The following is a 123,586-nucleotide window of genomic DNA, read 5'->3' on the forward strand; positions in this document are numbered from 1 at the left end:
TTAAACCCAAGTTTACAAGTTCTTCTCCGAATCCACTTTAATACTCAATGCAAGTTCACCTTAATACCTAAGGTCATCTCTTCTTCCAATCATGGACTTACTCTTCTTCAACATTCAAACTGAATTTATGGACCCTTGCCAACCCTTGGCATCTAACACCAACTAGACCCTCTGCCAAACTCATGGTGCACCTGATCCAACACTAGCTAAACTTCTTAGCACTTTGTCACTTCAGTCTACTATCAAGAAGAGAATTTCCATCGGTCCAATTTCAAGAAAAATTCACTTGCCCGTAATTAATCCAGTCTCGCAATCTTAAACTCTGATACCACTTGTTAGGGAAGAAATATCTCGAGAAAGCTCACTAAAGAGTCCAACTCTGACTTAAACTATTAGGCCTCAGGTCCTTATTTATATATTAACAGTTCTTTCTTTATTTCTCGGACCAATATGAGATATAATCCTTTAGTCATGAATCTAACAAAGGATATAGATGTTTTCAACTTCTTGGCTTTCTTTTTTACATTAAGTCCATTTTCCTTTCACTTTTTTAATGTCACGTTAATTTTTTATCATTTTCAAGGTTGACATAATTAGTTTTAGATTTTTTTCTCAACTTTCAAATTATTAATAACATCTACAAAGTCCTCCAATGCTTCTCCAATTACTTTACCTATTTTCATAAATATTTTTCAAATCATCGAAATAGGGAAACCTCATCTTCCAAAATCCCTTTGCTTCCTTCTATCTTTATAACAATTGCAGTTAAAAAAATTAGTAACTCAACAAAATCTGATTTGAAGATCAAAGAAAATTAAGTATTAGTACCTTGATCTAACTGCCATACCATTGCCTCTCACATCTAATTGTTTTTTTACGTCTTAGCATTTCTAATTGAATCAATGTGAGGATCAACTTATTTTTTGAAGTTAAAAATCTTTTGTTGAATAATCTTTGTGCAACTCAATCATGTACTCATTCTTAAAGTCACCATAAGTCTTATACAAAGGATTTGAAGCCATCTTTTTATAGCGCTTGAATAAGGGCACGACCTCGTCGTTAGTTCAAAAATACTTATTTTTTATTTTCACCACTTGTGTTGCACTTAATTCATCATTCTATCCATCTTCAGACAAAATTAATAATTGCTTGCATAATTAGATTCTAGAATTGATCAAGCATAATCATATGAAATTAAGCACTTTTGATACACTAAAATTTGATGTAGTCTCCAATTATTGCAAAATGTTAGATGTAATGAAAATAATATAAAATGAAAAAGGGTGTTCCTAAAATTATATCATTACTTATATTTTTTACAATTAAAAAATTATGTCTAATACAATAATTATTATTACATATCGATCCTTCTGTAAATTTATATTTTACTTGTAAATTTTCTCCATTTGCTGCCATTAAAGTTTCATTTGTTCTTTCACAATATTTAGTGGGAATAATTCCCTCTTTTATATAGCTTGAATCTGTTCCACTATCTAACAGAGTTACATATGTTTGTTTGAAATCTTCTATTGTTATTATAACTAGAGTATACCATTTTTGGAATATTATTTTCTCTATTGTATTTAAATATTGTTTTTCATCCATTGGTCTTTCTGGAATGACTATCTCTTCTGAAGTTAATGTAGTAGAAGATTGATTTTCTATTAATGTCATTTTTGCTTCTATTTCTAAATCTTTAGTTTTTAATTCTATAATTTCTTTTTGTAATTGTTTTACTTTATTCTTTAAATTATTAATTTCTATTTGAAGATCTTTAGTACTTTCTTTTTTCATATTATTTATATTAGGATATTTATCTAGTAATTTTGAAATACTAAATGGTTCGATTATTTTTGGCATCTTATCTTCTTGAATGATTAAACTTTTTAATCTTTCTAAATATTTCTTTTTAGCCAAAGGATCATCAATTTTTCTATTATGTCTAATAAAAATTCTTTGTCTTCCTTTTTTGTAATTACATTTATGTACTTTGGACTGTTGAGACAATTAAAATTTTCTTCACTTTCTGAACTACTTATATCATTATAATAATCATCTTCTGTGCTTTGTTCTTTTTCATTTATTAATAAATTTATTAATTTATTCTTTATATCTTCTTCTTCTGCACAGATTTCATTTATTTTTTCTTTTAATTTACATTTATTTGCTTTATGTCCTATTTTTCCACATTTATAACAAACAATATTTTTTTGTAAAATTTTTTACTTTTCTTTTTCTCATAATTTTCATCTTTACTAAATTTTTTATATCTTTGGTATTTTTTGTCCTTTTTACTTTTCCTTTTATATGCTGATGGTGATTTTATTCTTTTTATACCAAATGCTTCACAAAATGATCCTACTTCTTTTGTTTTTGAACCATACTTAATTTGAAGTTTTAATTCTGAACATAATATTAATCCTTTTTTTTTCATAAAAGCAAATAATTGTCCAAAAGTAATATTTTCGAACGAAATAACATCTGTTCCCATTTATTTTTGTAAATTATCCATTATTTTTTGAAAAAACAGACTTGGTAATCCTGTAATAAATCTTTCTTTCCAAAATGAAGCATTACAATCTGGTCTTCTTAGTACATTTGTTAAAAACATGTTTTTGTACCACCTAAAGTCTGACAAAGTTGGACATCTTAGATTTGTTAAAAATGCTTTATTTGCATTTAGTTCTTCTTTTGAATTTCCTACAAGTGATTTTATTCTTTTTATACCAAATGCTTCACAAAATGATCCTACTTCTTTTGTTTTTGAACCATACTTAATTTGAAGTTTTAATTTTGAACATAATATTAATCCTTTTTTTTTCACAAAAGCAAATAATTGTCCAAAAGTAATATTTTCGAACGAAATAACATCTGTTCCCATTTATTTTTGTAAATTATCCATTATTTTTTGAAAAAACAGACTTGGTAATCCTGTAATAAATCTTTCTTTCCAAAATGAAGCATTACAATCTGGTCTTCTTAGTACATTTGTTAAAAACATGTTTTTGTACCACCTAAAGTCTGACAAAGTTGGACATCTTAGATTTGTTAAAAATGCTTTATTTGCATTTAGTTCTTCTTTTGAATTTCCTACAAAATACATTACTATCGTGACAATTAAAAATTCTGCTGCATCTGATTGTACTTGAATATTTCCTTGGTCATCCTCAACTTCTTGTGTATGATCTAATATAGATAATTTATCTTGAAGAATTAAAGCATTATTCCACCAATTTTTTAATTGTCCTGTAAATCTTGATACTAATAATGTTGCTACATTTCTTTCTTAAATATTTTTAAGCTTATAGACTAGTCTAGCCATTCCCATTTTTTGTAGGGTATTTAATACTTCATATTCTGCTCTTCCATCTATATTCCATTCATAAATTGAATCTCCATCGTATTTAGTAATATGAAATTTTGATATCTCTTCATATTGAATATCTGGGGAACTAGGTCTTGGATAATAATTGCTGGTACTTACCATTTGCCAATCTTTTTATTACTTCTAAGTGGTTTTCTTCTTCTTATTTTATTTATTTGATTATCTTTTTCTTCTTTAAATTGATCTTCCATAGGTGAAATTATATCTTCATCACTTTCTGAATAACTTGATTCTCCTGATGATATATCATTATCTTTTACATTATCTAATGTATTTATTCTAGAAGTTTGAGTTTGAGATTCGGTTGTTAGACTTTGCAATGTTTGAGATATTCTATTCAATATTTTATTTATATTATTTATTTTTTGAGTATTAACACTTTGAACTAACTTTTGTTCTCTTTCTCTAGTTAAGTTTCTTGGTTGAAAATGAGGTGTTGAAATATCATTAGAAAATCTTGTAATTGGTTTTTGAATACTATCTATCTTAGTACTTATTACTTCTATATGTTGTGATATAGTATGAAGAATTTGATTTGTATGATTATTTTGCTGATACAATTTTTTGATATCATCCAAATTTACATTGTTACTACTACTACTTGTTTCAGCTTCTCTACCCCTTTTGAAAGGGATACAATTATATCTCCTTGTCCTATATTAACTTTTACTTCTTGCAATGGAGGATGAATTGAAGTTATTACTTGGTCGTTTTTTAATTTTTAATTTTTATATAAATTAGTTTGAACATTTATTTGTGGATTATTATATACATCATCTATTCCTATTTTAGAAATATAGAATGATAACCAGGTAAAGAAAGGAAAATCAAACTTTCTAATCTCTAGTTCATTTTTCCATTCTAATATTAATTTTTCTTTACATTTAGAAGATAATTGAGAAAATCAAATTTTTTTCTGTATTTTCTTCATCATCAAAATTTTCTTGTAAATATTTATGATTTATTTTATATTTTTTAATTATTACATTTATTTCTCCTTTAATTTGAGAATGCGTTGGAGAATATTCTGATTGAATTTGATTAACAACTTCAGTGACAGAAGTTTTAAACTTAAATGTTGAAGAACTTTCTGGAATAAAATTTGTATCGATGGATTCATAATTAGATCTTCTAGCTGGTATCCATGAATGACTTGAAGTTAAGGGTCTTTCTCTAAATGAAGAAAATTTTAGTAAAACTTTTCCATCAGATTTTTCTATAATATCTTCGGGATTGATTTGTTCCATATTTTTTTTGGAGTATAAGTTGTAGGTCTGTCTGCATCAACTTGTAATAGTGTTGTTTCCTCTTTTAAAGTTGCAGTAAAACCTTTATTCCATTTAGGAGTTGATATACACTAGATATAGTAATTTCGTTCTATTCTGATACATCTGTTTCAACAATTATGAAAGCTTTAGGATGAAAAAGGCATAAATATAGTAACGATTCAATTTTTTCTGTAAGATATCTAATTTTTTGAGTATGTTCTTCTGTCCATTGTTTTGGATTTTTCTTTAATCTATTAAATAATATAGAACATTCTTGTCCTAGTTTCGGAAAGAAGTCTGCAATATAATTTAAACATTCTAAAAATCCTTGCAATTGATTTTTCTCTTTTATTTCATCTGGAAATTTATTTGCAAATTCTAAAGCTCCATTTATTGGCTTTATTGTTCCTTTTTCTATATCATGTTCTAAAAATCTTATTTTAGTTTGGAATAATTTCATTTTAGATGCTAACACTACCAATCCATTTTTCTTAACTATTTTTAAAAATATATTTAAATGTTTAAAATGTTGTTCTAATGATTCTAAAAATATTAACACATCATCAATATAGACTATGCTGAATGAACTATAAGGGTTGAATATATCATTCATTATATTTTAAAATTTTGAAGGTGCATTTTTTAATCCAAATAGCATTACTTTCCATTCATAATGACCAAAGGGTGTTGTGAATGTTGTCTTATATCTATCTTCAGGAGTTATTATTATTTGCCAATATCCTGATTTTAAATCGAATTTTGAAAATATTTTTGCATTATATAACCTATTCAATAAGTCTTTTTTATTTGGAATTGGATATCTAATTCATTGTAAAACTTTATTTAATGGCTTATAGTTAATAACTAATCTTGGAACTCCTCTTTCTTTTTCAACTTGATTCATAACATAGAAAGCGGCGCAACTCCAAGGTGATTTTGAAGCTGTTATTAATCCTTTATCTATTAGTGTTTGTATTTCTTTTTTACAAAATTCTAATAATTCGCTATTCATTTGAATAGGTCTTGCTTTAGTTGGAATATTTTTTTTCATTAAAATCTTTTTCATAGAGTAATTTTATCATATGTTGTTTTCTATCCCAAAAGGCATTTGGAATGTCTGCACAAACTTCCTTTTTAATTAATTCTTCCAATTCTAAAATTCTTTTTTGCAATTTTGTTTCTTTTAATTTTTCTTCAATTTTTAAATAGGATTTTTCTTCCTTTATATAATCTATGTGTTGTTCCCGAAGATATTATAGAAGAATCTGATGAAAAAGTTTTACTAAAATTTTCTTCATTTAGAGAAAGACCCTCAACTTCAAGTCATTCATGGATACCAGCTAGAAGATCTAATTATAAATCCATCGATACAAATTTTATTCCAGAAAGTTCTTCAACATTTAAGTGTAAAACTCCTGTCCCTGAAGTAGTTAATCAAATTCAATCAGAATATTCTCCAACACATTCTCAAATGAAAGGAGAAATAAATGTAATGATTAAATAATATAAAATAAATCATAAATATTTACAAGAAAATTTTGATGATGAAGAAAATACAGAAAAAAATTTGATTTTCTCAATTATCTTTTGAATGTAAAGAAAAATTAATATTAGAATGGAAAAATGAACTAGAGATTAGAAAGTTTGATTTTCCTTTCTTTACCTGATTATCATTCTATATTTCTAAAATAAGAATAGATGATGTATATAATACTCCACAAATAAATGTTCAAACTAATTTATATAACAAATGAAAATTAAAAGACGACCAAGTAATAACTTCAATTCATCCTCCACTTCAAGAAGTAAAAGTTAATATAGGATAAGGAGATATAATTGCATCCCCATTCAAAAGGGGTAGAGAAGCTGAAGCAAGTAGTAGTAGTAACAATGTAAATTTGGATGATATCAAAAAATTATATCAGAAAAATAATTATATAAATCAAATTCTTCATACTATATCAAAACATAGCATAAAGTTGTGGATTTAGGAGTTGATGCAGACAGACCTACAATTTATGCTCCAAAAAGATTAAAATGGAACGAAATTACTATACGTAGTGAATTTATAATTCAAAATCCACAAGTACCAAGAATTCTCTTCCTGATTTTTTGACAAGAGAGTTTTTATAAGGAAATGGAGCAAATTAAGGAATTGATCAAAACAATTCGAAAAAGATACAATGATAGAAACAATGCGAGGAGACATTTTCGTATTATTTCAAGAGATACAACACATTATGTAATTCAAGGAGAGAATTTTAAGAGAATTGAAGTCTATGATATTCCCAAGTATGATGAAGTGAGAGTAAGACCCTCAAGAGCTATCATTAGCCTTAAAGAAAGATGTTTTACAAGAAAAAGAATGATTGATAGTGATATATTACAAAGAGATTGGGCTATAAAAGTTTTTCAAGAAGACAAAGAAAGGATAGAAAGATATAATTATGAAATCAAAGAGAAAAAGAAAAAATTAAGTTCTATTATTTGTTAATTTTACAGGATCATGGATTCAATTGCAGGAAGTTCTAGACCTAAAACTCCTCAAGATTATGAGGTGAGTCTTACTCCTGTAACTCAAAATAGATTTCAATTATTGCCAGATTTTTCAGCGTTGTCTTATAGTCAAGCTGCTCGTACTCCAACTTCTTCTCAAATAAGACGCATTCAACAAATTCCAAGAACCCTAGAAAAATCTAATGAAAATTCTTATTTTACGAAACCATTTATTCAACATATTACTTTAACCAGATTTCAAAAAGTACCTCTTTACAATGCACTTAACTCATAAAATAAGCATATAAAACTTACAAATAATCAGAGTACTCTTTTGATGCGAAAGCATTGAATCTTTATTGAACATGTTGAATGGAAGTGCGTACAAAGAAATTTTAAAACTGAGAAAGAAGAGATTTACAGAAAGAGAGTTCTAAGATAGTTAGAAAACTCGATGCCCCTTCTTCTGTTCTTGAATTCTATTTATAGAGACTTGAATTTCATTTGAGATTTCATTTGCTTTTCTTGCCGACACCTAATCTCCTCCTGATTAGTCATTTTTGAGATTCTTATCTTATTTTGAAATTGGCATCTTGAAGTTGGCCGATAATTTTATCAAAAGTCTGTCGGGTCTTGAGCACATGGACCACCGAAAGGATCAAAAGTAGATTTTGATGACGATCCCGCTGACTTATATTTTTTGTCTTCTTCTTTTTGTCTTGATTTTGCAAATAATTCAGATATTCTTTGAGCATTTCTAGATTTTGCAACATCTTTTTCATCAAAAAGTCATTTGCAATTGTTTCTGTTGTTGAGCAACTTTTTCTTTTTTCTTTCTTCTGTGACGTTGTTGGAATATTAACTCCTTTAATGTTTTGCTGATTCGAATTTGTCTATTTGAGCTTCTCTCCAATCTCTAAAAATCTTAAAACATTCTTCTGGTCAAAGAATTCTTGATTGAATCCTATCCACCATTTGATCTTGAATTCTCGGACTAGTGACATTGGAAGTGATTTTTCAAGTTTTTGATAAACTTTGAAACTCCAGCAAAAAATTCATGGTACTTTGAATTCCATGTGGAATAGTATTGGCCTTATACACTCTTCCCCCCTTGCTTTTTTGAGATATGTTTGGAATCTCATAAGTACATTTGGAGGTAGAATTTCCTTTTGAGTACCAAACCATTGCCACCAATGATTGAACCAAATTGGAAATTCTCATGAACAACTTTCTTTGAATGTAAAAAATCTTGAATGATTGAATGGTCTGCACAAAAAAGCATGATATCATGCCATTTTATAATTTTGATAAGTAAACCCAGTTGGAATGAATCTGACTGAGAAGGATTTCTTTGAATAAAGAGAAATCCATTCATTGGGAGAACAAACTTTCTTTATAATGCATTTTGAATGGCTAATTATCTCTAGATTCTTTTTATCTTGAATAGGAAAAATCTCAACAGATTTAGTATCTGTGAGAATTAATTCATAATAATCCAGATTTTTTGATGAATCATCTAATTGCCAGAAACATTTTGAAGGGAAAAGTCTTTGAATAAAAAGTTTCCTCAAAAATGTTATTGGCAACCAGATGATCCCTCAAAAAATTTGGATTATTATGAATTAATTCTTACAGATACCCAATCTGTAGAAATATTCCCTATTCCAGACAAAAAGAATCCCAATATTATTTGCCACTCAAAGTGTATAATAAAGAAAGTTTGTTCTCCCAACGAATGGACTTCTCTTTATTCAAAGAAATCTTTCTCAGTCAGATTTATTCCAGATGGATTTACTTATCAAGATTACAAAATGGCATGGTATCGTGCTTTTTTGTATCGAGCATTCAATCATTCATGATTTTTTACATTCAAAGAAAGTTGCAGCAAAGAATTTCCAATTTGGTTCAACCACTGGTGGAAATGGTTTGGTTCTCAACCAGAAATCCTACCTCCAAATGTTCTGATGGGATTTCAAACCTATCTCAAAAAAGCAAGGGGGGAGGAATATACAAGGCCAATATTATTCCATATGGAGTTCAAAATACCATGGATATTTTGCTGGAGTTTCAAAATTCATCAAGATCTAGAAAAACCACTTCCAATGTCACTAGTCAGAGAATTCAAGATTAAATGGTGGACAGGATTCAAGCAAAAATATGGAGACCAGGCAAATGTGATAAGATTCCTAACAACTGGGGACAAGTTTAAATGGACAAAACAGCCAACTACTACTCCAACAATTTTTCGAAGTAAAACTTGGCAGATTTTCTGTAATTAAGGTCAGAACTAACTTTCTTTTTGTATATACTGTCAACCACTTATTACAGCTTAACTTTCTATCATTATCTGCTTCTGCCTGTTTCTTCTTTTTGTCTTTCAAAAGCTCAAGTCTTTTTAGTTTATTTTCTCAATACTGTCATTAAAAAGAGTCGATTTGGCTATGCTGTATGAAGATTGCTGGCTTTTTGGAGATGATTTAGAATAGTATCATATGCATCATCATTTTGAAAATCATGTTAACTGGTGAAAATGAAATTTTTATGCTTGTTGGATTTGGAACCAAGTGGTTCATAAACATTTGCGATAAAAATATTTTTTTCAAAACAAAAGATACAGTTGATTGTCTATTAAGTGATAATGATAGGAAAGGAATGTGTTATGCATTGAGAAGTATAGTTTGTATTTCCATTATCCTTTTGTTAGTCAAATAACTTTTATCTATGTTGACACACACTAGTCTCAATTGTTCATCAAGTCTTGTGAACAGCTAATACAATATCAGTTACCTTGATCTTCTAGTCATCTAATCATCCTCTAGTAAATTTTTCCCCGATCAAAATTATTGTAAAGATAAAGAAAGCTCTTTTATATCTTTTATTTGAGAAATTCACCAAATCAAAAATGTAAAGGAATGACAAATGTCAGTATGATACAGGAATAGAACTATATTTTCCTCACTTTAACATGATAAACCACATGCAATAAGTTTAAGCTGATAAAAAATATACCAAAACAATTAATGCCACTTGTTATAGGAATTCAAACATATGCATTATGATAATAGCAGAATATGCAATCCATACAAAAGAACCTTTATAGCACTGATTTAATGTCAGAGACTTGTTTCTCAAATTATGGTCATTGGCTAATTGATTTGTTGGTTCTAGGTAGTGGTTGCCAACTTTTATAAGCTAGATTATACATTGCAGAATATCAAGTATTGCAACATTGCTTGTAGATGTGGCCAGTTGCATATAATCTTGTGGAACTACTGGGGAATTGGCTCTCTTCTCTCTTGTTTTAAATGTTCTCCCTAATGGCTGAAATTTGGTAGTTGAGTTGTTTAAAATGTTGAAATAAAGTACTGAATGATGTACATACATCAGAAAGAGTGGGAGAATTGACATGAATAAGCAAAAAGTGGTAATAATATAGCTGCAAAACAGCAAATGCTTCTGATGTTTAGTTGGATCTTTCAAACACTTTTATCAGATGTTTTCACCATAACTTCTTTCCTTTACTTTCTGATAGGAGATGGTGACAAAAGATTATCAAAATTTCAAGTTCCAACAACCTTATCAGCAGGCTATGTATTACTGCTCATTGATTTTACATGACCAAGCATTGCCATGGACTGAGCAACTTGAAGTTCTTCCACATCTTCAAGTTGACAACCTTCTTAAATTTTATCCACAGATGCTATCAAGGACCTTCTTGGAATGCTATATTGCAGGTTACTATAGATTGGCTTTTTCTAGATTATTAACTGGCTTTAGCTTATGAATCGAACTTTTGTAACTGTCACCTTTTTTCAGGAAATATTGAACCAAAGGAACCAGAATCGATCATACAACACATTGAAGATGTCTTTTACAAGGGTCCCCAGCCTTTATCCTTGGCTTTTTTTTGCATCTCAGCATTTGTCTACTAGAGTTGTCAAGCTTGTAAGGGGCTTAAATTACTCCTATAATGCAGAAGGTCTTAATCCAAGTGATGAAAATTCTGCTCTTTTGCATTATATTCAGGTACATGTCTTGAAATCCTTAGGAAATAGTAATGAATACCATAATGCCCTCTGAATCTAATAGAATTCTAGATTTGTATAAACTAACTTATGCATGTTTGACCAAAAATTGTTTGACTATATTTTGATCCTTTCCATCTGTGTAGGACTGAGAAAAAATATTGCTAAAAGTTTTTGAGTTAGTACAACCTTTCTTCTGGATGTATGAAAGAACCAAAACGATCACGCCCATATGTAAGAAGTCTAATGCCTCTACTTCTACCACCGAATTTCAAGCGTCAGACAGAATATGTAGATAGTAGGGTTTCAGATAGTAATTATAGGTATTGAGTACATTTGTCTGAATGTGTACCACTAATTTTACATTTAGTTAATCCTTTTTTTCAAAGGAAAATGGTTTGATTTAAGGTAACAACAACGTGAAATTTATTGAATTTTCTACTTTAAACAAAATGCGTCTCTGAGCATCCTATTTTCTTCTTGTAAATTCTGGATCGACAACTCATATTAAGTTGCCTGCTCACTTGGAGTATAAGTGATCTTTCAGAGTTATTTTTTGCTGCTCATGATTATTCCTCTACTTTTAGAGAGATTGTTTCTATTGTATGCCTGTTTAAATAGTAAATTTTTTAATCAGTGTTCATTAGAACCCTGCTTTTGTTCTAGACACAGACGATACATTTACTTATGGGTCAAAAAAGTTTTATTATTTTGGAAAGATTGTGTATGTTCTTTTCTTATTCCTTCTTGTATGCAAGTCTATCTTTAGGTCAAAGACATGGTTGTGTGAAAATCCATTAATTTGTGGAGCAAAGGAAAGACACCAATTTCCAGTGAAAAGCATACAGGAGATGCCTTTGCAGATTCACAGACAGTGAGTTAAGAATTAACCAGGCAATATAATAAGCATATAAAACTTACAGATAATCAGAGAACTCTTTTGATGCGGAAGTTTCTTGAAACCAAATCGAATTTTGAATCTTTATTAAACTTTGTGGAATGAAAGTGCGCACAAAGAAAATTTAAAGACTGAGAAGAAGTTTGCAGAGAGAGTTCTAAGATGGCTAGAAAACTCGATGCCCCTTCCTCTTGTTCTTGAATTCTATTTATAGAGACTTCTATCATTGAATTTCATTTGCATTTGCATGCCGACACTTTTATTTGAATTTCATTTGCTTTTCTTGCTAACACCTTATTTTCTTCTGATTGGTTCTCTTGAGATTCTTATCTTATCTTGAAATTAGCATCTTGAAGTTGGCAGACAGCTTTATCAAAAGTTTGTCGGGTCTTGAGCACATGGACCACCAAAAGGATCAAAACTAGATTCTGATGACGATCCAGCTGACTCATCTTTTTTGTCTTGGTTTTGCAAATAATTCAGATATTCTTTGAGCATTTTTGAATTTTGCATCATTTTTTTCATCAAGAAGTCATTTGCAATTGTTTCCGTTGTTGAGCAACTTTTTTCTTTTTCTTTCTTCTGTGGCATTGTTGGAATATTAACTCCTTTGGTGTTTTGCTGATTTGGACTTGTCCATTTGAGCTTCTCTCTTGTCTCTAAGAATCTTAAAACATTCTTCTGATCACAGAATTATTGATTGAATCCTATCCACCATTTGATCTTGAATTTTCGGATTAGTGACATTGGAAGTGGTTTTTCAAGTTCTTGACGAACTTTGAAACTCCAACAAAAAATCCATGGTACTTTGAATTTCATGTGGAATAGTATTGGCCTTGTATACTCTTCCCTCCTTGCTTTTTTGAGATATGTTTGGAATCCCATAAGGATACTTGGAGGTAGAATTTCCTTTTGAAAACCAAACCATTGCCACCAATGATTGAACCAAATTGAGAATTCTCTGCTGCAACTTTCTTTGAATGTAAAAAAATCATGAGTGGTTGAATGGTCTGTACAAAAAAGCACGATATCATGCCATTTTATAATCTTGATAAGTAAATCTATTTGGAATGAATTTGACTGAGAAGGATTTCTTTGAATAAAGAAAAGTCCATTCATTGGGAGAACAAACTTTCTTCATAATGCATTTTGAATGGCTAATTATCTCTGGATTCTTTTTATCTTGAATAGGGAAAATCTCAACAGATTGAGTATCTGTGAGAATTAATTCATAATAATCCAGATTTTTTTATGAATCATCTGGTTACCAGAAACATTTTGAAGGGAAAAGTCTTTGAATAAAAGAGTTAAGTGCATTGTAAAGAGACACTTCCTGCAATCTGGTTAGAGTGATATGTTGAGTAAATGGTTTCGTAAAATAAGAATTTTCATTGGATTTTTCTGAAATTTTTGGAATTTGTTGAATGGGTTTTATTTTAGAAGAATTTAGAGTACAAGCAACTTGACTATAAGACAATGCTGGAAAATCTTGCAATAATTGAAATCTATTTTGAGTTACAGGAGTAAGACTCATCTCATAATTTTGAGGAGTCTTAGGTTTAGAACTTCCTGCTTTTGAATCCATGATCATGCAAAATTAACAAATAATAGAACTTAATTTTTTCTTCTTCTCTTTGATCTCATAATTATATTTTTCTATCCTTTTTTTGTCTTCTTGAAAGACTTTTATAGTCCAATCTCTTTGTAATATATCACTATCAATCATTCTCCTTCTTGCAAAATATCTTTCTTTAAGGCTAATGATAGCTCTTGTGGGTCTTACTCTCACTTCATCATACTTGGGAATATCATAAACTTCAATTCTCTTAAAATTCTCTCCTTGAATTATATAATGTGTTGAATCTCTTGAAATAATACGAAGGTATCTACTCGTATTGTTTCTATCATTGTATCTTTTTCGAATTGTTTTGATCAATTCCTTAATTTGCTCCATTTCCCTGTAAAAACTCTCTTGTCAAAAAATAAGGAAAATAATTATTTTCTCCTTTAATAAATTCTATTTTAAAATCAAATACTGATAAAATTGCTTGCCATCTAGCAAAAATTTGTTTTGAAACTATATTTTGAACATCTTTTTTGTAAAACTTCCTTTGCTGATTTACAGTCTATTCTTAACAAGAAGTTTTTGTTGTATAAATCATCCTTAAATTTTGATATACATAATACTATAGATAGAATTTCTTTTTTAATAGTAGAGTAATTCTTCTGTTGACCATGTTCCTGAATGAAATCTTATTAATTCTTCTTTTAAATTATCTATTCTTTGTTTTAATATTCTTTCATATCCTAATTCTTCATTATCTATTCTTTGTTTTAATATTTTTCCAGTATTGTCTTATAGTCAAGCTGCTTGTACTCCAACTTCTTCTCAAATAAGACCCATTCAACAAATTCCAAAAATTCCAAAAAAATTCAATAAAAATTCTTATTTTATAAAACCATTTACTCAACATATTACTCTAATCAGATTCCAAGAAGTGCCTCTTTACAATGCACTTAACTCTTTTACTCAAAGACTTTTCCCTTCAAAATGTTTCTGGCAACCAGATGATTCATAAAAAAATCTGAATTATTATGAATTAATTCTCACAGATACTCAATCTGTTGAGATTTTCCCTATTCAAGATAAAAAGAATCCAGAGATAATTAGCCATTCAAAATGCATTATGAAGAAAGTTTGTTCTCCCAATGAATGGACTTTTCTTTATTCAAAGAAATCCTTCTCAGTCAAATTCATTCCAAATAGATTTACTTATCAAGATTATAAAATGGCATGATATCGTGCTTTTTTGTACAGACCATTCAACCACTCATGATTTTTTTACATTCAAAGAAAGTTGCAGCAGAGAATTCTCAATTTGGTTCAATCATTGGTGGCAATGGTTTGGTTTTCAAAAGGAAATTCTACCTCCAAGTATCCTTATGGGATTCCAAACATATCTCAAAAAAGCAAGGAGGGAAGAGTATACAAGGCCAATACTATTCCACATGAAATTCAAAGTACCATGGATTTTTTGTTGGAGTTTCAAAGTTCGTCAAGAACTTGAAAAACCACTTCCAATGTCACTAATCCGAAAATTCAAGATCAAATGGTGGATAGGATTCAATCAATAATTCTGTGATCAGAAGAATGTTTTAAGATTCTTAGAGACAAGAGAGAAGCTCAAATGGACAAGTCCAAATCAGCAAAACACCAAAGGAGTTAATATTCCAACAACGCCACAAAAGAAAGAAAAAGAAAAAAGTTGCTCAACAACGGAAACAATTGCAAATGACTTCTTGATGAAAAAAATGATGCAAAATCCAAAAATGCTCAAAGAATATCTGAATTATTTGCAAAACCAAGACAAAAAAGAAGAAGACAAAAAAGATGAGTCAACGAGATCATCATCAGAATCTACTTTTGATCCTTTTGGTGATCCATGTGCTCAAGACCCGACAGACTTTTTATCAAATTGTCGGCCAACTTCAAGATGCCAATTTCAAGATAAGATAAGAATCTCAAAAGTGACCAATCAGGAGAAGATAAGGTGTTAGCAAGAAAAGCAAATGAAAGTCAAATAAAAGTGTCGGCACGCAAATGCAAATGAAATTCAAAAATAGAAGTTTCGATAAATAGAATTCAAAAACAGAAGAAGGGGCATTGAGTTTTCTAGCTATCTTAGAACTCTCTCTCTGTAAACCTCTTCTTTCTCAGTTTTAAAATTTCTTTGTACACACTTCCATTCAACAAGTTCAATAAATATTCAAAACTTTCGCATCAAAAGAGTACTCTGATTATCTGTAAGTTTTATATGTTTATTTTATGCCTGGGTTGGTTTTGAAGGGGCATCGAGTTTTCTAGCTATCTTAGAACACAAGTACCAAGAAATATAGAACAAATCAATAAAATTTGAAGAAAAACAGCACATAGATTATAAAGTATAAGCATAGTGTAATACACCTTTTAGTGCTAGTTTATTTGGTTAGATATTTTACTTCATTTGTAAGTTCTATAGGTTTTATTTTTAGAGACTACAATGACTTTGTTGTTTTTATTTCCTAGGAACCGTAGGATGTTGCTACATTATCTATATATCATGAAATTGAATCACCTGAAAATTGAATGAAAGCTGAATTTTGGTGGCTGATACTGTTGTCATTTGGTGGTTGCTATCATTTAGTGGCTAGTGCTACTTATTTGGAAGTTGAAACTTGGAGGCTAATGTGTCATTTAGGGCTAGAATTTGGAGGCTAATTTGCCTAATCTGCTACAATGTTCTTGTTTTAGAATTACATTAAGACTTGTTTCAGATTCGTACTTATATTGAAGTTTACACTTTCTATGAACTAATATAATCACTTGAATGCTTTGTTTTCTTTTAAACTTCTACATTTACTTTGGAGGCTTGGAGTTGACTGTTTAACATTTAGAATTGTTGAAATTTCTTGGTGTTTCATGTTTGTGAATTGAAATGTTGGCATTTATTTGATAGGCATTTTGGTTATTACTTGTAAACTGGCTTGTGACAATTGATCATAAGATTTTCAAGCTCGAGCTTGAGCTCTAATGAGCTTGACTTGTTAATGTTAAATGAGTCAAGCTGAAGTTTGACATCAAATTTGACGAATCGATCTTGGACCTGGGTCCTCAGCTGATAGGGTGTTAATTGTTGATTATTTTATTATTAATTTTCCCTTTGTCCTTGCCAAATATTGTTTTAATTATTAATATTTACTTATATTTGGTATCTGGACTTAATTTCAGGAAATTGAGCAGAAAACTACAAAAAAAAAGGAGATATTTTCTGGAGAAAATAGAGACTTCTAAATACTCCACAGACCTGGCCCACATTGCTAAGAAGAATCGGACGTTCATTTCCCTTTTTCTTTTGCTGACTAAGAGTCCTATCAAGAGAAAACGTAATACAAGGAATTTGGCAGGGCTTTCTTCTTGCACTTTGACTCTCATTGGTGCGGGGACCACGGATAAGAAGCATGAGTCATTTGGACTCTAGGAAAAGAAACGTACAAAGCTTGTGAAATGGAATTGGACTTTGGATTTGGTGTGGGGACCACTAGAGATAGCATTAGACTTTCTTTTGGCTTTAAAAAGGGAGAAACGTACGAGAGGTTGGCGAATCAATAGTTTTAGTTTAGGCTTTTAGCATAGTTTTAGTTTTCTTTTCTTAGCTCTTTCGCATGGTTGTTCTCCATTAATGGAGGACTAACCTCTTAATTCTAGTCAAGGGGACAACTGAAGACTTGGTTCAACAATTACTGTGAGATCGAAATTATTTTAATCGCGCTTCCTCATTTATTGGTATTTATGTGTTTCATGTTTTTAATTGTTTTAGTCCTTATGTATGATTGATTAGTGCGCAATAATTAATTATTCATATAGGCTATTTTGCTAAATAGAGGTAATTGAATCCGTAATTGTTCGTTATCTCTATTTTAGTAGCAACTGGCGTAATTGGATTTATGTCAGGGGAGCATACGATCTAGGTTAAACAAACCCTCGTAGCGTGTTTGTTAGTTAGGATTGGGTCTTTCTAATTATTAATGCAATCTAGAAATTAAATCCTACGGTCGTACCTAGGGTTGTTTTTGGGTTAGAGAAATAGTTAACGGTCGTACCTTAACTATCGAGAAATTAAGGAAAGGTTGGTTGTTTATCGCGTGCATGACAACTATAACTAATCTATTAATAAATGTGGAATTATCTGTGAATCAATGATCAGTGCCTGAACCATTTCTGAAGTGTACCCTTGGCTAGAGTTTTCCCTTAATTATTCCTCTTAATCAATTATTTTATGCAGTTAAATTATTTAGTTAGCACTTAATCCAAAACCCCCCATACTTCGGACTCTAAAAGAAATAAATTATCCCCAATCCCTGTGGATTCGACCCTGCTTATCACTATCTACAGAAATTATAGTTTATTTAAACAGGTATTTATTACTGCACAGGTTCGGCACCTGTCATCAGCTCATTAATGTTATCAAGTGAAGGCAAGCCTAACTCGAAATATGCACAAGTCAAGTTCGAACTTCAACTACTCGAACTCAACCCGACTCGAATAATAGTACTATAAAAATGACAAGTAAGAGGTTATATGTTGCTACCAAATCATATAAAAGAAACTTTGTCATTAATCATAATACTAGTGAAGGTGGTTCACTATTTTCGTAATAAGTAGAACTAGAACAACTACTAAGTATTAGGATAAAGTAAATTTATAATATATTGCCTCTTCATATATGCTGAAAGTTTGGTAAGTGCAACGGCTAAAATATCCATTGCTCTTAAGCATTTTCTATTTAAAATGTAAAGTTTCATAAAACTTTGCAAGTTACTCCGATCAAATGCTAGTTCTTTTTTAGTCTTTATCGATCATAGTTTTAGCTTTGTTAGCAAAATGAGAATAAATTACATCAATCAACATAACAAATTTATTTGTTATCATTTCAAATTATGCTTCACATGTAAGGATGTTAGGAAGAAACATTTTGAGAGAACCCACTAAAGAAACCAATGTGTAAGTCAAGAATCCAACTCTGACTTAGGTATTAGGTCTCAAGTCCTTACTTACATATTAACCGCTCTTTCTCTATTTTTCGGACCAACATGGAACATAATTCTTTACTCATGAACCTAACAAATCTCTCCCTTTGTGAGTAAGCTCTCACATTAAACCCAAGTTTACAAGTTCTTCCCCGAATTCACTTTAATACTCAATGCAAGCTCACGTTAATACCTAAGGTCATCTCTTCTTCCAATCATGGACTCACTCTTCTTCAACATTCAAACTGAATTTATGGACCCTTGCCAACCCTTGGCGTCTAACACCAACTAGACCCTCTGCCAAACTCATGGTGCATCTGATCCAACACTAGCTAAATTTCTTAGGACTTTGTCACTTCGATCTATTATCAAGAAGAGAATTTCCACCGGTCCAATTTCAAGAAAAATTCACTTGCTCGTGATTAATCCAGTATCGCAACCTAAAACTCTGATACCACTTGTTAGGAAAGAAATATCTCGAGAAAGCTCACTAAAAGTTCAACTTTGACTTAAACTATTAGGCCTCAGGCCCTTATTTATATATTAACAGCTCTTTCTTTATTTCTCGGACCAATATGAGAGATAATCCTTTAGTCATGAATCTAACAAAGGATATAGATGTTTTCAACTTCTTGGCTTTCTTTCTTACATTAAGTCCATGTTCCTTTCACTTTTTTAATGTCACATTAATTTTTTATCATTTTCAAGGTTGACATAATTAGTTTTAGATTTTTTTCTCAACTTTCAAATTATTAATAACATCTACAAAGTCCTCCAATGCTTCTCCAATTACTTTACCTATTTTCATAAATATTTTTCAAATCATCGAAATAGGGAAACCTCATGTTCCAAAACCCCTTTGCTTCCTTCTATCTTTATAACAATTGCAGTTAAAAAAAAATTAGTAACTCAACAAAATCTGATTTGAAGATCAAAGAAAATTAAGTATTAGTACCTTGATCTAACTGCCATACCATTGCCTTTCACTTCTAATTGTTTTTTTACGTCTTAGCATTTCTAATTGAATCAATGTGAGGATCAACTTATTTTGTGAAGTTAAAAATCTTTTGTTGAATAATCTTTGTGCAACTCAATCATGTACTCATTCTTAAAGCCACCATTGGTCTTATACAAAGGGTTTGAAGCCATCTTTTTATAGCGCTTGAATAAGTGCACGACCTCGTCGTTAGTTCAAAAATACTTATTTTTATTTTCACCACTTGTGTTGCACTTAATTCATCATTCTATCCATCTTCAGATGAAATTAATAATTGCTTGCATAATTAGATTCTAGAATTGATCAAGCATAATCATATGAAATTAAGCACTTTTGATACACTAAAATTAGATGTAGTCTCCAATTATTGCAAAATGTTAGATGTAACGAAAATAATATAAATGAATATATCATAGGAGAGCACTTTCAATGGAAATTAAACCACGGAAGAATCAATAAGTTTTAACAGCGCAAATAAATTGACATATAAATACATACATTGATATACATATGCAAGTGTATATATAACACGTACTGAACAGACATCAAAGAAACACCACTTAAGCTATAAAAAAGTGTATGAACCAAGTGGGCTTATCCATAAACTAGTCTCCAATAAAAATTAGTCATTGCAAGATCTTGAAAATCTAAATAGAAATTACTCTATTTGGAATCAAAGTTATCCAGAGTTGATAGCAAATACTGAACTGTTAACAAACTTTCAAATAGCCTTAAGTAAACTAGATTTCCAACAAAAATGAGAAAAATAAGTTCATTTTAGTCTAATTTTCTGAAAACAAGAAATTGTCAATTTAGAACTAGTGCAAGGGGTCCCTTAGGGCACTCATTAGACAGATTGTTTAATTTTTTGTTTCGTATACATCACATCATAAAAAAATAATTTAATGATTATTTCAAATAATATTTCAAATAATCTCCTATCCAAACACACTCATTATTAATGACACTCATTGTCCCCTAAATCCACTAAACCAAACATCTCCTTAGTTTACCTCTAAAAGTTGGATTATACCTTTAATGAGTTGATTAGACTAAATATAGGTTTTGAGTTACATTTCTTATAACATCTATAGTTTTGTGGACTACAATTGCCATCTGATTCCTAACCAATTTCTCTTTGACATGATTATTTAGTGAAAATTCAAGCAAATATGTCTATTATTTCTAACTAATTAAGAATTTAGCTTTATAGAAATAAGATTAAATCAAAAACTTGTAGTGTAATTAAAATTAAGCAAGGCAAACAGTTATTTTACTTTAGATTTCTTTCTTCCAATTGCGCCTTTCTTGTTTTTTTTATGACTACTATGGGATTTCCTTTTTCGGTCATTAAATAGCTTATAATAACTACATTTAAGAATATATAATATATTGCCTCATGCTAACCAATGGGGTCAACCAAGTGGTCGGGGGAGAACTCTTAGCGTTTTTTTTGCTGTCAAATTTAAAATTCAAATCTTGTGCCTAACAGTTGGGTGTGGAGAGGGGTGGAGGGTATATATGTGCAAGTGTATCTGTGTGTGTGTGTGTATTGCCTTATACTACATTAATAGGTGTCTCACTTTACTCAAGCCTTCACATATTTATTCTTTTGTTGAATTCAAATGACAATATCTCTCTAAACCATACCTTTTGTTAAGGGGAACTTTAGCAATGTGGTAGTTAGGGATTCCAAATTACACCCAATGTTAAAGTTACTAGTTTTTCGTTGATATTTTATAGTATAAGTAATATCACAATCTTTAACTTCACATTCTGATCCACTAGCATAAAGCACGGTGCACCTCCTACTAGTATTAATAATTTTGTTTTACTTATTTTCACTAATAAGTCCTACTTTGTTTTACAATCGCATCCTTTTTTAAATCTTTTCTAGAGTCTATGTTATACAACAAAACTTAGACTGAGTTTTTCCCAAAAATACCTTATAGAATTGTTAAAAAATCTTACTTGTAATGTGATCATTTATAAATCTAATAGGAAAATATAACCTATAGATGAATTGGATCTTCCTAAGCCATTTAAGAGTACTTACTTTTTTTTACAATGCTTTCTAAATTTTTATTGAGTGCAAGATTTTACGATCATCCAAAATAGCTTCCTCAATATTATATTAGGATATTTGATTTTGAATTCGTTATTTATGCTTACAGTGTTTTCTGTTTCTAACATGAGATATTTTTTCACTTGTGACCTTTATTAAACTTAACCACTAGTTGTGGAGGTAAGTGGTCAGAGAGTTGAATTCCCACCTAATAGACCGGAGTTCAAATCTTGACTGGTAAGTTTGGGGCAAGAAGGGAACAGGGGAGTGGGAGAGGTAAAAAAAAAAAAAGTAAAAAAAAGGACCTCTATTAAACTCTGTACCCAAAAAACAAGGTATTGTTAAAGAAATAATCGAATAACAATAGCTTGCTAACAAACTTAAAAAATAAAATAGAAATTACCATTCGCATACAAGTCAACAGAGTCCACAGCATGTGTCTTAGAAACTTATTGAGCATTTTGGATAGGCACTCAAAGCAGAATATCAAACTATCTTTTTTATTGCTCTCAACACCGTTGATTTCAATTTCCAAGTCCAATCAAATCTGCTCCTACTTTCGATCCTTCAAATTCAATAATTCCAATTTATTTCCTTCCTCTAAATCTTTCCCTTTTCTTCGTCTTCGTTGTGATCGTGGGATAGTGGAGTAGGATAGAAGAGCAAGGAAAAAGAAGGAAGAAGAGAATAAGAGAAAAGGAGTGGGAAGAGAAGAGAGAAGGATGAGGTGGCAGACAAGGAAATGTGGTAGGAAAAGCGACTAGCATTTGGCAGAAAGGAGAGGATTGTAGGGGTGAGAGGTGATGGTGGAGGGAGAAGGTGGCAAGTGGGTGATGGGCGGTGGAGAAAGAAAATTTTTAAATATTTTTTGGTTAGATTATTTTGATAATTTTGGTTTATTTATAAGGTGTAATTGGGGTGTTTTTTGGTGTGCCTTTTTTTGGGATGTGTTACTCTAAACTTGAATTTGATATATTGATGTTTTTTGAAAGCTTCTCTGAAGTTTATGATAGTATTATTGGGTTCCCTTGAAATTTAAAAATATCATTTACCTCCCATATTAACCAAGTGGAATCTAATGGTGGACATATAAGTGATTAATTGACAATTCTACCCTCATTTTTCATGGTTATCATTAAAATATTTTTAGAAAAAGTATGACCCTTATTTTTACAATTTGAAAATAAAAAAATCTAGCACCATTATTAAGAAACACACTTCATCACAAATTTAGTGCTATTTAAGCACCGAGTATTATCAAAATACTTTATAAAAGTTATATTTGACCTTATTTTTACAATCTAAAAACAAAATAGAAAACAAAAAAGATAATTCTAGCATCATTATGAACAAAACTGCCATACAAATTTGGTGCCAATTTAGACAAAAATTTCTAACCATGATATGTGAGAAACAAAGATGATATAGATAATTCTCTGATCATTATATATGTAGTTTTCTAATCAAGATATGTAAGAATTTTAAGTTTTCTCCTTTTTCACTGCAAATATATGCTTACACACCTTGTTGAGGAAGTTTTGGTTTTAATAACTAAGGTTGATCCTCTAAGAACTGGAAGTCTTAGGCTCAAATCTCCCTTTCCCCTTCTCGCTTCTTAAATCTCACACTGCCTCTGCTAAAAAAAAATGCTTAAACACCTTGAAATAAAAATAGTTTTGCAACTTGATAAAACAAGAATTGATATTCTTATTGAATAAATTAATATTTTAGCAGCAATATTTTGGGAGCATTTTAGTAGTAGGTTGTCTTTGTTTTCCAACCTTTTTATTTTTACACAAAATTGCAATAAATTGACAATTAGGACTATAGAAGGGCACTGTGGGATGATTTTTTCCCTCATTTTCTAATCTTACTTTTCCTTAGATAAATTGAAATGTTACAAAAAAATTAGGGGAGGTATGTGATATATTTAAAAGTTTAGGGGAGTTCAGTGATACAAAAAAAAAATAAGGGAGATTTATGAAATTATCTCATTGAAAAACTATTTTTAAAAAACTTGAATCCATACAAAGTTGTATATTTTAAATACACATCTACAATAATACTCCTCAAAACATGGAAAATATCTTGTAAATACACTAAAAAATAACTCCAAAACAACCCAATACTACATATCTCTTTTCCTTCCATTATTGGCCTCCACCGTTCTTATCTCCATCTCAACCACCTATTGCCTCACTCCTCAAAATCCTGACCATCTCTTCCATTGTCTTCTTTTAACTCTTTCCTAGCTATCTCCTCTCTATTCCATATCCTTCCTCCTCTTTTCCCACTTCTTTTCACCCAATAGGCCGACACCTTTTTCCTTCTCTTCCCACATTTCCCACCTATACCATTCTTTCTCCCTCTCTATGTTTTCTTCATCTTCTAGATTAGAAGCGAAGAGGGGAGGGAGCAAAATAAATGGGAAATGATGAAAAAGTGAGGGGAGTGAAAAGGAAAGATAACACAAATAAGGCGAGGTGGCAAGTAAAATATGTATCGAGGGGGTAGTTTGGAAGGAAGAAGGTGGTAGGAAGATGTTAGGCGTTGTGAAGAAAGGTAGAGATAAGGGTAAAAATTCAAAAAATATCCCAAAATAAGTCTACAATAAAATTTTTACCATTACTCCTAATAACTCCCAATTGTTATCTATCCAAGATTGCATGGGGTATAAAAACAAAACACCAAAACTATAAAGCAAGTTGTTTTAACATTCAAATTGATAGTCTATGTTGGATTAACTTTTGGAATAGTCATTTTTAAAGGTTCACCCTATAAAAATACCACTACAAGCCCTTAATAGTTAAAGAATTACTTTCTCAATTTTCACCCAATAAAGCCATAACGACTTTAATGCTAACTTCTATTGGGTTGATAACCTTATATCTAATAATATGATTTTTGGGTTTGCTTGGATTCCATGTTTTTTGCCTATTTTTAATAGACAAACTTTTTTACCACTTTATCTATAGGAACCCCTTAAAAACACTACAAAGGTTTTAAAATACACACCCATTTCTCTTTTCTACCACCACCTTCCTGCCGCCACTATCACCCCTCACTCCTCCTATTGTCGTCGGTGCTACCTTTGGTGCCAGCGCACCTTCCCTTTTCTCCCACTTTTTTTTTCCTTGTATTTCACACACCCATTTCTCTTTTCTACCACCATCTTCCTGCCGCCACTATCACCCCTCACTCCTCCTATTGTCGTCGGTGCTACCTTTGGTGCCAGCGCACCTTCCCTTTTCTCCCACTTTTTTTTTCCTTGTATTTCCTCTTTCTTCTCTCTTTCTGTTTCTCCTCCATCCCTTCCTCTTCCTTCTCTCTTCTCCCACCTCCTTTTCCCGGGCACCCTATTCCCCCTCACTTTTCATTGACTTCTCCTCCCTTTCTCTCTCTTACTGATCACCTAATCAAAACTATCTCCTGATTCAGACAAATCACATAGTTGTATGATCTCATCTATTGAAAAAAGCTTTTTATTCTGAATTTTAGAAAAGAGGTTAAAGTAATTGGAAGTATTGTGTCATTAGGTCCGAAGTATAAACTCAATAGGTTTGACTCTTAGTGAAATTTTTAATTAAGAAGTCCCACTTTAGTAGCTCCATTCTTAGGGTCTAACAAGACTAGTCATTTCGAAATTTGGGTCAAAAGAAAATGTCATTTTAAAATCTTGCTCAAGTATCTTTCTATTGTGAAAAGGGACCAGCATTGTTGTTGAGAACTTCCTTGATTCTAAGCCGCATAGCATCGTAGAAGCAGATCTTTCAAAAATCATCATAAAAAATTTTGAAATTGCCCTATTATTTGGATATTTCAAGAAAAATAGAAAAACTTACACTGAATTTAAGGATAGTTAGGCTCGAACTGATGACTTCCACATCGAGTCAAATTTAGTTGCTTAACTAGCGGGAGAGGGGAAGGGGGAGGGGTAAGGAGGGTTGGCAGGGGGAAGGGCGAATAGAAGGAAGGGAAGAAGAGAGGAGAATGTGGAGAGAAAGGAAGGGAATGACAAAAAAAGGTGAAAAGGAAGGTTTTTTTAAAACTACACAAAAGTTTTTTTTTTTCAAATTCTACAATAAATTACATAAAATTTCATAAAAAGTTCCCAAAGAACACATAGGCTTTAGGACCCGATCAAAGACATCATTGTCACCTGCTAAAGTCTATCCCAACTAAAATTGCCTAAAGGAGTTTTTTTTTTCCTCTTTTGGATAACTAAAGAGGGATCATATCATTTCTTGCATTAAATTTATTTCCAAGCAAATATTCCTATTTCCTTACCTTCCTCTTGGGGCAATTTTTCAAAGATATCATCATCACTTGCTAAAGTTTCTACCAACTAAAATTGTTTGAAGAGAGTTTTTTCTTTTCTTTTTCTTTTTTTAAGTTGTCGCTAAAATCACTACAGCCATTCGACTAAATAAAGGAAATTTCTTGCCTCAATATTTCTTATTTTGCCAAAATATCAGATATGGTATGTCTAAAACCTCTTCGAAAAACAGATGTATTCCACTCCTATTTGTTTTATCATATATTTATATGCATAATTTTATTGCAAGGTGAAGTGTTGACTGCTCGGGCGCTCCACATCAGATCCTCTAACTTTTACTTACACGGGGCGGGAAATCCCCAAAACCCTCCCTCCAAATTTCATGCTTTATCTCTTTATTTCTCTTAAAACCCTAATAATCTCCCCATTTCCCCCCAATTCCCCAAATTCCATTCATCCATAGACGAACAGACGACGAACAACGTAAAACCCGAAAGGAATTCCGATATCTTCACCGGAATTTCCTTTCTTTCTCTGATAAATTCTTCAATTTCTATGGCATTTCCGTCCACCGCCTTAATTAGGTTCGATAACAACGAGGCAGGCAAAGAGGAAGGGAAAGAATTAGAGACAGAAAACGAGCCTGTGGAATTATTGAATTTGGGCGATCACGAGCCGCTGCAGGGTAGAAAGGGCTCGGAAATTGAAATCGCCGGGGCCGAGGAAGAAGAGGATGGGGGGAATACTCCGCTGCGGTATGTTCCATTGTGCGATGTGTACTCTGCCACTTCTCCGTGCGTAAGTTCAGCTAGTGGGGGGTCGAAGAAAGTGAAACCCCCGCGGAAATCAATGAGTCATTTCAACGGACATGATCCTGCGGCTAAACCACCTCATCAGATTTTGTCGTCGATGGAAGGAGTGAGGGGTGGTGATGGTAGTGATAACAGTAGGGTTAATGTGGCTGGTGATGGAAAGGGGAAGCCGCCAATAACTAAGGTTTATACGCGACGAAATAAGGGCAAGCGAAAGGAAAGAGAAGACGGGTGGCAGAATTCGCGATCAAGGGGTGTAAATTTGGGAAATTCAAAGGAAAAGGGAGAAGAAAATGAGGGGATTGAGGTGGAGAATGGTGAATTGATTGCAAAGAAGGGGAAAAGGAGGAAAGTTGGTGGGTATGAGCTGGCAAATTTGGGGTTGGATTCGATTGCATTAAGTACTTTAGATAGGTTGCAACTTAGAGAATCTAGACATGGTAATGATGTTAATAGTGGTAATAGGAGTAGGAATCCTAGTGTTCAGGTTAGTCCTAATAAAATTAGGAAGCGGAAGCCTAAGGGTGAGATGGGGGACGAGATTAGGGATTTTGGAGCTCTTCGAACAAAGAGATGGGTTTGGTAACTTTTCCAATTTTGACTTTCCCTGTATTGGTTATGTTGAATCCCTTGCTATTTTATTACCTTTTATAATTGATATTGTGAATGCAGGTTGAGTTTTGATGGAACAGACCCATATAAATTTGTTGGTTTATTATGCAAGGTTGGAACTTCTACCGAACTATGCCTTTTCATGTGATTATTAACTGGAATTGGGATAAAAACTAGCTGCCTTGTTGTGTATGTGCGTATGTGTTTGCACACATTGCTATAATGTTGTTAAAGTAATTGGAATAAAAGGGAACCATCTCAGCGAAATGTATGTGCTTTTTGGGTTGTAATGTGGCTCAACATAACATGGGATCCCATGTGAACAGGTGTTTTGGCCCTTGGATGCTGATTGGTACAAGGGTCGTGTTGTTGCATATGACTTGGAGATGGGGCGACACAGTGTAATTTCCTTTTCCTCCTCCTACACGCGAATTCTTACACGTGTGCGGTCCACTTGTTGTTATGATCTTTTCTTTTTCTTACGGCATTAAGGTCGTAAAAGGCATATCTTTAAGCTTGTACCACGAAAAGATATAAAAAATAGAGAAAAAAGGAAACACTGCACTTTCGCACGTGACATTTATGTATTGAACATCGGTCTAAAATGGAAGATAATATAGTGACATAACGGTCAAATTTTAGGTTGAGTATGAGGATGGTGATGAAGAGAAATTGATTTTATCAAATGAAAGAATCAAATTTCACATTTCTCCTGAGGAGATGCAACGTCTAAAGTTGAGGGCCAGCGATAAGTGCCTGGAGGGTGATGCAATTGATGTCAATGAGATGGTGGTGTTGGCTGCTAGTTTGGATGACTGTGAAGAGCTGGAGCCAGCAGATATAATTTGGGCCAAGCTTACTGGTATCTGTCCTCGTGTTTTACATCACATTTTACTGTACCCTGTTACTCATTTGATCTGCACAGTAGCTTCTTTTAGCATTAATCTGTCTTTTATCATTAGTATTCTGTGATGGAGCTCATGACATAAGTGTATGAGATTGTCAACAAGAACGATGTGAATGAATGAAAGGAAACTTGTACATTGTTGCTATGTTGGAAAAAGATACACTATGTGAAAATCAAGTATGTCTGAAGCAAGCATATCAGCCATTATCACTGTCTTATTATGCGATTATATCCTTTTTTGTGCAATTATATCCTTGTTAAGTTAATCGCCTTAAAAATGTACTTGTAGTGGCTTGTTCCAGCATTAGGTCTGAAGTAAATATTAGTTGTATACTAGAACACAGAGTAGGATTTTGTAGTTGATGAGATTTGGTTGCCCTTTATCGTCTGAACTAAATTAAGGAGGAAACTGAAGATTTATGAAATTGGAATCGGTTCTATATCGTTACTGATGTTATTTGAAAGGGAAAAAAATGGATTATTGGACGTTGAGGCTTTCGTTCCTACTAGATCTTCTGTTCTATGGTATGATTTTGTTGTCTATAGCCATCCATGGGAACAAAAAATTCTATGATCATTTCAATCTGGAGGATGTTGAAATCAGTTTCCTTTTTAGCTCTTTTAAAACTTATTTGTTTCTTGCTTGCAGGTCATGCCATGTGGCCTGCGTTAGTTTTGGACGGCTCTCTTTTTGGTGAGCATAAGGGCCTGAACAGAAATTCAGGAGAAAAATCAGTACTTGTTCAGTTTTTCGGCACTCATGATTTTGCAAGGTGTGATATTAGGATGTGTGATAATTGACTTTTTTCTGGGTAGTCTAACAGTCATCATCTTCTCAAATTGTTGCATTCCCTTTTTCTCAGGGTTAAGAGAAAACAAGTTATGTCATTTCTTAGAGGGCTTCTTTCTTCTTTCCACCTAAAGTGCAAGAAACCAAATTTTGTACGGAGCTTGGAGGAAGCTAAAATGTGAGTCTCCTTATCCACATTTCCTTTTTGTGGAAAACCCCTGCAACTATACGAAAGTGGTGAAGGGTTCTCCATCCAGGCATGTTGTTGGTCTTGGTAGACTTTTTTTCATGATAGAGGAGCTGGGAAACATAGGGAAAGCACCTTTAGTTAAAGAGAAAAAAAAATGGTGTTGCATGGAACTGAAAGGTGATGATTTTTGCCTTTTCCCTATCAGGATAAGAATGGTGCTGACAGATGGACAACCTCTTCCTTGTGCTGAAAAATTTCTTATGGGACAGTCTAGTTTTTTACACAACTTGTCTTGATTCAGACAGTTTTGTCCTTAACTTCCTTGAAGTGATATCTGTGTCACTAATATAGACTCTCCAGGAACAATGGTGTTTATTTTTCCCCCCTTTGGCTTCACTGATCCAAGCATTATCACATTGAGCTGCTTTTTGCATAAGTTTGTTGTGTTGTGGCTTAATTAAGCTCTTTCTGTTTGTTCATACATAATAAAACTTGCTAGATTTATAAGATCAAAAATGAAACTGGAAACTGCTGAGTTGGTTTACTAAAAGTCAAATCGAAGTGTTTGGATAGCTACTGGCCTAATTTCTTCAGGATATGGCCCAAATATCACACTTCATATTGCCCTGGGATTGCAATTGCTTGCGTTGTGAATTCCTTTTCTCGTTAAACAGCTTTAGCATTTTGAAGTAAAGATACAATTTTCTTGTAATGCTTTCTGGGGCATTATTAAGTAGGTACCTTGAGCATATTGCTGTTTTTTAGTTTTAACACCCTAACTATTAATCTTTGTGGTAAGACTGAACAAGAATTTTGGCCAGGAGATGCTAGTGTTAATTTGTTGTTTGGAAAATGTGCTGTGGAATTGAAGTAATAATAAGGTTTGTGTCCCTGTGCTTTTTTGGTAAAAGGTTTTTGGCAACTCTTTTTATGATTTACTGCTGTTGTTTGCTTGTCTACTTCACTCCCTATGGGAGAACAACCATATTTTTGTGGGTTCGTATATGGCATCTATGAATTGTTGCTCCTGGTGATTGGGTGCCGAACAAAATTTATCTGTGAACAGTATGAATTTGATAAACTTTACAGACAGCTATTTATTAATTGTAGATTTGGAATGTGATATTTATGTTGGTAGTTACCTTTTCCATCAGGTATCTTAGCGCACAAAAGCTTCCAAAGAGAATGGTACGGCTGAGGAATGGCTTTGAGGCTAATGCTTACAATGTTGAAAGTGGGGAGGATGAAGGCAGTGATGATTCAGGTAAGGAGGGCAAGGCGGATGAAGACATACAGAGAAGAATTGAAGCAGTCAAAAGCTTTCCGTTTGAAGTTGGGGACCTGCAAATAATAACTCTTGGTAATTTTCCATGCGGGTCCAAACTGCCTTGCCAGCTAGATAAGTGGTTCACATGATGAAAATGCATTTTGATTATGGGGATTGATGATGAGATGCCACCTTTCTAAATTGAATGTTGTTAAACTAGATGTACTCAATAAATTGTTATTCTTCTAGTCAGGGCTATATTAAATCAAGGTTTGCAGTTTAATACTATACTATATATCTAATTCAGGAAAGGTTGTCAGAGACTGGGAAAATATTCAGGATGAGAGATACATCTGGCCGGAAGGATATACTGCTTTGAGGAGGTTTCCTTCTATAACAGGTTGATTATTTTAGACTCTTTCATTGAAGTTTTTGTTATATAATTCCATTGGAACTACATGGGCTTTTTCTTGATTTCAGCTGTATTCTTGTGGAGAAATTTCACCCTTAGTAGCATCTTATGTGTTTTTGCCTTTTGTATTGATGACTTCAGAGCCAAATGTTCATACAACATATAAGATGGAAGTACTCAGAGATGATGGATTAAGGAATCGACCCCTTTTCAGAGTTACATCGGAGAATGGAGAGCAGGTAAGTCATAGTGTGACATTCGTTAGTCGACAAACAGTGGCTAGCTTTGATTAATGTGAGCTTTTGTATGCTTATTCAGCTATTCCTTTTGGTTTGCCTCTTGGCTTTCACATCCTGTCTCTCCTTGTCCTTGTCTTCTCCTTCCTATTACCTTTTTGAATGGCTGCGTTATTAGATTTTACGTCTGAAATCAGGATTAAGCAGCAAATCCCAGCTTGTAATTTTTCTGTTTCTGAAGAGTCTTTTAAATTGAATGTGCTCAACCAATGAAGTTATTCTCTGCTTTAACTATTGCTGCATATAGGCACATCAATTCCATGCGATTTCTCTTTAATGCTACTCTTCCTTTACAGTTTAGTGGAACCACTCCATCTGCCTGTTGGAACAAAATTTACAGAAGAATGAGGAAAATTCAGTCAGAAGGTTTACAACCAAGTGTATCTGAGAAGTTTTGCGAATCTGGTGCAGACATGTTTGGTTTTTCCCATCCTGAAATTTCAAAACTGATACAGGTAATAACTTCAGTTTTCTCCTCTATGATTTCAGTAATACTAAGCTCGCCTTTCTATTTAACATATGATGTAGCACCAGACTGGTCTTGTTGTTGATCGACTTGTTTGATAGCTTTTTGAGGCTTTTGGTATGTAATCAAGGGCAGGAGTTAGGTAAATTTGCAGGAGACTTGAGAAAAGAGGAAAGGAATGAAGCCAAAATTATAGAATGAAAACCTTCAATTAGACAAAAAAGTGCGTGGGTAATTTGGTTAACCAATATCTGCGTCTTTGGTGAGAAAGATTAATGCTTACGTATTGAAGTGATGTTCTCTCGCTTCTGAAAATGTTCCATATCCTTAAGTTGCTTGATTGTCAAATTCAGTGAAACTTGCATTAAATTTTTTGTTGAACTTACTGGTTTCTTTCAAATTCTGTTGTATTGGAATTGGATGGTATGTGTTTGACTTTGCTCATGATTCTTCATATACTTTCACTGTGGAACTATGAATTCTTGTGGCTGTTTGGTAACATTTATGTTTCTTGTTTTCCTGTTTAAGTTGTAGTATTTAATGAACTGGAACAAAAAAAAAAATTGTTTGACTAAAATGTTTATGCTTTTAAAAAAGAATAATGTCTATAAAATTGAGCCTGTTCCAAAACACCTAAAAAGATGTTTTGTACTTGTTTAAAGAACATGAAAATTGGCAATCACACATGAATAGTGATTTTTAACAAGACCAAAATTCGATTTTCCCCGTTCCTTCTTTTCTTAATCTCCTTTCTTCTATGTGAATCTCTTTACCCCTAGATTTGCATGGCTCCCAGCTTCTATCAGTACCCACCATCTCCTCATCCTACTAGCCCCAACCTCTCTCTCCTCCTCGTTAAGGCAGCCGCCTCAGCCTGCCAGCCCACCAAGTTGTCTCGTCATTCTCTGCCAATCTAGCTGAGAATTTATCTGCCACCCCTAGCCACCAAACTTTTCCTTTCAAGGTAGCCAATTTCCCCCAGCCCTCAATCTCGCTATCAGCCCATCATCATCTCACCCCAACCTTTGATCTCCTCCATCATCTCACCCCAAATGTTGGCAAAACTGTTTGGAGAAAAAACTTTTCCTTTCTGTATCCTTTTGGCGCTTGTAGTACTAGTTAAAACTGTAGATAGGTTAAAGAAATCCAAATGGAGTTGTGCATCAAATCGAATACCTGCTTTTGAAGGCTGGTAAAGTTTTCGAATTTAACTTTCGGGTTGTGTTGCTATTTCAGATGTTAGTATTATATATAGGGATCTACAGGCTTAAGTTCCTTCCCTTTCATTTTTTCTTCAAGATAGAGGTGGACATATAATCTTTGGGACAATTGCTAGGCACTTAAAAAAGTTGCACATTTGGTCGAAATTCCCTCATCTGACAGTCTCTTAATAACTTGCTCTAAGTTGGTTGGATTTTTGTGACACTGTCAATTGACATCTTGTTCTGGGAGATTCTATAAGAAGAATTACTTCACTAATTGTAGGCAGCAATTGTTGTTGTCATTGTTTATTAGTCTTAGGGATGCTAAATTTTGTCACTTCTCTACAAATAGTGCTGTGGTATAGCCTTTTTAGTACTGTGGCAAAATTCTGATTGTTAATGCTGTAGAAGTGTGTTAGCTCTCTTCAAAAATTTTAAAGGAAATTTTGTCTTATTAATTGCGGGTCAGGCCCACATCCTCTCTCTCTGCATGCACGAGGATAAGGAAATGGAGATGAACATTAAAATAATATGGTGAGTGGAAGACTGTTAAATGGGTATGACTTCACAATTGGAGAGAAATAAGGCACATTTGGATGGCATGGTCCATGCAGCCTAATAAGTAATTGATCCACCTCAAAGATGGATTACAATATCAATTTTCGATGTCCTTTAGTGTTTTAAAAACTGAAGCTTTTGTTTAGGCGATTCATGTCTGATGGCCAAGAACCTACCCTGTGATCAAATAATTTTTAATAAATGAAAAGAGAATAATAATTCAAATGTCTTAAGCTGGTGTAGAAATATTGATTACCTAGCTAGGTGCTTTATGGATGTTAGATTAGATGGAAGGCTAAAATTAGAAGATTACATCATTATTATATATTGAATGTGTTTGAATAGTAGATTATTTGGGAGATTTTTTTTGAAAAAATGTTGTAGCACTTTTTTAATGTGATTTATGTGAGATAAAAAGGTGGTTGAAAAATATGTTGGTGATGATGCAAATAAATTTTGACAAATAATCTACTACCCAAACAAATCGATTATTTGGCACATCTGATGGTAGCTTCAACACATCATATTCCAATACTAGATAGGAGTCGCATGCAATTTAAGGGAGATTTTTCGTTCTTAAAATTTCTATGTTAAATGCCATACCTTTGAAGCTAACTGCAATGGGACCTAAAGTATTTCAGTTCAGAAGTGATTATACTTGCTTGCTTTCCCCCATCCCAATTTCCCAATGTCTGCCCCTGCTGACGTTGAGAATTAATAAAAAACCCTCTGTCCTTGAAAGCCTTGATACCATTCTGTTAGTCGTTGGTACAGATCTGGATATTCAACCGGTTGATTTACTTGAAGGGATTAAGTTCTGTTCTTGTTTCCATTCTGGTGTTACCTTTCTTAGCTTCCATTGTCATTGTTTCCCTGTTTGTTATCACTTACAACCAGCAATTTTTGTGTGATTTGTTACATTAAATCTTGTGTTAGTCCTATTGCAACATTAATCGAACTGTGTTTAATGATGGTAGGAACTGCAACTGCCAATGCCCTGCTTCTCCCTTGCTATATCCTACCTCAAGGGAGGAGATACTCCCTTTGAGGCACTGTTGCTTCATGAGGCATTTCTTTCTTAAAGGATTTGGGACTGGATGATGGGTTAGATAATGGGACGCTTTCTTACTCTGGGAAAGGAGAAAGGAGAATAGTTTTTTTTTGAACTAGGCAACTTGAGACCCCTTTAATCTTTTCAGGGGTTAGTTTTAGGGGGTATAAGATCCATTCAAGCTGACTTTATTAACTTTTCTTCTCTAATGTAGTTATTTTTCTTTAACTTTCATGGATGTCTTTGCTTTTAGTTTCTATGAACTATAATTCATCTTGTTATTGAATTTGCTTAATCGAGGTTGCTTTTATTTTATACTTCTTGATATCTTTCTTTAACTAGCTTAAGTTGTTGATTGTGCTATTGACAGGAGCTATCAACTTCGTCTTCCAGGATGCCCTCAAAAGCCTCCAAGATCGCACGTGCAAGATATCAAGACTTTCCTGTTGGTTACAGACCCGTTGATGTGAAGTGGAAGGACCTTGATAAGTGCAATGTCTGCCATATGGATGAGGTGAAAATCTGGATTCTTCTTTTAACATTCTTCCTATTAATTTTCACACCTGTTGCCAAGTTTTATAGTTTTCTTTTGCATGCACAAAATTATTCTTTTCCTGCTTCATCTGTGGGGATGCCTATGGACATTGTTGCTGAAATAGGGAAATTTCTTTGACAAATTGCCGTACTTTTTTTCTCAATTTATTTTATGTTCTTGATCATGCCAACAGCATTCTCGATTATGATTTTCTCATTGATCTTGTCATTTACTTTTTTGGTGTACTACAGATTAGAGAGGTTGCATCAAGTGGCTTGACAGTTCTTTTTTTCCCCTACCCCCTTTGATTTTCAGGAATATGAGAACAATCTGTTCTTGCAGTGTGACAAATGCCGAATTATGGTAAGTCATCATGCAGCTCCTCAGTCTCCACTATTACTGGAGATTCATTATCTGTGATTCGTCAACCTGGGATTATGTTACACTTCAGCAGAGATATTAGGAGTATACCAAGGACAGTATAGAGTTGTATTATTTCAAGTGTTATTTGCACTGATAGCAAAAGTAAAGCATTTCCTGCATTTCCTGCACTTCTTCTAAGAGTTACGTCAGCATCCTGAATTTCAATATTGTTGGACTAGTTTTGTAGTTGTAAATTACTTAATTGAGGTTAGATTTACATGTTATGGGCTTCACATATTTGCAGTTATAATTTGCTAATCATGCGTATAATATCAAGACCATGTTTATGGTCTATTTTTTTTACATTCTGTTTACCATTTGAAAGGTGGGAGTGAAAGGATGAAGTTTGAACCCTGTGCCATAGTTGTGGCAACCAGAGCCTGTAACTTGAGCTACACAGTTGTTTCTACGTTAAAGGGCTTTCTTTCTCTTTTAAACTTGTTTAGCTTGTCAACCATACCTTTCAACCTTATAGCTACCTTATCTATCAGCTGGTTTGTTACCTTAACAATGAGTGAGGTGATCATTTATGAATTTGTCTGGACAAAATAACTTAAATCATTCAAGAGGTGCAGCTTACATAACAGCTGAATTTTTTTTTTTTAATTAGAGAGAGGATAGAAGTCAATCTCACGCTGTGCTATGAAATTCAGTGTTGTCACATCAACAACCACATTGATGAAGGATCCAATTGGGGAAACTTACAATCTTATTATCTGATTGATTGCCTGTATATGTTTCTTGAGATATCAAATATTTTTGGACCCATTGGTTAAGTATTTATCGGTCTTTGTTTTTCCATTACCTATCTTTGTTACATCCAATGTTAGCTATTGCATGGGTTTTATTGAAAAGATTTTATGTATCTTTTTACTCCCCAAGTCACCTGAATGATTTTAGCTTCACAAATTTTTCTTCTTCAGGTTCATGCTAGGTGCTACGGAGAATTAGAGCCTCTGGATGGTGTTCTTTGGTTATGCAACTTGTGTCGTCCAGGGGCTCCTGAACAACCTCCTCCTTGCTGTCTATGTCCTGTTACAGGTGTTTTTTTTCTGTATTTTATTACTGGTTAGTGCTTTAGCATGTTTAGTATTAGAAGAATGTTTGGTCACTATTATGACCATTATTGACATTTTCTTTTAGGAGGTGCCATGAAGCCTACAACAGATGGCCGGTGGGCTCATCTGGCTTGTGCCATCTGGATACCAGGTGTTCTGCTGTGTATGGATGTCACTCTGTTTTTTGCATCATCAACTTAATTAAATGGTCATGTTTATGAGTTTGCTTTTTCCTCCAGAAACTTGCTTATCTGACATCACAAAAATGGAACCCATTGATGGGCTGAGTAGAATCAACAAGGTATACTAACTCTAACGTGTTTCTGTTGTTTAGTCGAAGAACTATTTTCTGCTTATTTCTGAGTTTTCTTCTATTTTCAAGAGGTAACTCCCATGACTTGAATGACATTCCTAACGAAAACTTATACACCAGGCAACATGCTCACTTATTTTTAGGCAATTCATAATCTGCAATCTATTCTACTTATGTACTGATTCATATATACTTTCATGTTGCTTGTTCATGAAGGACCGCTGGAAACTTTTATGTAGCATATGTGGTGTTTCTTATGGAGCTTGTATACAGGTTAGACTGTCCTTGATTATATTTAATTTTTTCATTTTTTCCCTATTTCTTGATGTTGTCTTTACACTTTTATTTTAATCCTGAGTGTTTTATAAATTGTTTTATGTAAATACTTGTTTCTGAAATGAATACAAAATTGGAGGAAGGTTTTATCTGAAATTCAGCTGTAATGGATGAGTAATATATACTTAACCAAAAAAAAATGAAAGAAAAGAGAGGGGGGAGGGTGGGTGGGTAGAGCGAGAGAGAGAGAGAGAGGTGTTATGTGCTTGTGCTTTGTCTCTTACAAAGGCTTGTATCGCAAAATTAACCTATACCATCAATTTTCATGTTTTGAACTTCTCTGTCTGATAAAAAAGGAAGTGTAAGTAGCAATTTCTGCTTAATCATCAATGCTTGGGGCTTTCTACTTTAGTATTTGATATCCTTCTTTATCTTAAGTAGTATCTAGATGAATAAAGTTGTTTTCCTTCTTAAGCTTTTTGATGAGGTGTTGATTCAACTATTAAATACATTAGTTTCAGTTAATATTAAGTTCAATTTGGATATTTTATCTTACAATTTTTAGCCTTTCATGGTAAACTATCACAAAGAATGGTTAGCCTCTGGGATAAGTAACAAGCAATTACTGTCTGCCATATTTGTCAATCAAAATGAGGGAAAAGGGAAGGGGGTTTATTGGAAATAGCATGGTATTGCTAAAGAAGACATGGTTTTAAGCGCCTCAACATTAGCCACCTTGCCTGCAATTTACAAGGTGCAATAGATGATTGGGGAGTCCTTTATGAATCTATCTTCCTTTGAAATGAATACCCTCACATTTCAATAAAATTTTAACTGTTTTTGGCATTATCAAATATTGGCTATAGCAGCTCAATTTAGAGACCGACTTTTGATGGTTTTTTGCTCCTCACCACAAAATGCAGTTTTCTTTCTCCATCTTGCAAGCTAAGTCTGAGGCTGTGTACTGCAGAGGGGTAGAGGCAACCTGAATGGTTTTGTGGAAGGTGTTTGAACCCCCTGAAACCTAAGTTCTGGAACTCTCTAATGCCCCTCTTAGCTTTGGAGATTTTTATACGGAAATCCCTCTTTTGCCCTGCCTGAACCTATTCAAAATTTTTAGGACAGTTATTAACATTTTCTTTGAGGAGAGCAACTGTTAGCTCTACTGTGGCTGGCTGCACTTCAGTTGTTTTAGTTGTGTGGTTCTCCAATTCTCTTTTTTGCATTCCTTTCAGAGTTGTTTTAAGCATGAAAGATGCACCTCATACTTTGATTTCTGGAGCGTGAGAATACAATTTAAATTGTACCTAGAATGTCAAATTCATTGCTAAATTGTTAGCCTTCTTTCTGCCCAAAAAGTTAAGAGTTTGGATCTGGTCTCTGGGGAAATGCAATTATAATTGGAGGTTTGACAGCTGAAAGTGATTTGAGTTGTCTGGTCCATGTAGTGCTGTTCCTTTAGGCACGCTTGTTTCTTAATGTTTTGGCCAATCGTAAAATGCCTTTTAAGGAAAAAAAATGCCTATTGGGAGTTTGATAAGTAAAAGTGTTCATCTCATCCATGTGTTGCTCCTCTAGACACACTTCTTCAGGTTTTGGCTACTACTAATGTGCTTTGGTTTTTGTGTTTCTTTTTACTTTTCAGTCTTGGACTGTTTGAAATGCTTCCTGTAGTTTCATCATAGTTAAAACTTCTCAGAAAATATTTTGTCATTTGGTTTCTCTTTTATTCATGGTTAGGTGTCGAGGATATATTGCTTGTAGCATAGTTAAAGAAAAGCTCCATTAGATACTTAAGTTACTTATTCAGTAGACAATCTTGAAAAATCATTGCTGTAGTAAATTTGGTATTTTATACTTTGGCTGTCATATGCAGTACTACATACATGTAATTTGTTATGTCATAGCTAGTTTGTGAAGCTAAATGGTTTTAAGTCTATATTTGCAGTGCTCAAATCATAATTGCCGTGTAGCGTATCATCCTCTTTGTGCACGTGCTGCAGGATTTTGCCTAGAGGTATTCTTCTCATTCTTCATCTATGAATAATTTGTACTTTAATATATCAAGAATTTAAGTTTTTGTTCATTCTTGTTTCCTGACTATGGAGAAGAGAAATATGTAATCGCTTAAGCTTAATATTTTTTCCCTGCTAGATGACAAGTACAAATGATTTTTAGTTTCATATTTTACAGCTTGAGGATGAGGACAGACTAAATTTGGCCCCTCCAGATGAAGAGGACGACGATCAATGCATACGTCTGTTATCCTTCTGCAAGAGGCATAGCCCCCTATCTAGTGAGCGCTTAGCTACAGAAGATCGAACTGCACAAAAACCCTTTAAGTTCTCGGATTACACTCCCCCATTGAATACTTCTGGTTGTGCTCGTACAGGTGCGATATGTTCCATATTTTCTGTTATGGTAATTACATCTTAACTCAAGTAGTTTGTAGTAATCTTGCATGTGTTGTAACTCTGAGCATAGTTCATCATTGTAAGAACTTCAGTATTGTTTGTCATGCATATCTAATATGCCATTTTGTCAACCCTATTCATATGAGAGCATAATATGGTCGACTTTATTGGCAGAAGCAAAATGTTCCAAATGTTTCTGGAAATTATTGCTCCCTTTGTATCTACGTGCATGAGGATCCTGATTCATGGATCTCTCTATTCGAGAAATTAAAATAAGAGGATATTTTTGTTAAGCTCAAGTTTGGGTGCTATGTTATGGGTGGTCTAACTAGGTTCATTCTTGATATTTCCCATCTTTCTATGGGATTCAAATAGTTGTTCTTGGCACTGCAAAGTTTCTGATTGGTTTGATATTTTATTCGTTTTCGCTATTCTTTTGAATTTGTACTTGAAATTTCCACTTAAATTATTTCTGTAGTTGCGTTTTGGTACTTAAAATATAGAAAAAATAGTTTCCCTCGTGTCTTTATCAAATTTGATGTTGAGTGCTTTCAATATCTACATGCTGGAAGTTCCAGAAAATATAGGTCCATGGATTTAAGAGTCATTTTCTTCAAATGCATCTCCAATCCACACTGAGAAAGAAATTGCATTAGCTTGGATGTTTGGAGTAGTAATCTTTTGTTGGAATCATTACCTCAGAGCCTTATAATTATTTTGGAAGAAGAGGACGGAAAGAACCTGAAGCTCTTGCTGCTGCATCCTTGAAACGCTTATATGTGGAGAACAGGCCACATTTAGTTGGTGGATTCAGCCAACATACATCCTTTGGGAATGATGTTTCCTCCAGTTCAGCTGCTGGTTCTCGATTTTCACTTGACCTGTTAAACTTGAAATCATCTCAGCTTGATGCATCTGGGAGCATCCTCTCAATGGCTGAAAAGTACACATACATGAGGGAAACCTTTCGAAAGCGGCTTGTGTTTGGTAAGCAAGAATTTTTAACCTTACTTTTCTTAGTACTAAACTTTGAAGCTGTTTTTCCTACTTGAAAGATGAGCAGAATGTGGACCTGCCAATATTTTGAGATGTTGAGTAGTTTTATTGAGCTTTAGTTATTTTTTTTCCTTTGGTTGTGTACAATTAAGGTAACTTCGTTTGTAGCAAATATTGCAAACAAGAAGTTTTGTTTTCCTGGAAGTCCTTTCTATTGTTTGTGCAAGAAGGGAGATTAAACTTTTACCTTATTTCCTAACGAGGTTCGCTAATTTGCAGTGGTGTCAACTTTCATGATTTCTTGTCCCTGTTGACTCTGCCTCTATGTCTTCAGCACAATTATATACCTAGGGATCTCTCTGCATAACATTCTCAGTTCATTTTGAAAAAACCATATTGGGATGCTCACACAATGCAAATTCAGACTGTTTCTTCTTGAGCTTCATTGAATATAGAACACTGACAGGTCCAATATCTCCTACCAAATGCAACTGCTTTGAGCACAGCATCTGTATCGACACTTCAAACAAATAATGAACTCATTTGGGTGCCGGATTCTCCAGTACAATTCTTTTTCTTTCTAATAATGTTTTCATTGTCTTCGCTAGTTGCTGCATCACAGAAATTTTAATGGCTTCAAGGATTGCGTGGTCAATCTCCCACTGTCAATAGATTTTTTAAGTTTTAAACATGGGATGCCGCCCAGTGAATGTGAAGGCATAGGAAGAGAACTCCTTTGGAAATGTAATCCTTTGACTCCTAATTGTTGCACTTTAGGTCTGAAAAGGCAACTTTCTATGTGACAATATGAAGATAGCAAAAAGGCTCAATTCAGATTGAACTGTTGAATTAAATAACACTTGGTATTTGACCAATCTGATGCAATTAAAAGTTTTTATGCTTTATCTTTTTGCCTTTTTCTGTTATGCAGATATTTGACTTTTAAGACTGCTATCATATGCAGGAAAATCTAGAATACATGGGTTTGGCATCTTTGCAAAACAACCCTATAGAGCTGGGGACATGGTGAGTTGATGTGATTGCTACCTGTTCTCAAGCTTTTTCTAAGGAACTTGAAACAACTGATATTTTGAATGTTCTAATCTTAGGTGATTGAATATATTGGTGAACTTGTTAGACCTTCGATAGCTGATCGAAGAGAACATCTAATCTACAATTCATTGGTGGTACGGACGTTAATCAATTCTTATCAGTTCAATAATGTAGTTGCTTGGTAATGTTTTTACTAGGGTAGATATGATGCTGATAAAATAAGGAATATTTCACTGAAATTTTCTGTGTGCTTTTTTTTTTTATGTAGCTTCATGTGGCGCCTGTTTTGGTGACTGTTCTGCTGAGAATTTCTTGTTTTAGTTATTCACTTTGTCCATCCGAGCTTGACTTATTGGGTTTGATAACGTGGTATTCAAACATCCGTAGCAGCAGAATGAATGATTTTACTATTCATTTGTCCTGCTTTTTTAGTTGTGAATGGTTGTACCCTTGGTATAACGGACCAGAATAAACTTTTTATCACTGCATTATCTTTCCAATTACATATATAGTTTGTGTGGCCCATACCCATTTTAATAATTTGTCTAATCGTCAGTCGTAATTTAGAAGCTGCTTGCAATCATCCGAATGGTAATTATGATTGTTTTATGCGCTTATATTGTCATGATAGTGGAAATATGAAGGGCTGTTTTGATTAAAATTTTCTACATTCAGGGTGCTGGAACCTACATGTTTAGAATTGATGATGAACGTGTTATTGATGCCACAAGAGCAGGGAGCATTGCACATTTGATTAATCATTCATGTGAAGTATGTACTTTACATTTTGTTTTTGCTCTATCTGTTAATTCACCTGATATATTATTTTCTTATCATGGGAGTATTGTCCTGTCATTGTACAGAATTATGTTTTAGGGTAAATTTACCTTTTACACCCTGTGGTTTAGTGCTTTTCCATTGAACCTTCTTGTGGTTTGAAAATTTTGTATATAAGCCCCCTTTTCTGTTTATCTTAAGAGTAGTTGGGTAAATTTGTAAATTAGTAGTTTTGCTCATTTATTTTTTTATTTCTTTTATATCCTCGTTTTTTTCCCATTTATTTCTTCTTCTTTTCCTGGGTTAAACTAAGATTGGCCCAAAAGGTTGTGTTCAAATCAAAGTTTTGGAAACTATCTTCTTTCCCAATGATCTTCCCGAAATGATGGGTCTTCCTTCTTGAACCACTACCACCAACCGCTCCTCCTACTTCCTCTTGCAACTACCACTACCTCCTGCTCCTCCTATAAAATCCACCAGGACTCTGTCTTCCAAGCCAAGAAAGCCCGCAACCACCATCTACTCCTGCTGCTTAATCCACAACTCTTCTTCGGAGCCAAGAACTCCCACAACCACCACTACCAGACATTCCTGCTGCTTCTTTCAAATCCACCACGGCTCTTATTCGTCGTCCTCCTCGCCACCATCAGCAAAACCCATTTTCTCCTCCTCTTCCATAACCTGTCTTTATCTATACAGAAAGCTAAGGTTTTCTTCTAGTGAAGTGAGTCATTGATACTGAGTGATTCCATTTTGAACATGTTGCTTTCTGAACTTGGACTTGTATGTTTACCCTTATGAAGGTGATCCTTGAGGTTCTTTTATGCTTTGGCTTATGTCATTTAAATCTACTGTTCTTTTGGAATATTTCATCTAGGGAAAATCGTTCAAAACGTCCCTCACATTTTGTAAAATGACTTTTTTCGTCCCTTACTTTTAAAAGTGTACTTTTACGTCCTTTACAAATTCACGTTGGTCAAATTTGGTCCCTATCTAGGTTTCTGACTAGTTTTTGGCCGGAATTCATCACATGACTTGTATGTGATCATTTTTAGGGGCAAAATTGTCAAATCAAAATTTACATAATCCATCTATAGTCCTTTATATTTCACAAAATGAATCGTTTCGTCCCTTACATTTCACAATATAAATTTTTTCGTCCCTCAGATTTCTCAAAATGAATATTTTTATCTCTCATTGACGACGTGTACGAATAGTTTTATTTTTTTAAATTCATGAATATATCTATTTGATTTTATCTAAACAGTACAAATAATATATAATATATCTCTATTTGATTTCACCTAAACAGATCAATATGTACATGGGTTTAAATCTAATAATTTTGTTTTAAAAAAAAAAAAAAATATATATATATATATATATATATATATATATGTGATTTCACCATGTGAATCTATTCAATATTTATAATCTTTTCTATTTTAGTAATAATTCATTTATTGAGTTGTTTAATAAGAGTATCTAATTAATCGGTGTTAATTCGAATTCTATAGTCATGCTAACAAATTACAATTTAAATCTGAAATTTTTACTCGTTACCTTTAAGTCCAACAATTGAATTTCTTACCTTATGATTATTTTAAAATTTGAAAGTGTCAATTACTTACTTCTTTTTGTGATACTTTTCCTTTGTTTATTTTTTCTGTCTAAATTTAATTCGATATAAATACTTGATAATGTTTAGAATTAAATGTCTTCTTTGTTTTCAATTTTCGAGTAAAAGGAATGAACATGAGTGAAAAGTAACAATTTTTTTAAACCCCTATATATATATATCTATTTTAATTTCACATAAACAGTATGTATAAGCGAAAATTAAATAGAGATATATTACATGCTATTTGTATTGTCCATGTGAGATCAAATAGATATATAAATTAGTTTAAAAAAAAGTTATTCATACACATGAACAATGAGAAATGAAAAAATTTATTTTGTAAAATATGAGGGATGAAAAAATTCATTTTTGTGAAATGTGAGGGACGAAACAATTTATTTTGTGAAATGTGAGGGACAAAACAATTCATTTTGTGAAATGTGAGAGACTGTGGATTGAATTATGTAAATTTTGATTTGACAATTTTGCCCTTAAAAAATGATCACGTGCAAGGCACGTGGTGGATTCTGACAAAAAACTAGTCGGAAACCTAGATAGGGACCAAATTTAATCAATATGAATTTGTAAGGGACGTAAAAGTACACTTTTAAAAGTAAGGGATGAAAAAAGTCATTTTGTAAAATGTGAGGGACTTTTTAAACGATTTTCCCTTTCATCTATTTTAATGGTATCTTAAGTGCACCTTATAGGTACCTGTTATGCTGTCTAACTTATGATTCTTTGCAGCCGAATTGCTATTCAAGAGTGATAAGCGTAAATGGTGATGAGCACATAATCATCTTCGCCAAAAGAGATATTAAACAATGGGAAGAATTGACTTATGATTACAGGTCCAGATACAACTCATACTCTGGAATTAACAACCCCTCCTCTTCTCTATAGTGATGATATTACCAGATTTTGCTGACTGGATTTGATTGCATACCAGATTCTTTGCTAAAGATGAACAACTTGCTTGTTATTGTGGCTTCCCAAGATGCCGTGGTGTAGTAAATGATACTGAAGCCGAGGAACGAGCATCGAAACTGTATGCGCCTCGTGGTGAATTAGTTGACTGGAAAGGAGAATGAGAGGTTGGCAATGGCTCTTTTTCTTTTGTGCCTTCTGATAACTATGCCTTTTTTAGCATCATTCTGGATTTATAGATATATTCCTCAGTAGGGGAAAATGCTTTAAGACAACTTCCATTGCTAAAGTAAAAGCATAATCAGTTGATGTTGTATGCAGACATAAGCAGTTGTCTTACTGATATGAAGGTATGTTTTAATATTAGGGTAATTATGTTTTTTAAATGGACTAATCTACCTCCTACATGTCCCTGATAATGAGATTTGATAGGTTTGTTCCACTGCTGCCCCTTCATCCATACAAAAAACCCATTAGGCGCTGGTATTGTACTGACAAACGAATCCTGGGTCCCACATCATTCAAACCTTTCAGTTGGCTGTAAGATTCATGTGACAAGGTTCGCCACAAATATATTTGTGGTGCCACCCATGCACCACCTCTTCAGATAAGGATACTTTTTTGGGTCCCATAAAATTTTTAGATCACCTCTTGTCAAGGGTAAAAGTGGAACGTTATGTGAATGAATTGTAGTGTGACTCAAATTTTGGGACAATAAAAAGGGCGAAACATGACAATAACAATGGGACAGAGGGAGTAATTAGTTGTAGATATTTCTATATTTTTTTATGTTCTTCTGGCTTCAATCTCATAGGATCTTGAGGTTGCAGTTTTATGAAAATTTATTAAGTCTACCTACACTATCAATGGAGAGGAACTCATTATTTTTTAAATCGAAGACAATCTACAATATCAAAGCACTAAAACTAATTAGTAAATTAAACATTTTGGCAATTAATCCACATATTAATAAGAATTAAGTCTTTTAAATGCTTGATTCTGAAAGTGGGTAGATGTGTCTTTGAATTTCATTTCCATATGCTCTACATCTCATGACTACACAATATTGAATGATGATTAAGGCTTCATGAGGGGTGTTTGATGTTTTCAATATAGCCATATAACCTTTCATTTTAAGAAGGTTTTGCATTGAGTTGCTTCGATCTTTTCTAAGTCATGAGCTAAAATTTCAGTTCTTACTGTATATGTTTCACTAGTTCTATGCATATTTATGTATTTCACAGATAAAGTCACAAACCTATATTGCATGTTCTCAATCCTTTTGTTATCCACTCATTATAGATTAGGTTTACCATTCAATTAATGGATAATGTATAAACAAATCAGACCTACACTACACTAAATTGTTGTGAATGGTCAAGATTTCTAATCTTCCTGCAATTTAGTTGTTCTTCAAAATTTGCTATTGGTTTTTCAACAAGTTAATGAAATTTTAGAAAGTTTATTCTGAACTTAGCGGAAATTGTTGTTACACCATTATAACACAATGGAGTGTGTTTGGCAAGAGGAGGTTAGAATATTTTGTAGACAAAAATAAAATATTTTCCCTGCTACAAACCCTCATAACACTCTTCAGCGGCCACGTTGTAAAATTTTTCAATCTTTACCAGATCAAGAATTGAAGCTGATAATAAAAGGGGAGAAATATCTTAAAGGCTGGATTACAAAACTCGCTAAAGAGTTGTGAATGCAATGCCATTTTCTCTTTAGTGATATTGCTCAATTAGGTAATGGTCGATCGATAATGTTGAGAATTTTCTAATGGTGTTTGCTTTTTAACATAAACATACAATATCCAAGCGACTTGTGAAATTCCGTTAAGGCATGCAACGGTAGAGCAATCTGCTGTGTACCAGAAAGGGATCTTAGTTCACTATTAAATATGCCTAATATTTTAGGGAGTAATTCTCAGTCACTCGCATGATTGCTTATCTGATCCTGCTGGGTACTTTTTGGGAACAATGACAACCAAAAAAGGTTGGGGCTGTTTGCTGAAAGAGTTTGGCTTTCACTATACCTTGCACGGCAGTTGGGTATGGGAAGAGGATGGCAGTGAAGGGGGATTGTTGGTTTAGGGTTTGGTTTCTATTTTGTTGGGCTGCAGTGGAAGGTTCTGTGAAGGTAGGGAAGTTGGTTACTGATGTAGAAGCCACAAGGAAAAAGGAGTTGGGAGTTGTGCTGAGATTTAAATCTAATTTTTGCCTTCTGGATTGAGTATGTAATACGAGGACAAAGTTGGAAGGTGAAGCTATGGTGTATCAGGCTCCATTTGCCCTGTTATCTATTATGATTTACTTTAGGTGCCCTCTGCATCTGTTGCAAGTTATAAAAGTGTTTAAAAGGGTCTCTCAGAATTTTTTGAAGCACTTTCCCAGGCATCATATATAAGCATCAGGTGAACTGACCTAGGATTGTTGTTCACCATAGAGACTAATAAGAAAAAGGAGGATAAGAGTAGAAAAGACATCACCTGTTAAACTGGAAAGTTTTGCAGGATTACTGCCTTCATCAAGCATCTCCGACCTTGTTCCTTCTTGCACAAACTGTTGTCTCTGTGGTTCAAGCTCTGAGAAATCCAGTTTGTTCCCAGTTGGCATAGAAAAGTATGTTTCTAAGATTCACCTACTGACGAGATATGAGTTCAAAGGTTTTACAAGAGGACACAGGAATCTTCTAAAGATGTAAAAGATTATGAATGGAATCACTAATGCACCTTTTGTTGTATTTTCTATCAAATTCATGATTGAATTTTTCAGAGAAAATTCTCTAATTTTTATAGGTGAGATGATTGTGTCAAAGGAAGAACCCTCAGGACGTTAAAGTGATAGTCGCGATTTAGAGTACATGGATAGCATTTACCTTCTTTAATGTACGCAATGAACAAATTATTCTCTTGAAGCAATTGTGCTGAGCTGAACCTGGTCCTCTTTTCTCTTCCATTTTAGCCATGAAGTTTAACGAAATTGCACTCAAGGAAAATGTCTATGCTAGAAACAAAAAGGGAACAAATGTTATAAACTTCCCTTACATGATGCTTCCAGCATCATTTGAAAGTTTGGGAAAGTGATGATTACATGTTTTGATATATTCAATATGAGGTGTGTTTCATTGCCGTCCTCATAGTTCCATATCAAACTCAATTCTTGGTCAATAACTTTCAATTTTGGGTCTATTAAGGTTTTGATTATTGGCGCTACTCCCTGAAATCTGCCCCTTTCAGCTAACTAGAGTTAAGAAGTCCCAGTTCTAGGAGTTGCAATTGGTTATTGAAAATTTAGTGTTGCATTTTGAGGGATAGTAAAAATAACTTCTCCTGCTTTTGAAGTTAGATTGTCTTTCCAAATTTATTTGCTTCCAAATTTTTGCAAATGGCCCATGCATCTCCTCCTAAATGATAAGAGGCAGTTAAGGGGAGAAAATTTTCTACAAAAAATTGAGTGATTTTAATTTTCATGGCAAATAATTCTTGAACAAGGCTCTATGTTCTCGACTAACCATTTTCAGTATGTGAATCAGAATATAAACAGTTCAGTGTCTTTTTTTTTTTTTTTCTCAAAAAAGGAAAATGAAAACTCAATGTCTTACATCTAGGATAGATACTAATGAAGATACTGAAAGGAACAAAGAAAAATGAAATAGACAGAGACACAAAGTGGACTTCTCTGTTTTCGAGCTGGGTAAGCAACCACGAGTGCCGAATGATAGTAGTTAATTTTTTGTTTGTTTCAACTATAGATGGTTCTGCTCATTTTGATGTAAGGATTTCTCTTCTCTGTTTTTTTTTTTTGGGGTTCCTTTCGAGAAGGTAATAATATTATTAAGATGCAGCAAGAAGGCACAGCAACACATAGATAAGTATTTAGCTTCTTATACAACAATGGGCCCTATAAAAAAAAGCAACAGATAGATTGTTAGCCGAGTAGTGGGCATTTATCCAAAAGAAAAGGGTGGCCCAAATTTGATACAAGTCTTGTGTTGCTATAGGTTTTTCGATTTGTTTGGGTTGTAGTTTATTTGTAAATTTTTTTGGCTTACATCATCAATATATTTTTCAACCATCTTTTTATCTCACATATGTGACATCAAAAAAGTGCTACACTTTTTTTTTTTTTTCAAAAAAATTATCTCAAATAATCGACTATCCAAACACAGTCGTTGAAAAGGCTAGTGAAAGTCAATGGATGATGATGAGCATAATTGTGTCCATATGGATTATGTCCTTTAGGGGTGTTTTTAAAAAGCTTTACCACAGCTTTGTAGGTTAAAAGCTTTACCACAGCTTTGTAGGTTAAAAGCTTTTACTGTAGATTTTTTTTTTGTTTTTTGGGGGGGGGGGATTTTAAATTTAAAGTTTTTTTTTCCAGTGTTTTAAAAACTTTGAAAATCTATTTCTCCTTCCCTCTCAATCTACCATCACCACCTGCCTCCTTCGCCCGTTCCTGCCTGCCACCTTCCCCCACTCCCTTCCTCTTCCCCCACTCCCTCCTCCTCTCCCCCTCCCCTTCTTCACTGTGACTAAGATCTGGTTGTGGAGGAGGAGGGCAGGGGTGGGGAGGGGAGATTGGTTTTTTGTATTTTTTTGGGGGGATGGGGGGGTGGGGGGCTTTGGAAGGAGAAGGGAAGTGGGAAGAGGAGGGGAGGGAAGTTGGAGGAAGAAAAGGGTGGTTTTTTTTTTATGCAGCATTGTACTTGAAAAACTAGTGTTTGGAAAAATTCCAAATCCAAACAGACCCTGTTGTACAAAATTTAGCCCTTACTATCAGTGTTGGCATTGTAGCATCACAAACCTTATTGTTTCCATACTGTTTATTTATCATTTTTGAGGACTTATGTGCATGGGAAAATGTTTCATGTGAGTGTCACTGGTGGTGTATTGTCCTCAATCAGTTGAGATGAGGACATTTTTACTCTACATTTATACACCAATTATTTGACTATTTGGCTAGCAACACACTCTCAATCTTCTCACTCATCAAGTCTTCAATTGCTGTTATCTTCTACATTGACATGGGTCTTGGGAGAATAGCTTCTGCTTCTTCTGTGTGTCTACTTCCAAAGCTTTATGTTCTGCTTTTTCCTTCCCACATTTTCTTTTTTTGCTCTTTTCTAAAAATGTTCATTCGCAAGAGTTTCCTCAGAACTTCAGCTTTGGTTTAACTGTTCAATCATAAGCCCTTCCCATCTTTCTCCTTGTACTGATTACTCCTTTGCCTCTTGTGCAGAGCAGTTTTATCCATGATGTTATGCCGTGTGAGATCCCCCGGAAGACCTTTATTCTCTCTGGTGGAAGTTCACCTTTCTGCCTATCTTTTTTTTTCAGGCAGATATCATTGTATTTTTTCAATTTCTGTAATCTCTTTAGATTCTTTTTAAGATAGGGCTCAAAGAAATTTTATTGAGATCATCCCTCTGAATGAATTGCACCTTGTGTCCTCATTGCACAGGGTCTTCAGGGATGTTGTACACTAATATACCTGTAATTATTGTCTTGTATAGAAATATTCACCTTTCCCTTTTGTCTTTGTTCGTTGTTATAGCAGCCATAGTGCTTACTTTTGTCAGATAAGCTTTAGTAAGCCTCTAACGTGCTTTAAATGGAAAGCTGTTACCACAACTGAAATATTTACCCAGTATATTGATGTTTAGCAAAGTATTAATGTGGAAGGATAAGAATAATGATGATGGTAAGAAAGTGCATTATCTCAATTAATTGAATACTTCCAAAAGGAAGCAAAATACATGCATGGATTGCTATTTTCTTTGCTGTACATTGACCTTTTTGGTATCCAATCAATAGGCATAGTTTTGGAGTGGATGTTTTGCTGAAACTTTTTCATCGATCTAGTGGGGTTTCAGATATTCAGCTCCCTTAACTGTAGCAAATTAAAGTTTCTCGAAAACTCACGGGCTTAATAGCCATAAAATGTCAGCAAGTTTATCTTTCCAAAGAATTTTGGAATTATTGACTAGTAGGGTGTGTATAACTGATTAAGTGGTTTTCCAATTGCATTAGATCTATTGTGCTAAGCTTTGCTAAGCTTGCCTTATCCTAAAAGTTTAATTCGTGTAAACTGAAATGTGGATTAGCATATTTAGAGTGTTGTGTTACATGCACAATTTTAGTTTATTAGTGACACTTAGCATACTTTGTGATTATAGGAAGTGCTCTTCAAATTGCTTTTTGGTTTATGCTCCACTTGTGAAACGTACATGTAAAGAGTACAAAGTGAATTGTGTATAAGCTTATTGAGTATTGCTTCACATGTATATTTTTTATACTAATCGACTCATGAATGGCTTTGTTACCATTGAGCAGTATTTTGAAATTATGTGGCTTAATGATGCAGCTTAAGGGATGATGTGCTGTTTCAGTTCTGTCAAATTAATTTTTGTTAAGTTTTGCCTACATGGGCTTTTTCTCTTAGCTTGTACTTTTGGATCCTTTATTTTGGTGGGACTGTCATGGATTTTGCAGTTTTAGTTTGTCCTTTAACAAATTAAGCAAGGTAGTAACTAGTTCAATCAATAGAGCCTTCAGAAAAAGGGAAAAAGGTGCACCCAGAAAAGGGTACCGTTGCTTTGAATACTTGGAAAGGCAAAAGACATTGATCAAGATTTTCTGCAGAGAAATTTCTCAGAAGGAACTGTTTTAAACTTGAGCTAAGGTTGGAGCCAGGGGTGTTAAGCAAATAGAACATACTAATTTAGTATTTAACTCTATGATGGTTGTAATTTGCTTATTTTAGCTGTTTAGGTTCCAGGTTTGAAATGTTTTTCCCAGTATGAATGTGAAGTACCAATCAGATAACTGGATTGAGTGTTCTTAAAGGGTGAAGTACCAATCAGATAACTGGATTGAGCGTTCTTAAAGGGGGCTCGTGGCAAAATATGTCCTCGACCTATAGGATGTGCCTGGGGCTGTTGAAGGCCAAGCCTTCCTTTTCATGCCTCTGTTAGAAGTGACAAGAGAGCTTATCGATGTGGAATAAAATAACTTAGGAATTTACTTTGCCGGATGCTAATTTCTTCCAGAACACATTGGTGTTGAGTGCAAAAGTGATGGTGCCCCATGTTGCTTATCCTAGGGAAGAAAAATGCACCAATAAGAAAACTGCATTAGTGGATTACTCAAGCAAGATCTTACCATTACATGCTTTAGTAATTAGATATTGATAATATAGTGGAAGGGTTTTGTTTACAGTGCATGACATTCCTAAGGAGGGTTCTCAAATCTTAATATCAATTGGATGAAAGTCCTAACTATGGTCAGACTAATTTATGATTATGGAAAAATTATGCATAGCATGATTTATGTAACCACATATACTAGGATGAAATGGATAGATGTTTACAATAAGATGGATGGATCTAAACAGCGTGACTAATTTCAAAATCTGTTTGAGTTGCATTCACAATTCCCTCGAGAAAAATTTTGGTGCTATAGCACCTAAGAACTTTGTAGGCATATAAATAGAGTTTGTCAAATTGTAATCGATGAATGGACATTTTGTTGGATATTCACTTTTTAGATGTCGGCAAAGCAATAGCAGGTGCCATGATTATCCTTGGAGAGAGAAACTAGAAGTGAAAGCTGAAAACAGGTTTTAGTATATGATTTTCATATAAGAGAATGTGAGAACGGATATTTGTACAAGCCAAGTTTTATTTCAAAGCCTTCAGTAGACTTAGGGCCTCTTAACTTTTTAGGACTATTGAATGGGTATCTCATTCCATTCTATTCTTATTTCAGGTTGGACTACCTGCTTTGATGATATCAACATACCAACCAGCCATCCACTTCTCTAGTGTTTGGTTTCCTAGTAAGCTGTCTTTTTTTTCCCCTTTCTAACATAACACTTCATGGCTAAGAATTCTTAGTATAGAAAATGAGGTGTACATTTTTATGATCGTATTTTATATATTGCAAACATATTTTTAGGTTTCTTCTAGCACCAAATTTAATGATTAGGTAAGACTTCTATTAAGGGTTGCCGGAGTTTCAAAAGCAGGCATTAATTTTGCTTAATTTCTAGTAAGGTTGCACTCACTACAAATGTCTGTACCATTGCTCTTGATAGTTGGGATGGAAAGAGTTAATATATTGATGATACAATAGCCTATATTTATGTGTAAAGCACAATAATATCAACATTCCAGATACTATAACACAAAGTCAAGGTGTTGAAAATCAAGGTGATAAGTTAGAAATCAAGTTGAGATTGGAAGAGCACAAAAGTTTCCTGGTGAGTGAGTCTTGTTAAAAAAGATTGGTAACATGATCAGCAGATAAAGTAGAGGCAAAGAGGGTATGCTGTAGAAAATGATGTGTTGAACAAAATGGCAGTCAATATGCTGCATGCGTTAGTGGAAGATGTATTATGTGTGATTTGGATGGCACTCTGGCTATCACACTAAACAAGTGTGTTGGTGTGAATAGACACCCATGTCATGAAGAAGCTAGCACAACCATAGGAGCTTAGTAGTAATGTCAAGCCAAGGTACAATACTCGATTCTAAACTAGGGGGAAACACTATTGATTGTATTAGTAATGTCAAAGGATACCTTGTTCTAAAACGATGATTTGTAGGATCACTGAACCAATCAGAATTAGAAAAGGCTCTCTACTCCAGGGAAGAAGAGAATGAGAAGTGAAATTCATGAGTAAGTGGTCACTCTTGCATGTACAGCATCAATGTGAGTGGAGTGTCTGGCAGACATGAATTGGCTTACCAAGTATACAACTTCCAACTAGCGAGTGCTATCCATGAGAAGTTCCCCATCAGCAGGACGCAACTTGACATTACTCTGAAGTGGACTGTCAGTAGTTTTGGTTTCTATTAGGCCGATCTAAGATAGAAGATTTTAATTCACACTCGACTAGATGTTTTCGTAGCCTGTAGAGCACTTAGAGACCTCTAAACCAAGAAAATTGGAAACATACGCATGATCCTTCATTTAAAATGATGTGCTAAGAATTACTTTTAACTTTTTGGATACCCAAATGTCATTACCCATCGATTATGATGTCATCCACATTGATGAAGAAGAATGATTCGCTGTGATGACGTTTTGATGAATAATGTTGAATCACATGAACTGGTGGTATCCAAGGCTTCCCAAGGAGCTTGGCGAGCTTGTTTGGGGCCATAAAACGCAATATGGGGATTACAAACTTTGTTTGGCAGATGATCATAGCCATATGTGGTTATATACAAACTTCATCAGTTACTTGTGTTCCTGACCAAATTTGATGTTTGGAATATTTTTCTGATATCAATTGGTGAAGATGGTGGTGAATTTCATGGCGGCTTAGTGGTGGAGCTGCTTGCTTTTGGCTCTGTTTCAAAGGTTTTAGGACACATAAAATGCAGATATTACTGGAAAAAATGGTTTGTAACGTGGTTGGTGAAGTGAAAAGGATGACGACAGTGGCTGGTGTTGGCGGCGGAAGTGGTGGCACTGGCAGCTGATGGTGAAGTGGTGACTATAGTGTCAGGGTATTGGTGAAGGCAGAGAAGGGGAAGAGAAAGCGAGGAGGGGAAAAAAAAGGAAAAAAGAAAACAATAAATTCAAAACCTATTACTGGATAACTTTAGCAAACACTCTGGGTTTTGATTAAAAGCCATACCCATTCACCAGTTTATCATACCTATAGTGATAGTGATTTTAGAATTCAAACCAAATGCCTCCTTAGTGAGGGCCTATAATTTCTCCTCTATTGCTTTTTGCCAAAAGGGGTCAGAACAATGCTCATAAAAGGATTGAGGCTCATATAAAGCAGCTACAGCAGGATAAGAATGGCAGTCATCGAGATAGGAATGTGAAACTCTTGCCGTAGCTGAATGACGAGGAGAGCAAGGTACAAGTTGTGAAGCAGAGGGTTTGGGATCCACAATATGAGCAGGTTTACAAGAGGCCAAACAGAAGTGACAAGAAGAGTTTCTAGGACCCGCATTACAGGACATTTCATCTGGGAATATACTGATAAAATTACTAATAAAAAGCTGCAAAGAACTGGAGGAAGACAAATGAAACATAGACATGCTAGACTAATACCCCTTTCTAACGGAGGAGACTTGGTCAGCATTAGGAATTTTCTTGAGCTCAGGTAAGGGTGAGACTGTCACAGTGTGCAAGCATTCTGTATCCCGCACCACCCACTTGGCAAAGGGTGGATAACCTCTTAATCGCATGATGGGAAACTCCAATATGTTTAGCTACCTGATTATAACAACAATAAGAAAGCAATAGAGTTGAGATGAGGGATCAACTTTGTTCATAAGGTTAAAGAAAGATAAAAGAAGCACATATGTAAACTTTACAAGCATGGTTCGAAACGTGTGCCATAGAGACACTCATAGAGAGATTGATTGTAAACGATAGAAGAAGAAACTCGGTTAATGGTGTAAATGGCTGTGAGGTAAGGTTCTCTCCAAAGATTTACTAACATTAGTGGAGAGTAAAAGTGCCTGAGTAACATCTAAAATGTGGCGATGCTTTCCAGCACCATGACCATTCTGTCATATGTTGGCCGATATGTACTGTTAATGGGTCATCACCAAATGTTAATCACAGATGAATACCGATTGGTCTGGCATGTGATATAAATGGAGAATAAATTGGCAGAAGATTAGGATGAGACCATAAGGTGGCTCTTGATACCATGAAAATTGGAGTGGAAAGAGTTAATATATCAATGATGGAATTGCCCATACTTACAGGCTTTTCTTCCTCTTTTAAGAAGAATAGCCATTGTCGAATCAGTTACAAGTGGTAAAGCTACAAAAAATCAAGACCCTAATAATACAATATATTAACAATCCTAGCTAGTAATTAAGCAAAAGTTTTGTGGTCCTTGTGATTTAGCAAAGCACCATTTACCTAATGAAATGTTTTAGTAATGATTAAAGCCAATTTGTAACCGGTGTAACTTGCCAAGGCTTTAACAGTGTTGATCATACATAGTTACTGTTAATAGTATGTTAATTTATATTGAAATGTAAAGCATCCAAACTTTTTTTCTGTTTCTGTGCTAATGATGAAACTGACTCAGTGCCTTTCCTTTTTCCCCTAGGACACGTACTGTTTTTTAATTTTCTATCTTGGATTTGCAGTTTCCTTTTGAAATGAGAAGACTGTAAGTTTAATTATAGATGATATTTACGTCATTTCCGCAAAATTGAGATAAGGTTCCTTGTACAGAATCATGTTCTTGTTAGTGCTTCATGCTTTGATATGTAAGTTATATAATTAGAGATGGCAATGGGGGCGGGTGCTCGCGGGGGGCTCACGGGGCGGGGGTTGGGGCGGGGGGTGGGGAGAGGGCGGGGGGGGGGATTTTTTCCCCCCGCTTAGAAACGGGGCGGGGGGCGGGGGAGTATACCCCCGCCCCATCCCCCGCCCCGCCACCCGCAAAAAAAAAAAATATATATATATATATATATGACTATATATTATATGTAAGTTAATTAGTTATAAACTTATGATAATGATATTATTAGTTAGATGTATTATATAATGTATATTAGTTTATGTAATATAATTGATATTATCAATTATATGAATAATTATACATGTCTACTAATAGAATTTATTAATTAGTTATACTAAATTTACTAATACATTTATACTAAATTTTTAATTACACTTAATAGAATAACACTTTTTTCTCAAAAAAAAGCACAAACACAATGATGAATTAGTGATTGCATTTGTACTAAAAGTGAAAATTTGACTATTTTAGTTATATTTATTTCATCATATTGGATTGTATTCAAATAACTTCTGTTTGATTGTTTTTATGAGTTTCAATTGTAAAATTACAATGAATAATAATTTGGTGATGTGTTGATATTTTAGTACTTGATTATTTATTAAAATTTAATTATAATAAAATTTTATTAACCCCGCGGGTGCCCCCGCGGGGGAAGCGGGGCGGGGGCGGGGGCGGGGCGGGGCGGGTAGAGCGGGAGGCGGGGGACGGGGCGGGGGACGGGGGGAACTAATAGGCAACGGGGCGGGGGACGGGGGAGGGGTCCCCCGCCCCGTTGCCATCCCTATATATAATATGCTAGATGTGCACACCATATAGTAGATTGATGCTAGATGAGATTGAGGGAGAGTTGATAATTCAATAAGTGAGACACATTTTTTTTATGCTTATGAAATTCTCAATTTTAAGTTGCATCATGCTGGTTTTGTCTGGAAATTTGCCTGATTAGCTTCATTATAGGTTCCATCTTGATAGCTTAACCATGTATTGCACAAAAACAAATTAGATTATTGTAATTTACCTTACAATTAAACTTTAATTTATTTCTGAATGTTTTGAATATAAACACAATGAATCTCAGCCCAAAGTTGCTTAAGGTTCCTTAGATATTGCTCTCTCTGTAGTACAGAAGAATAATGTACAGGACATAATTCCCCAAACATTGCATTCTACAGTGATCCCTGAAAAATATTTGCAGTTTAATAGAGAACTATCTTGGAACTTAAAAGGGCTATTATTTGAGTAAAGGCCTCAAGTAGTGACGTTTTAAGAAAGGAAACTTCTATCTGAAAATGACCTTAATTTGACGTATATTTTGCATCAGAATGTCATTAACGCATGCAATAGGCACTCCAATTATTCGTTTATTTATTTTGTTGAGTACAATTAATCATAGTGGATGTTTGCAAATTTCCGGAGGCCACCCTTTTTTCCCAAAAAAAAAAAAAAAAAAAAAAAAAATAAATAAAGAAAAGGAAAGGAGGGAAAAAAGAGATGCAAATGTGAGTTCACAACAGGTAAAGTTGTTACCAGAAGAATCCAATGATAACTTCGTTTCACTGAATAAGCTTTAGGCTTTAGTTTGATCTCACCTTTGACAGTTACGGTGTCCAACCAAGTGGAAGGGAAGAAACTACTGGAGCCAAATTAACGATGTGCTTGTTGCCTATATTTTGAGGTTTTGGTGTTCTTGGCCATTTATTCAGAAAATGTTGGCAGGAGTAACCCCTTTAAAAACTTACTTTTTTTCTCGAGTCTTTTTGGTGACTCGTTTTCTGCGTTGAATGTCAAAATCAACATACACGAGTAAGTGCAAAATTAACAAATGAAAAATAAAAAATAAAACTAAATAAATTGGCATATTTTTCCTAGTGGACTACTGACAATGAGATTCTTACAGCTGAAAACTTGAGAGAGAGAAACAGGAATCATCTGAGCTGGAAAAGATGGCGAGGGTGACAGATAATGATGAGCTAATCACTATAGTTCTCTGTTTCAATTCCTCTTTTCTATGTTCATGTTTTGTTTTTCAAAATGACGATGTTATGGTTTTCATCCATTTTCTTTGAATACAATGGAATGTGGCTCCATTTGCGATGAAACCTTTTTAGAGAGATGATTGTTCTTAACAGATTAACACCAGTGACCATTGGGGTAGAAGACCTTAGTCTAGTAGTCTGCTCTATGTTTATGTCCTGTAATGAGACACATATATTCCTTTATTCTAAAATAAATAGGAAGGTTTGTGAGAGATCAGTTATCTTTCTGGTGTTTTTCCAACTATGTTTGTAGTTAAAAAGTTGTGGCTTTGGCAAGTGTAGACACAGGAAATTCTACCTCGTACTCTAGCCATGCAGATTTTGTATGGGTTGTTTACAAGGAGGCTAATAACTTAAACTTTTGCCTTAACTTAAACTTTTTCTTTCCATAACTTAGACATGTATTTATACTGATTAGATACCTTGGTATTTATATATCTACCCGGAACGACACAGTGGGTCTCAAGAGAGTTTCTTCCTCCGAGTTCTCTTTCTTTTGTTCAAGTATTAAATATATTAGTTTCCAGTCTCCAATACTATGGCCAATAGGTGCCTATTTATGCAATGCCTTCGGAACTTATGCTCTTTCGGTTATGACTATTGAAGGCCAAGGCTGTGAACGTATAAACCAGAAGTGAAGTTTCATATATATGATTGGTGACCAAGTATATAATTAAAATTTAGTATATAATTAAAATTTAAACTGCTGCATTTTACAATTGGGGGAAAAAAGAAAAAAGGCATTATGTTGTTGAAGCACCTAAAGTGAAAACTATATTTTTAGTTGACAGAAGCCCAACCATTGTGTCATTTCAACCAATCTAAAAGGGTAATTGAGATAGTGGAGGAGAAGAGTGCTTAGAGGTTTGAGGAAGAATCAAGGGAAAGAACTGTGTTAAAATATGGTGAAGTTCATTGTTAAAAAGAATGAAGGATATAAGGGAGGATGAACTTGGAAAGAACACAACAGTACCATGAAAGACAAATTACTCTCTGAAGCGGAAATTTCTGGGTAAAAAAGTCTGAATAATTGGAACCGCCTGAAATTCTGCAATTATGAAATCAGCCATTCTTACTGATGGCAACCTGAATGAATTGATTGTACAGCTCCCACATGTGCTAATGTCTAATCTGTTGAATTACTCGATCAGGATGTTGTTCGAAATTGAAGTTTATAGCAGTTAGCAAGCAAGTTGACCTTATATTACCTTAAATGCCGAGTTTGTACTACATGACTAGTACAAACTTTTGACAGCATTTCCTACACTCTCTCTGTCTCTCTATATATCTCTCTGTCTGTGTCTGTCTGTCTGTCATCTTTCTGGTAGCGTCATTCTCCTGCTCCTGGTGAGTATTATTGCCTTTGACTTCTGGCACTAAAATGATCACTGTTTGTAAATTTCGTTCTTTTTACCTTTTTTTATATTAATGCAAATATTGTTGGCAAAGAAGTTTAGCATATATAGGATTCTGCATAGCAATTAAAAGATAGCTGCAAATGCAGGTACTATCCCTGCACTTTTGTTTTTGCCACTTTTATTTTTGGGGAAGGGGAATGGGAGGTAATACAGTTTTAATTTCATGAATAACATAAGAATATATTTATCTGTAACTATAACCTTTACAGCAGAATGGATGTCATATAAGGCTTTAAGCTTCTAGTTAAAATCTGTTTGCAGAGATATTGGATAGTTTAAAGGCTTGTTCTCGGTTTGTTCTGCAGTTTGAAAGTTGATTATGAAAAAGTGCTTACTGAAAATCTGTTCATACACTTGTTTTTAAATGTTTTGAAAAGCTAAAAGCTGATTTTAAAAGAACCTCAAGGGCTGCCTTTCATAATTGCATTTTTATTAGCGGCAGTAAGCTAAAAGCAGAAGCCAAAAGCAATGACAACTCAATAAGAAAAGAGGGAAGAAAAGGTTAAAGATAAAACTATAATCAGCTGATTGCAGAAACCCAAGAACAGTCCCTAAATAGTATGCTTTACTATTGAAATAAATCAGCTTTAGAGTTAGTCAGTCTCAGAAACACACTCTTTTCTCAAAGGAAAAATAGCAGTATCCCTTTTTTCTTCATATATCAGCACTGAAACTATTGGAACAGTTAAATCATCCTTTGAAATGAGTTATGTTCTAGAATACCTGGAACTTATATAAGATTACCTCCAAATGTAGCTATGTGCAATTTTCTTAGTTTATTCTCTCTTTTAAGCTAGAAATTCAAATGCCATAAAATCATGTTCAGAATGCTCTCAAGGAATGGATTTCTTCTGTTTTATCAACGACTTTGTTGGATCAGATAGTTGTTAATAAATTATCATTACTCTGTAGGCAGTATGATCATCTTGGAAGAACGCAGAAGTGATACAGGAGGAGGGAGCTCAACTAGTTTTAGAGAGCAATCTCGTGTCTGTTGAGAAGTTAGCATAAGCTCCAGGTTTTTTTTGTCTTCCATATCACTGACAAATATTGATGCATTTTATACTACTCTTTGATATCTAAGCTACATTAATTATTTCCAAATTCAGATTTTGAAAGATAAACTTCTGACGTTTCTTCATCAATGAAAAAACCAATCACATGCTACAAAAATGCAGGAAAAATAGATAGAAAGAATGCAGTTCTATGGAAAGATGTTTCATAGCCATTGAACAGCTACAGGAGTGAATATGCCAAAAAAAAGAAAGGGCAGCTGCTTATGACTTGTAAATATACTTATTGCAAATTTCTGCCACTAAATTTCATGTATCGCAGTAAAACCATGAAAGAGAAACTGCATTCTTTGGGTATACCTTCTGTTCTTGATTGAAGCATAATGTCCCTTTTTTTATGCATGGTTAGAATTTATACTTTGGCTATTAGTTCAAACAGCTCCAGCGAGATCCTTCCTCCATTTTTTTTTTGTTCTTTTTGTGAATTGACATTGTATTATGTGTAATTGAACGTTTCTTATTGTGCACTGAGTTTGAAATAGTTTTTGAACCATACCGATTAGCAATTTAACTCTGGATGCTAAGATTCTAAACAGTTGCTTTCTTTGTGGTGCCAAGAGATCTTATTGTATCTTAGTTTTTGCCAAAGGATTCAGATTCAGTGTTTATATCACCTATTTCATTTATATATTTTGTGCAGTTACATGCTGATTGGACAAAAATAGACCATCGTTTATGGACAGCTTTCATTCAAATAAACAGAATCACTTGTTTCATCTAAATAGTTTGTGCAGTTTTTTACATGCTGAGTGGACAAAAAAAGACCACCGTTTATTGTCGGCTTTCATTCACATAAGCAGAAGTAGAAAACTATTATGTAATTAGTTTCTTATAATTTTTTATGTTCTATAATTTTATTTTTTTTGTACACAAATTGTTATAAAAGAACTTAAAATGCTATTTTATAAAATTTAATATACTAATTGGTAAACTTATTAAAAATGGTTAATTTATAATAATTAAAAATTAGTTTCAGTCACATCTTATCTTGTAATTCAATTGTGTTTAATTAATGGTGACAAGTTAACATATGAGTGAAGGAGATACATTAGGAAACAAGTGCAACTAAATATTTGATATTTTCACAACGAAAAAGAATTTTAAAAGCAAACTAATGGACAACGAAGTTATTTTTTGCTCAAATTATTAAAAACTGAGAAAAGAAATTAGGAGTACTTTTATAATCCAGTGTTTATATGGATACAATGGCAACAAGATAAAATTTTCATTTGACAAAATACAGCTAACTCAATAACCTATCAAAACAGGAAACGAAGATATGCACATTTTGCCCAAATTTTAGTAATAACAATAAATAATCAAGTCAATATTAGGAGCAGAGTGTGTGATTGAAGATGCTTAGAAAAGGAAAGAAATGAATTGATCGAAAAAAGAATAATATAGAAGGTACAATCAATATAAATTTATATAGGGTAGGTCATTAATCGATTTGTTGAATTATACAAATTTAATACATAACAAACCATGCTATAAATAAGGAAGCAAAAAAGGAAGGGAATTAATTGTTACAAAAAAATAGAAAAAGAATTAAAAAAAAGCCCACTTGGGAAAAAGATAGATAGTCCACTTAACAAAAAATTAGAGTAGCCAATTTAGAACCTAACAAAATCGGAACCGAACATTATTTTATTTAATACACACACACACATATCTGTAGAAAGTTTTCTAGAACAAATATCCCCTTATAAGATAACAAATTTTGGATTACAAATTAACTAGTGTGAATACCCGTGCTACCTACGTGCTGATATTATTAAAAAATAAAAATAAAAGGGTGAATTAAAAAAGATTAAAAAATTGTACCAACACAATTAAAATATTGTATCTGTCTAACAATAGTTTGAAATATGATAGAATGTATATATTATTCAAAATTTACTTTTTTTTCAGAAGATAGATCCTGAAAAAATAATAAAAATTTATATTAGAAAATGAATGATAGATGAATAAAAATGAATGTAATTAAATGTTGTTAAAATGAAATACTTACAAATATTATGCATTCGATTTGATAATCTTGTATGAAGGTGCGAACACTCTTCACACCAATCAACTTTTAGTACGAAAGCTAAAATTGGTGATTTAATTAATTCTGTTAAATTTTGTGGAATGCATATTACAAATGAAAATGCACGATCTTTGTATGAATTGATTCGTTGATTGAACAACCTATCACTATTGTCCTGAGAATTAAGTACGTGCGAAATTCAAAATTAGTGTATTTTTTTTACATAGTTTATAAATAGCATTATAAAAAATAAACATATATCAAGAAATTCTACCTTTTTTGTAATTCTCTGAGATAAGAAGCATCACAACTAAATACGAATCGTACATGTCTGTCCTGTAGATTAAGATACATGTTACCATTGGAATCTCTGATTTGTATGTTAACATTGTATCTGATAAAATATTATATACAATACAGAAAAATTTATTGAAATTAAAGGTACATGAAATTAATTACCTAACAACAGTATCGACCACGTCATTATAATGCATACACACTGTTTTTGAAAAATGACCTTCACATAGTTGTCCATAATTTTTGCATAACTCATAGAACATGTTTTCTATGTTAATGCTCTGAATGTAAGCAAGTATTCGAAAATATTTAACCTAGTAAGAATGAAAGAAGATATAAGTTATGATCATAAATTTAAAAATTTTGTGTAGTAATTAAATTAAGTAGAGTAAGTTTACCGTATGCATGATTGTATATTCGGATAGGGGTGGCAATTCCTGACACGACCCGAAAACACGACACGAACCTAACACGAAATTAATGGGTTTGGATTGAGATTTCGGGAGTCCGGGTCAGAATCGGATCGAACCCGATGAACCCGAAAAGAAAACAGGTTAATTTCGGGTCAACCCGTGGTGACCTGATATGATCCGATATGACCCGTTTACGAATTAAAACTAATTTAATAAATATAAAAATTATTTTATCTTACTAAACTAAATCATTCTTTTTTTCCAAAGGCATTAATTACTTAATCCTAAATGAATTTATTTAACTTGTGTGAAGTTAAAATTAATATATTTGGACAAATAATATATTATGTTATTTTTTACTTTTATGCTGTTTTAATTTATTTTATATTTGGTTTGGGATAAAACACTTGTATGTTGTTTAATTTGTTTTAGATTTGATTTGAAATTATTTATTTAAATTTTTATTACTTGATGATGTAATTAGTTTTGTGAAAAAATGATTTTATTAGAAATTACAGTGATAAATTAATAAATTAAAATTAAGTTTCGGGTCATTTCGGGTCGACCCGCCAACCCAAAATTTTCGGGTTCGTGTCAGGTACCCTGACCCATTTCTGGTTGGCGGGTCGGGTTCGGGTCAGCAGGTTCTTTGTTATACTTAAGCCTCAACCCGACTCGCCAACCCGAACCCGAACCGATTGCCACCCCTATATTCGGATATCCATATTCTCTTTGAATTTGCTATCAACAATGCTTGTGATGTTGTAAAATTGCTTGACCTCAACCACGTAACTAACTTTTGAGCACTTGTATCTTTTTCAAACCTACAATTTTTTAAAACACATGTTGATAAGAGTATGAAACAACATTAAAAGTTTGATTTAGTGTTATTAATGAAACTCTCCAATTGCGCAGGTATCGAGCAAAATCTAAATTGTGATTGATATACAATTTCCTAACTCCAATTGTACAAAGTGATGGTCCTGCATAGTATGGTTATATTCGCTAAAAAACTATTCAAATTATATAGAATATAAGTAAAAGCATTTGATTTACCTCTGAAATTTTGTACTCAAATACCGCATGCTAGTAAAATATTATTTTTTGTAGCAGACTGATATTATAGGATTTGTAATATATTCAATAACTTAATGCTCAAATCACTGATGAGGCAATGTTTGCCTAAATAAGCTGTACAGTGTCCTAACTCCTTGCAAAAGAAAAAAGCGCTAAATAGTCCTAATTGGCATCGCAAGTTATGGCAACGTGCCAGTGACATCTAGGTCTAATTTTTTTTTGGCCAAAATCTAGTCCTAATTGGTTCTGTTGTTTCTTGAGCATGTCGTATGCTTCCGAATTAAAATTGTATTAAAATAGCATGTGAATAAGCATTTGTCTTTAATTAAGGAGTAAAAAGGATTTAAAATATAAACAACAAACTATAAACGGTTTATGAAGTAGATTATGGAAAAGTTTTAAATTTTAAATTTGACTGGTGATAGGGTTGGTTATAATCCACTACTTTTTATGTATTAAAATAAATACAAAAATCTATAACTCAATACTTGTTCCGTTCTTGGGATTTTTTTTAGGGTTAAATATAGTAAGCCTCTTAACTTTACATTTAGCTGCACTTTATCCCCTCAACTTTACATTTAGTTGTACATTTGTGATTTTTTTGAAACGTGATTGTAATTGGCAAAACTCATTTGTAGGGGTGGTTATAGGGTTAGTGTGGTGACAAATATTTCTTAATTATAAAAATGTAACATTGTATTAAAATAGCATAGGAATGAGCATTTGTCTTTAATTAAGGAGTAAAAAGGATTTAAAATATAAATAACAAACTATAAATGGTAACATGAAGTAGATAGTGGAAATCTTTTAAATTTTAAATTTGATTGGTGATAGGGTTGGTTATAACCTACTACTTTTTATGTATTAAAATAAATACAAAAATCTAGAAAAAAGAATGAGAAGTTTGGAAACCATTGAGAGGGTCTCTGCTAAAAATCCCTTCTGTAATACATATAGATATAGATTACAACGATAATATCATAATTTTTCTATTCTTTTCATCGTTTCCTGCCCATAATGTATTATAGTTTTTTGTATTTCTTCCAAATCATTTTCTAATTTAAGTCCTTTTGACTTTACTATCTTGTATTTTTTCCATTAGGTTATCTTTTATAGTGATCTTATAACTCTAGATAAAGGTCTATCTGCTCCTGTTCACAAAATTGAAATTGTTTATAGGATTCATCTTTACATGTTCTTACGGCTTGTACAGTTGTACTAACTACCCCCACAATAAAGACTGTAACATATCTTTTTTCCCAATATTTTCTCTCTTCTTATAGGTTTTTTTCCCTTATCTATTTCGGGAATTTTGTCAATTAAAAAATCACAATAACTACATTCCATATTAAGCTGTTTCTGCGTCATTATCACAATCTAATGATAATTTATCCAAATCTTTTTTATTTATTATCTAATTATCTTCAAAATTTATTAAAAGAATATGGGTCCAATACGTTTCGTACCTCAATACGTATCATCGGATGTCTGACGAGACTTTTATCGTGCATTTCAGCACCAGCCTGTGGCCTGCCAATTGATATTAACAGATCGTAAGTAACTTCGCTTGCCATTCTTCCAGCAATAGCCAACGCAGCCTCGTTTCATTTCCTACCTCGAGGTGTAGTCTAAAAGGTAGAAGTATAAAGATAGTTGGATTGATATGCTTTTAAGAAAAAGAAGTAAGAGTTGAACAAGGCTCTTCTTTCAGAAACAAACTTTTATTTCATATCTATTTTACAAAGGGTTATTACATAGGAGGCTAGATAGTAGAGCAGGGGCGGATTTAAAGTGGGGGCGCTGGGTGCACGGGCTCCCACTGCCCCTCTTAAATTCCTATAATACATCTACAATTTTGACATAATTTTAAAGGTGCTTTATATTTTTTTTTTTTAGAAAAAATGTAAAAGAATGGGTCACAAAATTTATATCATTCACTTTCCTCCTCTAGTTCCTATTTTCCCACCGACAGGGCCAAGTACCAATTATATCAGTCATTCCTTTTGGTCCTCACTCCCCAAGTTCCCATTACTCCTGTGATCCCTCATTTCCCTTCACAACCGGCTCATCTTCTTTCACACCCAAGCCAACTACTTTTTTTTTTTTTTTTTATCACTTCATCTAATTATCATTTATTTCCTTTGTCTCCACTTCCCAATTTCCCTTTCCTCATCTGACTCTCGGTTGTCCCCACTCCCCAACATACATAGGAGGGCCATTTTTTTTTCACAACCAAAGCTTGTTACTCTTTCTTTTGATCACTTCATCCTATTTAGAGATTGCACCAGAATCAATTGATCTTCTAAGACTTGGGTCCGCCACATTTTGTAACTCTTTTCACCAACTTTAGGAGACTATCAAAATCAGGTTCTATACAATTACTTCTTATTACTATTATTTTAAATTTGTTTGCAAATATATTTCTAAAGCATGAGACTATTACTGTTTTAAAGAAATTTGAAAATTGATTAGTTAATGTAATAACTAATAAATGGGTTATTTGATAAATATTTTGATTTGTGAAATGGTGATTTTATGCATGAGACTTTTTTTTTGCCTAAAAAATTAGAAAAAGAGTAGATAAAAAATTTTAGTATTATTTTTTCCCCCACTAAAATTTTTTCCTGGCTCTGCCCCTTTAGTAGAGACAAATTGTTTTTCTGGTAAGGGCTCGATTGCCCTTCTAGTTGGAATTACCTCCTTATTTTATAGTAGTAAGTTGACTTGAAGTCCGGATCTAAAACATAATCTATAATGGAACTAAAATCTTTGAAATCCCATGCCGCTTTCGGACTTGAAATCTTTCATTTGGAATTTGATGTCATCTTCAAACTTGAAATCTCTTATTTGAATCCGATGTTATTTTCGAACATGAAAATTTTCATTTAAAGTCCTCTGAAACTTTATTAGTCTTTATAAAAGGTGACCCTACTATCAGTTGTAGATTCTTTGTTCATATATTCTTGACATTTGGGACAGATATCTTTGTCATGTTATCTAACCTGGCAAAACTTTTTCATCGGTGTCCTCTATCAATATTTTGAATCTTTGCTTTAAGAAAATTTTTAGCAGCCATCAGAGTGTTCTTTATTGGGGCAATCGTTACTGATGAATTTACTCGAGAACTTGAATAAGTCTTGAATTCTTTTTTGGATGCTTCTTCCATTCCAAAAATAAATTGAACTTAATCCAATTACCCTTCTATAATAAACATCTTTTTTTCGAAATTTTGAAAATCTTTTCTAGTGGTTGGAACCTTGATCATGAAATTTTCTGCTTTACCAATAGTGATAAAATGGTAAGCATCATATCTTTCATCTTGATGGAAATTTGGTCCTGCAGACAAAAATTTTAGGGAAAATGACCTATTTCATCCTTTGCATTTCACAAAAATATTCTTTTCGTCCCTCACTTTTAAAACGAAGCAATTTGGTCCCTGACATTTAAAAATTAAACCTAATTGTCAATTTGAATCAAACTATCCAATAACCTAGTAATAAATTTCGGATATAGAATTGATAGATCATATTCACATGACATTTATTGAACCAAAAAAAATAAAAAGTATAACATAAAAGGTCATTCTTTGTCTTGGAATAATAGGATTTCTTTTTTGGGTAAATCTTTTCATGTACCGTTAGTATATACGCTTGTGAGTCTACATGTATATCATAAATACAAAATTTGGTGTTTAAATTTAAATTGAAATGATATGGCAGGTACATAAACCCATCAGTGTATACAATGACAATGTAGGAAAGATTAATTCTTCTTTTTCATGTTATAATTTTTTATTTTTTATTTTTGGTTTCATTAAATTTCACGTGAATATCAAGTTGAGTTAGTCAAGTGATCTACCAATTATACCCCCAAAATTTGTAATTAGGTTGATAGATGGTTTGATTCATATTGAAAATTGGGTTCAGGGATGTAATAACTTCAGTTTTTAAATGTCAAGGATGAAATTGATTTGTTTTAAAAGTAAGGGACGAAAAGAATAATTTTGTGAAATGTGAGGGATGAAACCGGTCATTTTACCAAAATTTTAATAGCAAAATATCTCTTGGAGGGATTGTTGGATCATTTATGTAACAATCTTTGACACCTTCCTGAATCCACTTAGGTAATAGAGAAATCTCTGGAAAATAAGGACTAGTCATGTAGATGGAATTGATAGCTCCAAAATTATACAAATCTTTAATATCTTTTGCATAGGGTCCTTGAACAAAATTAAACCGTGGATAACTCCCTCATAATCTGTGCTTGTTCCATTATAGTTGGATGACAATTACATAAGGAATGTATAATATTATTTCTCATAGGAATCGTAGTCTAGGTAATATCTTGCCTAAGAAAAATAGAATCATAAGCAGTTTTAATTCCACCTTGCTCAGGCTATTGATTATCAGTTTCCTTTGTCTGTGAAGACGAAATGTCTTTGTCTGCTGTCAAATTTGCCATTATCTTTACCCGTCTGAATAGGGTAAATAATTTATCTTTGATTTATCCATAATCATTGATTTTAATTTGAATATTCTTGCAATATAAGGCAAGTAATTCAGAATCTTCTTTGGGTATACTTGCAAAATTTGCAATTTCAAGAATATCACGTACAGAGTCTTGAAGGTTATCAATCTTTTCTGACATTCGCGCAATGAGCTCAAGAACATGCTCTTTCAAGTTTATCTCTGACATTGCGAGTTGAAAACTTTGAAAGATAGTTTTTGTTAGATCTAATAATTTCAATATCAAAAGTATACTAAGATAATAATGCTTGCCATTTGATGAATTGTTTATATTCAGGTTTTGATGGTAAATTATTCTAAATAAATGCTTTTACTTGAGTATTATCTGTTCTTAATAAAAATTTCTTTGGTAATAGAAAATAGTAAATTTTTTTACAACTTTTTACTATTGCTAATAAGTCTTCTTCATTAATATGGTATCTTTGTTGTGTTTTGGAAAAAATTCCTGAAGAATATCTACAAAGAGTTTCTCCTATCTTATATTCTTATGGTGATTATTATCATAATTTATCTTCTTTAAAATGCTACTCCAAATTTTGTTAGAAAAATCAGTTTCTAGTATTAAATCATCTTTATCATTTGGTAAGTAAATATTTACAAAGTGATTAAATAAGGAGAAAAATCAAACCTTTGATCTTTTCTCAACAACTTTTGAAAAGGTTTTCTTATCTTTGCCAAATTTTTTCTATAAAATCTGATGCATAATTTAGAATCCTAAGAAAACTACGTACTTGCTTTTTATCTATAAGTTTATTAGGAAATTGATTAATCTTTTCAAGTATTTGAGATTGAAGTTTTACTCCACCTACATCCATCTCCAATTCAAGAATTTCTATTTCTTGTAATCCTATTTTTGCCATCTTTTCAAAAAGAGCAAATCCATGTTGTATGCATGAATCTGCAAAAGTATTTCAATGTATAATATGCTGAGCAATGCTGTTGCTGGTAATTAATATGTCATCGATATAAACATGTATAAAAGGAGATAATTTTACTTGGAAATAATTTTCTTCAATTATTTCATAAAGTTGCTTTTGATACTTTTAAACAACAAATACATTTTAAAACACCATGTGGTCATTGGATTATTGTCAATAGACTCAAACTGCTTATACTAGAAAAACACTAATTTCCTTTCAACCTCGCACAATCCAGCGTGGTGATACAGGATACAAAGAAAAATCATTATTTTCAAGAGAAAAACCTATATTAAAGATAGAAAGTACGATAGATAAAATTTCAAAACAAATAAAAACTATAGTTGAAGGATTAGGAGCATTTAAGACAAAAATTTAATAATGCTATTCAAATAATCCTTTACAGTTATGGGATTAGAATAAAGAAGAGACTATCTTAGAAATGATAGATAAAAACAAGATAATAAGAGTTCATGCAGTGAGATATGGTCTTCGGGATCAAGAAGAATTTAAAAAACAATCAGATGAGTTAGAAAAATTAAAGATAATTCAGCAAAATAGATCTCCATATTCTTTACTAGCATTTATGGTTAGAAACCATGACGAGATTATAAGAGGTAAACCTAAAATGGTAGTTAATTATAAGAAACTTTATTTTTTTTTTATCAGATGGCAACGGCTAGCCTAACTTACTGCTACTTTTACTCCTACTCTAGCCTACACTAGGGGGGAGAGAGAGGCCCAACGGGGTCTAGAGAAACTGATAGAAACTAAGCAAACAGCGGACTAGATGGGTACACAACGCACCCGTATAAATTTAGAAGAAACCACGTATAGTGGCACAATGATGGGAGGTAAGGGCCCACTCCCACCAAGACTTAAAGTCTTTGGTGGTAGCCAACAGCTCATAGGATCGTTGTTTAATTATAAGAAGTTTGATGATAATACTATTTTTGGTGGATACTTTTTGCCTCATAACAAAAGTATAATTAATGCTGCTAGAGGAAAAAAGATATTTTCCAAATTTGGCTGCAAAAGTGGATTTTGACAAATAGTATTCAATATGCAGCATTTGCTTCGCCTCAAAGATGGTATGAATGGCTTGTAATGCCTTTTGGGTTTAAAACATGTACACACACACATATATATACATACACATTTATACATATATATATATATATATATATATATATATATATATATATATATATATATATAAATGTATATACATACATACATACATACATACATATAGATATATGTATATCCACACACACACATAAGTATATATATACTTTTCAAAGTATATCCATATGTAAACTATATATGTTGAGCTAAATTGGAACTACAAATAAAAATTAAAACTATAAAACAAAAAATTAGAACTTTTCATGTTGCTATCATTTACAACTCAGTATTCAGCACTGGAGTCTTGAAAACAACCAAAAAAGGAGAAACCGTCATTTTGCAAATAGATTTAATTAACCAGATCTAGGATATCTATTCCTAGAACAATCACCAGGGATGAAGTATCCCTTTTAGAAGGCTGGCATTGGATGTTGCCAGAGATATATATATATATATATATGTACACACACACATATATATATATTTATGTAGATATGTATGTAGATATGTATGTATAAATGTATGTGTGTGTGTGTATGGAAGATGAAATGTGTAGATGGGAATTGGAGGTTGAAGAAATTTGAATTCTGTGTGAAGCTTGCCTACAAATTGAAGTAGGCAGTGGAGATGAAGAAATCCACCAAAATGGGTTTCCTAAACAACCTTGATATAAACAGGAGAGATGGGGAACTAGAGGTTCCTAATTGAATCTAAGACTTGATTTTTGGCAATAACACATCTACGATAAGTAAGGAAGAACATCTACGATAAGTGAGGAAGATGTTCTTGGCATTGATGAGGAGGGAAGAAGGTTGTTTAGACAGAGCAATACTTAACCCAACCTAATGACGTCACCTAAGGACAAATAAGGTTGTCTAGGAGGTGTGAGAACCCGTAAAAACCCTAATATTTTCCTAGGGTTTTAGTTCCCTTAATTGCATAATTTTTGCATTTTCTGGCTTAGAAATATTTACCTGGTGGATTTTATGAGCAATTATAGTTTTTAGATGATTTTTCTAGTATCGAATGGATTTTGAGAAATTAAGAACGTATATCGGACGTGGGACCCACTAGTGCGAAAAGTTCGGAAAAATTCGGCCAATAAGGTTAAGATTCGGATACTGTGTAAAATTTATCGGGTGTTAAGAGATAAGTGGAATGTGTGAAGTGATTGATGTGAGAAGGAAAAAGAAAGATAAGAATGCATTAATGATTGTGACAAGTGTCACAATATGGTTGGTTGTGACTTAAGAAACACTATTCACCTTTTGACAATTTTTTTGACTTTTGACCACTTAAGTGAATATTCCAAAAATTCACAAAAAACACCATTTTCTTACCTTGTGTTGGCCGGCCCTTCTAGCAAGAAGAAAGAAGAAACTTCATCAACTTCAAGCTTCCAATTGGTCCAAAATCCACCAAATCAAGTGTTTAGTTAGATTTCACTCCATAAAACCTTACCTTCTAGTGCTAGTAAGGGTTGTAGTGAAGTTTGTTTGAAGAGCAAAGGTGTCCACAATCCCTCTCTCTCTTGATTTCTTGGTAAGTGTTGCTTGAACACCCTACTACCTCTAATAATGGTTATATGATGCTTAGAAGTGGCTTGAGTGTTTGAAAATGTGATTTATCTCTTGATTTGGCTTGTTTTGGTGAAATTTTTATTTTATTGGGAATTTTTCTGGTTTAATATGATCTTGATGTTGGGGGCTTGTATGATGAATTGTAATGGTTGGAAATGACTCTAGTGAGTGTGAATTGTGGTTAAATGCAATCAATTTTGGATTTGGTGTGAAAAATGGAAAGTTAGGGTTCATAAAATCCCAATTCTGTCCGGTTTTGGATCATAGGGTTAGAGGTCGAATTGGACTTTGCTCAAAACATGAAAGTTGTAGGTATTGATGAGTTTGAAGTGCCTACAAAATTTCAGGTCATTTGGATGAGTGTAGAGTGAGTTATGCCGAAATTACTGTAGCTGTTCTGCTTTGGTCAGAATGCGAAAACTGTGATAGTAATTAGCCTTTTTTGACTGGAATCACTTTGGATTTTGATGTTGGTGTCTTCTGATGAAATGTTACTGGATGTCTTAGCTATCATATGCCTTTGGAATTTCGGCATTTGGACTTGTATAGACTGAGTTATAGTAATTACAGTTTTGTGTGATTTGCAAACCTGTTTTGGGAATTCTGGTATAGTATTTTGCATATTTGACCTAGTTGTGTTAGGAACTGGATTGAGTGACCTTCTACATTGTTGTAGCTCTGTTTCTTGGCTTCGAAACGGTGGGTCTTACACCCCCAACCGATAATTGTAGTGAGAGTTGTACCATTACCGCATTATGACGTCAAAACCGGTTTTCCTATGAAGGCTTAAGTTCAAGCCCTTTCTTAATTTCTGGTTTGCTATTATGCTTGTACATGCATATGAAACCCTATTGGGGTTGTGTTCAGCATTGCTATACGACTCGTTATCGAGTCTCATTGCATTTGTTGCGTGATTCTAGGGCATGACGGTAGCTCACGACGTCTTGGTGACCTCGGTGTATGAAACACCACTTTCTCACTTAGTGAGTATACTACTCACTTACTTGTTATAATATGGCTTTGCTCTATGTGTATTTGATGCCTTGAAGGCTTAATTGGTTATTGGAAGTGATTGAGGTGAGGGTGTACTTGACCGCCCTCACCCCTTGTGATTTCATTCATGACTGCTTACTGTTATACTGAAATACTGCACTGGCTATATGAGTTATTGAATTGCAATCTTGGAAAACTGATTTGGTGTTGTTTGGACGATGTCCAACGACCTTACTGTATTACTGAGCTCAACCCCGTTTGGTAGTCAATTGGATCGAGCCGGCGAGGGCTTGGTCGTGAAGATTGAATTGCCACGGGGACTGTACTGGGGAACCTTGTGGTAATGAGACCCTTGGTTCCGGTAAACTCGAGTATTACCAAAAGCTACTGAATTGGAGTGCGGGCCCGGTCGGGGTATGTTGGGTGGAAGGAATGGAGTGAAGTGAGATCTACGGTCGGGTATTCTTAAACATTGACGGAGGGTCAATGAGATTGGATCAAGAATGTAAGCGTGGAAACGGGCTCTTGAGAGCCATCCGTATCCTTTTACCGACTTGTTTACTTCTTAAGTGTGTACTTGAAATGAAAGATTATGCTTATGTGATCTTTACTGCTTATGTGGTAGTAACTCACTGGGCTTTAGCTCATCCCGTTCCATTTGTTTTCCTTACAGGGATATAATTACTTTTGGGACTGATTTGGATAGTCGATTGCCAAGTTGAGCTAGTGTAAATGGCTTTTGTTTAGCTTGTTGAATGAAACCCTATTGTGTATTGGGTTCATTTTCTTTGATTGGCAAACCGAGTATGTATATTCATGATAAATGGTTTTTGGCATGCCACTATGGTTGTAAAAGTTGAATTTCAATGTATATATATGTTTGGTTGATGATTGGATGGATTTCGGATCTAGACGCATTTCAAACGGAGAAGGAAAAAATTTGGCGGGAATGAACAGGACCGAATCCGGCCAGGAATCCGGCCAGAAACTGGCCGGATTGCCGGCCGGATTAGGAAGGATTTTGGAAAAATTTTGGATTGCTCTCGGCCTTGTATCCGGCCGAGAATCCGGCCGGAAATCCGGCCAGATTCTGACGTGTCCTGCACTATTCATTCCGGCTTCGATTTTCGTTTTTTTTTATTTAGTGATTTTGACTTGTTTGCGTGCTTTGGTATGTTTCGGAAGAACGACGTAAACTGTACCGTTAGTCCTGGCGAGAGCTGGGCAGGCAGTCCGCTAACCCCTTTGGTTCGCCTTAGGGGAAGGTGGGGCTGTCACAGGAGGACCACCACAGGGATGAATAAGGCCACCAAAACAAGCCCATGTCTACAGAATATACAGTTTATCAGGGAACATGTACACTTGGTAGATCAGATCTCAAGGTTGTGTAGTATGAAAAAACCAGTGCCAGTTTCTATAAGAATAATTATTCAACTATGCCAAGTGCAAATTCATTCAGTTTCTGTATTGGCAACTTTAGAATCCAAGAATCTTTAATATCATAATCGTTCATCACCCAATATCAACTAGGATACTGGGGCATTGAAACCTGCAAAAAGCTGCTCTGTTGAGAGATTAAAAGCAGCAATGAAAGGAATTATTGGATTTCCTATCTATAATCCAGTGCAAGAATTACCAACAAAAACATGGCGAAGGCTGAAATGAACTTTCCATGAGCTTCCTCCATGAACTTTATTTTAGGATATAAGCCATAACTTTGGGAGAAGGTTTAGTTAAGAGCACCAGTTTGAAGTTATCATAAAATGGCTAAGGCTCGGTTTGGATTTCTCATTTTTTGAAAAACAAGTTATTCATATATAATGTTATAATAATATACAAAAACAACTCCAAAAACACTAACATTCATACAATATATTAAAAACAACTTCAAATATACAAAAAAAAAAATCTACACTATTTTCTTTTTCTATCTATCACCATCACTACCACCACCCCTACCCACCACCGCCACCATCCCCTTCATTTTCCTCTCCCTCCATCGTCCTTGTCCTCTTTCCTCCTCTTTTCTCTCCCTCCTCTTCCTCTTCCCCTCCTCCTTTCTCTTTTCCCTCCCCTTTCCTACCATACCCCACCCCTCCCTTTTCCTCCCAAATCTAGCATCGGCCAAAGGCTATAATTTGGCTGTGATGTCGTGACTAGAGGCCTTGATCTGGCCTTGGCTAGATAGTGAGAGGGAGGAGGAAGGTGGGGGGTGAGGTGTGGTGGGGAAAGGGAGGGGAAGGGGAAGGGAGGAGGGGAGGAAAGAAAGGGAGGAGGAAGATGGGAAGAGGATGAAGAAAGAGAGGGAGGAAGAAGAGGGTGGGGGAGATGGGAGGAGGAGGAAGAAAGAGGGGGAGGAGAAAGGAGGTGGTGGTCAGTGGTGGTGATAATTTTTAAAAAATACCACAAAAAATTTTAAACTTTAAAAATACCTCAAAATATATCTGAAAAAACACCTCCAACAAATGACCAAAAACGTCTACAATAAAAATTTTTTTATACTTGTATCAAATATTTGAAACATATCCTAAAAAATAACTAATTCAAACGGAGCCTAAAATTTTGCAGAAGAATAAGAAGTGATAGGGAGCAAATACCATATAGCTTTTCTGTGTAGTCAATAGGATAATATGCATTACTACTGAAGTTAAATGATACAGGGAAAATTTGAAAATAGGTAATGGGAAGCCAAGGAGGATTCAATTTTAAGGTAATTTGATTTTCAGGTATGGGTTACTGCTCATAAATAATAAAAAAGTTTATTTTTGTAGGTGAAATTACGAAATTATCTTTAGTGCATATGTAGCACTTGTAAGTGCATCTACATTTGAGTCTACATAAAAGTACACATCTCAATTAAATGTGTATATCCGAATGTATGTATCTAACTCTAAACAAATAAGTCGATTGCATGAGCCGAGACCAAGAATTTGACAATCATTTCGATAGGGCTTCTGACTCATCTCTGGAGAGAGTTGGGGCGATTTTTACATTTTTGTCTTGAATCTTGTCTATCTACGCGAATGCTACTCTTTCAATGTCTATACTGGTAACTGATCACCACTCACCACAAGGAGAAGGGGCTGCTAGATTTTGGTCTTCCCAATTGTTTTTTTTTTTCCCATTTTAAATGGTTATAAACCTTACACTTTTATACTACATTGAACTATATGGATATATTTTGCATCTTGGTTCTTAATTAAGGACTCATTCAATTAATGTGCTTCACTATCAACAAACTTAATTCAAGCACCATAAGTGAGAACGTATATACATCTGCAGGAAGTAGTGATGAAAATCATACAATTTCAAATCAAAGATAAAATCATCTGCAAATGGTATGAAACCATTCAAAAACCATCCACTGAAGTACCAAAGCATTTTCTCGATATGTAATTTTTTTCCCTTCTATGTGAGAAAAAATGTTGTTCGCTTGTTTTTAAAAGTAAAGGAGCTATAGCCACCCCATTAAATCTTGGTGAAACACGACAACAATAGTGCTGAGGCCATGGTGATTCAATTGAATTGACGAGAAGCACGTTGCATTGGCTGAATGACTGAGCCACAAAATTAGACTGCAACCCGGTTTGATAATTCAATTCAGCATTTAAACTTAATGGATTCAAATTTTAACATATTTAGATGCATTTGATAACCAAAAATTGAACATTTGAATTAATTAAGTGACATTGAATTTTTCAGGCAAAACTTTGAAAAATAAGTGGTAAGCTATTCATTTATCATTTAATGTGATATATATTCAAATGTATCAAATTTAGTACTTAAACGATTTAATAACTTAGTGGATTCAAATTTCATATTTCATATTTCAGTTTTCAGACTTTAGTTTTATCAAACGCACTCTACGACTCCAAGAGTAAGGGCATAGACAGTTGTAAGTGACATCTGTTTGGGAAGGTTTAAGATCGAAATTTTGCCAGTAAAGTAAAAATTCAAAATATACGATCAGATAATGCCACATATTTTTGACATAACTAACACGTACTATGTACTGGTCGTAGTAACACTAGATGATTATAACATCTCTATTATGAAAGTGTGTCGCAACCCGTTGAAGTATTCTTACACTGTTCAAAAATGGTTTCATTGATAATCATTGCTGCCCCAATCGTGGCCTCTTACTAACATTAAATTCCACTTAGTACTAAACAAGTCCATGCTGCAAAATGAACAACGAAAAGAAGCTCCATATGACGCTTCAAAATGAAGAACGACGAAAAGAAGATCCATAGTACACTCCAGTGCACAACTCCAGTAATAACGGTTTGGGCGTTTTGCTTCAGCTCATGGTCTAGTTTAGGGCTACAAACGAGTCGAGTTGAGTCGAGTTTTGACCTAATTGAATCGAGTCTTGATTTAGTTTTATTGAACTCGAACTCAACGAGTTGACAATTTAAATTGAAAAAATAAAAAATAATTATTTTATTTTTAAAAAAATAAATGAAATAATATTTTTCTTAATAAATAAAAAAATATTAATGATATATATGTAATTTTATTATTAAAATAAAAAATAAAAAATATGTATATATATACTCGAGCTCGCGAGTCGGGCTTAATATTTTGAGTTCGAGTTCAAGCTCGAATTTGACTCGAGCCAGCTCGAGCTCGAGTCGAGCTGCGAGTCCCTCGTGAGCGGTTCGGTTCATTTGCAGCCCTAGTCTAGCTAGTTGCAAACATGAAAAGTATTTTGCAAAAGGAAGGAAAAGAGGCCACTTGCTGGCATTTTTGTGATTCAAGATAAAAATTTTGACTTGTTTCTCTCATGTCCTTTTGGAGGAATTTTGAACACTATATGTAGGACAAATTCCAATTTTTGGTTTTATATTATGAAATATCACCTTTATCTTATCTTCTAGACAATGACAAATCTTTCACGATTTTCGAAATGATAAACCTATCATAACTTTTGAAGTGATAAACCTAACACAATTTACGGGAAGGTCTCACCACTATTTTTGAAGAAATTAGTTGATATACTTTAAATTCAATAGGGGTTAATTCTCCTTGTATCAAAGTGATAGAGAGCTGAAGTTTCATTTGAACAAATGAAAGAATAATTCTTATTTCTTGTTTACCTTTACAGTTTTTCTATATTGTTCTATTACTTTATAATTTGGTATACTACCACTACAAACTACTATCAACTTAATATAGATTGGCATTAGATTAACATTAGTTTCATAACATGCTATTAGCTTGAATCTCTACTTTTGAACAAAAGTGAAACACAAGTCTCTATCTCGAGCAAAGGTCAAGCATGAATCTCTACTTCGAGTGATGGTTGAACACATGTTTCAATTCTTAAACGCTCCTTGAGTACAAAAATACTTTTCGATATCTTTGAGATAATATTTCTTCTTTCAATTATGGTCACTTATCTTATCAAAAGAATTATTTATTATGAATACTAGATGTTAAAATACATCCTGATGCAATAAATTTTGGAGACAATATTGTAGAAAATCAATTATACTTAAGGATCCACTTGTTCTTTGAAATAATTAGAAGAAAAAGATTTGACCGTGTAAAGATAATTGTTCTTTCAAAAGTCTATATGATTAATTTACCTATAGTTGTAAGAACATAATTCTATAATATTCAGAATTCTCAGTTATGTAGATAAAATATTATTCAAAAGATATGTTGAAAATATATTTTCGACACTTGATTCTTCGATAATGCTCCTGTAGCAGCAATATTGAGAGAAAAATTTGAGAACTATTTTGTGCTTATTGTAAATGAATACAACAATGAAACCCAACAAATGAATTCTAGTCTATTCCCAAAAGTGAATACGACTCAAATTCAACTTGTTAGTTATGATTGTGGCCATGACTATGATTTTAGTAAATATACATCTCATCATAGAAAGATAAAAAAAAATTACTTGAAATAGGATAATAATGATAAGGACAAGAAAATAAGGATTCTGAAGACAAATGCTTTGAAGTACATTTGACCAATCAAAATTATAATAGCATCTTGATATGGCCAACTTTTTAAAATACTTTGAAGGTATATGATGATCGATTTGATTTATGATAGTAATAATTGAGTCTTCTTCCTAAAGAAGAAACGGATACTAAACATTTGGTATCAAAAGATTATGGCAATGATATTTGTCTCATAAGAATTATGGTGACACTGATACGTGCGTCAAAATTCTCAATAAATCCATTTAACTTGGGTTTAAATAGTGGATTTGCCCAAATAGTCCATTGTGAATTAATAAATCAATTAATCCACTTCAATTTAAATGGACATCACAAATTTAATTTGATTTAATAACCCATATAATATTGACCCAATTTACCAGTCCAAAACATAATGAAGTTCTATTATTTAACTTAATTTATTTAGTCTTGATTAAATAAATTTTTTCGTCTATAAATGCCCCACTTCAAGACTTGGCAAGGCATTGCTTGACAACTGCCAAAGACAAGGCTTGAAGTATTAACCTTGATTTGCGAGACTTTTCACTAATGAAATCCATTAGAATCACAATTTTGTAGAATACTTGGTCCATTAAAAAACCCAAACTTTGCATTCTAGCTTCACACCGCCATTTTTTTTTTTTTTCCGAAACGATATTTGATTATATTACTTCCAAAACATGTATAAGTGCGAGCAAAGGCTCGAGATAACTTTACAATCAGTGTGTTTAACACTGAGGAAACAAAAGTTCCTCATCGATTGTGATGCCTAAGGCATATAGACTAATCCTAGAACTTAGATGATTGTTACCACTATTAACTAGACAAAAGGAGCACATAATACCAAGTTGATTTGTGCACAGAATCATAATTCCTGTGGCTTCAACTCTGTAAGAAATCATGAGACCACTTACCTTTTGACTTGCGGTTGGCTTCAAAACAGCCAAATGAGCCAATACATATTCGGAGAAGATTATTAGTTGCCTTAGTTGTCAAATACCAATGCTTCCAAAACAAATACCATACGCGACACGTAACTAGGCTGCAGGCAAAAACTTAGCTCAAGACATTAACAAATTGGCAAATTCACCTCACAAGCTTAAGCTACAAATAAAGCCTACCGTGACTTATTAAAGTTCACATGGAATATTTTCCTCCAAACAAAACTGGCAACTACCAATCGTCATGCTGATGGGTGTAATAAACGATAATTGTTGATACCCCAAACAATATTTGATCCCAAAAGGGTCAAAACTCGGGTTCAATGAACTAAATTGTGCGGCTTTCAAACGCCATATACTAAGCCTTTCGAACACTAAATAAAAAGTCCAAAACTTTCCCAATTAAAAGTTGTGGTGTGTTGTGGACTTTTTCTCACTTCAGCCCACCTCTAAATGATCCTGTGTGGCCCAATAAGTTTTAGGAACCAAGGTGAGGAATATTAGTGGTTTTGTGATAATCATTCCAAGTCATGTACTTTCATAGTTAGGAGTTTATTCTCGTTGCCCATATGTTGATTGTAGCACTTCAAAGTTGACTATAAGTAGGGATAATTTCATAAACCTCCTCTAAGGTTTTCAATAGTTTCACTGAGCTCTCTTGGACTTTTAAAATTTGTATTTATCTCCCTTGATTTGACACATTTGGCAATCAAACCTTAGACATGGTCAAAAATTTAAACGAACATCCTAAAATGTCCTTGGTTTATATCGTTTATATTGCTTTCCAAAACAATTGTAAAATGTATAGCATCAAATATAAAGAAAAAGCATCAAATTTTCAATACCTGTATTTTTTATTTAATAAACAATTATTGCAATGGTTTTATCACTATGACAGGCTACTGTACATAGTGCTTTACTGGGGATACATATTCCCTGAAGGTTGGAGAAGAAAGTATTATCATAATTGTTTTAGAGTTTGTAGATTTTTGAAATGTTAGAGGTATCAATAATTTAGTAGTAGTTTTGGATAGTTTCTTTTTAAAACACTGTTATTTTTGGTGCAAAGAAAAAAAAAAGATCAACAAAAAATTAGACCAGATTCAAAGTTGTCAAAAAAAGGTCACTAATTCAACATTTGGTAATGATAATGACTAGAAGCAATATTTATAGCTTATAGTTCTGTAGTTTTACTTGTAAAATATGAAAAAAAGAGGAACAAGAAGAGAAAAGAAAAAGAAAAAATAATTATAAATATCATTCTTTCTATATGCATACCCAACAATGGAGTTTTATTAAAATGGTAAGACTAATATTATCATTTTAAATGGGCAAGGAAGGTAAGTGTAATTTTTAAAATCTCAAGGAATCTCACTGAAATTGTTAGAAACCTCAGGGAAGGTTTTTGAAATTATTCCTTAAATTTAATCAAAAGAGAATATGAAAATATTCATGGGACATATATCAATCGGCCAAGAAGAAATAGATGGATTGGGTGGTTTAGAGAAAAAGTATAAATAAGAAATTTTGAATTCGAATTCTCTCCCACTGTATCATTTGAGTCTCCAAAAACCTGAGTAGAGTTGCTCGCATATAAAAAATGGAGCAAGTAAGAATCACAAGGCTAGAGATCGGTTACACATTGTGAATGATATCTTCACCCATCTAAAACATTGCTCCTTAATTGAAGGCCGAAACTTGAATTAAAGAACAAGAAAAGGGATCGTCCGCGAGCCATGCTTGACCAGAACACTATCCGGTCTTCACCAATCTATCGAATTCTCCACGTGGATCCAAAACACTTTTTTGATGTGATATATATGAAATAAAAATATGATTGAAAAATGTATTTATGAAATAAGTAGATAATTTTGTACAAATAATTAGCGTGCATTTAAGTCCTGACTCTTGAAAAGAAGTACTACTACTAATTAGTAGCAATTTTCACTTCTTTAATCCAATCATTTTCTTTGACCATTGTATATTGGTAACATTAATTTTGCAAGTTATCGTTTTACTGTTTATATTTATCATCTTAGAGTTTACATTTATTATTGTAATTCCCTCAATTTAGGGTTGAAGAAGCCCTCAATTTTTTTTCTCATACTTTTTACTTTGTTGGTCATGGTTATTAATCTCCAAGATCAATGGTCATGATTATTAATACAAGAGAATTAGAAGAGAAAGTGATCAAATTTAGTGGTTTGCTCAAGAAAGAAAACAATTGAAGAAAATTAGAGAGCTAGCTTGAAGGCTCATTATATTTTGATCATTTATATTTTGATGTCTCTTGGATCATTTATATTTTGATGTTTCTTTATTTTCTCTTCTTCCTAATTATAAAGTTTAACATATTAAACTGTGGATGCTTGAAGCAAAAACAAAAATATTAAACTGATTGCCTCGTGACAAGATGGTGGAATTATTGCAAAAACAGGGACGCTCAATAAAAACCGAGACCCCATCTTGTGGGAATGGAACACAATAATTCCCAATAATTCTATGAAACCGGACCCGCTACTTGTGAAAGGTCCACAAGCACTTGAATGTGTCTGCAAGTGGTTTTTCCTTTTTTGCTTTATTGAGCCAATATAAAGCTGATCCGTCTGGACCACTCTTGCTTTGGACAATAAAATCATCAAAGTGCCTTAAATCACCCTAACCACTGCTGTTATTGTCTTAAAACATAGACCTTTATGTTACCCCTAATATCAAATTTCCCTAATAAAATGTTGATGACAGAGTCAACTAATCTTGTTTATCAATTTCCTCCATTTGTAATTAGTTCAAGATAAATTTGGATTTTGGGTGCCTAGCTCCAATCCCAGCTAGTTGAATAATTGATTATCATTGCCTGGGGTCCACCTTCATGCCAATTCCACCTAGTTGAATAGTTGATTATCTCAATACTCTTCTTCACCTTCTCACCAGAAACAAAGAAATACTTTGCTAGCTCTGCAGTTAGTGAGATTTGTTTCTCTCTTAGAATTTGAGACTGAAACTGACGAAAATCCCTCCATAAGAGATGGAGATGGCCTCCACTTGCAGCATCGATCGTGTCTTGCTTGTTCTAGAGTTGCTTCTGAACAGCTTACGAAACCGGTACGTTCCTTTCGATGTTACTTTCGATGCAATCAAACACATGAAATTTCTCAAAACATTTGTTATGTGTGCAAGAAAGTGGAGCCTTGTTCATTTGTACTTGCAATCTGACAATGTTGTGAAGAAGGTGAGTCTTCCATCTTTCTTATCTTGTATCGAAGATACCTTTCACAAATATGAGGAGGATATTCACTCTCTTTCCCTTAGATCAGAAATTGAGAACTATACTATTGGTAGTTATAATAGCATGTTCAGGGAACTTGAGAAACAGATCAAATCACTGAAGCAAGAAATCATCCAAATTTACTTTGCTTTGGCAAGCAGCAGGTCATTTCAATCAAATTCTTGTATGACAGATGATGAACTGTTGGAATTCATAGACCTCATCCTACAAAATCTAGCAGATTTGAAGCCCTTGAAGTTGGATTGGGCACTTGGTGAATCGTCTATTTCTGCTACTTTGAGTGCTCAAGTCCAAGCCCTTGAAGCAAAGCTGACATTCTTGAAAAGCTTCATTCCCTTTGCCAAAATGCGAGGAACTGCAGATATTCCTGCCTTGCTATTGGCGCACTTTGAAGTGGTGGCTTTGAACGCAGCAGGCCTCTCTTGCATGTGTTCTTATTGCGATGATGCTGAGGAAATGCAGATATATGAACAACAACAGAAGATCAGAGCTGTTGATTTTCATGTCTACGAGACTTATATGGAAGTATTTAGAGCTTCATACTGCTCAGCATCGTTACATACACCAAGGATGCAGGATAAGCAGATACTGAGCAACTTCAATGATTCTCTTATAAGTTGTCTCTGGGAGCTGTTATGCTACAGTTCAAGTTTTATGGATTCTATGAATGATGAAATGCACATACTCTATGCACGACTGAGATTCTTGAGAAGGATTTTAAGGGAGCATCATGAGATGATGGATGAACAAAATGAAAAAATTGGAGCTCTCCTTAGTGAGGTAGGGATTATACTATTCTCGCCCACTCTGAGCAGAGTGATAGAAGGAGAAGTTAGCTTCTCAGAATCCACCCAGGTTCTTGATTTTTGTGATATGCTGGCCAATACCAACATCCATATCAAGCATTTTAAGGATCAGATCAGTGGCCCAAGTACTATAGAGAGTCTTCCTGATTCCTCTCATAGCTTAAGAGCACCAGAAGTTAGCCAGACTTCCAGCCGCATGCTATCAAAATGTAAAATGCCAATAGCCCATGAAGTCATGGTTGGTCTTGATGATGAGGCAGCAAAAGTAATTGAACGACTTATGTGGGGACCAGAACAGGTGGAAATTGTTCCCATTGTGGGAATGGCTGGGCTTGGTAAGACGACTTTAGCCAAAAAAGTTTACAATGATAGTTCAGTAATCTGTAACTTCCACATTCGTCTTTGGTGCACTGTTTCTCAAGAATTTAACATGAAAAGCTTGTTAATACAAATTTTGTGTTCCGATGGAAAACGGTCAAGGATGGACAAAGAGCTTAAAAACTTGAATGAACATGAATTGCTTCACAAGCTCTATCAAAGGCTGAAGACGAAGAGGTATCTAGTTGTTTTTGATGATGTCTGGGACATTAAGGTATGGAATGAGCTGGGAATTGCATTCCCGAATGACAAGAATGGAAGTAGAATCATCTTCACGAGTCGATCTTCTAATGTAGCTTCACAGGTTCAATATGGTGGAGAACCTCACTATCTTCGCCCACTCAGTGAGAAAGAAAGTTTTGAATTACTTCAGAAGAAGGTATTTGGAAAAGAAGATTGTCCTCAAGCATTGCATGGATTGGGAATGGAGATTGCCAAAAAGTGCAGGGGATTGCCACTTGCACTTGTTGTTGTAGCTGGAGTCCTAGCAACTATAGAGCGTGATATTTGTGTTTGGGAAGAATTTGCTGAAAGTTTAACTTCGACCATGGTGTCTGGTACAGACCAGTGCAAGAAGTCATTGGAGCTCAGTTATGAGCATTTACCATATCACTTGAAGGCATGCTTGCTGTATTTTGCTGCATTTCGAGAAGATGAAAAAATTGGTGCCAAGAATTTGATGCGTCTATGGATTGCAGAAGGCTTTGTGGAAAAAGTTGAAGGAAAGAGGTCAGAGGACACTGCAGAAGAATATCTGATGGACCTAATTGGTCGAAATTTAGTTATGGCAAGTGAAAGCAGGTCCATTGGTGGAGTCAAAACTTGTTACATTCACGATTTGATATTTGAGTTCTGTAAGACAGAGGCAAAGGCAAAGAATTTTCTTCAGGTCCTGCGAGGATATGATGAGCTTTCTACCTTTAATGTACCTCCCTACCTACATCGATTGTCCATTTGCTCCAGTGGAGAAGATTTTATAAAGTCAAAGCTATTTTGTCCACATTTAGGTACTCTGCTATTCTTTGATGCTACTCCAGGAGATGAGTTTGAGTTGCGTAACATCTCATTCCTTTTTTGCATCTACAAACATCTTGAAGTTTTGAATTTAGAGGACATTAACCTGAGGCTGAAGGAGCTTCCAACTGAAGTCGAATCACTTCTTTGTTTGAGGTACTTAGCCCTTAAAGGTCGGACCATGGAATTCATTCCACCATCTATAGCCAAGCTCTCACATTTGGAAACCTTCATTCTAAATTCTTGCATGACGGTTTCATTGCCAGATAGCATCTGGAACATGAAGAATTTGAGGCATGTCTATGTAAGGGGTGACGTTGCTATTGGTCTTTCTTCCAATGACAATAATGTTGTTGAAAACCTCTCCAATTTAGACACACTCTCTACTCTGTGTATTTATTTTGATCAAGGGGGAGAGAACATATTGAGAAGGATTCCCAACGTTCGCCGACTTAAAATTTTCTGTTTGGCACTAAATGCACTAAATAGAGCATGCCGCAACATGAGTCAGCTAGAATGCCTAGAATCACTCACCTTGGGGAGCTTCAACTTCTCAGGTTCACGAGAACATGTCGAGCTTTCTTTTCCCATGAATTTGAAAAAGTTGTGTCTTTCCTTCCTGGGCCTTCCCTGTAGGAAAATGTCATTGATTGAACAACTACCCAATCTTGAAGTCCTCAAATTAAGAGTTCAGTCAATGGAGGGCCAAAAATGGGAGCTGATGGAAGGAGGATTCCCTAAACTCAGGGTCTTGACTTTGTCTGAATTAGACTTTGTGGAGTGGACAGAGACAGACCCTCACAGTGATGATTACTTCCCGTGCCTTCAGCAATTAAAACTCCTCAAAAATTCTAATTTGGAAATGGTGCCTGCTTGTTTAGGGCGTATATCTACTCTTGCAACAATTAAGGTCAGATTTTGCAGAGATGGTGTTGACTCTTTAGTACGGAAAATTGAAGAAGCACAGAAAAATTATGGAAATGAGAATCTGAAGGTCATCATCATAGGTTGAAGGGCATCAAGCTGGTTGCAATATCTGGTAATTTTTTTTTGTCGTTACCATTAATTGGCTTGTAGAAATAAACATGCTTTTTTCATTTAAGGGAGTTTAATTTATATGTACCTTTCGGTGGCTTTTTTGTACTTCAGTTGCCTATACTGCATGCACGAGCACATTGAAATTGATGAACAAACAAATAATTCTTGCTTTTTTTTTTTCTCTTTTAATGATATTGATGAGCAAACAACTAATCATTGCTCTATTTTTTCTTAATGATATCATCAGGGAGTTTTTCCACTTGAGATTGTAGTTGGTCATCTATGCGGTCTGGCTTTCTTTGGTGTTTTGGTGGAAGATGGAGGTAAAAGTTGAAAAAATTGGAAACAATGAATGAGGTTCGTACACTGTGCAGCACAAAGGTTATTCGGATATTTTGCTGTTGGTATATTTTGTGTAATTTCGTTTTGGTGAATTTAGTGATGGTTGTGTGGTATTTCTTTTCAAACATGTGTCTATTTGCTGAATTGGGACTTGGAAAATAGGGACAATGTACGAAGGTATCACCGCAAAATGATTGGTTTTTTGCCATCAAGAAACTCGGTTTGCCCTCAGGGCGTATGACGCAGCGGTTGAGGGGTCGGCCTTGTGTTGCTGGCTTCTCCATTGACCAGGGTTCGATTTGTGCCCGGTGCATCGCACATCCTGACTCGTCCGGATAAACTGTATGGGGCTGTCGGCTTCCCTCTGGTTTGGTGTGCCGGCTTGGGTCCAAAGGGATCGGGTCGGGCATGTTTCGGGTTACCAAAAAAAAAAAAAACTGGGTTATCTTTTTTCTTTTCCTTTTTTTTTTTCTATCTGAGGTTGAAAATCCATCATTTTGACAGAATTGATTAACAATTTATGTCTGAGCTCATGATTCTTGGGAAAATAACACAGCGCAATTTGGAAATTAACAGCAGACTTTTGATCTACAAATTCATGTCAAAAGGAAACCTCAATGATCTTCTCTTTTCTGCTCAATCCTAATTTTGAGGTTTGTGGTAAAAATTGCAATTGGATTGCAAAAGGCATTACGTGGCTTCATCAGGATAGAGTAGTACTTCATCGTAGAATTGGTTGACCAGAAATTGGCCTATTAGATCGCTTGAAGACTTTTAATGTTTCCAACAATCTTTTATCTGGCCCAGTCCCTAATTTTATTAGCGCAACTATACTTTCTGAAAGCTGTGCAAATAATTTGGGACTTTGTGGTGATCCTTTAGAGCCTTGTAAGTCTAATTCAGAAACAAAGAAACATGACAAAATCCTCTTCACAAGTGGTTTTGTGGTTGGATGGGTGCTTTCTACCATCTTGGCTCTAGTTCTTAACTTGTTTATTGTGCCCATCCTGAGTGCAAGAAAACTAAAGAGCAAGAATGAGAAAAAACAAGAGACTGCAGCTTCTCAAGGACCACGACTTTTAACTTCGAATTGGAGAATCCAAGACTCTAAGGTAACTTCATTCCCTATAACCAAATTGAGTACATAAGCTTGTGGAAAGATCCGTACTATTTCCAATTCTATCGCACTCCCTGTTCCAAGAAATAAAATATTCTTTGATCAAGAAAGAAGATTCCCTTTTTTTTTGTGGGTAAAACTTAAAAGGTTTGATCAATTAATTCATTCAAGTTTTAGTATAAACTTGCTAGCACACAGTTTTGTTTTACTATAGACAGACAATGAACTTTAAGTTACACGGGCGTATATATGAATTAAATTGAACATCCTATAACTAGTTTTGTTTTCTTTTTTTGGTTATGATTAAGCAGCTAACTGTTTTCTTTCTTTTACCACTTCATGAGTGCTCTCCATTTTTCAGATCATATTTACAACCAAAATTTTTTTGGCATAAGTGAAGCTCCTTAAGGAGTATATATTTTGCAGTAATGCTTTTGCTCTAATGATAGATTATGGCACTGGAAAAACATGTAACAAGAATGAGTTTCGAAGAACTCAGCAAGGCAACTGATGATTTCCACTGTATGAATATAATTGGAACGGGGAAATTGGGGACAATGTACAAGGCAATACTCCAAAATGGTTGGTTTCTTGCCGTCAAGAAACTCCATAACTCATATGATTTCGATCAAGAATTTATGTCTGAGCTCATGACTATTGGGAGGATGAGACATTGCAATTTCGTACCACTCATAGGCTTCTGCTATGAAATTAACAGCAGACTTTTAGCCTATAAATACATGTCGAATGGAAACCTCCATGATCTCCTCTTTTCTGCTCAAAACGGCAAGGTCAAGTGCATAGAATGGCCTATGAGTGTGAAAATAGCAGTTGGGATTGCTAGAGGACTTGCGTGGCTTCATCAGGTTGGAGTAGTCCATAGCAGCATTTGTTCAAGATGCATATTGCTTGATCATAGTTGTTTTGGAAGTGCAAAACTTATGCCAAAAAATTGGACTACAAGGAGGAAGAGAAATTCTGGAGTTAACTACAGAAATTCTGGAGATGGAGTGGTAGACCAACAAGGAGACTTCAAACGTTGGTGGACTCAAATCTCAGAGGCAAGGAAGAGGCCAAGGGGGATGGAGCATATTGGACTAACTGCGACCATCTTATGGCAAGTGTGGAAAGAAAGGAATAAGAAGGAATTTGAAAACATAAGCAGCTGCTCACCAGCTAGGACAATTGGGAAAGCTCAAAAGGAATGGCTGGAGCAAGTGGAAATCATAAACATTAAACCCAGTCTGAGCACAGGAGAAACAACTTCCAACCAAGAAGAGCATCATCAGGATCATGTAGAAGAGGGTACCATTAATCTGGACGTGGCTACAATAAGTCATTATGGCCAGGTCTCACTGGGGGATTGAAGTTACAGCTAGGATGCACCCAAACATCAGGATTGCGGAATGGGCGCTTATAGAGAGAAGTCTGGGGGATAAAGTCATAAATGAAGCAGTGGCCATCAAGCTGGTTTTGTGCAAAGCTCTAGAGCTGAATTGGAGTAGGATCACGATTCACTCCCATAACTAGGAACTTTTGAGACAGATAAAGTACAAGAGACCGTCCAACAGCAGCTTAGCTACCTTGATAGATGACATACTAAACATGCAGAAGATGTTTCGCATGTGCTTGTTTTGCTTGGTTAATGAAGAAAGTATAAAAAGAAGTAAAAAATTAAGTTCTCGTGCCTTAGGCATTCTTGTGGATGAGGAAAGGAATTTCCTCGGTGCTATTGAGCACTAGATGTACAGTCTCTTTGAGCCTTTGCTCGCACTTGTAATTTTCTCGTTATAATGAATGAAATGATCCTAACGTTTCGAAAAAAACATAGAGTTAACCAAACTAATGACAGAGAGTGTGATGGGTACTGAGATGAGACAGTCAAGTAATTTGTGCAATAATGTCATCAACAACGTTGTCACGTAAAAAGGTTGAGCATATTTCTACCTTGCAAGCCTTATTTTTCTCCATTTCTTTAAGCTTTATGAACACGTTATAGACTTTGAAATCCATGTGTAATGTAATTTGAAGGACTTGTTCAAACTAGATTAATGGGCATCCATACTTCTCGTGGCATCAAGATACATTGAAATTAAATTGGAAGTACAATAATTACTATCTATCTATACGAAAGCATGCTATGTGGGGATTGGGATAGTTACGTTAACTTGAATCTTCCTTTCATACCGTGGAAATGCTAGTGAAATGTGCAATTAATGTTGCCATGAATACACAAGAATGAGGCTATTAATCTTATTTTGGACCCTTACACTATAAACACAATCCTAGCTATTTTGGTCCTTAAATTTAAATTTTATATACTTTACTTCCTTTAAGTATGAAATTTATCCACTTTAATTCGTAAACTTCATTTTTAGACACTGTATCCCCTCAAATATCAACTCCTTTCCATAGAATTGTCAAAACTAATGAAACAGTAGGTAAGTGATGCTCAAAATTCAAGAACTAAAATGTAAAGGAGTCTGCATTTTAGGGGGGGGGGGGGGGGGGGGAACTATCCAGAAATAAAGTTTAAGGAATAAAGTGGGATGAATTTTATACTTTAAAGCGTGAAGTGTCAAAAAATGAAGTTTAAGGTATAATAAGAAATGACATCTAAAGTTCAAGGGATCAAAACAAAATTTAACCTAAGAATTGCCTCAAAATGTATAAAAGTATTGGCTATATACAAAACTTAGGCCTGTTTTCTTACACCGATCAAATATTTTCCGTTACTTCCGGTGTTTGGTTAGAAATAATTCATGAGTTTGAGATTGAATTATATTGTTCCTCCATCCGGAGAAACATGCATCAACACATGTATAATAGTATGACTTATGTAAATAATGCCCAAATAGATGTCAAACTTTAAATGTACGTATTACTCGTTAAACCAGTATTAAAGAGCTTGAAAAGAGACCATTCTATGGCCGTGCTTGACCGGAACAAATGGACCCTCGTTGAATGTGGAAGAAAGATTAATTATTAGACTTTTCAATAGCCCAAGTAAGACTATAAGGGCATAGACTTTGTCAGTCATGACACTTGAAAAAGTACTATTATTAATTAGGAGACTTCTCTGTTTCTCTAATCCCAGGCTTTTCTGCAAGAGTAACTGGATGACACTAGTTAAATTTGTTTCTTTTTTGCAGGACTGCAGGTTGGGGTTCTATGCAATTGGAACATGAATGATTAAAAAAAAAACTGATGGTTAGATTGTTAGAATAAGTTTAATTTGAGGATGAACAATATTATTGTGGGACAACTTTCGACCGATAACAAAATTTGTTGCGTTTTATCATGTTAGTATCTTTGTACCTATATTTTTGTATCCATCCAATTAGAATACTTCAACGGTTGAAGCCCTGATTCTATTTTTTTTTTTTTCGCGTGCGTTTACTTTAACGTTGGAGAATAATAGTCATGATTATTAACCTCGTTGGTCAAATTTTGGTGGTTTGGCACTTCAATGTGAATAACAAAGAAAACAACTGAAGAAAATTGGAGAGCCAACCTAAACATGTTCTTGCTGAAGAAAAAAAAAATCCAAAACTAACCAACTAAACATGAATGCTAAGAGTACTGACCAACGGAGAACCAGAGAAGAGATTTTAGTGTTTTTTTTTTTTGCTCTAAATTAATTTGTTTTCTCTCTAAATTTCAAAGAAAACACAAACGGAAAACCTATGACTGATGCTTTTTCTTCTATTTCTTTCTATTGTTACTTATTATTATTATTTTTTCCCTTTTGTTCTTTCTGCTTATCTCGGTAACTAGATACCAGAAAACTTCGGTAACCAAGCCAACATGCAAATATTGCTTTCGATTTTTATGAGCTGAAAGTCTTAGAGACCCTATTTGATAGCTCAATTCAACACCTAAAGTTAATGGGTTTAGACCTTAACGTGTTCAGATATGTCTGATAAAAAAAAATAGAACATGTGGATTAATTAAGTGGTATTGAATTTTTGGTAAAATTTGTTCCAAAAAATTAGTAATAAATTATTTACTTTATCACTCAATGTGATATAGATACTTAAATATGTCAAATTTAGTATTTAACAATTGAGTCACTTAAAGAATTCAAACTTCATATTTCCCAATATGACGCTCCTCAACTACACAATGAGTATGAATGAGTCCAAATCAACAAAATTACTTTAAAATGTTGGCTAAATCTAACATGAAACAACCAAAATGAAGAAAACAAACAAATTTTCTGGGCTCACTTTAGAACGAAATTTAGTTGAATTGAACTAGCATAATGGTCTAACAACATGTAGCTGAAATATCACGGTATAAGAACCCGGAACAAACCCCTTTCTCAACAATAAGAAAACAAATAAATGTAAGGAAACTAGCATGCAAAGTTACCAACAAGAAAGGATAACCAATCCAGCTTTACTCGAATTGGCCAAGGAGGACTTCTCGAAGTCTCTCTCGTGCATCAAGTTGAGGGTCCAAACCTCGCTTGGTGCATATACAAGTAAACTTGGCTCCCATTCTCTTATAAATCTAAAGGGCGCGGTACTATACTATCCACCACCAACCCCTTTCACACAACTCACTTGGGCATACTCCTTCCCACAGCATAGGAGTAGGGTAAGATAAATCTCGATGCTTAACCCGAAAAAAAATATATGAAAACAAGAAAGAGTCTTGAAGGTGTCCCAAGGGCATTTACAATGGATTACACTCTAATCCACTCTTTAGAGTGTAATTTATATGCTATATCATCACTTTATTATCTCCTCTTTCATTATATTATCACTCACTGTAGATTACACTCTACACAGCATAATAGCATTGACCTATAATCAAATCCCGTATTTATTATATTAGTTCTCAACACATATCTCGTAAATAAATAAATCTATTTTCAGAAAAGTAATTTCATTTACTTTTGAAAAAAATTATTAACTTTTTGTTGAAATTGTTGTATTCTAAAAATTTTTTATTTTATAAAAAATAATATTGTTAATTTTTGAAAACTAACAGTATATATTTTTATGGATTTCAAAAAAATACATTGTTATTTTCTAAAAATAATTAGGTAATTATTAAACAAATATCCAACACTTTAAAAAATTAGATAAGAGGTTAAAGAGAACAAATGATTCAGTAGGAGAAATGATGGAGTGGGAGAGTAAGAAATTGAGAAAACGTTAACAATATTTATAGACAAAATTTTGAGAACTGAAAGTGAAAAAAAAATTACTATTGCAAACTGGTGAAATTGAAACAATGCTACCATTATTTTACCATTGCAAACATGTTGGAAAATTGGATTCAAGGGACCGTTGCAAAAGTTTTGAATAATTCGATAAAATGAAACTTTTGCAAAGCTTTGAATAATTGGACAAATGAGACCCACTCTTTCAGCTTTTTTTTGCTTCAATTATGCATGTAGTGACTGTTATGCGTGTAATAGGCATTATATTCTTACTATGGGAGAGTTTACAATGCATGGCTCACTCATGCATTACGAACTTCAACAATTTCCGTATCGGTTTCAAATTTTCAAAACTTGTAGCTTTCTAAAGAGAATCATCCAACTTCCTCTTTACAACCCTTCAATCATTATTTAAAGAGGATGCTTGCAACTCAGCTCGATTGACATCTGATTAAGAGGAGTTAGTAGCGCACCCACGAACACATCACCAAGGCGTTACATTCCTCAGGTAATTCTAAATTTTTTTTTTTGTTTAACATTACCTAACTCATGAACTTCCCTTGCCCAACTTGGTCGGCAAATCTACTTGCTCCCACTTTGAATTCCTGAATACGTGTGATAATTATCGTGTTTGTGGGACAAAAATCCTCAAACCGGTCTTTGTCCGTATCTCTGAGTTGCTGAAAATTGCATGCTTTCTTCACGTCCTTTTGCTACTAGCCAAATTAGCTCAATGCATATGTGACACATATAATTGTATTAAATTAAAGCACACGCCAATTCCCACTTCACTGAATGTGTCAATCCAACAAATTCATGTAGCATAGTCATGTGACTTTGTAGCAACTAGAAATCCAGAAAGACTTCAATGATTAACGTGTGCCCTCTTCGCATGACGAAATCGGTGAATTTTGCTTGACTTGGATTTAATTGATCCATTTTGTTGACCATCTGCATTGTCTTCACCACAGTGATTAAGTAATACCACACTTGATATTGGAGACGAATATAGCCCACCAGAAGAGCTTCTCCCACCAATGCATGCGACACGTCACTTTTTTCTTTTTGTTCTTGAATTTTCTTTTTTACAAAACAACGATCACCCAAAAAGAAAAAAAGAAAAAAAAATTTCTTTTCTTGGATTGCACCTTGTGTTGGCATCTGTTATTCAAGGCAAATTGATACTCTTTCCCTCTTTTTTGTTTTTATAGTTTGCAAACAAAGCTACATCTTTGACTCATCGTGCCCGTAATTCTACAATCGAGGATTTTATCACTCGGAATACTTAGGTAATTCACCTATTCCATGGCTTTTACTTCTTGTCAATGCCAGTCACTCCTTTTTTTCTTTTTTTCTTTTTTTTTGTGTAACAACAAAGGAAGATTACTCGTCTCAACGAATATGGTGGATACTTAATTTGAAAAAGGTACAACTGCAAACTCTCATGAGAGCCTTGTTATGGCTTGAGAAGTACAATGAAAAAGGTGCAACCGAAAACTCCCATGATAGTTTTATCATGGCATGAGGAGTAAAATGAATAAGGTGCCACCAAGAAGTTAAAGAAGGTGCAACTGCAAATTTCCACGAGAGCCTTATCATGGCTTGAGAAGTACAATGAAGAAGGTGCAATCAAGCAGTTAAAGAAAGTGCAACCGCAAACTCCCATACAAATCTTATCATGGCTTGAGGAGTACAATGAAAAAAGTGCAACCACCCACTTCAATGAGAACTTACCAAAACTCGACAAATCTATTGAAAGAGACGCAACTACCCACTTCAATGAGGGCTTATCAAAACTTGAGAAGTCTGTTCACCTATCTTTAATGATGATGGCAATGAAGACGACTCCAAGTTGGAGGTACGGCAAACTCATCAACACTTATGGATGAATGATAGACTCTTTCAAGATCAGATGTCGATGAGTAGTTCTACTAAGATGAAGATGTGACAAACCTGTCCAAGACTACGGTGATGGAGGGAAGTTCTACCCAGTTGGAAGAATGGTGCAAACTTCACATTCCTGTCAATGGGGAAATACTTCACCAAGATAGAGACATGATGGTTCCATCCAAAACCATGATGATGGAAAGAAACTCAAACAGGATGGAAGCATAATGAACCTATCCAAATTCTTGTAAAAGCAACAACGTTTTTTTAAAGAAACAAAAGCAATCCAATCAATGGTCCACCACTCTGAAGTGAATGCCAATCAGCAAGGAGAGAATTTTTTTTTAGGGTTGTGACTGAATTTAGAAGTTACCTCCTAAGTTGCCTACGTATCCGAAAAGAGAATCAAGCCACACATAGTTCCTACCATTCCCAGTTTAAATTCATGCTGGTCAGGAGCAACATGCAATTTAAACTCTTGGTTCATGGAGTAGTTGGAACAACTTTTGATTTGAAGACAATTTTTTTTTTTTTTACTCGTGTTAAGGAGAATTGATATAATTTGCAACATGGAGCAGTTTATACTCTTGTCGAGGAGGTTTCGAGTAACTTCAGATTTGAAAACAATTTATACTCGTGTCAGGAAACATGTACAATTTAAAGATATTTTATACTCATGTCTAGGAGATCTGCAACTTGGAGACAATTTATACTAGTCACAAGGAGATTTGTAACTTAGAGATAGTTTAGACTTGTATCAGGGACCACATACAACAGAGACTGTTTATGCTTTATCAAGGAGATCTCCAATTTGAAAACAGTTTAGAATCGTATCAAGGAGATTTGGAGAGACTTATGATTTGGAAACAGTTTAAACTCGTGTCAAGGAGGTTTGAAGAGATTTACAATTTGGAGACAATTTATACTTATATCAAGGAGAATACTTTAACTTGGAGCAATTTAAATTTGAAGATGGTTTATACTCGTGTCAAAGAGATTTGCAAACAGTTTATACTCGTACAAAGAAGCACTTCAACTTAGAGACAGTTTAGACTCGTGTCAAGGAGGTTGGAAGCAATCTCATACTTGAAAATAATTTATCCTTATGTCTAGGAGATTTACAGACAATTTAGACTCTTATCAAGAAGTGCTTGACATGTTTTTAGTTTGACAACTAATTTGTTTGACACACAAAATTAATATGATTGGCACTTGCACTTTCATTTTCGAGTATAATTTGTCCCTGTTAAGCCAATTTCATGACTTTATCTTTGAAGGCAAGACAAATTTTTGTAGGATGACCAGCCAAGCAACGATACCTGTAGTAATTTGGATTATCGACTTGCTTAAACTCTTCAGGGTGTCTTGACCTTGGTAACTCAATAAGTTCCGCTTGTAAGAGATCATGAAGTATTTTTGGGACATCAGAGTTACTAAATGGATACCGTTTTTTGTGCATATCTTTAAAGTTTCTCTTTTGCCCCCACTTTCTTGTAAATAACTGGATTTTTGAGCCATTTTTGTTCTTTTCTTTGAAGAGGCTTTGACTTGTGTAATACTTGTCATCATGGATTCTTCAAAATTTGTAGAAGTCTTGCCCCCATTTTTTGATTGTGACTTCACCATGGCTTTGTGAGGATCAGCAACAAATGCTCTTGTCCTTCAAGGTTGATCTCCATCTTGTGAGCTTTTGTTGATAACTTATCAAAAGTCTCAAGTTGTATCCCTTGTAAAATGTAGCTGAGTCTTCAATGCATACCTTGAAAATACTTCTCGATCGTGGATGATTTAGAGATTCAATCTTTGCAATTTAGATTTAGAGTCCTCCAACGCTCTGTAAGTGCCCGGTGCAACCCAATGAGTACAAACAATTTCACAATGATGCACAAAGATATATCAAATTTAAGCACAATAAAGAAAACTTAATTAAAGAGAAAAGATAAGAAATGCAAACCAAATATCAATCCAATAGCCTCTTCAATTGATGGCGATGCTAACCAAGATGTACAAGTGAAGGCTCACTCCTTCCTCACCCCAAACACACTTTGGTTGAGCCAAGGAGTTTTACAACTATTCTAATTAACCCTCAACAACCTACACTTGAAAGATCACTCACCCAATTAAGAACTATTTTATACAAATGAGGCAACCTTCACCAAGGTTTTACCACTCCAAGTGATAGGTTCACCTTCACCAAGGTTTTACTCCTCCTAGAGAGCAACCTTCACTTGAGCAACCTCACAACCCAACTTTCCCAACCCCTTATACAACCAACAAAGAATCTTTCTACTCAAAAATCTCACTTGTAAGCTTGTATTTTGTGTTGGCAAAAGTCTCTAGTCTTCTTGTGCTTTGGGGTTTTTATAGAATGTGAGAAATGGTTCCAAAAGACTCTCCAACGGTCAAATATTAAATGCTGTCAAAACTAGCCGTTGGCCTGTCGGACGTCCGACAGGTGCCTGTCGGACGTCCGAACCACCTGTCGGACGTCCGAACCCTGCGTCCGAACGTAGGCAGAGAGTCATCAAATCTTTGCGAAATTTCTCGGACGTCCGATGCGATCGATGTGCGTCCGAGGCGTGCGTCCGATCCTTCCGGACGTCCGATGCTTCCTCACGAGCGTCCGACAGAGTTTCCTTCTTGATGTTCTTCATCCTTTCGGACGTCCGATAGCGTCCGACATGAGTGCCCTGTTTTTGCTTCTTCTTTTATGCCACAAGAATCTGTTCTAACAAATTACTCACATAAAAACATTAGCCCAAATCTACATTTTGGTTTGTTAATCATCAAAACCAAGGATTGATCGACCAAGGTCAACACGCTCAATGAAATCGACAATTAGTTCATCCTTCCATTGGCATGCATTCGAGAGTTCAGTCATGTTAACAGTCAGTCTCATACTATAAAAGTGATTCAAAAATTCTTATTCTAACTACTTCCAACTATCAATGGAACTAGGTTCAAGATCAGCATACGAATTAAAGGCATTACCCTTTAATGAACGAAAGAATTGCTTGACAAGCAAATTGCCATCAGTGCTTGCATTATTACACGTCTATACAAAGTGTGCAATGTGTTGCTTAGAATTGCCTTGCCATCAAATTGTTGGAACTTTGGAGATTGGTAACCGTCAAGCATTTTTAGACCATAAACTCTTGCAGTGTATGGTTTGGCATAAATGTTAAATATCTTAGTGACCCCAACAACTTTTTCTCTAATTGTGCCTTCAATGAACTCCTTAAGAGTGTTAACATGAACTGTGCCATTAGGAGAGACTGAAATTTCCTTCATCAAGTGGGACTTTGAAACATCCTTTTTCTCAACTTTTGAAGATATTTCAGCCTCATCATTCATCTTGAATTGCTACTTAGGCGTGTTTGAACCATTCTTACTTATGTGCTCCAACATGTCCATTAACTTGGCAATCTGAGCATCTTGGTTTTGCACATGAATTGCTAGCCCTTCAACAATTTTGATCAAATTAGAAATTTGGTTTTCAACAATTGTAGTGCTCGTCTTCATCATAGGCATCACCACAAAACTAGTTGAGTCATCGAAATTTGAGTCATGGTCATCCTCGTCACTAGGTAATACTTCAAGATTCTCCTCTTGGATGGCAGCAACAACTTTTTTAGTTTTTTGTGCAAAGGCCTTTGTCTTGGTCATTGTCATGGGACCAACGTCTTATGCCTCTTTATTTCTAGGAGTAAAAAATATTGAATCTTCAAGGCCGATAATTATCTTCTTTGAATCCATTAGTCATGTCTTAAAATAAGAACTCGTAGGAAGAGAAGAGATGAGAGGTAGAGATTGTTCCACCGGTCATGTTAGAAATTTGTAAACACAAATTTCATTGCCTAAAATAAGAGACAAGAAAATTTGCAGAAAAGATCAAATATATTAAATCAAATAATAAGAGAGTTGCAATTTCTGAAAATTCTAAAATTAAAGAAATTAATCCCCTGATTCTTCCCTTCAAATGACTTCAATTGAAGGGTCGAAAGACTTATTCTCCGACCAAGTAGGTGTTTCCTATGATTTAGGCATAGAAAACGGATGATATGGTTATGATGTTAAATACTTGAATTTTTAAGTTTTTAACACGAATAGAAGGAGGATTTATTTAGCTTGATTATGATTTACATTTGAGGGAAAAAACTCTTGAGAATTTGACAGAGTTTTTTCAAAATTTAGGGATTTCAATGTGTCCTGATTTGAGAGATGACCTCGATTTATAACCAAAATATATAGGTTATGTCTTCAAGAAAACCCTTCAAATCTTTCTGCATTTTGGATAATTTGCAATTCAAGAAACCCATTTAATTGGGCTTAAATAGTGGACCGACCCAAATAGTCCATGGTAAATTAATAAATCAATTAATCTACTTTAGTTTAAGTGGGTCACAAATTTAATTTAGTTTAATTTAATAGCCCATATAATATTGGCCCAATTTGTCAGTCAAAAACATAATGAACTTCTATGATTTAATTTAATTTAATCAAGATCAATTTAATTTATTTAATCTTGATTAAATAAAATTTCTTTGTCGACAATGTTGTTTGCTAAATTAGGAAAACAAATACAAGTTGCTCTTAGGGGTTAGCAGTGAACCGAATACCACTCTTTCAACATCGATTCTGGTAACTAATCACCACTTGCTAAAAGGAGAAGAGGCTGCTAGATTTGGGCCTCCGCAATTGTGTTTATTTCCCATTTTAAGTGGTTACAAATCTTACACTTTTATAATACACTGAAATGAAATATATATATTCACATTTTTCATCTTGGTTCTTAATTAACTAAACATTCAATGGTATGAAACCGTTAAGAAATTAACCACTAAAGTACAAAACCATTTTCTCGAATGCAATTTTTTCCCCTTTTTATGTGAGAAAATGTTTTTTGCTCGATTTTAAAAGTAAAAAAGCAATAGCCACCCCGGTTGTGATTTAATTAGTTCATTCCTCATGAAACAGGACAACAATAGTATTGAGGCCATGGTGGCTCAATTGAATTCACGAGAAGCAAAGTTGCATTGGCTGAATGTTTGAGCCACAAATTCAGACCAGGTTTCCTAGAGCAAGGGCATAGGCGGTTCAGTGGCAATAGAATTTTGCTAGCATAGCAAAAATTCGAAATGTAAGGTTCAAATAATGTTACATACTTCTAACATAACTAGTATATACGATCCATATGAACAATAAATTATTATAACATCTCTATTATGAAAGCATTTTTATACCGTTCAAAAATGGTTTTACTAATGGTTGTTCTTGCCCCATTCCCGGTTTACTAACATCAACAAAATCCACATAGTACCTAAACAAGTCCACGCTTCAAAACGAACAACAATGAAAAGAAGCTCCATAGTACACTCCAGGATACAACACTAATAATAACGGTCTGGGCGTTTTACTTGAGCTCATGGTCTAGTCCGCTGCAGACAAGAAACGTTTTTGGCAAAAGGAACCAAGGAAAGGAGGCTACTTGCTAATCAAATTCTCTCATGTTCCTTGAGGGACTTTTGTACACTATATATAGAACAAATTCTTTCCAAATTTTGGTTTCAAGCATTCGCTGTTTCCACCATCAAAATTTGTTTTGGACTCAATACACCCCGACAGTATCAATTACTCTATATTGTACCTCAAACTTTTCTTTTAGACACTTTGACCTGAACTCTACAATTACTAATTAACTCCAATCAGTATATATTGTACCACTTGTTATGTGTGGTTTTGCCCCACATTAGTTGTTTTAATAAGGAGTTTTCCTCTTTGTTGGTTATAAATGGAGCGCGTCTTTGGTGAGAAGTTCACCAAATCAAGGGAGTTTTTAGTGGGTTATTTAGGCTTTTGGATCATTAAACATTTTGTAGTAAAATATTTTGGGCTCTATTGAGTTTTAAAGTTTTTGTACCCAGCTCTTTTATATAGTGAAATTCTGCTTCTCCTCCACTCGTAGACGTAGTTCAATTTGATGACCGAGTCACAAACCTTTCATCAATTTCTTGGGACTGGACCTGACACCTCCTACTTGTATGTTGGTAGTGTATTGCGCAAGTTGGGTATGTGTTGGAGCATAAATTTGTTCGTATGTTGGTAGTGTATTGTGCAAGTCGAGTGTGTTTTAGAGATTAAGCTATGTGTTGAAGTTAGGACTGTCAATGAGGTTGGACCAACTCAAGTTCAGTTTGTTTAGTCCGAGAAAAAGTCCATGAGTCAGTTAAAAAAGGCATGCCTCTTTTAACTGTAACAAGTTTCCCTTCCTCATCAGAATTTGTGAATTTTTAGCTTTTTAAACCAAAACAAGTCAGAGCCTGAGCAGACATTGAACATATATGTTCTACCCCGGCTTGTTACGATAAGAGCTATTTGGAATAGAAACTTGCAGAGATTTCAAAACACTTTTTCTTCTAATATTTTTATTTATTTGAATTAATTTTTAATTTCAGATACATTGAATTTTAAAATTTTTCAAATAATCTTCAATCCATTACTTTCTTATTTTATCATGAATTGTGCCTTAAGACACATTCACGTGTACAATTCAAGAAATATAAATATTGACACTAATTGTAATACTTCAATTTCAGGGTTCTAAAATAATTAACTCGTGTAAGGTTATTGATTGAAGGATTAAATACTCACTTAAAATATTTACATGAGAGAGGAGAAAATAAATAATGCATACTATTATTGAAATTTCAAATAATGGAAGAAAATCGCAACAGACACATTTTATAAAAAAAAAAAAAAGTACCTCAACCAATGCCCTATTTATAACTTACAAAGACTTTTAAAATAAGAAATTACTCATACAAAAAATTATTAAATAAAACAGAAACTCCTAAATAACACTACATAAAACTTGACTGCAATAAAATTAGTAAATAAATAAATAGAAACTTCTAGAGCAGGTTTGTTTTGCCAACAAAGATGACGTTCTTCAGCAACCAATTCTTCTTTCCAATTCTTATTCCTTTTATTGGTTATTTAATTTATTGTACGTTCAATCTTTGTTTTGCTCCTAAAGCAAAATATGACTTATAGATCCAATCCGGATCCATGGAATTTCTGTGCAGTGATCTGCTCTAGCCGCTCTGCCATCTCACTTGTAAGATAATTTTTCCAATCTCCAACCTTACCGTTACGAAAAAATACCTGATTCCTAAGAATCCACCAGGTCTCGCTCTTGTTCACCTCCAAATTTCTCAAGTGATCAAAACTACAGAGCCCTAAAATCTCATCAACCGCTCCTGCTGTCTCTTCCTCCTGAGAAATTGGACAACCCAAGAACTGGGCAAGAAGTTTCAGGTAAAATGCTGGTTCTTGTGTCATTTGTTCATACTTCAGAAAAAGTACTTTTCGGGACTTGTCCAAGCTTGCTTTCCAGTAATCTAAAACATGATCCCAAACAGTCGTCCAGACATGCTCACTCCCTTACAAAACAAGTCAAAAAATTCTTCAAAAGCAGTCTCAGTACTCCCCAGCTTATTAGTGAAGTGTTAATACGAGACAAAAACATCCTTAATGTTTCTGCATAGATAGACAATCTTGCAACCCGAATTCATCACTGATTCAGGCAGTTGCACAAGCGAGCAGTGGGTTCCAAGCAGTCTTCTTGAATTTTGGAAATATTGTCAGAAAGAATATTCAGGGTCCTGTTTATCATGAGAGAGAGCATAAAATTCCAGTTGTGCCAGAGAAAACATGAGGATTTTGGTTGAGCAAAGGGTGGCTTGGGTTGATGGGATGAATATTTCGGTTCATCAAGGCGAATGCGAGGGCCTTCAGCCATGTGGTGCCCTACTAGAGAGTGGTGATTAGTAGGACATTACTGTCTCGAGCCTGGAATTGCGTTTGGACTTCAACGAGCCCTGGCAACTGGTTAGTAGTAAACCAAAAGCCATTGTACTTGTACGGATAAGAAGAACCTTGTCGTCTCTCTCTGGGGAGAGTAGAATACAGGTTCTTGCACTGCTCTTGCATTAGTTCCTCTACTTCTGAATCTTCTGAGAAAGGAACTTTGAAGGAGGATGGAGTTGCAGACATATTATTGCCTTTAGGATTGTTATTGAATATACTTGATTGTTGCTCAGCTCTCAAGTCCCTCGCTCGGTTCTTCTATAGACATAGTGTAGGGGCAGTAGGAGCTATTGACCCCACTGAAATTTATAATGTATATGCATAATTTTATAAGTTTATCCCCGTATTTAAAGTTTATTATCTCATTACCAACAGTTAATATTCTTTGAATGGTTAGACCTTGATCTCTAAAGATGTATTCATAAACTGGATTATAAACTTGTGGGCATGTCTCACACAATATATATATATATATATATATAGATGAGGGTGTGTATTATGGTCTTTTAATTTCTTATCCAGCTATTATACAAATTAATCATTCTTAATTAACTTAACTTACAAGTAAAAAATTCACCAATCCCGAACTATGACATTATCAATGACATACCAATGCACTTGAATCCAATATTTTTTTAATGTTATTGTTTTGCCAATTTTTCCTTACTAAATCAACACACTTGTCAATAAAAAGATAATTAGTTTTACCTTTTACACTTGGATTAAAACCAATCAAGACACAACTTTATTATTTATTATTTTACCATTAAAGATAGAGAAAACTTATTAGGGACTCGCGAGATTAGAAGTGACAAAATACTTTATAGCTATTTGAGGAAATAAACCTTTATTGAGATTTTAGAGAAGAAATGGAGAAACCCAAAAAAGGATGGATTAGTAAGAATATTATTATTGTTTCCCAATTAGCACTCCAAATCTCCAAGCAAGAATTCTTTCTACTATTTAGAAATTTACTTGGTTATGTCTTCAATAAAATTTTGTAAATTGTTGATTTTTATTCACAAACATATGGTTGAGTTATAGTTTTATAGGGTAGTTTTTGGGAAGAAATTTTTAAATCATTTATAGTTCGTAGTTCGCACTTGCATTTGATGGTTTATGTGATGAAATTATATATATTTTTTTCATAGTTCATTTGTGAATTAATATCTAGTTCGATATTTAATTTTAACCAATTACGAAGAGATATTACAAAAGGAAGATTATGATTGAAGAACGATTTAATGTTGAAGTTGATGATAATGATCATGGAAAAGATCATTCAAAAAAAATTAGGTGAAGGTTAATTTTTAGGATTTATCTATTAATTTAGGATTGAGGAAAAATTGTGTTAATTATCACCCTAAATTTGCCCCCACTGAATTAAGTTTCTAACTCTACCCCTACCTAACTCCAAAATCTACATCACAAACTCGCCAACTTTGCTAGTGCACGACAGCGTATACTGAGTGCAGAGGCCCCGTCCTGGGCCTGGACACGTGGCAGCCCAGGCTTGGCCGAGCTGGGCCTCAGCCCCAGGCCCTTGGCAGCCATCCTGGGCCGCGCTGCTAGGGCTCCTGGAGGGGGCGAGAATCCATCCCGAAGAGGTCGGGGATAATCCCCTTGAGTGCGGGATAGGGGCTATTCTGGGCAGGTCCCGGAACGTGTGGAGGTCGGACTCCCCTAGCAGGTATAAAAGGTAACACACGTCGACTGTACAAGGTACGCTCACTATTGGCAAATTACACCTGATCGTCTCTACTTCCCGTGAACCCTACTCACCGGAAAACTAACTTGACCATCGGAGTGCCCTCGGGGACAACCCTCGTGCCCCCCTTGCTAGCTCATTCTTATCTGTTTTGCAGGCTTAGGACCAGCTCTTCCATCAGCACGCCGAACTAGTCGAATCAGCTCGGTCCGGGGAAGTTCAGCGCTTCTTCACTGAGCTAATTCTAAAATCTACATCGCAGACTCGCCAACTTTCCTTGTGCACAACAACGTATTTTGAGCTCGTGGTGCTTCAAATCGATGGAACGATTGAACCACAAAATAGAGCAGATCTTCTACAGACATCAAGGAAATCCGTGTTTTTTTACCTTTTACCCTCCTACTCTTCCTCGGAAGAGGTGAATTCTTGGTGAACGAGTCAAGGTCACCAAAAAACGATATCACCTGTAAAATTTTAAGTGACCGGGGCTCTGTCCCCTAGTCTCATTCCAATGCTGAAGTCAGAGGTAGTTCGGAAGTTGAATGTACGGATTAGATTGCATATCTCATTTGGAAGTGGTAGATGGGTATTTATAATAGATGAATCTATAGATAGAATGATGAGATCTACCCACTGTTAGCCATCATGAGGTCACTTAAGGCGGCGGTGCCAGTTACAGGTCTGAGCAGTATGGTGACTGGTAGTCACATCACTCCATCAATCACAAGTCACCCACACAGCTGAGATGTCGGTTGTCTTGGACAGAGGAGGTGATGAGGTGAAACTTCTCTTCAAGGTGATTTCGCTAATCAAGTCGACTGAGAATGTCCAAGACGAGGTACCTCTTGTAAAAAGGGCGTGGATGGGATTGACCAAGCCCAAACAGGCCAAGATGTCCACTGACGGGAATTTTACATACGTACAAGTTAAAAAAAAATCGAATTACACCCGTTCACTGCAAGTATATAGGTCAACCAGTAGTTTATGGTATATATCGGGTCGATCCCACAGGGAAGAGTGAACAATTACTGGTATTACTAAAGTTTCTATATTATTTAGACTATCAATGAATTATAACAAATTTAACCTACTGAAATTATACAAAATAACAAATAAAAACTCCTTAGGTTGTGGTATCCTTAACTACTCATGCAAGTGCTATATTTGGATTATTGAGTACTACATCTAGGCTAGTTATGATGTAATTTCCTTAAACATGTGAAACCTACTTTCGTAGTGAATCAACTATACTCATAACTAATCCATATCTATTTTTATGGTTATGAAATTAGCTACAGGTTCATTTTTTCAATGAAATTACATGAAATGAATCACTAAAAACCACATAGGTGCACCTCTACTTTCGTGAGTGTACTCCCTATGTTTAGTACTTCTTGAACTAGTGTTAAATCTCAATTGTCATTGCAGAAACAACACCTTAGATAATCACAATCAATGGTACCAGATTAATCATGATTTAAAGAGCCAAAGTGCTAAATAATTTGCTCAAATCATAGCAATCAAATAACCAAATAATAAACACTAACAATTATAGAAAGTTCAACCAAACCCAAGGCATAAACTTCAAATACACATATTGAACACAAAATCCAGAACGTGTATATTAACTAAACTTGGAATCAAGTACAAAAGATAAAGAGTTTGGAAGGAATACAACCCTTGTCACGTGAGTTTTCTTCCTTGCCTTCTTCATCCTCCATCTTCTTCTTAATCTAGCTAATAACGAGAAAGGATGAACTACTAGCTAAACTAAACTAACCTACTACTAAGAAGATGAAAGAACTACATTTTTGCAGACCAAGTTTCTCCCGTATCTCTCTCTTCTTCTTGCTTTATCATCTCCATCTTTTTTTTTTCTCTTGCAATGAATTTGGCTATTTGAAGATGAAAGTTGGTCAAGAAATGAGGCCTCCACCCTCCTTTTACAGCTGGGAATGTTTCTCACAGCTGGGAATTGTGTTTGAATTATTTGCCATGTGGATAATTCCTCCCCCACACTTAAACTTCACATTGTCCTCAATGTGAGAAAAGGAAAATAAATAAAGAGTAAAAGAAAATACTCATATGAACTTGCGCAATCCAAATCCATGCCCAAATGATGAATTTCCAACCTTATTTGGAAAAGAATTGAGAGTTTAATTATTGCACCCTGGAAAAAGACAAAATCAAAACAAATCAACTTCTTAAAAATAAAAGGTTGCAATCAACAAAAACATGCAATTGAAGGAAAAAGGAAAAATGATCAAGCATGTAGAACCATACAATGTTCAAGGGATAAAAACATGAAATAAGCTAATCTTTACTAGTCAAATATAGGCATTAGTGTCCAAAGCAAAGGGAAGCTAATTTCACACTAAAAATCCACAATCTTGAACAAAATAAGTTCCATTTATACATTTTGTCATCAATGATCAAATCCCCGCAAGTACAAAAGTAATCTCAAAATGGAGGCAAACACACCAAACCAAAATATAAATGACCTTTGTGAGAATTCATGAAATACTAAAAACTATTGAACCACAAAAATTGTAAGTGCATTTATGAATTTCATCAATTAAGGTCATCTTCAATTCACCTATTCTTTTAGAATTACCTAAGAATTCACGAAATCATTCAATCAAGCACCTTTTCATTCATTACATAATCTAAATTACTCACATAAATATAAAAAACTCCCACTAAGCTAATTAAAATGCTACATTTGACTACTTAATATGCAACTTCGTCATCAAGCCAAATTAAGTATAAAACTAGCAAGAATTCACCAAATAAGTACAATAAATGCAAATCACAAAATATAGTTATCACTAACAATCACCAATAGCATCAATAAGCTCAAATAAATGCACCTAACTTCACATATTAAAAATTGCCTAAAAATAGAAAATATTCAATCATGGCAAAATTCAAATAACAAAGTTAGGTGAAGAATTGTTACCTCAAGGTGGTGTGGTGATGTTTAGAGATGAATATGATGTGAAAACCCCCAAGAAACTTACTCCAATTTGACTTCAATTGAGTGATTTCAAGAAGGTAGAACCCTAACTAATGGTAAGTTTGAAACTACTTTAGAATTGTTTTTGAAAGAATATGAACTATGAAATTCACTCTAGAGGATAGGAGAAAGTGATTTGGTGAAGGTTATTTGAAGATTAAATGGTGAAAAGTGGTGTTTTAGTGAGTGGTGTGTGTTTGAGGTGTTAGTGTGTGAGTTGGGTTGAAGAAGAAGGGAGAAAAATTGTGAGGAATCCGTGAAACGGATTCATCTTACGCTAGTTACTGTTCACAATCCGGCCAGAAATTGGAGGGATTCGTGGAGGGATTCTGGGCAGATTTTTTTTTTTTTTTAACTGTTGCATATCCGGCCAGAACTGGCCGGATTTTCGGCCGGATTCTTGGCCGGATTTGCTACAGTGGAAATTTTTTTTTTTTTACAATCCGGCCAGTTTTTGACCGGATTTTCGGCCGGATTCTGTCCAGAATGCTCGAAAAAATTTTCTTTTCTCCCCTGACTATCCAGCCTTCAATCCGGCCAAATATTGGCCGGATTTATGGCTGGATTTGCTGCAGAAAAAGCTGTTTTCTGCAGTTTTTCCTCCAAATTTGCTTGGTCAACCTTTCACATTCAACCTACTTCATGTTCTTTGAATAAAATTCAAATTTAACATGATCATGCATGAATATAACTTAAACATGAAACACTTTAAATGCATGAAATGCAGCAATTGAACATGAAAACTCCCTTTTTGCCTTAATATAAACACCTTTGCAATTGAGATCATTTGCATGAACTCTTGCCATTGCCACCTACAAAACACACAAAAACATTAATCGAACAACTAAAACTTACTAAAAACAAGCCAACATGAAGAAAAGTGGAGTTGAAAAGTGATCCAAGCCTTCTTTTTTAAAAGGATCCGAGGTCAGATCATGATGATTGAGCTCGGATCAAGAAGCTCGAAGTTTTTCTCTGATTGCAGAAGTGGATCCGAGGCCTCGGATCCATTGAATCTGCACTTATTGCAGAATTTTTGCAATTTTCAGTTTGACCTCAATTCTTCAAAATACACCCTAGATCATTTCTATGTCAAAATAAACCATTCGCGCACATGTAAAATGATCTAAACATGCATTCTAAACCTCTTTAATGCATCAAAAACCATAATTACTGAATTTGAGGTATTGAGATCTTTGATCAAACTTCGCCTTTTTTACCTCATTTGGTCACTTTTCCAAAACCTGCAAATGAAAAACAACAAAATTACTCAAACTTATACTTTAAACATAAAATCACTCCAAAGTAACACCAACTTAAACAAGCATTGGGTTGCCTCCCAATAAGCGCTTCTTTAAAGTCAATAGCTTGACTATTTCTCCTCATTTTTCATGGAGGTTTAGTTAACGAATAATCCATCATTATAGGTCGTGGTAGATCATTAAATGGTGACTTTATAGCCAAAGTCACATGATCTAATGATGTGAAAAATGAAATTGGCTTACTTATCCCAAGTGTTTCATAGATATTACCTTGAATATGCACCACTTGAGAACTTACCAAAGGAAATGTCATGAGAGTATCTTGGGCAGGAATACCTTTAGAACCTATACTTTCAATGCACTCCTCAAGAGGGGTGAAAATTGAGTCATTAAAACTCACCTCTTGAGGCTCAAAGTTAGTTCCAAAGATATTATCATGTGAAATGGATATTTGCTGATTAAAACACACTTGAGATTCATCATTTTCATCAAAATACAACCCATTTTCACATACAACATTCCCACCATTCATGCTAGGATCATTTTGCAAATTATTAGAGGAAATAACTTCACACAATGCATTCAATTGCTCATGTATTCTACCAAAGTGAGAAGCTAATTCATCTATTCTTTCCTCAATTCTATCAAAATGGTCGGAAGTTACTTTTGCTAGCTTTTCTAATGCTAAATCAAATTGATTAGAAAAATTTTCTACAGCTAGCTTCCAAGATGCATTAGAATCATTAGCTAATGGTTCACTTTCTAACTCCCAAGGTAGAGATGCATTAGCTAACTTCTCTATTGCCAACTCCCAAGATGGTTTTGATTCATATTGGACACTTTCAGGTTGGTAATCATAAAAATATGGATAATCACTATATGTACATTGATTATCCCAACCATAAGCAGGAGAATTGCTCCAATTAGCACTGTATTGATCAAAACAAGGATTGTAATACTCTAATTCACCATAATAATCCACATTTTGTGCTTGCATACATATATGAATAGCATGATAACCTCCACACAAGTCACAAATCATTTGATTAGAATTAAAAGCATTAACATTCCTCCCTTGCTCAATTTCATGCATAATTATGTCCATTTGAACTTATAGCATCATAACATCTAATTTAGCCTTTAAGCACCTTAAACCATCTTCAAAAGACATACATTCAGTAAATTCTTGGTTACCTCTGTTGAAGGAGCTTTGCACTTGGTAACCATCCATTGCCAAACTTCCATTTCTCAAGCATTGTCCTCCAAATTGACCTACCCTTCTCATCACCTAAAATTACTTTTAAACAACCTCAAAAGCAAAATTAGTAAGAAAAATAGGTAATGAAACACATACACACATAAAACACAAAAATAACAGAAAATAGCATTCACACTATAACTAATGAAATGTCTAAACTAATAAAGTTGCTCTTCACACCGATATTGCCAAATCTTCTCCGGCAACGGCGCCAAAAACTTGACGGGAATTTTACATACGTACAAGTTTAAAAAAACCGAATTACACCCGTTCACTGCAAGTATACAGGTCAACCAGTAGTTTAGGGTATATATCGGGTCGATCCTACAGGGAAGAGTGAACAATTACCGGTATTACTAAAGTTTCTCTATTATTTAGATTATCAATGAATTATAACAAATTTAACCTACTGAAATTATACAAAATAACAAATAAAAGCTCCTTAGGTTGTGGTATCGTTAACTACTCATGCAAGTGCTATATTTGGATCATTGAGTACTACATCTAGGCTAGTTATGGTGTAATTTCCTTAAACATGTGAAACCTACTTTCGTAGTGAATCAACTATACTCATAACTAATCGATACCTATTTTCATGGTTATGAAATTAGCTACAGGTTCATTTCTTCAATGAAATTACATGAAATGAATCACTAAAAACCACATAGGTGCACCTCTACTTTCGTGAGTGTACTCCCTATGTTTAGCACTTCTTGAACTAGTGTTAAATCTCAATTTTCATTGCAGAAACAACACCTTAGATAATCACAATCAATGGTACCAGATTAATCATGATTTAAAGAGCCAAAGTGCTAAATAACTTGTTCAAATCATAGCAATCAAATAACCAAATAATAAACACTAACAATTATAGAAAGTTCAACCAAACCCAAGGCATAAACTTCAAATACACATATTGAACACAAAATCCAGAACTTGTATATTAACTAAACTTGGAATCAAGTACAAAAGATAAAGAGTTTGGAAGGAATACAACCCTTGTCACATGAGTTTTCTTCCTTGCCTTTTTCATCCTCCATCTTCTTCTTAATCTAGCTAATAACGAGAAAGGATGAACTACTAGCTAAACTAAACTAACCTACTACTAAGAAGATGAAAGAACTACATTTTTGCAGACCAAGTTTCTCCCGTTTCTCTCTCTTCTTCTTGCTTTATCATCTCCATCTTTTTTTTTCTCTTGCAATGAATTTGGCTATTTGAAGATGAAAGTTGGTCAAGAAATGAGGCCTCCACCTTCCTTTTACAGCTGGGAATGTTTCTCACATGTCTAGCATCACATGTGAGTTGGTAGAGGTGAAATTGAGTTTTACGCGTACATAACAGCCTTTTCTGACCACAATCCGGCCAAGAATCTGGCCAAATTCCAGCTGGATTGCTACAGTAAATCTGGGCTGCTACAGTGATCCAAGATGCTACAGTGCCTCAGATCCATATGGATCCGAGCTCGGTTCCACTAACCCAGAAACAGCCGAGGGTTCGGATGAATAGTGGATCCGAGTGTGGATTACTTGCTCTGTTTTTGGCCCAACTTCAACCGATCTTTTCTTGATGTTAGAGGCTGAACCAGCTCATATCTAAAACATGAAAATTGTAGCCTTTTGAGTTATCTTTCCAATGCATCAAGAATCACCTCATTTGGATCTGCGTACGCTGAGATATGACTGAAATACCCTTGCCTGCTCCATGCCTTGTTCCAGTTTCGACCAATAGCAATTGACTCTGTATTTCAGCTTTTTGACCTGGAAATTATTACGTAAACCTGAATCACCTCATTTGGATCATACAATTATTACATAAATTAGTCACTTATCATCCACACCTCCCATTCTTCCCACCCTCAATTGGTCGTACAGGTTTCGAACTGTAAACCTGGTGGTGAGCAAAAACACTAAGAATTCTTCTTGACTATTGATCAGTCCCAATGATTATTTATTAATTAATTATTAAACAACTCGCACTCAAAAGACTCAAAGAGTCCTTTCTCGATTACTGACGGGCCCAATGATTATGTATTAATTAATTATTAAACAACTCCACACTCAAAATAAATACGAAACAACTGAAAAAGGAACAAAAAAGGAAAAAAAATGCTCCATGTGTTGATACTCCAATAGTCTAATGTACAGCTAGTGGCCCTGCTGACTCGTGACATTAAAAAGATCTTTTATAGAAGGAGTCGCAGACACGCGGTTGTTGTAAAATTTGTGAATTATTTCTCTCATGTCCCGCTGTGTGGTAGCATTTCTGAAACGGAATACGACTTCACATGGGGTAATCAACTACAGTAGTTGACCATCAAGAGATTTTTAAAATTCTATTTGAATGTAAATTAAGGGATCGAATCTCTTGACCTGATGGTAGTTCAGTTCTTCCAAATTTCCTCCTTGGCTCTGTTGAGTCACCCTCCCTCCCCGTAGTATAGAGTAGGAATAGGTCTATCATTTTCAGCAAAAAAAAAAAAAAAAAATGGACTTCACATGGGGTACCAAAGGGAGATGTGATAGGATGATGGTGAAAGGCGAGAGCATGATTGGGGTATTTTTGGATCTTTAATGTGCTTTTGAGATGTTTTCCGAGAGGTTAATGTAGATTTTTGGTGAGAAGAAACATGTTGATTTATTTTATTTTTATACATATAAGGTACAAGTAGCACCCAAAGCTTCTCATAAGCATATAAAAGCAAATTGTTAATGTTTGACTGTGTGATGTTTTCAAATAAATAAGTTTTAATTTTTTAATCACGCTGTTTTAACTCATTTTTTTGCTAAAAATAATTTAAGTTCCATTGGTTGTTCAAGCAATTTGACATTTTTTAAATGTATAATATAATGAAAATGAGGAATTTTTCTAAAATGGCTATGAGATAATTGCATGAATACATAACAACTATACACCAACTTTTCAGTCCATTTTATGGTTTTGTCAACTTAACTAGTGGGATGATTGCCTGCTATTCCTAATGAAAGCCAAGATGCATTTTAAAGCAGACTGCATACTTATATTGGTGGATCGAAATTTCGTTTGAGCATATTAACTTATCTTTAATATCATTCTTCTTTTTCAATTGTAATCATAAAGCCTACAGAAGGAAAATTAACCTAATATTGAAAAATAAAATAACATATTCAAATTATTTTTTTGTTTTACTTTGTTTTATTTCTAATAAAACATTTTGATAGAAAGGGCAAAAAGTTCCAAGTAACTCTCGAACTTTTAGCTACATAAACTTTTAGCCCTCCAATAATTAAGAGAAAACTTTTGGCTCTTGATCTATCAAAATTACAAATTGTTGGCCGTCTTATGGCTAACAGTGAACATCATCATGTGCAATGCACGAACAAATAGTAAGGGCATTCTAATCCATGCAGGAGTATTTATCAAGTAAAAGCCATGTATTATCCCATCGCTGAAAGCACAAAATTTAAGAGAAAAAAAAAGATCTAGTAACGGTATTCAATATGTCAAGAAAATCAATCATATCTTATTTTTCTTGAGCGAGTGATCATCAAAATTGCAAGCACAAGTCTACCTCTTCAACCAAACATCTTACTATAAGATGAGTAAAGATCCAAAGTTACTTTAACAACTTCCTTTAATAACACGTGGCACAATGGGTAAATTTTGAGCTTTTATTGTTTCTTTCTCTTTTTTTTTTGGCATCACAGTTTTTTTTTTATTGTTTCTTTCTCTTTGGATGTGCTGAATGTCTAAAGTTACTGTAGTAACTTTCATTGCTCAATGACCTAAGTTGGACTAAATCTGGCATTCCTCTATAAGGTTGTATTAATTTTAATAGACTTTTCAATCTTTAGACATTGGATAGATATAATTCAATTAGAATTTATATTTATTACTATTTACGTCATCATTTGAAGTTATATTTGACAAATTAACTTGTGTATTGGTCAAAAGTGATCGAACTACAACATTATTATTAGTATTTGAATTTATATTTATTTCAATGTATTCTTATAATTATATTTGACAAAATAAGTTTCACTTGTTAAAAATTATACAATTACATTGATCTTTTCAAAATGTTATTTATTTTTATTTTTTTTTGCTATTTTGTAAATGTAATGGAAAATATTATTTAAAACTGATTCCATCTCATTATAAAGAAACAGATTATTACCGCTACTTAATGCAATTTGCATTTTTTTTGTTTCAATTTTATTTTAATTCGTTCATATTAAAATATTTGATAACTTTTGACTTTATGTTTATTCATATTTCTATTAGCATTTAAAGTTATAGAAATGAACTGACATTGCCACTTAAGATATTATATATTTTTGTGACCAATTTTATTTTAATTGATTTATACGTTAATATTTGCTTTTTATTACCATAAATTCTTTTCCTATGTTAATCAAAGGAATGCGTTAACATCTAAATAACAAATATATATATATATATCTCTTTATTATATTTCATTAAAATGCACTTCTCTCTCTTTTTTTTTGTTTTAATGGTAGCCGTTAGATTTGCATATATTTTTGTCACTATTTTTTTTGCCATCAAATTATTAGATTATACAATAAATCTTATTTATTATAAGTTCTATCTAATTTGGAGCGAAAAACATTTTTCTAAGCCATTGCATTATTAGATTATTCAACAAGGCAGCTTACAGATTATTTGACTCTCTTGTTTTTCCTCTCGTTTGCTTGTAATAAGTCAAATAATGCAAACATTCTTCACCTACTCCACTTTTTGACAATTACCTAATCAGATGAGACAATTACTTTGTTCCTTAGAGTTAGGTTGTCCTTCACAAAAATGCCAACCTTTTGATAAATTATCAGTTGTACTTCATCTTTTCATAACCATTAGATTGAAATACAAGGTACTACACTAGTTCAGCTTTCATAGATTATCTTTTTAGATAAAATTATTATCAACAAACAAATCTTGAATAGTACAGTGCACACTACTACATACATTACCAACTGTTATTCTGTTTTATTTGCTTTTCGTTCTCGCATAGCAAAAAGAAAACGTCCTTCAGTTTCTTGCTTTCTCATCATTTGGTAATACAATTTTTCTTGGCTTTTTTTTCACCATATCTATGCATTTATATCTTATTGTAGTAAGATATAGTTTCTTTTACATGTTTTGTGTTTTGATTTTGCAGCATTGCCTTCAACATTCAAGACTTTTGCTTTGTCCATCACTTTACTTCAAGTTAGTCACATTACTCATAACTAGCCTGCCAATGTTTGATAAAATGTTGATTAAGATTACTTGATATTTACAAGTTTCACAAGTAAACTACTAGTAGCTACTAACTATTGAATTATATATACTGTGTGACTTATGGTTGTAAACTTTAGCAACGAACTTTGAAACTATTTAGTCTATTTAGATTTGTTTTTCTGCTTTTGTGACATTTTTAGATTGTTTATGTTAAAGATGCTTGCTTATTTCTTTAATGGATAGCTAAGCTAATTGAATGTCTATTTCATTATCAACTAAATTTTGACAATCAAAACAAAGAAAAAAAAATTCAATTAAACAAGTTAGTATAATTCCTCACTCAACTGATAAAGGATGTAATAATAGATTTTTATGTCAATCAATATTAGCAAACTGTAACATGCAAGTCCAAGACCAAAATTTCAAAAGTTCAGTGTATAGATCATGCACTGTTACGTTGTTCTTGTCTCACTGCCTTCATAAATGAATTAAAATAAAATTGATAGGAAAAGTGCATATTATGTTTGGTAGTAATTTCAGACTGAATATTTTAAAATGCTGCTAAATATAATGTATTAATGAATTAAAATAAAATTGACAAAAAAAATCATATAATATATTAAGTGGCAAAGTAAGTTCATCTGTACAAGTTTAAATGCTAATAATCCAATTTCGTTCCATTTTAGGGATGTAAATATTTTACGTATATTTTTACACATGACACTCAATTCAAAAACATTCCTTCCAATTTTGCTACCCTTAAAACACTTCAAGATAGGCATTGGCTGTGTTGCACAGCCAAACCTTACTAGTATTACAACATATGGAAAGAGGTCCTAGCTTAGTTAGCCCACAATTTTTCATCATCAAAATATCTAAAACCACAACAATTAGTAAATCAAAATATAGAAAAAATCAAATAAAGAAAGAAAGAAAAGAAAAACTCTCGTGGATGATGCCTTGCTTTCAAAAGCAACAGTCACAATATGTAACCTTCAGTGGCCGCCTTCCCTATCCCCAAATCCTTTTCACCATATGTAACTAGACCATCTCCAGTCCTCTTTCCCGGCCTCCGCCCAGCTCCTCCTGCTGATGGTGGTGCGTCACTCCTTCCATTTTCCTGTCCAGGACCATTCTTGTTTGTATTCCTTTTACTAGTATTATTCTTCTTTGTCATCATTTTATCATGATCCGAATCTCTAGCTGTCTTCTTGGGAGTGGGCTTTAGATTATCTAATTTTTTGCTTTGCTTCTTCTTTGAAGAAGAAGTGAAAATCTAATCAATCTCAACAAAGAACGTTTAGGACAAAAAATAATCCTATGCAGACTAGAATGCCCTTTCTTTTTCTTCCTGCGTCACGAGTGTGTTTGGATAGGAGATAAAAGGTGTTGAAAAATGTGTTAATAATACAAGTAAATTAGTGTATGTAAATAATGTGCAATTCAAACACACTCATCACTCATAACATTTGAAATTGACAAAAGAGCTAGTAATTTACACTTCTAATAAAATACTTCAGCTAATACTCTATTTAAAAACTTACAAAGACTTATAAAATAAGAGGTCACTTGCATAAGAAATTACTAAATAAAACATGAACTTCGAAAAAATACAACCACTAAGAAATTGACGCTAATAAAATTAGTAAATACATAAATAAAAACTTCTAGACTCAAGCAAATATGACTTATAGATCCAATCCGGATCCATGGAATTTTTGTGCAGTGATCTGATCAAGCCGTCCTGCCATCTCACTTGGAAGATCATTTTTCCAATCTCCAACCTTACCATTTCGAAAAAATGCATGATTCCTAAGATTCCCCAAGGTCCCGCTCTTGTTCACCTCCAAATTTCTCATCTGATCAAAGCTACAAAGCCCTAAAATCTCATCAACCACTCCTGCTGTCTCTTCCTCTTGAGAAATTGGACAACCCAAGAACTCGGCAAGATGTTTCAGGTTAAAAGCTGGTTCTTGTGTCCATTTAAAACTGGCTGCCGGGCTAGCCAGCTTTTTTTTTTCAGACTTTGTCAACTTTTTTTCTCAGTCTGCGGAATTTTTTTTTTTTTTAACAATTTCACTGGCTGGCGGGCTCTTGTGGACAAAAAAAAAAATTGGCTGGCAGCTCCCGTGAAGCAAAAAAGCTGAACCAAAGAAAAATTTACGTACGATAACTGGACAAAAAAACTATGCTCCATTAGAGTTTAGCAGGTCGTGAAACAATAATTGTGTGCTACCGGTAGTGCAATTTTTTTTTTTTTAAAGAAACTTTGTAATCTAGCCGTCCAAACGGACAGCTAGATTTTACCTGATGCTCTATATAAGCACTGAGGAACTTCCTCATCGTCCGCACCTCTCACTTTCTCCCACACTGAGTTTACATTTCTCACTTTTCTCTCAGTCGGAGTTTATATTTCTCAGTGTCTCACACTTTCACACGAGCACCTCACTTTACATTTCGCAGAGTTGGGCGTATTACTATCTTGTGGCCCTAATCGATATTTCGACAGAGTTGGGCAAAGAACAGTCCTGTGGTCCTAATCGTGAGAGTTTGTTGGCTTAGTCCTCCTTATTTAAGAAATGATTATTACCTTGGTTGGCAGTAGAATTGACTTGTGGTCCTGTTGGTGTTTCTAATAATTACCTTATTCTTATGCAGAATTGGCATCAGGCACTTGGTGCCGTGTTTTTGTTAATCACCGTGCTGATTAATTGCGGTGCTTCTGTTAAGGTCGCCGGGCTCATTACTCACGGTGCTCCCGAGGCAATCGATTTTTTGGATTCAAAAGAGGTTAGTGATTTGTATTATATAAAAGTTGTTATAATTTGTCACTTTATGTTAGTGAATTGTTGATAAATATTTCATGTTATTGTTATAATATGTTATTCATTAAATATTTAATTTATTGTTGAAGCAGTACATAAAATTGATGTCATTAGCATAGCTTAATATCGAAATTAGTATTATTGGTTCAATGCAATTCACTTTATTATGCAAGTTAGTTGATAATTAGTCCACGATATTTAGTATATGATTAGTTTAATTAGTTTTGTGATTTAATTAGATTAATTAGTTGCTTTTTAATTAGTTGAATGAATTAAATTTAATAGGTTCGATTAAATGAATTTAGATGTATTTGTCGACATGTATTGAGTTTTGATTATGATAGATATTTAGTGGGGATAATTTAAGTATTTGAAATAATTGCTACATTTAATACATTAAATGCATAAACATAATGTAATTAGGTTAGCTTTATTTCAAAATTAGGGGTATTAGTTTAATGCAATTCACTTTGTTGCGCAAGTTAGTTGATAATTAGCTTGTGCTATTTAGTATCAGATTAGATTAAGTAGTTTTGTGGTTTAATTAGTTAAATTAGGACCTCTCACTCTTTTGTAATTAATTAATTTTAAGAGGTCGATTAAATGAACTTAGATTTATTTGTCGAGGCATGTATTGAGTTTTGATTATGATAGCTATTTAGTGGGGATAATTCAAGTATTTGAAAAAATTGCTACATTTAATACATTAAATGCATAAACATAATGTAATTAGCATAAAATCATTTTAAAATAGGGTTTTTAATATTAGTAAGATATTTGATTAGAATGGTTATTTAATTGACCCAATATGAAATGTAGGTGCATGATAGACTTAGCATAAGGTAAAATTTTTGTAACTAAATGTAGTAATTAAGGTGGTTAATTAAGTTTACTTTGTTATTTATTAAATGATACGTTTATTTGTTATAAATGGTTGAATTATTTAATTATAATGCATTTTTTGTTGTTATTTGTTATATTATTGGTTATTATTCGTTACAATTATGGACTCATAATTATTTATTTATTTGTTATAAATTATACATATTTGATTCGATCAATTAATTGATTATTCAAATAAGCTTATCAATGCGATTTTACAATGTTATCAACACTCGTTCGTAATAGGTATAACATGTCAAGTGATAATTGCCTGGTGATACAATTATATTGGGGAGGAAAAATTATATACAAAAAGGGGTCAATTTCATATGATCCTCCTATACCGAAAAATGTGTTGTTCCTGACAGAGGTGGTGGGTTATGATGAATTGGTAGACAGAATTTACACTAGTATGGGTTTAGATCGGAACAGCTATAAGATTAGTTTGATATATCGGAGTTGTCTCCAAAATGGCAAGTTTGGTGCAATGCCTTTGGTAAATGACAATGGAGTTGCTGGTCTGTACTACTTACAATCTGGTAGTAGACTTGCAACCGAAATATATGTGGAGGTCGAGAAGCTATTGGGTTTAGAAGAACATGGTACCGATGGTTTACAAATTATAAGTGGTAATCTTGAGCGAGGCGGTAGCAGTTCCGAACATATATCTTTATTCCAACCAGTCGGCCATTTTGAGAGTCAAATGACCCAACTAGCTGGAGCAGATGTCGAACAAAGGCATAGAGGGTGAAGAAGGGGTACTGGTCGGCAGACGAATAATGATCCTCCATGTACAGGTGCTCGACCGATAATTCACACCTCAACCATTCATTCTCGAGGTGCGGATATTGAATCGGCACCAATGTTTGATGCATAGCCATCTACTGACGATCAGTTTGTAGATGTTGACATGGACTCCGAACCGGAGCCCAATCTTAGTGGTTCCGATGATAAGAACCACGAACATGGTACTGACAGTCAAGCAGGGCATCTAGAGGGCACATCTATGGCCCATGATGACATGGATCATGGTGCTCCTTGGATAAATAGTGAGGGTCCACAACTGCGTTATGAAGCTGGTGTTGACGTTGCATTGAATTTTGACCCCCTTGATGCTGGGCGAGTGGAGAATTTAAGAATATGGAACAAACACACCAGAGATTTAGAATTGGGCCAACTTTTTTAATCAAAGGAGCATGTCCAACGAGCTGTGAAGTTGTGGTCCATTGAGGAGAACAGGGAGTTCAGAGTTCGTGAGAGCATACCAACGACTTGGTATGTCCGTTGTCAGGCTCGTAACTCCGTCCCCCCTTGTAATTGGCAGTTTCGTGCAACCTTACGGAGCTCGCACAACATGTGGATGATTGTCACACTTGCTGACGCACATACTTGCGTCCGTGTTTGCTATAGTAACGATCACCGTGGATTGAGTAGTGACATAATTGCCGAGCACATTATTCCCCATATTATGAATGGTCCGGTGTACAAAATCAAGGCAATTCAGGCATCGGTGAAACAAGAGTTTCATTGCGATGTGTCATATAAGAAGGCTTGGTACGCTAGACGCCGTGCCATTGATATATTATATGGGGACTGGCCGGCATCCATATCGCAACTGCCGACATATATTGAGGAGTTACAACGGTCGAATCCAACGGTTGAAACGTAGTCCATTAGACCGCAAACAGTTGGTTAACGACCTTTTGGGATATTGGCCAGAAGATAACATGCTCAACCACGGTCGTCTGAAGTTATCGTCCATATCCCAATGGTTGAGTACGCCACTGCCTGCAAATGCTTCTGATGAGATGGTTCGCCAGTATGCCCGGATGAACATCCTAATTCTATTGGGTGAATTGCTATTTGTAGATTCGTGTCAGAACGTCGTCAGTTTAAGTTGGCTAGACTATGTTCGTGATTTGGATGCCATGAGCCAGTATAGCTGGGGATCTGCGACATTGGCGTGTTTATACCGACGATTGGGCCACGCATCACGTGTTTCTGTAATCACATCTGGAGGTCCGTATTTGTTAGTACAGCTCTGGGCGTGGGAGCGGATTCCCGTGATTTGTCCTGATGTACTCCCATATTCTGGGATTGGGGATTTTTCTAAAGGTGGTAGATGGGCCGCTGAACGAACTGGGGTTGACCCTTATAGCCGGTCCAGCACATATTATCGGGAGCAGCTAGCCTTATTGCGGTTGGATCAGGTATAACATCCTATATATCAATAAATTATATTTTATAGTCCCTCGTTTTTAATTTTGGATCGTATCTAAATTATGGTTATGGTAGCAGTTTATTTGGATGCCGTATAGCGATGGCGTACTGGCTAGTCTACCTGATTATTGCAGAAGAGGGGAGCGCATATGGCGGGCAAGAGTCCCTCTAATTTTTTGGCACATCGTCGAAATACATTGTCCAAATCCTGTTATGCGCCAATTTGGGATGAGGCAGGAAATTCCGGAAGCAGTTGACACTAATCGGGGAGGTTTACACCAATTGGAGATTTCCGGTTATCCTGGAAGAAATTGAGCTCATTTTCATCGGGGTTGGATAGGATTATGGAATGCGCGTGCAGAAGCACAGGTACCTGGTGTGCCTACAACCACGTTCAGGCCTTCCAATAATTATCTAAAGTGGTATCACAATCACACCGTTCTGTACATTACGCCCCCTATCCAGCAGCAGGCACAAGTTGAACAAATGTTGCATGGAGTTTCGGGCCAGTTTGAGTATTTAGTAAATTACTACTATCTCCCAAATTTAATTTATTTACTTTTGGACATTGGATGATCATGTTTTCTCCTATTTTGTATATGTCCAATGAATACTATGCAGCGCATTGGTCGGCAATCACGTGATGCACTTGAACTTGATGACCCTGTTTGTCGATTTCATCCACGTCTTGCAACAATTGCTGATGGAGCATATGGATCAATGCAATATCTCCAGCGCTTTGATCGAGAGTTCAGTCATGCTAACAGTCAGTCTCGTACTATAAAAGCGATTCAAAGATTCTTATTCTAACTACTTCCAACTATCAATGGAACTAGGTTCAAGATCAGCATACCAATTAAAGGCATTACCCTTTAATGAACTAATGAATTGCTTGACAAGCAAATTGCCATCAGTGTTTGCATTATTACACGTCTATACAAAGTGTGCAATGTGTTGCTTAGGATTGCCTTGCCATCAAATTGTTGGAACTTTGGAGATTGGTAACCGCTCTTGCAGTGTATGGTTTGGCATAAGTGTTAAATATCTTAGTGGCCCCAACAACTTTTTCTCTGATTGTGCCTTCAATGAACTCCTTAAGAGTGTTAACATGAACTGTGCCATCAGGAGAGACTGAAATTTCCTTCATCAAGTGGGACTTTGAAACATCCTTTTTCTCAACTTTTGAAGATATTTCAGCCTCATCATTCATCTTGAATTGCTACTCAGGTGTGTTTGAACCATTCTTACTTATGTGCTCCAACATTTCCATTAACTTGGCAATCTGAGCATCTTGGTTTTGCACATGAATTGCTAGCCCTTCAACAATTTTGGTCAAATTAGAAATTTGGTTTTCAACAATTGTAGTGCTCGTCATCATCATAGGCATCACCACAAAACTAGTTGAGTCATCGAAATTTGAGTCATGGTCATCCTCGTCACTAGGTAATACTTCAAGATTTTCCTCTTGGATGGCAGCAACAACTTTTTTAGTTTTTTGTGCAAAGGCCTTTGTCTTGGTCATTGTCATGGGACCAACGTCTTATGCCTCTTTATTTCTAGGAGTAAAAAATATTGAATCTTCATGGCCGATAATTATCTTCTTTGAATCCATTAGTCATGTCTTAAAATAAGAACTCGTAGGAAGAGAAGAGATGAGAGGTAGAGATTGT

The 123,586-nt window shown here is 34.2% G+C and overlaps 3 protein-coding genes and 2 long non-coding RNA genes across 19 annotated transcripts; 4 read left to right on the top strand and 1 right to left on the bottom strand.

Annotated features, from left to right (window-relative positions):
* The first annotated feature begins 9,387 nt into the window (after nt 1-9,387).
* On the top strand, nt 9,388-11,150 carry LOC113736077 (uncharacterized). The gene is made up of 3 exons (XR_003459587.2): nt 9,388-9,429; nt 10,682-10,883; nt 10,966-11,150. It is a non-coding gene; the product is annotated as an uncharacterized lncRNA (long non-coding RNA).
* A 15,093-nt stretch (nt 11,151-26,243) lies between these two features.
* On the top strand, nt 26,244-61,250 carry LOC113734698 (histone H3-lysine(4) N-trimethyltransferase ATX1-like). Of its 12 annotated transcripts, none has more exons than XR_011841583.1 (27): nt 26,250-27,371; nt 27,462-27,513; nt 27,728-27,802; nt 28,044-28,263; nt 28,958-29,081; nt 29,172-29,276; nt 30,443-30,648; nt 30,863-30,955; nt 31,109-31,206; nt 31,560-31,718; nt 34,911-35,054; nt 35,391-35,438; nt 36,422-36,539; nt 36,642-36,707; nt 36,796-36,857; nt 37,086-37,142; nt 39,094-39,162; nt 39,339-39,537; nt 40,262-40,546; nt 41,520-41,581; nt 41,665-41,742; nt 42,284-42,379; nt 44,754-44,857; nt 44,956-45,100; nt 52,705-52,774; nt 60,597-60,702; nt 60,794-61,250. XR_011841583.1 is itself a non-coding variant. In XM_027261345.2 (26 exons), the coding sequence occupies exons 1-24, from the start codon at nt 26,533-26,535 to the stop codon at nt 45,095-45,097; spliced, it is 3,501 nt and encodes a 1,166-aa protein (XP_027117146.1). In that variant the 5' UTR covers nt 26,250-26,532; the 3' UTR covers nt 45,098-45,100; nt 45,255-45,283; nt 50,177-50,470. The 12 variants fall into 12 exon arrangements, 5 of the variants coding, with proteins under 5 accessions (XP_071938403.1, XP_027117146.1, XP_071938401.1 ...); XR_003459364.2 differs by having other exon boundaries at nt 60,863-61,250; XR_003459359.2 differs by lacking the exons at nt 52,705-52,774; nt 60,597-60,702; nt 60,794-61,250 and adding exons at nt 45,255-45,283; nt 45,366-45,492; nt 50,177-50,470.
* Nucleotides 61,251-72,513: 11,263 nt separating this feature from the next.
* Nucleotides 72,514-74,559, top strand: LOC140038057 (uncharacterized). Its single transcript, XR_011841867.1, has 3 exons — nt 72,514-72,686; nt 73,645-73,707; nt 74,391-74,559. It is a non-coding gene; the product is annotated as an uncharacterized lncRNA (long non-coding RNA).
* Nucleotides 74,560-83,339: 8,780 nt separating this feature from the next.
* LOC113734699 (putative late blight resistance protein homolog R1A-3) lies at nt 83,340-88,007 on the top strand. 4 transcript variants are annotated; one of them, XR_003459365.2, is made up of 3 exons: nt 83,340-87,138; nt 87,385-87,494; nt 87,642-88,007. XR_003459365.2 is itself a non-coding variant. In XM_072082303.1 (3 exons), the coding sequence occupies exon 2, from the start codon at nt 84,247-84,249 to the stop codon at nt 87,109-87,111; it is 2,865 nt and encodes a 954-aa protein (XP_071938404.1). In that variant the 5' UTR covers nt 83,345-83,717; nt 84,074-84,246; the 3' UTR covers nt 87,112-87,138; nt 87,385-87,717. The 4 variants fall into 4 exon arrangements, 3 of the variants coding, with proteins under 3 accessions (XP_027117149.1, XP_071938404.1, XP_027117150.1); XM_072082303.1 differs by having other exon boundaries at nt 83,345-83,717; nt 84,074-87,138; nt 87,385-87,717; XM_027261349.2 differs by having other exon boundaries at nt 83,708-83,844; nt 84,074-87,138; nt 87,385-87,717.
* Nucleotides 88,008-102,703: 14,696 nt separating this feature from the next.
* On the bottom strand, nt 102,704-105,079 carry LOC113735627 (cytosolic sulfotransferase 7-like). The gene is made up of 2 exons (XM_027262622.1): nt 104,959-105,079; nt 102,704-103,098 (listed from the first exon to the last, which is right to left on the bottom strand). The coding sequence occupies exons 1-2, from the start codon at nt 105,077-105,079 to the stop codon at nt 102,704-102,706; spliced, it is 516 nt and encodes a 171-aa protein (XP_027118423.1).
* Between the last annotated feature and the right edge of the window lie 18,507 nt (nt 105,080-123,586).

Source organism: Coffea arabica, chromosome 3c, assembly GCF_036785885.1.
Source record: "Coffea arabica cultivar ET-39 chromosome 3c, Coffea Arabica ET-39 HiFi, whole genome shotgun sequence".
Taxonomy (NCBI): domain Eukaryota; kingdom Viridiplantae; phylum Streptophyta; class Magnoliopsida; order Gentianales; family Rubiaceae; genus Coffea; species Coffea arabica.

Excerpts from the sequence above, each read along its gene's own strand:
- LOC113734698 (XM_072082300.1), top strand. The coding sequence starts at position 26,533 with ATGGCATTTCCGTCCACCGCCTTAATTAGGTTCGATAACAACGAGGCA. Across the intron at positions 36,708-36,795 it reads TTGTGCCATCTGGATACCAG|AAACTTGCTTATCTGACATC; the intron begins GTGTTCTGCTGT and ends TTTTTCCTCCAG. Across the intron at positions 44,858-44,955 it reads GAATTGACTTATGATTACAG|ATTCTTTGCTAAAGATGAAC; the intron begins GTCCAGATACAA and ends ATTGCATACCAG.
- LOC113734699 (XM_027261348.2), top strand. The coding sequence starts at position 83,641 with ATGGAGATGGCCTCCACTTGCAGCATCGATCGTGTCTTGCTTGTTCTA.
- LOC113735627 (XM_027262622.1), bottom strand. The coding sequence starts at position 105,079 with ATGGCTGCCAAGGGCCTGGGGCTGAGGCCCAGCTCGGCCAAGCCTGGG. Across the intron at positions 103,099-104,958 it reads TGCACTAGCAAAGTTGGCGA|GGAGTGAGCATGTCTGGACG; the intron begins GTTTGTGATGTA and ends TTGTTTTGTAAG.